The 144179-nt window shown below is 45.4% G+C and overlaps 4 protein-coding genes across 7 annotated transcripts; 3 read left to right on the top strand and 1 right to left on the bottom strand.

Moving 5' to 3' along the window:
• Positions 1-3253: 3253 nt before the first annotated feature.
• On the top strand, positions 3254-9238 carry rpl27a (ribosomal protein L27a). The gene is made up of 5 exons (XM_079583257.1): positions 3254-3314; positions 5135-5198; positions 5284-5359; positions 6647-6821; positions 9084-9238. Exons 1-5 carry the CDS (start codon positions 3312-3314, stop codon positions 9210-9212), a joined length of 447 nt encoding a protein of 148 aa, XP_079439383.1. The 5' UTR covers positions 3254-3311; the 3' UTR covers positions 9213-9238.
• Positions 9239-14731: 5493 nt separating this feature from the next.
• LOC306982804 (apoptosis-enhancing nuclease-like) lies at positions 14732-23522 on the top strand. Its single transcript, XM_079583252.1, has 4 exons — positions 14732-15156; positions 16051-16293; positions 17654-17854; positions 23332-23522. Exons 1-4 carry the CDS (start codon positions 14734-14736, stop codon positions 23515-23517), a joined length of 1053 nt encoding a protein of 350 aa, XP_079439378.1. The 5' UTR covers positions 14732-14733; the 3' UTR covers positions 23518-23522.
• Positions 23523-30659: 7137 nt separating this feature from the next.
• LOC306982808 (retinaldehyde-binding protein 1-like) lies at positions 30660-39344 on the top strand. Its single transcript, XM_079583259.1, has 7 exons — positions 30660-30682; positions 31936-32064; positions 34337-34541; positions 35844-36022; positions 36693-36851; positions 38509-38619; positions 39177-39344. The coding sequence occupies exons 1-7, from the start codon at positions 30671-30673 to the stop codon at positions 39303-39305; spliced, it is 924 nt and encodes a 307-aa protein (XP_079439385.1). The 5' UTR covers positions 30660-30670; the 3' UTR covers positions 39306-39344.
• Positions 39345-40562: 1218 nt separating this feature from the next.
• On the bottom strand, positions 40563-142235 carry ppip5k1b (diphosphoinositol pentakisphosphate kinase 1b). Of its 4 annotated transcripts, XM_079583253.1 has the most exons (29): positions 142133-142235; positions 108292-108478; positions 106624-106714; positions 106367-106452; positions 102994-103148; positions 102809-102910; positions 101221-101382; positions 93061-93182; positions 85989-86090; positions 85033-85119; positions 80911-80986; positions 80716-80825; positions 79030-79115; positions 77667-77792; positions 74620-74741; positions 74240-74416; positions 71311-71452; positions 66085-66308; positions 64175-64302; positions 61779-61893; positions 59895-60002; positions 57925-58041; positions 56894-57022; positions 56200-56293; positions 53592-53768; positions 47215-47277; positions 41565-41690; positions 41166-41228; positions 40563-40735 (listed from the first exon to the last, which is right to left on the bottom strand). In XM_079583253.1, the coding sequence occupies exons 1-29, from the start codon at positions 142145-142147 to the stop codon at positions 40671-40673; spliced, it is 3357 nt and encodes a 1118-aa protein (XP_079439379.1). In that variant the 5' UTR covers positions 142148-142235; the 3' UTR covers positions 40563-40670. The 4 variants fall into 4 exon arrangements, with proteins under 4 accessions (XP_079439379.1, XP_079439380.1, XP_079439381.1 ...); XM_079583254.1 differs by lacking the exon at positions 47215-47277; XM_079583255.1 differs by lacking the exon at positions 53592-53768.
• Positions 142236-144179: the final 1944 nt, after the last annotated feature.

Genomic DNA, 144179 nt, shown 5'->3' with positions numbered 1-144179 from the left:
CCTCTCTGTGGGCGGGGCTGACCTCTCTGTGGGCGGGGCTGACCTCGCTGTGGGCGGGGCTGAGCCGAGTCAGGTGGACGGTCGGCTGCAGAGACGGGAACTGGACGCTCCGCACCGACAGACGCTCCACTCGGACAGAGACACACCTGAGGAGAGAGAGAGTTCAGCTCTGAGGAGAGAGAGAGTTCAGCTCTGAGGAGAGAGAGAGTTCAGCTCTGAGGAGAGAGAGAGTTCAGCTCTGAGGAGAGAGAGAGTTCAGCTCTGAGGAGAGAGAGAGTTCAGCTCTGAGCCTCCATGTGGCTTCTGTCATTAAAGGAACAGGCCACCGTTTTTCCACACTGAGATATGTTCTTACCTGAGCTGTGACGAGTTCTTTAGGACCTGTCTGATCTTCAGTCACGTAAACACAGCGCAGACGGCGTTAGCATTTAGCCTCTCCCTCTCTCCTCTATAGCTCCAAAACAGGTCAAGATAGAAGCTACCAAGCTCTTCCACGTTTTCCCTATTTAAATATGGTTACGTGAAGTGTTCCACTACAAAGTATAATTACACACAATTAAACAATGTGGATTTTCTAAGCGGATAAAAGGGGGACTATATTGTAAGGCGTAATAATAACAAGAGTAGTTTGAAATCCGTGCAGTAATCACTCACGTAATCATGCTGTGTTTATGTGACTGAAGGCACGGGGGAAGATCAGACAGGTCCTAAAGAACTCGTCACAGCTCAGGTAAGAACATATGGAACGTATGGAAAAACGCTGGCCTGTTCCTTTAAGGACAGATTTGTGCAGTGAACGACTAAGAGTTGTTGAAAACCTAAAATAAGTTGAGATACGGTTTTCTGTAACAGATAAAAACATCTGGTTTATGTTGAGGTGAGAAATGAGTAGTAAGTTGTGTCCTCACCTGCAGCATCTGGGACCAGTGGACATGTCCCTCTGTGGTCTCATGTCCTCCTGTGGTCTCCTCATGTCCTCCTGTGGTCTCATGTCCCTCTGTGGTCTCCTCATGTCCTCCTGTGGTCTCATGTCCCTCTGTGGTCTCCTCATGTCCCTCTGTGGTCTCCTCATGTCCTCCTGTGGTCTCCTCATGTCCTCCTGTGGTCTCCTCATGTCCTCCTGTGGTCTCCTCATGTCCCTCTGTGGTCTCCTCATGTCCCTCTGTGGTCTCCTCATGTCCCTCTGTGGTCTCCTCATGTCCTCCTGTGGTCTCCTCATGTCCCTCTGTGGTCTCCTCATGTCCCTCTGTGGTCTCCTCATGTCCTCCTGTGGTCTCCTCATGTCCCTCTGTGGTCTCATGTCCCTCTGTGGTCTCCTCATGTCCTCCTGTGGTCTCCTCATGTCCCTCTGTGGTCTCCTCATGTCCTCCTGTGGTCTCCTCATGTCCCTCTGTGGTCTCATGTCCCTCTGTGGTCTCCTCATGTCCTCCTGTGGTCTCCTCATGTCCTCCTGTGGTCTCATGTCCCTCTGTGGTCTCCTCATGTCCCTCTGTGGTCTCCTCATGTCCTCCTGTGGTCTCATGTCCCTCTGTGGTCTCCTCATGTCCTCCTGTGGTCTCCTCATGTCCCTCTGTGGTCTCCTCATGTCCTCCTGTGGTCTCCTCATGTCCCTCTGTGGTCTCCTCAAGTCCCTCTGTGGTCTCCTCATGTCCTCCTCATGTAGATTTGGGTAAAGCCAGGGTTAGAGGTGAATGCTTCTTGTTCTCACACTCACTGATTTAACCCTGAGCTCTCAGTCGTCCCCCGAGTCCTCGCCACGGGTCCACGTGTGGGCGTGTCCCCGGCGACTGTTGCCGGGGCGGGTCACAGGTGGGCGTTTCCACGGCGACGAACAGGCGCCTCAGCACATTTTACTCACAGGAGACGAACGGATCAAAACAAGACTCGACGCTTTAACCCTACAGTAAACCCAGGATAAAAACACACGAGGATGAAAAGAAACAAATTATCAACAAGAAAGAAAGCAGCGAAATGAGGTGTTACTCTGGCCTATCAGCTGACAGTTTTTAGATTTGGGTAAAGCTGAACTGGGGGTAAGAGGTTCAGACTAAACTAAACTAAACAAGGCCGTGGGAACCCAGGGTGCTGAGGGCGCTGCAGCCCCCCCTGGTGGATAGTTTGTGAACCGCAGGCAATATCAACCCCTTAACTCCCACCTGAACCGAGCACATTTTCTCCAGCTTTACCCCAATCCAAAAGCTTCTGGAAAAAAGGTGTGAAAATGGCAACAAAACTGAGACGAAAACGAGGATGAAAATGTGAAAAAATTGTGAGAAAACATTGACGAAAAAGTGACGAAAAATTGAGAAAAAATGGCCAAAAAAGTGATAAGAAATTGACAAAAAAATGCGAATAATTTGATGAAAAAGTGACAAAAAATTTACAAAAAGTGGACAAAAAAGTGAGAAAAATTTCACGAAAAATTGAGAATTAATGGACGAAAAATTGACGAAAAATGGATGAAAAAGTGATAAGAATTTGATAAAAAAGTGACAAAAAATGGACAAAAAATGGACAAAAAATTATAAGAAATTGACAAAAAAGTGAGATAAATTTGACAAAAAATTGAGACAAAATGGACGGAAAAGTGATAAGAATTTGACCAAAAAATACGAATAATTTGATTGATTTGAAAGTGACAAAAAAGTCGCGAAAACTTGACAAAAATGAGACGACTGCCCGACAAAAAAAGTGATGTAAAAAAATCTGCCGTGAGGAAAAAGATCCATTTAGTTTTGTAGGTCTTTCAGATGAGGCGTTACACTGGCCTACAGGATTTGGGTAAAGCTGAACTGGAGAAAATGCTCTCGGTTCAGGCGGGAGTTAAGAGGTTAATAAACAGGATTTATGCAGGAAAAGTATTTTGGGGGTAAATTTTGTCCCTCAGCGCCCCCTAACTAAAATATCTTCCCACTGCTCTGGAACGCACCTGAGAGAGCGTCTGATTGGTCCACACCTGATGATCAGCGCACATTTATGAATCAAAGACTTTTCTTTACTGTCGTTGCAGCTTTTACTGGATTAAATTAAATACATTGTTTTTAATCATTATGTCACAAAGGAATAAAAAGATGAACTCGAGTCCAAATAAATCTCTTTTGTCTGATATTGAACGTCATTACGTCACCGAGGAACAAAACGTAAACTCTAACTCTGCACATCAAAAAAAGATTAATATTAACATTATATTTTCCTGTAAAATAACAACTAAATCCCCCTGCAGTTCCGCGCTCCTCCTGCGGGCGCCGCTGTGTCGCCTCTTGAAAGCCTCAGGTCCCGCCTCCGTGTTTCCTCTTTCTTCCGCTTCAGAAATGGTAGGTCCCTGAATCTTCTGCTCTTGTACAAACTCACACAAATCCGCGTCCATCCGCGCTCATCCTGCCTCAAAACTCACCCCGGACACGCTCTGCCCGGTCATCTGCGCCCCGGCCTCACGCTCACATCTGTATTTTTAATAAATCAGAGGAAAAACGGACTTAAATCCAGAGTTCTCCCGCTCCCCGTATGCTAAGCTAGCCTCAGTGTATCGCGAAGCTAACCTCCCTCTCTCACGCGCTCTCTTTAATCTAACGCAGTTTTCTGTTTCCTGCCACGAACCCGGACTCTGTGTGCGAAGTGAACTCTCAGATAAATGTTGTGTTAAAGTGTGAATTGTGTTTTAAAAGCCGCTGTTTGGCTCCGTAAGCGTTAGCCGTTAGCATTAGCCGCCGGTGTAGCCTCAGCGTGGCTCCGTCCAGCTTCATCTGCGCACGTTTTGGGGATTTTAGACACAAATATGCACGAGGACTCATTAAAATGTTGTCGTATGATAAAGTTAATGTAATTACTTTGAAGGAGGAACAACTGTGACCCGCGGAAACCAAGCATGTGTTCGGTAAAGCTCCAGGACACCTGCAGTTCCAACGATCAGAGGGATTTTAGCAGTTTGATACTTGTTAAATCCCGGTCCTGTTTCTTCACTCATGGTTTCTGTGGGGCTTTAAAAGGTCATAACACGAACTGTCAAGATTAAGGCCTTAAAAGCCAAGATGAAACTCATTCAGCTGCAGTTTTTGTCCAAAATTGTCAAATGTTTTGCTCATTTGCATATCAGCATTTCCTCTCGTTCCTATGATCTATTATATTTGTTGTGATTGTGGCTTTAAAATGGCTTTAAATCTGAGTGATCTGCAGAAGAACTGATTTCCAAAGTAATGATCCAATGCAGCTGCGTTTAAAGCAGGGGTGTCCAGTGCGGCCCGCGGGCCAAATGTGGCCCTCAGACCAATCTTTGGTGGCCCTCGGGCTGCTTGCTGAATCGGTACAGCATCAGAGATGGTCCTTTTTATGTAATATGTAATAATTCTGCACAATTCTAACCTAACAACGAGCATGTTACTGTGAGACAGAGCTGCATGAAGGTTTAAGCATAAATAAAAGCATGAGGCACAATTTAAACCTCTGCTACTCGAAGGTTTCGTGGAACTAACCACCGACCCCTGGCCCTTTACCCCGTGTACGCTCCAATATGTGGCCCCCATGAAAAAAGTCTGGACACCCCTGGTTTAAAGGGTTTGATTTGCAGGATGTGTTTTTGTAAATGGTGTTTTTTAAGGCTCTAAAATGTGACTTGTTGCTGTAGCCCCTTAACCTGGCTGTCGCCAGACAAAATATCACAAGTAATATTGAGTCTGGGACCAATTCATCTTGTAGGAGAGGTTTCTGATTGTCCAGTCGTTTATTGGGGCTACGAATGTCTATGATGCGTCTGAACGTGGCAGATGTATCTGCTGTAAACACGGTCTGAAGCTCGATCCAAACATGGAGTCGCTGCTGTCATGTGGGATCTGTAAATACATATCCGCACACAGCAGCATGGTGCTCCCGGGCTGCTGTGAGCGCTCACATGGTGCTCCCAGGCTGCTGTGAGCGCTCACATGGTGCTCCCAGGCTGCTGTGAGCGCTCACATGGTGCTCTCAGGCTGCTGTGAGCGCTCACATGGTGCTCTCAGGCTGCTGTGAGCGCTCACACGGTGCCTCCAGCCTAATGGCCGCTGTCTTTTTAGAAGTTTCCTCAGTTTGTCGTTCGTAAAATCCTTGTTTCTTCGTCCAAACGTCTGACTGTTTTTTTTAACTTCCTGTTTCTCTGTTGCAGCCGACCAAGCAGACCAAGACGAGGAAGCTGCGCGGCCACGTGAGCCACGGGCACGGGCGCGTCGGTCAGTGCGGCGTTAGGGGGCGGGGCGGGGCCTGTGTGTGTGTGTGTGTGGTTGTCGTAGTAACGCAGGGCTGTCGTTTTTCCAGGGAAACACCGTAAGCATCCGGGAGGTCGCGGAAACGCCGGCGGGATGCACCACCACAGAATCAACTTCGACAAATAGTGAGTGTTTATACAGGACTGCAGCGCCCCCTGGAGGCCACACACACACTGGGATTAAAGATGGAACTAAAAACAGCCCAAACTCAAACATGGTCTTTCCTCACGTTGCTTCATTCACTAATATTACAGAATGTTTTTACACAAGGGTTTGTACAGATCTGATTCAGGAGTTACTTTGAACTAATGACTAGTTTACTCTAAAGACCTTTATTCTGTGGCTGTATCTTTGTGTCTGTACTTCATGAAGGAGGTTCTCTTGTAAGCTGAAGGTGGTTCTGTTTGTGTTTGTTTGCTCTGTGGTTGTTTCTAACACGTGTCTCCCCCACAGTCACCCCGGGTACTTCGTGAAGGTGGTTCTGTTTGTGTTTCTTTGCTCCGTGGTGGTTTTCTAACACGTGTCTCCCCCACAGTCACCCCGGGTACTTCGGGAAAGTGGTTCTGTTTGTGTTTCTTTGCTCTGTGGTGGTTTTCTAACACGTGTCTCCCCCACAGTCACCCCGGGTACTTCGTGAAGGTGGTTCTGTTTGTGTTTCTGTTTGTGTTTCTTTGCTCTGTGGTGGTTTTCTAACACGTGTCTCCCCCACAGTCACCCCGGGTACTTCGTGAAGGTGGTTCTGTTTGTGTTTCTGTTTGTGTTTCTTTGCTCGTGGTTGTTTTCTAACTCGTGTCTCGCCCACAGTCACCCCGGGTACTTCGGGAAAGTGGTTCTGTTTGTGTTTCTTTGCTCTGTGGTTGTTTTCTAACTCGTGTCTCGCCCACAGTCACCCCGGGTACTTCGGGAAAGTGGTTCTGTTTGTGTTTCTTTGCTCTGTGGTTGTTTTCTAACACGTGTCTCGCCCACAGTCACCCCGGGTACTTCGGGAAAGTGGTTCTGTTTGTGTTTCTTTGCTCTGTGGTGGTTTTCTAACACGTGTCTCCCCCACAGTCACCCCGGGTACTTCGTGAAGGTGGTTCTGTTTGTGTTTCTGTTTGTGTTTCTTTGCTCTGTGGTGGTTTTCTAACACGTGTCTCCCCCACAGTCACCCCGGGTACTTCGTGAAGGTGGTTCTGTTTGTGTTTCTGTTTGTGTTTCTTTGCTCTGTGGTGGTTTTCTAACACGTGTCTCCCCCACAGTCACCCCGGGTACTTCGTGAAGGTGGTTCTGTTTGTGTTTCTGTTTGTGTTTCTTTGCTCGTGGTTGTTTTCTAACACGTGTCTCGCCCACAGTCACCCCGGGTACTTCGGGAAAGTGGTTCTGTTTGTGTTTCTTTGCTCGTGGTTGTTTTCTAACACGTGTCTCGTCCACAGTCACCCCGGGTACTTTGGTAAAGTGGGCATGAGGCATTATCACCTGAAGAAGAACACGACCCACTGTCCCACCATTAACCTGGACAAACTGTGGACTCTGGTGAGCGAGCAGACCCGGGAGAACTACGCCCAGAAACCGGAGGGGCCGGCGCCGATCATCGACGCCGTCCGCGCCGTGAGTATACGCACGTTTAATGTTACTGTTGACCTCGTTTTTTAGACCGACGCCTCACATCTCTGTACCGAGGATCACGAGCTACTGCACTGATCAGAGTCAGACGCTGCAAGCGAAAAGCCTGTTTCACCCGTGCCATATACGACAGACACAACGTCATTAAAAAGCTTAAAGGAACAGGCCAGCGTTTTTCCACACTGAGACATGTTCTTACCTGAGCTGTGACGAGTTCTTTAGGACCTGTCTGATCTTCAGTCACGTAAACACAGCGCAGATGGCGTTAGCATTTAGCCTCTCCCTCTCTCCTCTATAGCTCCAAAACAGGTCAAGATAGAAGCTACCAAGCTCTTCCACGTTTCCCCTGTTTAAATATGGTTACGTGAAGTGTTCCACTACAAAGTATAATTACACACAATTAAACAATGTGGATTTTCTAAGCGGATAAAAGGGGGAACTATATTGTAAGGCGTAATAATACCAGGAGTAATTTGGCATCTGCACAGTAATCTCCACTTCACGTAACCATACTTAAATAGGGAAAACGTGGAAGAGCTTGGTAGCTTCTATCTTGACCTGTTTTGGAGCTATAGAGGAGAGAGGGAGAGGCTAAATGCTAACGCCGTCTGCGCTGTGTTTACGTGACTGAAGATCAGACAGGTCCTAAAGAACTCGTCACAGCTCAGGTAAGAACATATCTCAGCTCAGGTAAGAACATCTCAGTGTGGAAAAACGTTGGCCTGTTCCTTTTAAACTATAGTCTAAAGTTACTCTTTATACTTAAGTCAACATTTTCGCCTAAACCAGTTCAACAATTACATTTAGGCTATTACTTATCATTATCAGCACTTAAAGATCATTAGAATCACAAGTTTACCAAAAGAAGATAAAGCCTCCCCACAACTGGGACAAAATGAGCTGTTGTACATTTAGAAAGTGCTGGGTTCAAAAGTCTGCTGTGACGGGACCGTCCTCTTGATCCGCATGAGGAACATCTGCTGAGGCTTTAGCACCACGAGGCACTGGAGTACGAAGGCCGGTGCTTTCCTTTTGCCTCAGTATCACGTGCTGGTGACGTCACTCGTCCACATGCGTGTGACGGTATAATAACGTCTATGAAGCTGAGGGAGGGAGACAAAGCACACGCTGGAGCTACAGGGTCAGACATGTTCTTCATCATGGCCATCGTCAATCACACGTGTGGCATTTGGCCGTGTGGGGCCTGGTCCACACATAGCAGGGCGTTTATAACTCCGCCCTCCACCTAGAAACAAACTCCACACAGCCTCGGCACGCGCTGTCAACATGGTTCAAATGTTTTTTGCATCTGTACAAAGTATAAACTGGTCCCAAATGCAGCGCTGTTGCTCTGCAGACCTGCCATAATAACCAGGACTGTGACATTCGTCTCACCGCTTCCTCTCAAAGTTCTCCTGCAGAAACGCCTCACCCCCCCCTCGTTATGACTTCGAGGAACATGTGTGACGGTGATTTAACTGGAGCTTCAGCCAAAAGCGTTTCTGTCGTAAACACGGGTCAGAGCGGCGGCCCTGACGTGGTCGAACACGCCGGTGATTTACATCCATCAGACGCGTCACCGGAGGATTCCCACGTCTGCACTGTGGCCAGTTTTTAGAAACCTTTGTTATCGACAAACCGTTGTGTGGACGAGGCCAGATCGTAGGAAAGATCTTGGCTTCGTGAGACTCTGCGACGTGTGGGCGGGGCCTGAGTCTCACTTTACACGCGGTTTAAACTTGAGGCGGATTTAAAATAAAACGAGCAGCGTTTGAGACGTCCATCTTGTTCTGATGCAATAATCTAAATCTGTCAGAACAAATCTAAAATAAGGGTCTTGCACATAATGAACACAAATAATAAAATAATGTTAGAGCAGATTAAAAAGTCAGCAGGGAAAGTGACGCTGATGCAGAGGAGGAGCCGCTCCCGTCAGGGCGGAGCTTGTTTTCTATTTTCTGTCCAGCTGTTTTATTTACAGTTGAGCTGCAGATAAACTTTAATCCCATCCCTCAGTTACGACATAAAACCTGACTCTCCCTCCTCCAGCTTCATGCGTGTGTTTCTGAATCACAAAACTCTATATAAAGACGTCATTTACCCCCCACTCACCGCAGCTTTGTCACTGATCAGAACTTCTGTGTTTTCATCTCTTTGTCGTGTTTTTGTTGGAGAGGCTTTAGATTTGGGTAAAGCTGAACAGGAGGTTAAACATCTGTCCCTAACGTGTCTCTGCTTGGTTCTCAGGGTTACTACAAAGTCCTGGGCAAAGGGAAACTGCCCAAACAGCCGGTCATCGTCAAGGCCAAGTTCTTCAGCCGCATCGCAGAGGAGAAGATCAAGGCTGTGGGCGGAGCCTGTGTCCTCATGGCCTAGAGGCTCAATAAATGCACATTTACAAACGCCTGTGTCCCGACTCTCATTGTACACGCGTGTATCTGCGGCTTCCTGAGCGGCTCTTTGGAGCGGCTCTTTGGAGCGGCTCTTTGGAGCGGCTCTTTGGAGCGGCTCTTTGGAGCGGCTCTTTGGAGCGGCTCTTTAGAGCGGCTCTTTAAGGAGCGGCTCTTTAAGGAGCAGCCGGATCTTTCAGAACAAACACAATCAGCTCCGAGTGAGAGAGTTCTGCTCTGAAGGCGACAGTTCCTCTGGTTAGATCTGATTCACAAACATGTTTTTCAAAGCCTGAACATCAGTCCCTTTGTCAAAACTCACTTTTTAATGAAGAGTTTTCTGACTGGACTCACATTTGTATTAAGAAGAGCCACTTCCTAAAGACTCTGCTCATGGAAAGCCCTTCAGTTTGTCCTGTTGGTTCTATGAAACCTCCACATCTGTAAGAACATCTGTAAGTCTCCACTTTATAAAAGTCTCAGACGAAGCTCGGGCTGTGAGTTTAAACCAAACTGAAGTTCACGCGGTTTTAGTCGCATGTTTGGATCACGTGTTCAGAGAAAGTTCTTTTCCACAAACGTCCAAACCAGTGCTCGTTTAGACATTTTAATTTAGTCTTTTGACACAAATGGAGGTAAATTTAGTCAGAATCTTCTTTCTAGTTTTAGATGTTTAAAGTTAAGACATTTAGTGGACTTTGCATTTATTATCATCATATTTAATCTGCTCTGCTTCATGTTTCTGCTCCTTTACCTGATCCTTCACCAGACTCAGTGTTTGGTTTTTGTCTCTTCACTTTTACTTAGTCTGATTTTCTGGACATGTTAGTCAGTTTGAGGCTCATGAAAAACTTTAATTTAGTTTTAGTCACAAAAATCTCCCTTTGACTGAAATGGAGAGTAAATGTTTGAGTCTCTGTTAACCCTGTTCCACAGAGTCTGTTCGTCTAAACTCTGACTTTAGTCTCGTTTTAGTCCCAGAAACACGACTGATGTGATGAAGTGCAGCTCATGTTGTTGCACTGTTTATTTAGTTCAGCAATTTTATCCAAAAAATGACTAAAATCCATCTTTTTTTCTTGTCTGCTCCATCTGCAGTTACAGCATTTGTCTTTTGATGCTTTTTCCATTAAAAGTTTATGTTATTTATTTAGATCTGGTGAGTTCAGATCATGTAAAGATCTGATCTATAATGTAAGAGAAAATCAGAATCTGTAAATTTTTCCAAATATTATGGGTGGTTCATCTAACCCAGGGGTGTCCAAACGTTCTTCATGGGGGGCCACATATTGAAGTGCACACGGGTGAAGGGCCGTAGATCAGTCGTTAGTGCCGCAAAACCTTGGACTTGCAGAGGTTTAAATTGTGCCTCACACCTCTGTTTAAGCTTAAACCTTCATGCAGCTCAGTCTCACAGTAACAGGTTAGTTGTTTGGTTAGAATTGTGTAGAATTATTACATTTCAGATAAAAAGGACCATCTCTGGTGATGTGACCGATACAGCAAGAGGCTGAGGGCCGCCATACATTGGTCTGAGTGCCGCATTTGGCCCCCGGGCCGCACTTTGGACACCCCTGATCTAACCTGACTGTAACAATGTGGGAAATGCAGAACATCCGAATGACGTCATGTTTAAAGATATTTGCAGGAAAGGTTCTTTAGGAAACGAGACAATTAGATTTTCATCATAGAATTGTTGAAACCAAAAGTATTTTTAACCTCTGGGTTCAGAGATTTCACTTTGTTCTTCTGTCCCAGGCAGAGTTCTTCTGTCTCGCTTTGTTTATCCTTTATTGTCATTAAATGTAGATTATCTACATATAAAAAAGAGAAATCAACACTCTTTTTTTTTTTAAACTTCATTTGGAAAAACAAACCTGTAATAAACCTCTTGAATGCAAAAGTGGAAGGAGGGGGGAAGTTTTAGAGTTTTCCCATACTGTAAATACATTCTGAATGAACTGGTTAAAAAGACGCTTTGCAAATTCAGAATCTGGTGCTTTATCCCCCAATTATATTTCTGAGTCAGCTGGACTTTCTTTTCTTTTAACATGTAATTACGCGCCCACAAAACTTCCTGTTTCACCAGCAGTGTCTGCTTGTTTGGAAATTTCTCTCCACATAAATATTCCTTGTGGAAAAACGAACACATTACAATAAGAACTCGGTCTTTGTTTTTTCCCAAATGGTTCCAAAAACATATGAATAAGATTGTTTCACTATTGGATGAACATGGATCTTTTCTACCTTATGAATACTTCTTTTATTACATTCATTGTGTCTTCTTGAGTAATACACTTTTTTTTTTTGGTTTCTTTTTTAAAAGACACTAGGTTGGAACAAACAAAAGCTGTTCAAATTACCTTACGCGTTTCGACGGACAAGGAACCACTTCCGTCTTCGTCAGAGGCGTCTCCCGACGTGCATGATGCGTCTCTTATTGGGAAAGTTGTAGTTCCCAGGCGTGTAAGGTAATTTGAACAGCTTTTGTTTGTTCCAACCTAGTGTCTTTTAAAAAAGAAACCAAAAAAAAAAAAAAAGTGGCTTATGAATACTTTATGATGAAGAATGAATTCCCTGTTCCATTTAGAGAACACAACTCTGTGATCAGAGCCAGAGTTACTCCATCTCATCCTTTTACAACATCGGTGATATTGTGCTCACCTTAAATGGCATTCATTTACTTGATAGAAAATGCAATGATCACCATATTCGTAACATTTCCCAAAATTCAAATAAAATCCCCCCTAAAGGTACATTTTTTTGGAACCCCTTGATAGAGGAACTAGATGGAAGAGGGCCTGGCTATTGCCTTATATAAATACTGTATAACAAACAACATGAAGGAAGTTCATTTGAAGATCATTCTCGGTTTGCAGATGTTGATAAATCTGTACTTTCTGTCAAACACAGGACGAGACTCTTCAGCACTTGTTGTTTTTCTTCTGTAAAGTTGTTCAAACATTTTGGGCTGAATTGAGTAAGAATATTTTCAAGAGTTGTCAAAAGAGTCAGAGTTTTTGAAGTCACAGTTGTATCTCTGCCTATTTTTAAGTGATGTGAAACATTATATGAACTCATTGTTGTAATGAATAAGAAAAGCTCACGACTCCAAGACTTCAATGAAATCCCCTGAAGCTTTTGGTTTATTCATTTCATTTCTTATTATATCTTATTTATTTGCATTGTGTTGTTTTGACATGAGCTTCAGTCCCGGATGTTCTGTAATGCCCCTCACCGGGCTGCAGTCCTGCCTGTGACCAGCAGAGGGCCACACTCCAGCAGAACCCTCTGGACCAATCAGCGGCGGCCTCATGGTCCGACCCGGAAATGTGCGGCACGTGCAGGACTGCGCTCACGCTCAGGTAAAAATGAGTCAAAACTACAGATCTGCGGAGAGTTAGTGCGGTTTATCCGGGCTGGGGGTCAGTTTAGACCCCTGTGACTGCGCGTGGGTGATTCCTCTGAGCAGTTCCTTCTGTTTATGCGGTTTATTATCAGGTTTACTCTTCGCTTCACGGCCCGGCTTCACACTGAAGTAAAATGACAATGTGACGTTTCCCGTTTAAAGACATCATCTCTGTTCTGTTTGTGGCCTGGCTCTTCTTAACCTCTTAACCCCCGCCTGAACCGCTTTACTCAAATCTAACCCTTCAGTGTTTGAAAGCTAAGACCTTTTAAACACTGGTCTCGCTCATGTTCATTCATTGTCATGTTTTATGGTTTTGTTTCTCTGGCCTGTGCGCTGTGAGCTCCAGAAGCTTTTAGATTTAGGTAAAGCTGAACTGGGGGAAATGTGTTCGGTTAAAGGGGAGGGGAAGACGGTAAATGGTAAATTATATAGAAGAAGAAGAAGAAGAAGAGGTTAATCTTCATCATCGGATCCAAACACGTCGGTATCGGGAAGATTTTTTTGATTTGTATTTTTTTTTTGTTGCTTTTTCGTAATTTTTTTGTCGTTTTTTGGTCATTTTTTGGAACTTTTTTCACAGTTTTTTTATCGTTTTTTTATCGTTTTTTTATCGTTTTTTTATCGTTTCTTTATCGTTTTTTTTTGCTTTTTTGTAGTTTTTTGTCACTTTTTTGTTACTCTTTGTTGGTTTTTTATAGCTTTACGTAGTTTTTTTTAATCGTGTTTTTGTTGCTTTTACGTACGTTTTTGTTGTTTTTTGGCACTTTTTTCATAGTTTTTATTGTGGTTTTTTTGCTTTTTCGTAGTTTTTGTCATTTTTTTTTCGTCACTTATTTGTCACTCTTTGTTGTCGTGTTTTTGTCACTTTTTTGTTGCTTTTACGTAGTTTTTTTTAATCATGTTTTTGTTGCTTTTACGTAAGTTTTTGTCGTTTTTTTGTCACTTTTATGTCACTTTTTTTGTAGTTTTTGTTTGCTTTTTGTTGTTTTTTCGCAGTTTATTTGTCACTTCTTTTGTAATTTTGAATAATTTAATTCTTAGTTTTTTGTCATTTTTTCGTAGATTTTTCTCGTGTTTTTGTCACTTTTTTCATAGTTTTACGTGTTTTTTTGTAATTTTTGGTAGTGTTTTTGTTGTTGGGTTTTTTGTCACTTTTTTGACGTTTTTTTGTCGTTTTTTGGCACTTTTTTCATAGGTTTTTTTCCGTGTTTTTGTTGCTTTTTTGCTTTTTCGTAGTTTGTCATTTTGTTCTTTTGGCGTTTTTATCATGTTTTTGTTTTTTTTGCAGTTTATTTGTCTCTTTTCTCGTAATATTAAATATTATTAAATTCTCAGTTTTTTGTCATTTTTTTATAGTTCTTTTTTTCATGTTTTTGTCACTTTTTTGTTGCTTTTTCATAGTTTTACGTAGTTTTTTAATCATGTTTTTGTTGCTTTTACGTAAGTTTTTTGTCGTTTTGTTGTTGTTTTTGGCACTTTTTTCATAGTTTTTTATCGTGTTTTTTTTGCTTTTTCGTAGTTTTTTGTCATTTTGTTCGTAATTTTAATTTTTTTTGTTTTTGGTAGTTTTTTGTTGTCACTTTTTTGGCGTTTTTTGGCACTTTTTTCATAGTTTTTTTATCGTGTTTTTGTTGCTTTTTTTGCTTTTTCGTAGTTTATCTGTCACTTTTTTCATAGTTTTACGTAGTTTTTTCAAATCATGTTTTTGTTGCTTTTACGTAAGTTTTTGTCGTATTTGTTTTTGTTGTTTTTCGGTAGTTTTCTTCTGGTACATGTTTGTTGCTCTATTGTGTTTTCATCCTCGTTTTCGTCACTTTAGATTCGGGTAAAGCCACAGTTCAGGCGGAGGTTTAAAGGTTAAAGGAAGCGACTGTTACGTTTCCGCCCCAGTGTTTGCCCGGTTTTCACCAATATAAGAATAAGAATCTTGTGTCTGAGGCCAGAGTTTTAAACGTGTTGTTTTTATTCCAGAGCCGCTGCAGGAAAGAGGACGTGGAACCGGCAGCGTTTCTCTTCACTGCTGAGTCTCTGTAAAGGTAAAGACTCTGACTGAGGAGAAGAGGAGCTCGATCATCCTCAGATCCACCGAGACGACATGAAGCGGAAACTCAACAACTTAATAGGGGTACATTGTGTGAAAAAGACTAAAACCAGCCAATCAGAGCGCTCGGAGATGCACAGCAGCCAATCAGAGCGCTCGGAGATGCACAGCAGCCAATCAGAGCGCTCGGAGATGCACAGCAGCCAATCAGAGCGCTCGGAGATGCACAGCAGCCAATCACAGAGCCCGGAGATGCACAGCAGCCAATCACAGAGCCCGGAGATGCACGGCAGCCAATCAGAGCGCTCGGAGATGCACAGCAGCCAATCAGAGCGCTCGGAGATGCACGGCAGCCAATCAGAGCGCTCGGAGACGCACGGCAGCCCATCGGAGCACTGGGAGTCGGACAGCGGCATCAGCAGTGGGCGGAGTTCACCTGTGAGTGGGCGTGTGTCACCTGCCGGGGGCGGGGCTCAGGTGAGTGATCTCATTATATCGCTTTTTTGTTGCTTTTTCATAGTTTTACGTAGTTTTTTTAAATCATGTTTTTGTTGCTTTTACGTAAGTTTTTGTTTCTTTTTTTGTTTGTTTTTTGGTCACTTTGCTCGTAGTTCTTTTGGTGTTTTTGTTGTTTTTTCGCAGTGTATTTGTCACTTTTTTCGTAATTTTTAACAATTTCTTAGTTTTTTGTCATTTTTTCGTAGATTTCTTTTTCGTGTTTTTGTCACTTTTTTGTTGCTTTTTCATAGTTTTTTTGTCGCTTTTTTGTTGCTTTTTTGTTGCTTTTTCATATAAATCATGTTTTTGTTGCTTTTACGTAAGTTTTGTTCTTTTTTTGTGTTTTTTTGGTAGTTTTTTTTGGTCACTTTGTTCGTGGTTCTTTTGGCGTTTTTTTATCATGTTTTTGTTGTTTTTTCGCAGTGTATTTGTCACTTTTTTCGTAATTTTAAATAATTTAATTCTTAGTTTTTTGTCATTTTTTTGTAGTTCTTTTTTCCGTGTTTTTGTCACTTTTTTGTTGCTTTTTCATAGTTTTCTGTCACTTTTTTCATAGTTTTCCGTAGTTTTTTAAATCATGTTTTTTTTGCTTTTTTCGTAGTTTTTATCATGTTTTGTTTGCTTTTTCTTTAGTTTTTTTTGTTGCTTTTTTTTTTCTTCTTTTCATTATGAGCTGATTTCCGTTACAGTGTCGTGTTTCTGCACATGAACCTTTCACAGGGTTTTTCCATCAGGCCTGAAAAGCGTCAGATTCACACTGGCTTTAAAGCTGTGATATATTGTGACACTCGTTTGCTTTTAGCCTCTTGTTCCTGTCTGTGGTCGGTGTTTAATGTCCAGATTTTAAACCGACCACTCCTCTGTGTGTTTCAGGCTGCTCAGGCCCCGCCCCCCCGCACGGCGGTGGTCTCATTGGACTGTGAGATGGTGGGCACGGGGCCAAGGGGGCGTGTGAGTGAGGTCGCTCGCTGCTCATTGGTCGATTATCATGGGCGTGTCTTGTTCGACAAATACATCCTCCCCATTGGTCGAGTCACTGACTTTAGGAGCCAATGGAGCGGCATCAGGAAACACCACCTGAACCAGGCCACGCCCTTCAGCCAGGCCCGCGCCCAGGTGAGTCAGGGCACGCCCCTCAGACAGACATAAGCCACTGTTAGCGTAACATTAGCCACTGTTAGCATAACATTAGCCAGAGTTAGCATAACATTAGCCAGAGTTAGCATAACATTAGCTAGTGTTAGCATAACATTAGCCAGAGTTAGCATAACATTAGCTAGTGTTAGCATAACTTTAGCTGGTGTTAGCATAACATTAGCCACTGTTAGCATAAAATTAGCCAGTGTTAGCATAACTTTAGCCAGTGTTAGCATAACATTAGCCAGTGTTAGCAAAGCATTAGCCAGTGTTAGCAAAGCATTAGCCAGTGTTAGCAAAACATTAGCTAGTGTTAGCAAAAAATTAGCCACTGTTAACATAACGTTAGCCAGTGTTAGCATAACATTAGCCGGTGTTAGCATAACATTAGCCAGTGTTAGCCAAACATTAGCCGGTGTTAGCAAAACATTAGCCACTGTTAACATAACATTAGCCAGTGTTAGCATAACATTAGCTAGTGTTAGCAAAACATTAGCTAGTGTTAGCAAAACATTAGCCACTGTTAACATAACATTAGCCAGTGTTAGCATAACATTAGCTAGTGTTAGCAAAACATTAGCTAGTGTTAGCATAACATTAGCCGGTGTTAGCATAACATTAGCCGGTGTTAGCATAACATTAGCCGGTGTTAGCAAAACATTAGCCGGTGTTAGCAAAACATTAGCCGGTGTTAGCATAACTTTAGCCGGTGTTAGCAAAACATTAGCCGGTGTTAGCAAAACATTAGCTGGTGTTAGCAAAACATTAGCCGGTGTTAGCATAACTTTAGCCGGTGTTAGCATAGCTTTAGCTGGTGTTAGCATAACTTTAGCTGGTTTTGCAAAACATTAGCTGGTGTTAGCATAGCTTTAGCTGGTGTTAGCAAAACATTAGCTGGTGTTAGCATAACTTTAGCTGGTTTTAGCAAAACACTAGCTGGTGTTAGCATAGCTTTAGCTGGTGTTAGCATAGCTTTAGCCGGTGTTAGCATATCTTTAGCCGGTGTTAACAAAACATTAGCTGGTGTTAGCACAACATTAGCTGGTGTTAGCACAACATTAGCCAATGTTAGCACAGCTTTAGCTGGTGTTAGCAAAACATAAGCTGGTGTTAGCAAAACATTAGCTGGTGTTAGCATAACTTTAGCTGGTTTTAGCAAAACATTATCCAGTGTTAGCACAACTTAAGCCGGCGTTAGAATAACATTAGCTGGTGTTAGCATAGCTTTATCCGGCGTTAGCACAACTTTAGCCGATGTTAGCATGTCCTTCTGCCTGACCTGAAGTCTGAATATGGTGAAGAGCAAACTGAATAAATGAATGAATGACCTGTTGTTCAGGTGAAGGAGCTTCTCCAGGATAAAGTCCTCATTGGTCACGCGGTGCAGATGGACCTGAAGAGTCTGGACCTGCTCCATCCTGGTCACATGACCAGAGACACGAGCACCACCCGCCTCCTCACGCGATTGGCTGGTTTCCCCCGAGAGCACCGCCCCTCTCTGAAGGCGCTGACCAATCGGCTTCTGCATCGGAGGATCCAGGTGAGACTGATCACCTGTCGGGGGAACGTTATTAACGGGTTATTAACTGTTATTTACCTGTGCAGGTGGGCAGAGGCGGGTTATTAACTGTTATTTACCTGTACAGGTGGGCAGAGGCGGGTTATTAACTGTTATTTACCTGTACAGGTGGGCAGAGGCGGGTTATTAACTGTTGTTTACTTGTACAGGTGGGCAGAGGCGGGTTATTAACTGTTGTTTACCTGTACAGGTGGGCAGAGGCGGGTTATTAACCGTTATTTACCTGTACAGGTGGGCAGAGGCGGGTTATTAACAGTTGTTTACCTGCACAGGTGGGCAGAGGCGGGTTATTAACTGTTGTTTACCTGCACAGGTGGGCAGAGGCGGGTTATTAACTGTTATTTACCTGTACAGGTGGGCAGAGGCGGGTTATTAACTGTTATTTACCTGTACAGGTGGGCAGAGGCGGGTTATTAACTGTTGTTTACCTGTACAGGTGGGCAGAGGCGGGTTATTAACTGTTATTTACCTGTACAGGTGGGCAGAGGCGGGTTATTAACTGTTGTTTACCTGTACAGGTGGGCAGAGGCGGGTTATTAACTGTTATTTACCTGTACAGGTGGGCAGAGGCGGGTTATTAACAGTTATTTACCTGTACAGGTGGGCAGAGGCGGGTTATTAACTGTTATTTACCTGCACAGGTGGGCAGAGGCGGGTTATTAACAGTTGTTTACCTGTACAGGTGGGCAGAGGCGGGTTATTAACTGTTATTTACCTGCACAGGTGGGCAGAGGCGTGTTATTAACTGTTGTTTACCTGTACAGGTGGGCAGAGGCGGGTTATTAACTGTTATTTACTTGTACAGGTGGGCAGAGGCGGGTTATTAACTGTTATTTACCTGTGCAGGTGGGCAGAGGCGGGTTATTAACTGTTATTTACTTGTACAGGTGGGCAGAGGCGGGTTATTAACAGTTGTTTACCTGTACAGGTGGGCAGAGGCGGGTTATTAACTGTTATTTACCTGTACAGGTGGGCAGAGGCGGGTTATTAACTGTTATTTACCTGTACAGGTGGGCAGAGGCGGGTTATTAACTGTTATTTACTTGTACAGGTGGGCAGAGGCGGGTTATTAACAGTTGTTTACCTGTACAGGTGGGCAGAGGCGGGTTATTAACTGTTATTTACCTGTACAGGTGGGCAGAGGCGGGTTATTAACTGTGGTGTACCTGTACAGGTGGGCAGAGGCGGGTTATTAACTGTTATTTACCTGTACAGGTGGGCAGAGGCGGGTTATTAACTGTGGTGTACCTGTACAGGTGGGCAGAGGCGGGTTATTAACTGTTGTTTACCTGCACAGGTGGGCAGAGGCGGGTTATTAACTGTTATTTACCTGTACAGGTGGGCAGAGGCGGGTTATTAACTGTTATTTACCTGTACATGTGGGCAGAGGCGGGTTATTAACTGTTGTTTACCTGTACAGGTGGGCAGAGGCGGGTTATTAACTGTTGTTTACCTGTACAGGTGGGCAGAGGCGGGTTATTAACTGTTATTTACCTGTACAGGTGGGCAGAGGCGGGTTATTAACTGTTATTTACCTGTACAGGTGGGCAGAGGTGGGTTATTAACTGTTATTTACCTGTACAGGTGGGCAGAGGTGGGTTATTAACTGTTGTTTACCTGTACAGGTGGGCAGAGGCGGGTTATTAACTGTTGTTTACCTGTACAGGTGGGCAGAGGCGGGTTATTAACTGTTGTTTACCTGTACAGGTGGGCAGAGGCGGGTTATTAACTGTTATTTACCTGTACAGGTGGGCAGAGGCGGGTTATTAACTGTTATTTACCTGCACAGGTGGGCAGAGGCGGGTTATTAACTGTTATTTACCTGTACAGGTGGGCAGAGGCGGGTTATTAACTGTTATTTACCTGTACAGGTGGGCAGAGGCGGGTTATTAACTGTTATTTACCTGTACAGGTGGGCAGAGGCGGGTTATTAACTGTTGTTTACCTGTACAGGTGGGCAGAGGCGGGTTATTAACTGTTATTTACCTGCACAGGTGGGCAGAGGCGGGTTATTAACTGTTATTTACCTGCACAGGTGGGCAGAGGCGTGTTATTAACTGTTGTTTACCTGTACAGGTGGGCAGAGGCGGGTTATTAACTGTTGTTTACCTGTACAGGTGGGCAGAGGCGGGTTATTAACTGTTATTTACCTGTACAGGTGGGCAGAGGCGGGTTATTAACTGTTATTTACCTGTACAGGTGGGCAGAGGCGTGTTATTAACTGTTGTTTACCTGTACAGGTGGGCAGAGGCGGGTTATTAACTGTTGTTTACCTGTACATGTGGGCAGAGGCGGGTTATTAACTGTTGTTTACCTGTACAGGTGGGCAGAGGCGGGTTATTAACTGTTATTTACCTGTACAGGTGGGCAGAGGCGGGTTATTAACTGTTATTTACCTGCACAGGTGGGCAGAGGCGGGTTATTAACTGTTATTTACCTGTACAGGTGGGCAGAGGCGGGTTATTAACTGTTATTTACCTGTACAGGTGGGCAGAGGCGGGTTATTAACTGTTGTTTACCTGTACAGGTGGGCAGAGGCGGGTTATTAACTGTTATTTACCTGTACAGGTGGGCAGAGGCGGGTTATTAACTGTTATTTACCTGTACAGGTGGGCAGAGGCGGGTTATTAACTGTTATTTACCTGTGCAGGTGGGCAGAGGCGGGTTATTAACTGTTATTTACCTGTACAGGTGGGCAGAGGCGGGTTATTAACTGTTATTTACCTGTACAGGTGGGCAGAGGCGGGTTATTAACTGTTATTTACCTGTACAGGTGGGCAGAGGCGGGTTATTAACAGTTGTTTACCTGCACAGGTGAGCAGAGGCGGGTTATTAACTGTTATTTACCTGCACAGGTGAGCAGAGGCGGGTTATTAACTGTTATTTACCTGTACAGGTGGGCAGAGGCGGGTTATTAACTGTTATTTACCTGCACAGGTGGGCAGAGGCGGGTTATTAACTGTTATTTACCTGCACAGGTGGGCAGAGGCGGGTTATTAACTGTTATTTACCTGTACAGGTGGGCAGAGGCGGGTTATTAACTGTTATTTACCTGTACAGGTGGGCAGAGGCGGGTTATTAACTGTTGTTTACCTGTACAGGTGGGCAGAGGCGGGTTATTAACTGTTATTTACCTGTACAGGTGGGCAGAGGCGGGTTATTAACTGTTATTTACCTGTACAGGTGGGCAGAGGCGGGTTATTAACTGTTATTTACCTGTACAGGTGGGCAGAGGCGGGTTATTAACTGTTATTTACCTGTACAGGTGGGCAGAGGCGGGTTATTAACTGTTATTTACCTGCACAGGTGGGCAGAGGCGGGTTATTAACTGTTATTTACCTGTACAGGTGGGCAGAGGCGGGTTATTAACTGTTATTTACCTGTACAGGTGGGCAGAGGCGGGTTATTAACTGTTATTTACCTGCACAGGTGGGCAGAGGCGGGTTATTAACTGTTATTTACCTGTGCAGGTGGGCAGAGGCGGGTTATTAACTGTTATTTACCTGTACAGGTGGGCAGAGGCGGGTTATTAACTGTTGTTTACCTGTACAGGTGGGCAGAGGCGGGTTATTAACTGTTGTTTACCTGTACAGGTGGGCAGAGGCGGGTTATTAACAGTTATTTACCTGTACAGGTGGGCAGAGGCGGGTTATTAACTGTTATTTACCTGTACAGGTGGGCAGAGGCGGGTTATTAACTGTTATTTACCTGTACAGGTGGGCAGAGGCGGGTTATTAACTGTTATTTACCTGTACAGGTGGGCAGAGGCGGGTTATTAACTGTTATTTACCTGTACAGGTGGGCAGAGGCGGGTTATTAACTGTTGTTTACCTGTACAGGTGGGCAGAGGCGGGTTATTAACTGTTGTTTACCTGTGCAGGTGGGCAGAGGCGGGTTATTAACTGTTGTTTACCTGCGCAGGTGGGCAGAGGCGGGTTATTAACTGTTATTTACCTGTACAGGTGGGCAGAGGCGGGTTATTAACTGTTATTTACCTGTACAGGTGGGCAGAGGCGGGTTATTAACTGTTGTTTACCTGTACAGGTGGGCAGAGGCGGGTTATTAACTGTTGTTTACCTGTACAGGTGGGCAGAGGCGGGTTATTAACTGTTGTTTACCTGCGCAGGTGGGCAGAGGCGGGTTATTAACTGTTGTTTACCTGTACAGGTGGGCAGAGGCGGGTTATTAACTGTTATTTACCTGTACAGGTGGGCAGAGGCGGGTTATTAACTGTTATTTACCTGTACAGGTGGGCAGAGGCGGGTTATTAACTGTTATTTACCTGTACAGGTGGGCAGAGGCGGGTTATTAACTGTTATTTACCTGTACAGGTGGGCAGAGGCGGGTTATTAACTGTTATTTACCTGTACAGGTGGGCAGAGGCGGGTTATTAACTGTTGTTTACCTGTACAGGTGGGCAGAGGCGGGTTATTAACTGTTGTTTACCTGTGCAGGTGGGCAGAGGCGGGTTATTAACTGTTGTTTACCTGCGCAGGTGGGCAGAGGCGGGTTATTAACTGTTATTTACCTGTACAGGTGGGCAGAGGCGGGTTATTAACTGTTATTTACCTGTACAGGTGGGCAGAGGCGGGTTATTAACTGTTGTTTACCTGTACAGGTGGGCAGAGGCGGGTTATTAACTGTTGTTTACCTGTACAGGTGGGCAGAGGCGGGTTATTAACTGTTGTTTACCTGCGCAGGTGGGCAGAGGCGGGTTATTAACTGTTGTTTACCTGTACAGGTGGGAAGAGGCGGGTTATTAACTGTTGTTTACCTGTACAGGTGGGCAGAGGCGGGTTATTAACTGTTATTTACCTGTGCAGGTGGGCAGAGGCGGGTTATTAACTGTTGTTTACCTGCGCAGGTGAGCAGAGGCGGGTTATTAACTGTTATTTACCTGTACAGGTGGGCAGAGGCGGGTTATTAACTGTTATTTACCTGCACAGGTGAGCAGAGGCGGGTTATTAACTGTTATTTACCTGTACAGGTGGGCAGAGGCGGGTTATTAACTGTTATTTACCTGTACAGGTGGGCAGAGGCGGGTTATTAACTGTTATTTACCTGCACAGGTGAGCAGAGGCGGGTTATTAACTGTTATTTACCTGCACAGGTGAGCAGAGGCGGGTTATTAACTGTTATTTACCTGTACAGGTGGGCAGAGGCGGGTTATTAACTGTTATTTACCTGTACAGGTGGGCAGAGGCGGGTTATTAACTGTTATTTACCTGTACAGGTGGGCAGAGGCGGGTTATTAACTGTTATTTACCTGTACAGGTGGGCAGAGGTGGGTTATTAACTGTTATTTACCTGTACAGGTGGGCAGAGGCGGGTTATTAACTGTTATTTACCTGTACAGGTGGGCAGAGGCGGGTTATTAACTGTTATTTACCTGCACAGGTGGGCAGAGGCGGGTTATTAACTGTTGTTTACCTGCACAGGTGGGCAGAGGCGGGCACTGCTCGGTGGAAGACGCCCGCGCAGCTTTGGATTTGTATAAACTTGTCGAGGGCGAGTGGGAGAGAGAGATGGAGCTGACTCTGAGGGACGAGCGAGACCCCGCCCCCCCCAGCTACGCGTCTTCACAGCACTACATGAATGACGAGTACTGGCCCGCCCACCTCTGAGCCACGCCCCCCTCGGAGCCACGCCCCCTCAGAGCCACGCCCCCTGAGAGCCACGCCCACAGCAGACGAGACAAGACATTAATATAAAAACCTACGGATTTTCCTCATATTTATAGTTTGTGTCTGACGCTCTCGATCGTCCGGTCTCGCTGCAGCGTCTCGTCGTGTTTCTGGGTTTTAAAGGTGACGTTTGTGACTCTGAGAGACGGAAACGTCGTTTTCTGATGAAAGCGAAGAAGAAGAAACTCCTCAAATGTGAAGAAAATGTATTTATTAAAAAGACGTTTGTTCAAAGTCACTAAATAATAAAGTCTGAAAAGAAGCTGTTTCTGTTCATTCTCTTTGTTTCATGAATAAGGGCGGGATCTAACGTGTAAATAACCTGAGGAAGCTTCTCCTCATCATCTAAAGTGTGGAGTTAGAGGAGCTGTTTCCTCCTTCAGCTTCAGCCCAGAAGGAGCGAAGAACAGCTGGTTTCTGAACTCTCCGATCTTTGAAACGATGTTTTTTAACCTCTGAACCCGAGCCTGAACTCAACAGGTTTTCTCCAGTTTCTTGAAAAAAGGGTCAAAAGTGACAAAAATGTGTAGGTGGTCCTGTAGTACACAGTTCTCCTGTGGGACACAGATCCTCCTGTAGTTCACTGTTCTCCTGTAGTTCTCCTGTGGGGCACAGCGGCCCCTTGTGGAAACCGTATCTTTAGTAAAGCGTGAATGAACCTGAAACAGAAACTTCTTTGTTGAAACTTAAACCTCTCAAATCAAATCCAGCTCAAACTGATCCTTCAGAAGGAACCACGTCAGAGACACGAGACTCAAACCCCTGAGCCCCGAGACCCCTGAGCCCGGGACCAGACCTGGACCAGACCTGGACCAGGCCCGGACCAGGCCCGGACCAGCCCCGGACCAGGCCTGGACAGAGGTTACCGCAACAGGGACGTTACTGCAGTACTCGAGTATTTAAAGTACTGAAGAGTCTGAAGCTGTTTGTGAATCCTCTGTACGGAAACAGCTCAGCGCCACCTGCTGCTCACACAGGCTCAATATGCAGGAAGTGCCTAACCCAGAGGGGAACCTATTGTACATGTTCTGGATCCAAATCCCCAAAAAGCAGCAAAAACAAAAGAAAAAACCCCGACAGAAACACACGACAAACACATGACAAAGAGCCATGGAAAAGTAACTCATGGATCTGGAACAGAACGTGTTTCAGGTTCAGGTTCTGTGTTTAAAGTGTTTAAAGTGTTTAAAGTCCCTCCTCGTCTGAACTGTTTCTTTTTTCCACATTTCTTTTTTCTGTTTCTCAGATTAGTAAAAAGTCTTAAATTAAAAATAACTCGTTTCTGAATCGAAGGCTTTGAGTTTCACGCTTTCCCTAAAGCTCCTTTCACTCTTTACCAAATCACTGCGGCTCAGCGCGTTACGTCACTCAGGCCCCGCCCCCTCCAGGCCCCGCCCCCACCGCCTGCTCCTATAGGCCCGCTCCCAAACTCCGCGCTGTGATTGGTTAATCCCAGACGATACAAAACCCTGCAGCTGCTCAGAGCGACTCACAGACCCTGCAGCTGTTCAGACCTTTCAGCGAGTACCAGGACCGGCACCAGGACCAGGTGAGCCTCAGACACTGACACATTTAGCTTTACCCGAATCTAAAAACGTGGTGAACAAAGAGATACGATCAGTCTTTATTCACTCAGAGGACGGACTAAACGCCTCCACAGGATTCACAATGTACTTATATACAAGTTATTCTACTTAGGTACAGATGCTGGAGCAAAAATGTACTGAAGTAAAAGTATTTAATAACATGTTTACAGAGCCTATTTATTAACCTCTTAACTCCCGCCTGAACCGAGAGCATTTTCTCCAGTTCAGCTTTACCCAAATCCTGTAGGCCAGTGTAACGCCTCATCTGAAAGACCTACAAAACTAAACTGATCTTTTTCCTCACGGCACATTTTTTTCAGCACTTTTTTTGTTGGGCAGTCGACTCATTTTTGTCAGATTTTCGGGACTTTTTTGTCACTTTTTCGTCAAATTATTCTCACTTTTTTGTTAAATTTTTCTCAATTTTTTGTAATTTTTTTGTCAATGTTTTCTCACTTTTTTCACATTTTCATCCTTGTTTTCGTCTCAGTTTTGTCGCTATTTTCACACTTTTTCCCAGAAGCTTTTGGATTGGGGTAAAGCTGGAGAAAATGTGCTCGGTTCAGGTGGGAGTTAAGGGTTGATATTGCCTGCAGTTCACAAACTCTCCACCAGGGGGTGCTGCAGCGCCCTCAGCACCCTGGGTTCCCACGGCCTTGCATGTTTACTTCAGTAAAAGTATAAAAGTATGAATTATTAAAAGTACTTTATAAGTAAAAAGTATTTAAGAGTCGAAAGTGCAGGATTTTTAAATCCTTTGAATCAAACCAGGTCTAAACTGGGACTAAACCAGGTCTAAACTGGGACTAAACCAAGTCTAAACTGGTGGTAGTGGAGGAGAAAGTAAAAAGTATTTATCATGAAATGTACTGAAGTAAAAGTACCTGTAGTTTGTACTTCTTTCCGTGCCGTAGTAGTTTCTCCTGATGGAGGAATAAACAGTCTAACCGAGTCTCTGTTACTTCAGAATGCTGTTCCTGCAGTAAAAAGTACTCTGTAATACTATTGAATGTATCCGAGTATCTGCTCCTGGAGGTAAATCCTCCCGGGGCCTTTAATCCTCTGAACACGAACTCGTGACGGGGTCAGAGCCGCTCCGGTCTGAGGCCCATTGTTCAGTTTAATCTGATTTAACGGAAACTCATTATTCTCAGCAAAACATCAGCGGCTGCTCTCGCGCTTTACCTCCTTTACCTCCTTTATCTCCTTTACCTCCTTTACCTCCCCCTTTACCACCTTTACCTCCTTTACCTCCTTTACCTTTACCTCCTTTACCTCCCACTTTACCTCCTTTACCTCCTTTACCTCCCACTTTACCTCCTTTACCTCCTTTACCTCCCACTTTACCTCCTTTACCTCCCACTTCACCTCCTTTACCTCCTTTACCTCCCACTTTACCTCCTTTACCTCCCACTTTACCTCCTTTACCTCCTTTACCTCCCTTTACCTCCCCCTTTGTCCCGCTTTACCTCCTTTACCTCCTTTACCTCCTTTACCTCCTTTACCTCCCACTTTACCTCCTTTACCTCCCTTTACCTCCTTTACCTCCTTTACCTCCCACTTTACCTCCTTTACCTCCCTTTACCTCCTTTACCTCCCTTTACCTCCTTTACCTCCCTTTACCTCCTTTACCTCCTTTACCTCCCACTTTACCTCCTTTACCTCCTTTACCTCCTTTACCTCCCACTTCACCTCCTTTACCTCCTTTACCTCCCACTTTACCTCCTTTACCTCCCTTTACCTCCTTTACCTCCTTTACCTCCTTTACCTCCTTTACCTCCCACTTCACCTCCTTTACCTCCTTTACCTCCCACTTTACCTCCTTTACCTCCCACTTTACCTCCTTTACCTCCCTTTACCTCCTTTACCTCCTTTACCTCCTTTACTTCCTTTACTTCCTTTACCTCCTTTACCTCCTTTACCTCCCACTTTACCTCCTTTACCTCCCTTTACCTCCTTTACCTCCCACTTTACCTCCCACTTTACTTCCTTTACCTCCTTTACCTCCTTTACCTCCTTTACCTCCTTTACCTCCTTTACCTCCTTTACCTCCCTTTACCTCCTTTACCTCCTTTACCTCCCACTTCACCTCCTTTACCTCCTTTACCTCCTTTACCTCCCACTTTACTTCCTTTACCTCCTTTACCTCCTTTACCTCCCACTCCACCTCCTTTACCTCCTTTACCTCCCACTTTACTTCCTTTACCTCCTTTACCTCCTTTACCTCCCACTTCACCTCCTTTACCTCCTTTACCTCCTTTACCTCCTTTACCTCCCACTTTACCTCCTTTACCTCCCACTTTACCTCCTTTACCTCCCTTTACCTCCTTTACCTCCTTTACCTCCCACTTTACTTCCTTTACCTCCTTTACCCCTTTACCTCCTTTACCTCCCACTTTACCTCCTTTACCTCCTTTACCCCCTTTACCTCCTTTACCTCCCACTTTACTTCCTTTACCTCCTTTACCCCCTTTACCTCCTTTACCTCCTTTACCTCCTTTACCTCCCACTTCACCTCCTTTACCTCCCTTTACCTCCTTTACCTCCCTTTACCTCCTTTACCTCCCACTTTACCTCCCTTTACCTCCTTTACCTCCTTTACCTCCTTTACCTCCCTTTACCTCCTTTACCTCCTTTACCTCCCACTTTACCTCCTTTACCTCCCTTTACCTCCTTTACCTCCTTTACCTCCTTTACCTCCTTTACCTCCCACTTTACTTCCTTTACCTCCTTTACCTCCTTTACCTCCTTTACCTCCTTTACCTCCTTTACCTCCTTTACCTCCCACTTTACCTCCTTTACCTCCTTTACCTCCTTTACCTCCTTTACCTCCTTTACCTCCCTTTACCTCCTTTACCTCCCACTTTACCTCCTTTACCTCCTTTACCTCCTTTACCTCCTTTACCTCCCACTTTACTTCCTTTACCTCCTTTACCTCCTTTACCTCCTTTACCTCCCACTTCACCTCCTTTACCTCCTTTACCTCCTTTACCTCCCACTTTACCTCCTTTACCTCCCTTTACCTACTTTACCTCCTTTACCTCCTTTACCTCCTTTACTTCCTTTACCTCCTTTACCTCCCACTTTATTTCCTTTACCTCCTTTACCTCCTTTACCTCCCACTTTACTTCCTTTACCTCCTTTACCTCCTTTACCTCCCACTTTACCTCCTTTACCTCCTTTACTTCCTTTACCTCCTTTACCTCCTTTACCTCCCACTTTACTTCCTTTACCTCCTTTACCTCCTTTACCTCCCACTTTACCTCCTTTACCTCCTTTACCTCCTTTACCTCCTTTACCTCCCACTTTACTTCCTTTACCTCCTTTACCTCCTTTACCTCCCACTTTACCTCCTTTACCTCCTTTACTTCCTTTACCTCCTTTACCTCCTTTACCTCCCACTTTACCTCCTTTAACTCCTTTACCTCCCACTTTACCTCCTTTACCTCCTTTACCTCCTTTACCTCCTTTACCTCCTTTACCTCCCACTTTACTTCCTTTACCTCCTTTACCTCCTTTACCTCCCACTTTACTTCCTTTACCTCCTTTACCTCCCACTTTACCTCCTTTACCTCCTTTACCTCCCACTTTACCTCCTTTACCTCCTTTACCTCCTTTACCTCCTTTACCTCCTTTACCTCCTTTACCTCCCACTTTACCTCCTTTAACTCCTTTACCTCCTTTACCTCCCACTTTACCTCCTTTAACTCCTTTACCTCCCACTTTACCTCCTTTACCTCCCACTTTACCTCCTTTACCTCCTTTACCTCCCACTTCACCTCCTTTAACTCCTTTACCTCCCACTTTACCTCCTTTACCTCCTTTACCTCCTTTACTTCCTTTACCTCCTTTACCTCCCACTTTACCTCCTTTACCTCCTTTACCTCCCACTTCACCTCCTTTACCTCCCACTTTACCTCCTTTACCTCCTTTACCTCCCACTTAACCTCCTTTACCTCCTTTACCTCCCTTTACCTCCTTTACCTCCTTTACCTCCCACTTTACCTCCTTTACTTCCTTTACCTCCTTTACCCCCTTTACCTCCTTTACCTCCTTTACTTCCTTTACCTCCTTTACCTTTACCTCCTTTACCTCCTTTACCTCCCACTTTACTTCCTTTACCTCCTTTACCTCCCTTTACCCCCTTTACCTCCTTTACCTCCTTTACCTCCTTTACCTCCTTTACCTCCTTTACTTCCTTTACCTCCTTTACCTCCTTTACCTCCCTTTACCTCCTTTACCTCCTTTACCTCCTTTACCTCCTTTACCTCCTTTACTTCCTTTACCTCCTTTACCTCCTTTACCTCCCACTTTACCTCCTTTACCTCTTTACCTCCTTTACCTCCTTTACCTCCTTTACCTCCCACTTTACCTCCTTTACCTCCTTTACCTCTTTACCTCCTTTACCTCCTTTACCTCCTTTACCTCCCACTTTACCTCCTTTACTTCCTATACCTCCTTTACCTCCTTTACTTCCTTTACCTCCTTTACCTCCTTTACTTCCTTTACCTCCTTTACCTCCTTTACCTCCTTTACCTCCTTTACCTCCTTTACTTCCTTTACCTCCTTTACCTCCTTTACCTTTACCTCCTTTACCTCCTTTACCTCCCCCTTTACTTCCTTTACCTCCTTTACCTCCTTTACTTCCTTTACCTCCTTTACCTCCTTTACCTCCTTTACCTCCTTTACCTCCCACTTTACTTCCTTTACCTCCTTTACCTCCCTTTACCTCCTTTACCTCCTTTACCTTTACCTCCTTTACCTCCTTTACCTTTACCTCCTTTACCTCCTTTACCTTTACCTCCTTTACCTCCTTTACCTCCTTTACCTCCCACTTTACTTCCTTTACCTCCTTTACCTCCCTTTACCTCCTTTACCTCCTTTACCTTTACCTCCTTTACCTCCTTTACCTTTACCTCCTTTACCTCCTTTACCTTTACCTCCTTTACCTCCTTTACCTCCTTTACCTCCCACTTTACCTCCTTTACCTCCTTTACCTCCTTTACCTCCTTTACCTCCTTTACCTCCTTTACCTCCTTTACCTCCTTTACCTCCCACTTTACTTCCTTTACCTCCTTTACCTCCTTTACCTCCTTTACTTCCTTTACCTCCTTTACCTCCTTTACTTCCTTTACCTCCTTTACCTCCTTTACCTCCTTTACCTCCTTTACTTCCTTTACCTCCTTTACCTCCTTTACCTCCTTTACCTCCCACTTTACCTCCTTTACCTCCTTTACCTCTTTACCTCCCTTTACCTTTACCTCCTTTACCTCCCTTTACCTTTACCTCCTTTACCTCCTTTACCTCCTTTACCTCCCGCTTTACCTCCTTTACCTCCCGCTTTACCTCCCACTTTACTTCCTTTACCTCCTTTACCTCCTTTACCTCCTTTACCTCCTTTACCTCCTTTACCTCCCGCTTTACCTCCTTTACCTCCTTTACCTCCTACTTTGTGATCAGTGAAAACCGTGGCTTCTGTTTCTGTTTCAGATCCAGACGAAGGAAAAATGGCAGTGGTGGTGAGTCTATAATATATACTACTATATACTACTATATACTACTATATATTACTATATACTACTATATATTACTATATACTACTATATATTACTATATATTACTATATACTACTATATATTACTATATACTACTATATATTACTATACACAATACTAATACAAATAGTGAAAGATAAAAGGAGCTGCATGATTTTGAACTAATTAAGATTTTTTTTTATTGTGATTTGATTTGAACAGTCAACAGCTGTAAGGTCAGTCTGACCAGCTGTAAGGTCAGTCTGAGCAGCTGTAAGGTCAGTCTGTACAGCTGTAAGGTCAATCGGTCTGAACAGCTGTAAGGTCAGTCAGTCTGGGCAGCTGTAAGGTCAGTCTGAGCAGCTGTAAGGTCAGTCGGTCTGAACAGTTGTAAGGTCAGTCTGAGCAGCTGTAAGGTCAGTCTGAGCAGCTGTAAGGTCAGTCTGTCTGAACAGCTGTAAGGTCAGTCTGAGCAGCTGTAAGGTCAGTCAGTCTGTATAGCTGTAAGGTCAGTCTGAACAGCCGTAAGGTCAGTCTGAGCAGCTGTAAGGTCAGTCTGTCTGAACAGCTGTAAGGTCAGTCTGAGCAGCTGTAAGGTCAGTCTGAGCAGCTGTAAGGTCAGTCTGTCTGAACAGCTGTAAGGTCAGTCTGAACAGCTGTAAGGTCAGTCTGAGCAGCCGTAAGGTCAGTCTGAGCAGCTGTAAGGTCAGTCTGTCTGAACAGCTGTAAGGTCAGTCTGAGCAGCTGTAAGGTCAGTCTGAGCAGCTGTAAGGTCAGTCTGTACAGCTGTAAGGTCAGTCAGTCTGTATAGCTGTAAGGTCAGTCAGTCTGAACAGCTGTAAGGTCAGTCTGAACAGCTGTAAGGTCAGTCTGAACAGCTGTAAGGTCAGTCTGAGCAGCTGTAAGGTCAGTCAGTCTGAACAGCCGTAAGGTCAGTCTGAACAGCCGTAAGGTCAGTCTGAACAGCCGTAAGGTCAGTCTGGACAGCTGTAAGGTCAGTCAGTCTGAACAGCCGTAAGGTCAGTCTGAGCAGCTGTAAGGTCAGTCAGTCTGATAAGTAAGTGCACCCCTGAATGAACTGCAGCAGTTTAGTAAAGAAGAATCAGATCAACCTTAGGCGCAAATGTGAGAAATTCCAAACACTGCATATACTGTATGTGTGTATACAGTATATATATATGTATATATATATATATATGTATATGTGATACATGTGATATATTTGTTTACATTTGCAGAGCGGCTCGTATCGCGCGGTGTCGGAGGAGGAACAGGCTCTCAGGGCTAAACTGGAGCGACTGACGGTCAAAGACCACGGCCCCGTGTTTGGACCCTCCCCCGACGTCCCAGACCACACCCAGCAGAAGGTCAGGGGTCACTCACACCCAGGAGGTCAGGGGTCACTCACACCCAGGTCAGGGGTCACTCACACCCAGGTCAGGGGTCACTCACACCCAGGTCAGGGGTCACTCACACCCAGCAGGTCAGGGGTCACTCACACCCAGGTCAGGGGTCACTCACACCCAGCAGGAGGTCAGGGGTCACTCACACCCAGCAGAAGGTCAGGGGTCACTCACACCCAGCAGGAGGTCAGAGTTCACTCACACCCAGCAGGAGGTCAGGGGTCACTCACACCCAGCAGAAGGTCAGGGGTCACTCACACCCAGCAGAAGGTCAGGGGTCACTCACACCCAGCAGGAGGTCAGGGGTCACTCACACCCAGCAGGAGGTCAGAGTTCACTCACACCCAGCAGAAGGTCAGGGGTCACTCACACCCAGCAGGAGGTCAGGGGTCACTCACACCCAGCAGGAGGTCAGGGGTCACTCACACCCAGGTCAGGGGTCACTCACACCCAGCAGAAGGTCAGGGGTCACTCACACCCAGCAGAAGGTCAGGGGTCACTCACACCCAGCAGGAGGTCAGAGTTCACTCACACCCAGCAGAAGGTCAGGGGTCACTCACACCCAGCAGAAGGTCAGGGGTCACTCACACCCAGCAGGTCAGGGGTCACTCACACCCAGGAGGAGGTCAGGGGTCACTCACACCCAGGAGGAGGTCAGGGGTCACTCACACCCAGGAGGAGGTCAGGGGTCACTCACACCCAGGAGGAGGTCAGGGGTCACTCACACCCAGGAGGAGGTCAGGGGTCACTCACACCCAGGAGGAGGTCAGGGGTCACTCACACCCAGGAGGAGGTCAGGGGTCACTCACACCCAGCAGGAGGTCAGGGGTCACTCACACCCAGCAGAAGGTCAGGGGTCACTCACACCCAGCAGGAGGTCAGGGGTCACTCACACCCAGCAGGAGGTCAGAGTTCACTCACACCCAGCAGAAGGTCAGGGGTCACTCACACCCAGGAGGAGGTCAGGGGTCACTCACACCCAGGAGGAGGTCAGGGGTCACTCACACCCAGCAGGAGGTCAGGGGTCACTCACACCCAGGTCAGGGGTCACTCACACCCAGCAGGTCAGGGGTCACTCACACCCAGCAGGTCAGGGGTCACTCACACCCAGCAGGAGGTCAGGGGTCACTCACACCCAGCAGGAGGTCAGGGGTCACTCACACCCAGCAGGAGGTCAGGGGTCACTCACACCCAGCAGGAGGTCAGGGGTCACTCACACCCAGCAGGAGGTCAGGGGTCACTCACACCCAGCAGGAGGTCAGGGGTCACTCACACCCAGGAGGTCAGGGGTCACTCACACCCAGGAGGAGGTCAGGGGTCACTCACACCCAGCAGGAGGTCAGGGGTCACTCACACCCAGCAGGAGGTCAGGGGTCACTCACACCCAGGAGGTCAGGGGTCACTCACACCCAGGAGGAGGTCAGGGGTCACTCACACCCAGGAGGTCAGGGGTCACTCACACCCAGGAGGTCAGGGGTCACTCACACCCAGCAGGAGGTCAGGGGTCACTCACACCCAGCAGGTCAGGGGTCACTCACACCCAGCAGGAGGTCAGGGGTCACTCACACCCAGGAGGTCAGGGGTCACTCACACCCAGCAGGAGGTCAGGGGTCACTCACACCCAGGAGGTCAGGGGTCACTCACACCCAGCAGGAGGTCAGGGGTCACTCACACCCAGCAGGTCAGGGGTCACTCACACCCAGCAGGAGGTCAGGGGTCACTCACACCCAGCAGGAGGTCAGGGGTCACTCACACCCAGGTCAGGGGTCACTCACACCCAGCAGGTCAGGGGTCACTCACACCCAGCAGGAGGTCAGGGGTCACTCACACCCAGGAGGTCAGGGGTCACTCACACCCAGAAGGTCAGGGGTCACTCACACCCAGCAGGAGGTCAGGGGTCACTCACACCCAGGTCAGGGGTCACTTACACCCAGGAGGTCAGGGGTCACTCACACCCAGAAGGTCAGGGGTCACTCACACCCAGCAGGAGGTCAGGGGTCACTCACACCCAGAAGGTCAGGGGTCACTCACACCCAGAAGGTCAGGGGTCACTCACACCCAGCAGGAGGTCAGGGGTCACTCACACCCAGCAGGTCAGGGGTCACTCACACCCAGCAGGAGGTCAGGGGTCACTCACACCCAGCAGGAGGTCAGGGGTCACTCACACCCAGCAGGAGGTCAGAGTTCACTCACACCCAGAAGGTCACACCCCCTGAGGCTCCGCCCTCTGCTCCAGGCGAAGGACGAGCTGAACGAGACGGAGGAGAAGAAGGCGGAGGCGGTGAAGGAGCTGCGGGCGATGATGAAGGAGAAGGCGGAGTCAGGAGACGACCTTCATCGCGGCGTCAAGGACACGTTCGGAGAAAAACCCGACGCTCTGTTGGTGCGATTCATCCGAGCGCGGAAATACGACGTGGGCCGAGCCTACGAGCTCATGAAGGGTAACGACACGCCACACGCTACACGCTACACGCCACACGCCTACGAGCTCATGAAGGGTAACGACACGCCACACGCTACACGCCACACGCCACACTGATTAAAGTAAAGTACAGCAGGATATTGTCATGTTTACAACCCTAAACATAAAGATTTTATTTGGATTTTTTTACTAAACAAGTCGAATAAGTCGTATCTCCACAAATCTGGCCTTCATGGACGAGTGGAAGAAGAAAGCCATTATTGAAAGGAGAACATAAGAAATCCTGTTTGAAGTTTGTAGAAGTCATATGGAGGACACAGCTCCATGTGGAAGAAGGAGCTTTGGTCAGATGAGACAAACGTTATGTAAGGAGCAAACCTGACACTGCTCATGGTCCTGAGTGCACCATCCCCAGTGTCAGATATACGGGGGGGAGCATCATGCTGTGGGGCTGCTTTTCCTCAGCGGGGACTGGGGAGATTGTAAGAATAGTTGTGAAGATGGATGGAGCCAAATACAGAGACATTTTGGAGGAAAACCTGCTGGAGTCACAAGAGAACTGAGGCTGGGGCGGAGATTCACCTTCAGCAGGACAATGACCCTAAACACAAAGATAAATCTACAATGGAATGGTTCAATAAAAACATATTAATGTGTTAGAATGGCCCAGTCAAAGTCCTGACCTAAATCCTATTGAAAATCTGTGGAATAATCTGAAAACTGCTGTTCACAAACGCTCTCCTTCTAATGTGACAGAGCTGGAGTTGTTTTGTAAAGAGGAATGGGCTAAAATGTCAGTCTCTACATGTGCTAATCTTGTAGAGTCAAACCCAAAAGACTTGTGCTGTTATTGCAGTAAAAGGAGGTTCCACAAAGTATTCATTCATCTGTATGATACTTATGCACGCCCCACTTTTCACTTTTCTATTGTTTGAAAAATAACAGAATCATGTATCATTTCGCTTTCACTTCACAGTCGTCTGTTACTTGTGTGGGAACGTTCAGTAAAAAAATCAAAATAAAATCTTTATGTTTAGGGTTGTAAACGTGACAAAATGTGCAAAAGTTCAAGGTGTATGAATACTTTCGAGAGGCGCTGTATGTGATATTTTAGGCACATTAAAGTAAAGTACAGCAGGTATTTAATATATGGCGCCTCTGCCACTATGGGGGACTCACTTTCTGGAGGTATTTTTCAAACCGCTTCGATTCAGTTAGCTCCGCCCCCTCTCCTTCAGGAAGGGGCGTGTCCAGAGCAGGTTAGAAAGAGCTCCTCCTTCACAGCTCCTGTTGAGTGAAACAATGACCCGCTCTCCTCCAGGGTACGTGCGCTTCCGTAAGGATTACCCCGAGCTGTTCGAGAACCTGACCCCGGAGGCCGTGAGGAGCACCATCGAGGCCGGGTACCCGGGGATCCTCCAGAACCGGGACAAGTACGGGCGCGTCGTCCTGCTGTTCAACATCGAGAACTGGGACTACGAGGAGATCACCTTCGACGAGGTGAGGGGGGGGAGGGGGGAGAGGGGGAGGAGAGGGGGGAGAGGGGGGAGAGGGGGAGGAGAGGGGGGAGAGGGGGGAGAGGGGGAGGAGAGGGGGGAGAGGGGGGAGAGGGGGAGGAGAGGGGGGAGAGGGGGGAGGGCAGGGAGGGGGAGGAGTCACCCTGAGTCTCTCTCTCGACGTGATCACGGACTCAGACTGAACTTAAACATCAGCAGCTTTTTACGTCTGAAAAACATTCAGATCTGAGGAACAGAGTCAAAACCAGACTCAGAGAGACTTATCCAGATGTTAGAGACTGTAACAGCTGCAGAACATCCAGAACCAGGAAACATTAGTCCAGTGCTCTGGTCTCTGCACTGGCTTCAGTCGCTCAGAGACTTTAAAACAGCTCTGACATGTTACAGCCGTGTGAACCGTCTCAGGGAGGGGAGGGGCCTCCTGTGGCTCCAGAGTCAGGACTAAACACGCTGATGCAGGTGTAGATGCAGATGTAGATGCAGATGTAGATGCAGGTGTAGATGCAGGTGTAGATGCAGGTGTTGATGCAGATGTTGATGCAGATGTTGATGCAGATGTTGATGCAGATGTTGATGCAGATGTTGATGCAGATGTTGATGCAGATGTTGATGCAGATGTTGATACAGATGTTGATGCAGATGTTGGGTTGCAGATCCTCCGGGCTTACTGCGTGATCCTGGAGAAGCTCCTGGAGAACGAGGAGACTCAGATCAACGGCTTCTGCATCATCGAGAACTTTAAAGGCTTCACGATGCAGCAGGCGTCCGGCATCAAGCCCACGGAGCTCAAGAAGATGGTGGACATGCTGCAGGTACGGGGGGGTCAGGGGGGGGGCATCAGGGGGGGGGGGCGTCCGGCATCAAACCCACGGAGCTCAAGAAGATGGTGGACATGCTGCAGGTACGGGGGGGTCAGGGGGGGGTCAGGGGGGGGGGCGTCCGGCATCAAGCCCACGGAGCTCAAGAAGATGGTGGACATGCTGCAGGTACGGGGGGGTCGGGGGGGGAGTCAGGGGGGGGGTCAGGGGGGGCGTCAGGGGGGGGGGTCAGGGGGGGCGTCCGGCATCAAGCCCACGGAGCTCAAGAAGATGGTGGACATGCTGCAGGTACGGGGGGGTCAGGGGGGGGGCATCAGGGGGGGGGGGCGTCCGGCATCAAGCCCACGGAGCTCAAGAAGATGGTGGACATGCTGCAGGTACGGGGGGGTCGGGGGGGAGTCAGGGGGGGGGTCAGGGGGGGCGTCAGGGGGGGGGGTCAGGGGGGGCGTCCGGCATCAAGCCCACGGAGCTCAAGAAGATGGTGGACATGCTGCAGGTACGGGGGGGTCAGGGGGGGGGCATCAGGGGGGGGGGGCGTCCGGCATCAAGCCCACGGAGCTCAAGAAGATGGTGGACATGCTGCAGGTACGGGGGGGTCGGGGGGGGAGTCAGGGGGGGGGTCAGGGGGGGCGTCAGGGGGGGGGGTCAGGGGGGGCGTCCGGCATCAAGCCCACGGAGCTCAAGAAGATGGTGGACATGCTGCAGGTACGGGGGGGTCAGGGGGGGGGCATCAGGGGGGGGGGGCGTCCGGCATCAAGCCCACGGAGCTCAAGAAGATGGTGGACATGCTGCAGGTACGGGGGGGTCAGGGGGGGAAACACTTCCACAGAGTCACTAAACGTCACAGGCCTCTGGTTTGATCCAGACTCTACATGAAGTTCACTTTTCTTCTCAAACTCTGAACCGTTTCAAACCCCTGAGCACCGTTTTTTCCACCGCTATAAAAATATATTTCACATTATTTTTATCGACTTCAGTTCAAAACAAAACACATTTATGCGACAAAGTGTGTTTGTCCCATTGTGAGTAACACCAGCAACAATAACCTCAGATTCATGTTTATGTTAATAATTATATCGCATTGTCCATTTAAAACTTTGTTTATTCATTCACTTGGGATACAATTTACCTGCACCACCCGGTGGGAAGAAGGGAAGGGGCGTGGTCTTTGTCGGCTTCAGGCTGAACCATGTGGAAGGCGGGAAACTAGTTTAATCTTTGTTTTTGATTTTTGGCTTGTCTTTATTCATTTGAGTTGAACACTGATGGTTTTGGACTCTTAACTCGTCTCTTTAATGTAAAATGTTAAAGTTTACCAGCAGAACTTTTGTTTGGACGTTACCCATCCTCTCACGTTGGGGGAGGTATAAAAGCTGACTGCTGTGGTCACTGGGGGCCATTTTGTCTGTGACGTCTGTGTGTCAGAGAAGTTCCTTTTTGCGTGAGTAATAAATGTCTGGTGAGAACTCGACCTTTAAGTCTGCCGGCACATTTCAGCCCCTCGTGGCCTCACAGTTTAAAATAACAGGAAACGGCTCCTTTTCCATCGAGGAGTTTGGGCAGAAATCAACTTCCTGTAAAAACTATTTTCATCTGTGATGGAATTGGTTAGATTTATTTCACATATTTTGTGTGTTTTCCGTTTGTCCAGGACTCGTTTCCCGCTCGGTTCAAAGCCGTGCATTTCATCCACCAGCCCTGGTACTTCACCACCACCTACAACGTGGTCAAGCCTCTGATGAAGGGGAAGCTGCTGGAGCGGGTAAGACCACACCTGACCACACCTGACCCTACAGCTGTTCACTCTGAGACCAAACCTGACCCTACAGCTGTTCACTCTGGGTAAAAACACACATGACCCTACAGCTGTTCACTCTGAGACCACACCTGACCCTGCAGCTATTCACTCTGAGTAAAAACACACCTGACCCTACAGCTGTTCACTCTGAGTAAGACCACACCTGACCCTGCAGCTGTTCACTCTAAGACCACACCTGACCCTGCAGCTGTTCACTCTGGGTAAAAACACACCTGACCCTGCAGCTGTTCACTCAGAGTAAGACCACACCTGACCCTGCAGCTGTTCACTCTGGGTAAAACACACCTGGCCCTACAGCTGTTCACTCTAAGACCACACCTGACCCTGCAGCTGTTCACTCTGAGTAAGACCACACCTGACCCTACAGCTGTTTACTCTGGGTAAAACACACCTGACCCTACAGCTGTGTCCCTGCAGGTGTTCGTTCATTATAAAGTGGTAACGGTCGTGTCCCTGCAGGTGTTCGTTCATATAAAGTGGTAACGCTCGTGTCCCTGCAGGTGTTCGTTCACGGAGACGAGTTGGAAAATTACTACAAAGAGTTCGACGCTGAAATTCTCCCGTCAGAGTTCGATGGAAAAGGCTCCAAATACGACGGGAAAGCCATCGCCGCCAAACTGTTCGACTGAAGCTCCGCCCACAGCGACAGGGTCTCTCTCACAGTCACAGGGTCAATGTCAAATATGTAAATGTCCGCCCGACGTCCGAAGCCGAGGATCAGAAAAAACACTGAAGATCCAAGTATTGTTATTGAGAAAACCTGACATTGGAATAAAACAAGTCGTAATTCTAAACATATTTCCACTGAGGCTGTAGTTTTGATCTGATGAATAAATGATTGTAATAAAGTTAAGGCTGCATCACCGTCCGCTCTCCCCTGATTGTGAATCGTAGCTTAGACTCTGGCAGGTCCAGAACCCGCCGCGTTTTGTCTTCAGCTCCGTGAGATGTTTCTGAAGCCGCTGTGAATCTGTCAATAAACTATTTAAACCATACAGGTGTTTGTCTCTTTCAACAGACGGGACTCGAACATGGGAACTTCACCAGCTGAAAGGTTTAATATTACAGACCGATCAGCTGAAAGGTCTAATATGAACTGAACAGCTGTAAGGTCAAACATTATAAACCGAACAGCTGAAAGGTCTAATATAAACTGGACAGCTGAAAGGTCTAATATAAACTGGACAGCTGAAAGGTCTAATATAAACTGTACAGCTGAAAGGTCTAATATAAACTGTACAGCTGAAAGATCTAATATAAACCGATCTGCTGAAAGGTCTAATATAAACTGTACAGCTGAAAGATCTAATATAAACCGATCTGCTGAAAGGTCTAATATAAACTGCACAGCTGAAAGGTCTAATATAAACCGAACAGCTGAAAAGTCTAATATAAACTGGACAGCTGAAAGGTCTAATATAAACTGTACAGCTGAAAGGTCTAATATAAACTGTACAGCTGAAAGATCTAATATAAACCGACCTGCTGAAAGGTCTAATATAAACTGATCAGCTGAAAGGTCTAACACCCTCCAGTGACATTCGTCTCAGTTCACCGTGTTCCGCTGAGACTTGGTGGAAGGGCATCCTCTTGTCGACACAAAAACAAAGAGTTTAAACAATCGTCATTTATTCAGAATCAGAAACAGAGCTTGGTCTGAGCAGCTGCAGGGTTCAGCAGACCCTTCAGCTGCTCAGATCCTCAAGCTTCATTAAAACAAAAAACATTTACATTTCAAATGACATTACAGCAGACTGCATTTCCCAGAAGGCTTTGCTTCTGTTCCGGCGGTTTGTGCTGGTTCCGTTGTCACGGCGACGCGTGTCTAAACATGGCGTGTTTTTAAGGCGCAGTGAATCGAAAACATTCTTCAATCAAACATAAAACTTTCAATGATTCAGTCCAAAAAAAGTGATTTTACAGAAAACAATAAAAAGAACACTGTCCTCCAGGGGGCGCCGGCGACTCTTTGGTTCAGGTGTGAGGCTGCGCTGTCATTGGCTGAAGCTGCTGTTGGGGGTGGGGCTTTCAGTGACAGGTGACGAGGGGCCGCTGGTGTCTGAACAGAAGATCAACAACAGAGGTCGACCTCCAGTCTATAGTACTGTGCAGTACTTTGTAGTAGTGTGTAGTAGTGTGTAGTAGTTTGCAGTAGTGTGTAGTAGTGTGCAGTACTTTGTAGTAGTGTGTAGTAGTTTGTAGTAGTGTGTAGTAGTGTGTAGTTCTGTGTAGTTCTGTGTAGTACTGTGTAGTACTGTGTAGTTCTGTGTAGTACTGTGTAGTACTGTGTAGTACTGTGTAGTTCTGTGTAGTACTGTGTAGTACTGTGTAGTTCTGTGTAGTACTGTGTAGTACTGTGTAGTTCTGTGTAGTACTGTGTAGTACTGTGTAGTACTGTGTAGTACTGTGTAGTTCTGTGTAGTACTGTGTAGTACTGTGTAGTACTGTGTAGTACTGTGTAGTACTGTGTAGTACTGTGTAGTACTCACAGTTGCTGATGAACTGCCGGAGACAGGCTTCAGACGAGAGTCGAGAATGAGCCTCCATCAGTGCTGCAACAAACAACAGTTACTACTACATAAAATACTACTACTACTACATCTACATAATCTACTGCTACTACTACATAATCTACTACTACATCTACATAATCTACTACTATTACAAAATGGTAAATGGTCTCAACTTATAAAGCGCTTTCCCGCCTACATTAGGCTCTCAAAGCGCTTTACAGCGAGGATCCACTCACCCATTCATACACCAATGTACTAAGTCTACTACTTAGTCCGGGTCCAGTCCGGGTCCAGTCCGGGTCATGTCCTGGTCCAGTCCGGGTCCAGTCCGGGTCTAGTACCTGGTCCAGTCCGGGTCCAGTCCGGGTCCAGTACCTGGTTCGGGCCGGTCCGAGGTCTTACAGACTCGATGCAGAAACTCGTCGATTTGTTTCAGAGACAGCGAGTTGTGCAGCGTCTCCAGAGGAAAGATAGAGGGCACCATCGAGCAGCCTTCGAACCCTGCAAGAAAACAGACCGGGTCAGGGCCGGGTCAGGTCAGGGCCGGGTCAGGTCAGGGCCGGGTCAGGGCCGGGTCAGGGTCAGGGCCGGGTCAGGGTCGGGTCAGGGTCAGGGCCGGGTCAGGGCCGGGTCAGGGCCGGGTCAAGATCAGGGTCGGGTCAGGACTGAAACGACCTCTGTTATAAACGACCCTCTGTGATAAACGACCCTCTGTTATAAACGACCCTCTGTTATAAACTCTGTTATAAACGACCCTCTGTTATAAACGACCCTCTGTTATAAACGACCCTCTGTTATAAACGACCCTCTGTTATAAACGACCCTCTGTTATAAACGACCCTCTGTTATAAACGACCCTCTGTTATAAACGACCCTCTGTGATAAACGACCCTCTGTTATAAACGACCCTCTGTTATAAACGGCCCTCTGTTATAAACGACCCTCTGTTATAAACGACCCTCTGTGATAAACGACCTCTGTGATAAACGACCTCTGTGATAAACTCTGTGATAAACGACCCTCTGTTATAAACGACCCTCTGTGATAAACGACCCTCTGTTATAAACGACCCTCTGTTATAAACGACCCTCTGTGATAAACGACCTCTGTGATAAACTCTGTGATAAACGACCCTCTGTTATAAACGACCCTCTGTGATAAACGACCCTCTGTTATAAACGACCCTCTGTTATAAACGACCCTCTGTTATAAACGACCCTCTGTTATAAACGACCCTCTGTTATAAACGACCCTCTGTTATAAACGACCTCTGTGATAAACGACCCTCTGTTATAAACTCTGTGATAAACGACCCTCTGTGATAAACGACCTCTGTTATAAACGACCCTCTGTTATAAACGACCTCTGTTATAAACTCTGTGATAAACGACCCTCTGTGATAAACGACCCTCTGTTATAAACGACCCTCTGTGATAAACGACCCTCTGTTATAAACGACCCTCTGTGATAAACTCTGTGATAAACGACCCTCTGTGATAAACGACCCTCTGTTATAAACGACCCTCTGTGATAAACGACCCTCTGTTATAAACGACCCTCTGTGATAAACTCTGTGATAAACGACCCTCTGTGATAAACGACCTCTGTTATAAACGACCCTCTGTTATAAACTCTGTGATAAACGACCCTCTGTGATAAACGACCCTCTGTTATAAACGACCTCTGTGATAAACGACCCTCTGTTATAAACTCTGTGATAAACGACCCTCTGTTATAAACTCTGTGATAAACGACCTCTGTGATAAACGACCCTCTGTTATAAACTCTGTGATAAACGACCCTCTGTGATAAACGACCCTCTGTTATAAACTCTGTGATAAACGACCCTCTGTTATAAACTCTGTGATAAACGACCCTCTGTGATAAACGACCCTCTGTTATAAACGACCCTCTGTTATAAACGACCCTCTGTGATAAACGACCTCTGTTATAAACGACCCTCTGTTATAAACTCTGTGATAAACGACCCTCTGTGATAAACGACCCTCTGTGATAAACGACCCTCTGTTATAAACGACCTCTGTGATAAACGACCCTCTGTGATAAACGACCCTCTGTTATAAACGACCCTCTGTTATAAACGACCCTCTGTTATAAACGACCTCTGTGATAAACGACCCTCTGTGATAAACGACCCTCTGTTATAAACGACCCTCTGTTATAAACGACCCTCTGTTATAAACGACCCTCTGTTATAAACGACCCTCTGTGATAAACGACCCTCTGTTATAAACGACCTCTGTTATAAACGACCCTCTGTTATAAACGACTCTGTTATAAACGACCCTCTGTTATAAACGACCCTCTGTTATAAACGACCCTCTGTTATAAACTCTGTGATAAACGACCCTCTGTGATAAACGACCCTCTGTTATAAACTCTGTGATAAACGACCCTCTGTGATAAACGACCCTCTGTGATAAACGACCTCTGTGATAAACGACCCTCTGTTATAAACGACCCTCTGTTATAAACGACCCTCTGTTATAAACTCTGTGATAAACGACCCTCTGTGATAAACGACCCTCTGTGATAAACGACCTCTGTGATAAACGACCCTCTGTTATAAACGACCCTCTGTGATAAACGACCCTCTGTTATAAACTCTGTGATAAACGACCCTCTGTTATAAACTCTGTGATAAACGACCCTCTGTGATAAACGACCCTCTGTGATAAACGACCCTCTGTGATAAACGACCCTCTGTGATAAACGACCTCTGTTATAAACGACCCTCTGTTATAAACTCTGTGATAAACGACCCTCTGTGATAAACGACCCTCTGTGATAAACGACCCTCTGTGATAAACGACCCTCTGTTATAAACTCTGTGATAAACGACCCTCTGTGATAAACGACCCTCTGTTATAAACGACCTCTGTGATAAACGACCCTCTGTTATAAACTCTGTGATAAACGACCCTCTGTTATAAACTCTGTGATAAACGACCCTCTGTGATAAACGACCCTCTGTGATAAACGACCTCTGTGATAAACGACCCTCTGTTATAAACTCTGTGATAAACGACCCTCTGTGATAAACGACCCTCTGTTATAAACTCTGTGATAAACGACCCTCTGTGATAAACGACCCTCTGTGATAAACGACCCTCTGTTATAAACGACCCTCTGTTATAAACGACCCTCTGTGATAAACGACCCTCTGTGATAAACGACCCTCTGTTATAAACGACCCTCTGTTATAAACGACCCTCTGTTATAAACGACCCTCTGTTATAAACGACCCTCTGTTATAAACGACCCTCTGTGATAAACGACCCTCTGTTATAAACTCTGTGATAAACGTCCCTCTGTTATAAACGACCCTCTGTTATAAACGACCCTCTGTTATAAACGACCCTCTGTTATAAACGACCCTCTGTGATAAACGACCCTCTGTGATAAACGACCCTCTGTTATAAACGACCCTCTGTTATAAACGACCCTCTGTTATAAACGACCCTCTGTTATAAACGACCCTCTGTTATAAACGACCCTCTGTGATAAACGACCCTCTGTGATAAACGACCCTCTGTGATAAACGACCCTCTGTTATAAACGACCCTCTGTTATAAACGACCCTCTGTTATAAACGACCCTCTGTTATAAACGACCCTCTGTTATAAACGACCCTCTGTGATAAACGACCCTCTGTGATAAACGACCCTCTGTGATAAACGACCCTCTGTGGCCAAAAGGTGTAACTGCATCCACACCGTGAGGGTTTACCATTGAGAATGAATGGGAAAAGTTCAGAGTTTTAGTATTAACCGTACGCGGCCGCAAAAGGACAGGACAAATTTGGCCCGCAGGCCCCACTTTGGGAACCCCTGGTTTAGGAGCTGCTGCTGAGATTAAACTACACGTTAGTTCTGGTTAAACCAAACCAAACCAAACCAAACCAAACCAAACCACAGCAGGTCCAGGTCGTCCTGGTTAATCCCGGTTAATATTTTTAGTCCTGTTAAAGTCCCAGGTTTAGTCCTGTTATAGTCCCGGGTTTAGTCCTGTTATAGTCCCAGGTTTAGTCCTGTTATAGTCCCAGGTTTAGTCCTGTTATAGTCCCGGGTTTAGTCCTGTTATAGTCCTGTTATAGTCCCGGGTTTAGTCCTGTTATAGTCCCAGGTTTAGTCCTGTTATAGTCCCGGGTTTAGTCCTGTTATAGTCCCGGGTTTAGTCCTGTTATAGTCCCGGGTTTAGTCCTGTTATAGTCCCAGGTTTAGTCCTGTTATAGTCCCGGGTTTAGTCCTGTTATAGTCCCAGGTTTAGTCCTGTCATAGTCCCAGGTTTAGTCCTGTTATAGTCCCAGGTTTAGTCCTGTTATAGTCCTGGTATAGTCCCGGGTTTAGTCCTGTTATAGTCCCAGGTTTAGTCCTGTTATAGTCCCAGGTTTAGTCCTGTTATAGTCCCGGGTTTAGTCCTGTTATAGTCCTGTTATAGTCCCGGGTTTAGTCCTGTTATAGTCCCAGGTTTAGTCCTGTTATAGTCCCGGGTTTAGTCCTGTTATAGTCCCGGGTTTAGTCCTGTTATAGTCCCGGGTTTAGTCCTGTTATAGTCCCAGGTTTAGTCCTGTTATAGTCCCGGGTTTAGTCCTGTTATAGTCCCAGGTTTAGTCCTGTCATAGTCCCAGGTTTAGTCCTGTTATAGTCCCAGGTTTAGTCCTGTTATAGTCCCAGGTTTAGTCCTGTCATAGTCCCAGGTTTAGTCCTGTTATAGTCCCAGGTTTAGTCCTGTTATAGTCCCGGGTTTAGTCCTGTTATAGTCCCGGGTTTAGTCCTGTTATAGTCCCAGGTTTAGTCCTGTTATAGTCCCAGGTTTAGTCCTGTTATAGTCCCAGGTTTAGTCCTGTTATAGTCCCGGGTTTAGTCCTGTTATAGTCCCAGGTTTAGTCCTGTTATAGTCCCGGGTTTAGTCCTGTTATAGTCCCAGGTTTAGTCCTGTTATAGTCCCGGGTTTAGTCCTGTTATAGTCCCAGGTTTAGTCCTGTTATAGTCCCGGGTTTAGTCCTGTTATAGTCCCAGGTTTAGTCCTGTTATAGTCCCAGGTTTAGTCCTGTTATAGTCCCAGGTTTAGTCCTGTTATAGTCCCAGGTTTAGTCTTGTTATAGTCCCAGGTTTAGTCCTGTTATAGTCCCAGGTTTAGTCCTGTTATAGTCCCAGGTTTAGTCCTGTTATAGTCCCAGGTTTAGTCCTGTTATAGTCCCAGGTTTAGTCCTGTTATAGTCCCAGGTTTAGTCCTGTTATAGTCCCAGGTTTAGTCCTGTTATAGTCCCAGGTTTAGTCCTGTTATAGTCCCGGGTTTAGTCCTGTTATAGTCCCGGGTTTAGTCCTGTTATAGTCCCAGGTTTAGTCCTGTTATAGTCCCGGGTTTAGTCCTGTTTTAAGTCCAGGTTTAGTCCAGGTTTAGTCCTGTTATAGTCCCGGGTTTAGTCCTGTTATAGTCCCAGGTTTAGTCCTGTTATAGTCCCGGGTTTAGTCCTGTTATAGTCCCGGGTTTAGTCCTGTTATAGTCCCGGGTTTAGTCCTGTTATAGTCCCAGGTTTAGTCCTGTCATAGTCCCAGGTTTAGTCCTGTTATAGTCCCAGGTTTAGTCCTGTTATAGTCCCAGGTTTAGTCCTGTTATAGTCCCAGGTTTAGTCTTGTTATAGTCCCAGGTTTAGTCCTGTTATAGTCCCGGGTTTAGTCCTGTTATAGTCCCGGGTTTAGTCCTGTTTTAAGTCCAGGTTTAGTCCTGTTATAGTCCCAGGTTTAGTCCTGTTATAGTCCCAGGTTTAGTCCTGTTATAGTCCCGGGTTTAGTCCTGTTATAGTCCCAGGTTTAGTCCTGTTATAGTCCCAGGTTTAGTCCTGTTATAGTCCCAGGTTTAGTCCTGTTATAGTCCCGGGTTTAGTCCTGTTATAGTCCCAGGTTTAGTCCTGTTATAGTCCCAGGTTTAGTCCTGTTATAGTCCCGGGTTTAGTCCTGTTTTAAGTCCAGGTTTAGTCCGGGTTTAGTCCGGTTCTCACCATTGGTCGGGTGCAGCGCTAAAGTCACAGAAAACCTCTTTTTCGGCGGAAAACACAGAAAGTCTAAAGAGGAAGAAGAAGAAGAGGGACAGAGCAGGGTTAGAGCGGCGCCCCCACAGGACACAGAAGGAACTGCAGCTTTGAAGACAAGGAGGAAAACTGAGAGGCCCGACCTGAGCAGAACCAGAACCAGAGCAGAACCAGAGCAGAACCAGAACCAGAGCAGAACCAGAACCAGAGCAGAACCAGAACCAGAGCAGAACCAGAACCAGAGCAGAACCAGAGCAGACTGAAGGAGGTGAGGACAGAGGTTAGTGAAGCCACAGGACTGAACCAGGACTAGAACAGGACGTTATGGTTTGACGCAAGAATCCTAAAGTCAAGTTTAAAACCTTTTTGAGACAGAATCACTTTGTTTTGTTTAAGTTTATTTAACAAAACTTTATTAACACACAGAGACTTTGGGCTGAGTTTATGTTTGGGACAAAACGACTGTTAAAGCTGAAGAACCAGATTTTTCCTGCACAAACTGAAATATTGTAATTTGGCCCAAACTCAAGATCAGATCGAAACCGCTACAACATGAGCACGTACTCATCAAAGTAACTGTACTTTTTGCATGGACATCTTTTCCCCTTTTCCCCAAGGATCAGTGATAAGAACTTTTCTAAGGTATATTGTTTTTGTACAACAGGTCAAATGCTAACTTTAGCTCCGGTGCTAGCTATGTCTTAACTTCGAGCAGTTACTGCTGATTATTCTGGCGCGCTGGAACGGAACTGGAAGTTACTTCTTGGGCGGCGTTGAGACCGAGTCAATTGAGCTACTTGTGCTAATCGAGCTAAATATGCTAATCGTGCTAAATATGCTAATTGAACTAAGTGTGCTAATCGAACTAAGTGTGCTAATCGAACTAAGTGTGCTAATCGAACTAAGTGTGCTAATCGAACTAAGTGTGCTAATCAAACTCAGTGTGCTAATCGAACTAAGTGTGCTAATCGAACTAAGTGTGCTAATCGAACTAAGTGTGCTAATCGAGCTAAGTGTGCTAATCGAACTAAGTGTGCTAATCGAACTAAGTGTGCTAATCGAACTAAGTGTGCTAATCGAACTAAGTGTGCTAATCAAACTCAGTGTGCTAATCGAACTAAGTGTGCTAAACGAACTAAGTGTGCTAATCGAACTAAGTGTGCTAATCGAACTAAGTGTGCTAATCGAACTAAGTGTGCTAATCGAGCTAATCATGCTAATTGTGCTAATCGAGCTAATCATGTTAATTGTGCTAATCGAACTAATTGTGCTAATCGAGCTAAATATGCTAATCGAACTAAGTGTGCTAAACGAACTAAGTGTGCTAATCGAACTAAGTGTGCTAATCAAACTCAGTGTGCTAAACGAACTAAGTGTGCTAATCGAGCTAAGTGTGCTAATCGAACTAAGTGTGCTAATCGAACTAAGTGTGCTAATCGAACTAAGTGTGCTAATCGAACTAAGTGTGCTAATCAAACTCAGTGTGCTAATCGAACTAAGTGTGCTAAACGAACTAAGTGTGCTAATCGAACTAAGTGTGCTAATCGAACTAAGTGTGCTAATCGAGCTAATCATGCTAATTGTGCTAATCGAGCTAATCATGTTAATTGTGCTAATCGAACTAATTGTGCTAATCGAGCTAAATATGCTAATCGAACTAAGTGTGCTAAACGAACTAAGTGTGCTAATCGAACTAAGTGTGCTAATCAAACTCAGTGTGCTAAACGAACTAAGTGTGCTAATCGAACTAAGTGTGCTAAACGAACTAAGTGTGCTAATCGAACTAAGTGTGCTAAACGAACTAAGTGTGCTAATCGAACTAAGTGTGCTAAACGAACTAAGTGTGCTAATCGAACTAAGTGTGCTAATCGAGCTAAATATGCTAATCGAACTAAGTGTGCTAATCGTGCTAAATATGCTAATCGAACTAAGTGTGCTAATCGTGCTAAATATGCTAATCGAACTAAGTGTGCTAAACGAACTAAGTGTGCTAATCGAACTAAGTGTGCTAAACGAACTAAGTGTGCTAATCGAACTAAGTGTGCTAAACGAACTAAGTGTGCTAAACGAACTAAGTGTGCTAATCGAACTAAGTGTGCTAAACGAACTAAGTGTGCTAATCGAACTAAGTGTGCTAATCGAACTAAGTGTGCTAATCGAACTAAGTGTGCTAAACGAACTAAGTGTGCTAATCGAACTAAGTGTGCTAATCGAACTAAGTGTGCTAATCGAACTAATTGTGCTAATCGAACTAAGTGTGCTAATTGAACTAAGTGTGCTAATCGAGCTAAGTGTGCTAATCGAACTAAGTGTGCTAAACGAACTAAGTGTGCTAATCGAACTAAGTGTGCTAATCGAACTAAGTGTGCTAATCGAACTAAGTGTGCTAATAGAACTAAGTGTGCTAATCGAACTAAGTGTGCTAATCAAACTAAGTGTGCTAATCGTGCTAAATATGCTAATCGAACTAAGTGTGCTAATCGAACTAAGTGTGCTAATCGAACTAAGTGTGCTAATCGAGCTAAGTGTGCTAATCGAACTAAGTGTGCTAATCGTGCTAAATATGCTAATAGAACTAAGTGTGCTAAACGAACTAATTGTGCTAATCGAACTCAGTGTGCTAAACGAACTAAGTGTGCCAATCGAACTAAGTGTGCTAATCGAACTAAGTGTGCTAATCGAACTAAGTGTGCTAATCGAACTAAGTGTGCTAATCGTGCTAAATATGCTAATCGAACTAAGTGTGCTAATCGAACTAAGTGTGCTAATCGAACTAAGTGTGCTAATCGAGCTAAGTGTGCTAATCGAACTAAGTGTGCTAATCGTGCTAAATATGCTAATAGAACTAAGTGTGCTAATCGAACTAAGTGTGCTAATCGAACTAAGTGTGCTAATCGAACTAAGTGTGCTAATCGAACTAAGTGTGCTAATCGAACTAAGTGTGCTAATAGAACTAAGTGTGCTAATCGAACTAAGTGTGCTAATCGAGCTAAGTGTGCTAATCGAACTAAGTGTGCTAATCGTGCTAAATATGCTAATCGAACTAAGTGTGCTAATCGAACTAAGTGTGCTAATCGAACTAAGTGTGCTAATCGAGCTAAATATGCTAATCGAACTAAGTGTGCTAATCGAACTAAGTGTGCTAAACGAACTAAGTGTGCTAATCGAACTAAGTGTGCTCATCGAACTAAGTGTGCTAATCGAACTAAGTGTGCTAATCGAGCTAAATATGCTAATAGAACTAAGTGTGCTAATCGAACTAAGTGTGCTAATCGAGCTACGTGTGCTAATCGAACTAAGTGTGCTAATCGAACTAAGTTTGCTAATGGAACTAAGTGTGCTAATCGAACTAAGTGTGCTAATCGAACTAAGTGTGCTAATCGAGCTACGTGTGCTAATCGAACTAAGTGTGCTAATCGAACTAAGTGTGCTAATCGAACTAAGTTTGCTAATGGAACTAAGTGTGCTAATCGAACTAAGTGTGCTAATCGAGCTAAGTGTGCTAATCGAACTAAGTGTGCTAATTGAACTAAGTGTGCTAATTGAACTAAGTGTGCTAATCAAACTCAGTGTGCTAATCGAACTAAGTGTGCTAATCGAACTAAGTGTGCTAATCGAACTAAGTGTGCTAATCGAACTAAGTGTGCTAATCGAGCTAAGTGTGCTAATCGAACTAAGTGTGCTAATCGAACTAAGTGTGCTAATCAAACTCAGTGTGCTAATCGAACTAAGTGTGCTAATCGAACTAAGTGTGCTAATCGAACTAAGTGTGCTAATCGAACTAAGTGTGCTAATCGAGCTAATCATGCTAATTGTGCTAATCGAGCTAATCATGTTAATTGTGCTAATCGAACTAATTGTGCTAATCGAGCTAAATATGCTAATCGAACTAAGTGTGCTAAACGAACTAAGTGTGCTAATCGAACTAAGTGTGCTAATCAAACTCAGTGTGCTAATCGAACTAAGTGTGCTAATCGAGCTAAGTGTGCTAAACGAACTAAGTGTGCTAATCGAACTAAGTGTGCTAATCAAACTCAGTGTGCTAATCGAACTAAGTGTGCTAATCGAACTAAGTGTGCTAAACGAACTAAGTGTGCTAATCGAACTAAGTGTGCTAAACGAACTAAGTGTGCTAATCGAACTAAGTGTGCTAATCGAGCTAAGTGTGCTAATCGAACTAAGTGTGCTAATCGTGCTAAATATGCTAATCGAACTAAGTGTGCTAATTGAACTAAGTGTGCTAATCGAACTAAGTTTGCTAATCGAACTAAGTGTGCTAATCGAACTAAGTGTGCTAATTGAACTAAGTGTGCTAATCGAGCTAAGTGTGCTAATCGAACTAAGTGTGCTAATTGAACTAAGTGTGCTAATCGAACTAAGTTTGCTAATCGTGCTAATCATGTTAATTGTGCTAATCGAGCTAATCATGTTAATTGTGCTAATCGAGCTAATTGTGCTAATCAAACTAACTGTGCTAATCGAGCTAATCATGTTAATTGTGCTAATTGAGCTAAATATGCTAATATAACTAAGTGTGCTAATCGAGCTAAATATGCTAATCGAACTAAGTGTGCTAATCGAACTAAGTGTGCTAATCGAACTCAGTGTGCTAATCGAACTCAGTGTGCTAATCGAACTAAGTTTGCTAATCGAACTAAGTTTGCTAATCGAACTAAGTGTGCTAATCGAACTAAGTGTGCTAATCGAACTAAGTGTGCTAATCGAACTCAGTGTGCTAATCGAACTAAGTTTGCTAATCGAACTAAGTTTGCTAATCGAGCCAATCATGTTAATTGCGCTAATCGAGCTAATCATGTTAATTGTGCTAATCGAGCTAAGTGTGCTAATCGAGCTAATCATGTTAATTGTGCTAATCGAGCTAATCATGTTAATTGTGCTAATCGAACTAATTGTGCTAATCGAGCTAATCATGCTAATTGTGCTAATCGAGCTAATCATGTTAATTGTGCTAATCGAACTAATTGTGCTAATCGAGCTAATCATGCTAATTGTGCTAATCGAGCTAATCATGTTAATTGTGCTAATCGAGCTAATCATGTTAATTGTGCTAATCGAGCTAATCATGCTAATTGTGCTAATCGAGCTAATCATGTTAATTGTGCTAATCGAACTAATTGTGCTAATCGAGCTAATCATGCTAATTGTGCTAATCGAGCTAATCATGTTAATTGTGCTAATCGAACTAATTGTGCTAATCGAGCTAATCATGCTAATTGTGCTAATCGAGCTAATCATGCTAATTGTGCTAATCGAACTAAGTGTGCTAATCGAACTAAGTGTGCTAATCGAACTAAGTGTGCTAATCGAACTAAGTGTGCTAATCGAACTAAGTGTGCTAATCGAACTAAGTGTGCTAATCGAACTAAGTGTGCTAATCGAACTAAGTGTGCTAATCGAGCTAATCATGTTAATTGTGCTAATCGAACTAATTGTGCTAATCGAGCTAATCATGCTAATTGTGCTAATTGAACTAAGTGTGCTAATCGAACTAAGTGTGCTAATCGAACTAAGTGTGCTAATCGAACTAAGTGTGCTAATCGAACTCAGTGTGCTAATCGAGCTAATCATGTTAATTGTGCTAATCGAGCTAATTGTGCTAATCGAGCTAATTGTTGTAATAGTGCTAATTGTGCTATTTGTGCTAGTTGTGCTAGTTGTGCTAGTTGTGCTAGTTGTGCTAATCAAACTAATTATACTAATCAAACTATTTGTGCAAATTGAGCTAATTGTGCTAATCCAGCTAATCGTGCTAATTGTGGTAATCGCCATGAGTACGTATCGAACACCGAGAGTACGTACTGAACGCGTGAGTACGTACTGAACACGTGAGTACGTACCGAACACCGCAAGAACATAACGAACACCGACAGTACGAACATCGCGAGAACATATCGAACACCGCGAGTACGAACATCGCAAAAACATATCGAACACCGACAGTACGAACATCGCAAAAACATATCGAACACCGAGAGTACGAACATCGCGAGAACATATCGAACACCGCGAGTACGAACATCGCAAAAACATATCGAACACCGACAGTACGAACATCGCAAAAACATATCGAACACCGAGAGTACGAACATCGCGAAAACATATCGAACACCGCGAGTACGAACCGAACACCGAGAGTACGAACACCGTGAGAACATATCGAACACAGAGAGTACGAACTGAACACCGCGAGTACGAACATCGCAAAAACATATCGAACACCGCGAGTACGAACCGAACACCGAGAGTACGAACACCGTGAGAACATATCGAACACAGAGAGTACGAACCGAACACGCGAGTACGAACCGAACACCGTGAGTACGTACCGAACACCGTGGACGGCAGGCTTCCCGGAGACAGCGGTGGTTTTCGCAGCGGTTCGGGTTTAGTCCTCGTCTGGTCCGGGTTTAGTCCGGGTCGAGTGGGGTTTTTGCGGTGGTGCGCGCGGATGAACTCCCGCAGGTTGGGGGCGCTGCAGGAAAACAGCCCCGAGCACATGGAGCCTACAACACACAGGGTTAGTGCGCCACCGACAGGCCGCCAGAGGGACTGCAGCCTCTGCTTTTACTCCTGATCAGAGGTCGACCGATATGGGATCTTCTAAGGCCGATGCCGATCATTAGACCAGGGGTTCTCAACCTTTCGGAGCCGCGACCCCTATTATAACAGTTCATTAGGATCGTGACCCCCACCCGGGTCAGACCATGGGAAACACAGGGACATTAACCCCTTAACTCCCACCTGAGCCGAGCACATTTTCTCCAGTTTGGCTTTACCCCAATCCAAAAGCTTCTGGAAAAAAGGTGAGGAAATAGCAACAAAACTGAGATGAAAACAATGATGGAAATGTGAGAAAAAAGTGAGAAAACATTGACCAAAAAGTGATGAAAAAATGACACAAAAAATACGAAAAATTGACAAAAAATGTGACAAAAATGTGACAAAAAATGACAAAAAAATGATGAAAAAGTGACAAAAATAATTTGAATCCCCAACAAAAAAATGATGGAAAAGAAATGTGCTGACGTGAGGAAAAAGATCCTCTGGGTTCAGGCGGGAGTTAAGAGGTTAAACTATACAACTCTTAAAAAACATAGAAAAAACAATGGCTAAAACAAAAATGAATTAAATTTAGAACAAATAATGGCCCCCTGGTAAAATAACATGATGCTACGACACCATAATAATAATATTAAAATATATATTTAACTATATGCTCTGGCGACCCCCCAAATGTGTCTCGCGACCCCCTAGTGGGTCCCGACCCCCAGGTTGAGAAGCCCTGGGCTAGAGTAATGCCTCATTTAAATTATAATTTTCCACGTGTTCTTTTTTCATTGCTTTTTTTTGTTGCGTCACATGTCACTTTCCTGTCGCTCTTTTGTGGCCTTTTTGTTGCGTTTTCGACACGAGTTATATAGTTTAACCTCTTAACTCCCGCCTGAACCGAGAGGATCTTTTTCCTCATGTCGTCACATTTTTTTTTTCAACTCATTTCTTCATCATTTTTTGGTCATTTTTTGTCATTTTTGTGTCACATTTTTGTCTTTTTTTTGGTCAATGTTTTCTCACTTTTTTGTCACATTTCCATCCTTGTTTTCGTCTCAGTTTTGTTGGTATTTTCTCACCTTTTTCCCAGAAGCTTTTGGATTGGGGTAAAGCCAAACCGGAGAAAATGTGCTCGGTTCCGGTGGGAGTTAAGGGGTTAATGTCCCTGTTTTTCCCATGGTCTGACCCGGGGGGGGTCACGATCCTAATGACCTGTTATAATGGGGGTCGCGGCTCCGAAAGGTTGAGAACCACAGCTCTAAGCCTGTAGTCTGTGACCTTGATAAAGCTGAGTCTAAGGCGGGGATTAAGAGGTTAAAGCTGTGCTCTTTCCAAAGCTAAAATCACTTTCGGAGGTATCGGCCAGTATCGTAAAACACCCAAATATCGGCCCGATATATCGGTCGACCTCTACACCTCGGTTGACGAGTCTGAGGTTCGAATGCATGGAAAGTGTGAAGGACTGGGTCACAAAGGCGTGAGGAGAGTGATGGGCAGTGTAGGGCTGGGCACCGTTACATCTTTTTCACGATACTGGGTCCGATACGATACTAAACGATCGATCTTCTAGAACCAGAAAACAGAACAACAGTGTGTGGAAGATCCGGTTCATCTGCAATGTCCAGAGATGTGGGAAATGGGAATAATTTGGGCAAAAATGGGGGAAAAATTGAAAATATTATGAATTAAAAAAAGACTTGATCAGAAGGTCAGGGGTTTGAATCCCAGCTCCTGCAGATCTGTACACTGGTGAATAGCTTAGTTGAGACTTACCATTAATTAAAAAAAAGAAAAGGAAAATAGAATTTATTTGAGCTGAAACAACAAAGTCTCTTTCTTCAACAGCATCAAAACTTGGATCTAAAGAAAAAAGAGATTTTTGAGTTCCTGCTTCGATACCAGACTGGTTTAACGGTTCCCAGCCCTATTGAGGAAGTCCAGGGCTTTAGAGGAGACTGTGAATGTGCTGCTGCAGTTCCCTCCCTCGGCCTGTGGAGGGCGCCGTGTTCACACCAAACACAGCCTGAGGTTAGGAAGTAGGAAGCAGGAGTTAGGACACAGCCGGGGAGAGTTACGGAGGTTATAAAGAGAAGGAACGACCGGAGTGTAAGGTTTCACTCCACAAACGTGTCAACACTGTCAGAGCGGAATGTGAGGCACCATTCAGACTCCCGCAGTGCAATAACAGTGTAATAACAGTGTAATAACAGTGCAATAACAGTGTAATAACAGTGTCATAACAGTGTAATAACAGTGTAATAACAGTGCAATAACAGTGTCATAACAGTGTCATAACAGTGCAATAACAGTGTAATAACAGCTTATTAACATGCCCCGGAGGCTTTAGGAGGAGACTGAAGAGTGAGAAACAGAAACTGAACTGACCAAGTCCAGGGCTGGGCTTAAACTCCGGAGACTGACGAGATCCAGACGAGAAAAGCCTCAGAGGAGCCACTTTGGGCGCGGCCTCACACAGCACCTGCAGCACAGGGTCAGAGGTCAGAGGTCAGAGGTCAGAGAGGGGGCAGAGGGACAGCTTCCTCAAGGCTCACTCAGTCTTCCAGAATGTTACAGCCGTCATTTCTCAGAACATATGATCAGATCCTGCACTCATGGAAAGGAAGGGCAGGTTTACAACAGCTTCAGCTGCTCCAGACCTGCAGATTAGCTCAGTTAGCATGATTAGCTCGATTACCATGATTAGGCTGATTAGCTGAATTAGCATGATTAACTCAATGATCAGCACGATTAGCACAGTTAGCTTGATTGGCATGATTAGTTTGTTTAGCATGATTAGCTTGATTAGCACAATGAGCTTGATTAGCTTGATTACTCCGGATCGCACGAATAGCTGCAATAGCTCGATTAGCATGAATCGCACATTTAGCATGATTTTTAAAATTAGCTAGATTAGCATGATTAGCACGATTAGCTAACATAATGACCTCTAGACTGTCGCCTTTGGGGGGATTCTGTTAAAAATGTGCCTTTCTTTATAAAATCCGGACATTTTAAGTGCCTTAAACGTGGGAGCGACAGTGGAGATCATCATCACGGCAGGCGCTGAGGCAGAACGTACCTCCATGGAGCCCGTCTTGCGGTTGCGGACCATGGGGGAGCGGCGCTGGAGGCTGATTGGCTCAGAGACGAGAAGGGCCTGGTCGGGCTGGTCCTGACTCAGATCCTCCAGACTGCCCTGGTCCTTGTTCTGGAAGAGGAGGAGCTTAGTGTCTCACGGGGGCGTGGTTTGGAGCCGAGGATGAAGCTTCAGCCCAGGAGAACGCTGGGCTAGAAGCTATGGGGTGTAGGGCGTTGGAGGTAGAGGATGTCGGGGTTAGTGCGTAGGGTGTAGGGTGTAGGGTGTAGAGGGTAGGGCGTATGGTGTAGGGCATAGGGAGTAGGGTGTAGGGTGTAGGGTGTAGGGCGTAGGGTGTAGGGTGTAGGGCGTAGGGCGTAGGGTGTAGGGCATAGGGAGTAGGGTGTAGGGCGTAGGGTGTAGGGCATAGGGTGTAGGGCGTAGGGTGTAGGGTGTAGGGTGTAGGGCATAGGGAGTAGGGTGTAGGGCGTAGGGTGTAGGGCATAGGGAGTAGGGTGTAGGGCGTAGGGTGTAGGGCATAGGGTGTAGGGCGTAGGGTGTAGGGTGTAGGGTGTAGGGCATAGGGAGTAGGGTGTAGGGCGTAGGGTGTAGGGCATAGGGTGTAGGGCGTAGGGTGTAGGGTGTAGGGTGTAGGGCATAGGGCGTATGGTGTAGGGCATAGGGAGTAGGGTGTAGGGTGTAGGGTGTAGGGTGTAGGGCATAGGGAGTAGGGTGTAGGGCGTTGGAGGTAGAGGATGTCGGGGTTAGGGTGTAGGATGTAGGGAGTAGGGTGTAGGGTGTAGGGCATAGGGCGTATGGTGTAGGGTGTAGAGGGTAGGGCGTAGGGTGTAGGGTGTAGAGGGTAGGGCGTAGGGTGTATGGTGTAGGGTGTAGGTTGTAGGGTGTAGGGCGGAGGGTGTAGAGTGTAGGGTGTAGAGGGCAGGGTGTAGAGGGCAGGGTGTAGAGGGCAGGGTGTAGAGGGCAGGGTGTAGAGGGCAGGGTGTAGGGCATAGGGTGTAGGGCGTAGGACTGACCTCAGATGAAGCCGGCCTGAAGCCACAGCCCAGAGGAGCGTCCTCCTCCGTCTCACAGCCTCGGACTCCAGGACTGAAGTGCAGCTCCACGTGGAAGCGCTCCTCAGACGACGGGTCCTGGACACAACGTGCAAAACATTTACAATATACAAATACCACACACCCACACACCCAGGCCTCATCTCTGTTGATGGATCTGATTCCTCGCTTTCTGATCCCTATGGCCTCCCGGATCCATGGACTTGTGCTCTTCTGTGCCTACGATCCTCGCCCCCTCCCAGTCCATCATGTGGTTTGTGGTCTGATACTGCAGATCTGAGGTTTTCTTGTGGGGCCTTTTGTCTCATTGCTCTGGTTAAACGTCCCTTTACGCTGGCGCACACATGGGACGCACTTCTCCACTAACCAGCACCCGGCAGGAGGCGTGGCCACACTCACAGTTTACTGCTCATGTAACTGTGGCCACGCCTGGGAAGAACAACGTCCCAGTAAGAGACGCATCAGGCCCGTCGGGAGACGCCTCTGACCGAGACGGAAGTAGTTCCTTGTCCGTCGAAACGCGTGAGGTAATTGAACAGCTTTGTTTGTTTTACCTGGTGTCTTTCAAAAAGAATCCAAAAACTAAAATGTGTTATTCAAGAAGACATAATGAATGTAATAAAACAATTTGTTCCTTGCTGTTGTCCTCGTAGTAGTAGTAGTAGTAGTAGTAGTAGTAGTAGTAGTAGTAGTAGTAGTACCTTGTTGTTGTCCTCGTAGTAGTAGTATTAGTATTAGTATTAGTAGTAGTACCTTGTTGTTGTCCTCGTAGTAGTAGTAGTAGTAGTAGTAGTAGTAGTAGTAGTAGTAGTAGTACCTTGTTGTTGTCCTCGTAGTAGTAGTAGTAGTAGTAGTAGTAGTAGTAGTAGTAGTACCTTGTTGTTGTCCTCGTAGTAGTAGTAGTAGTATTAGTAGTAGTACCTTGTTGTTGTCCTCGTAGTAGTAGTAGTAGTAGTAGTAGTAGTAGTAGTAGTAGTAGTAGTACCTTGTTGTTGTCCTCGTAGTAGTAGTAGTAGTAGTAGTAGTAGTACCTTGTTGTTGTCCTCGTAGTAGTAGTATTAGTATTAGTAGTAGTACCTTGTTGTTGTCCTCGTAGTAGTAGTAGTAGTAGTAGTAGTAGTAGTAGTAGTAGTAGTAGTACCTTGTTGTTGTCCTCGTAGTAGTAGTAGTAGTAGTAGTAGTAGTAGTAGTAGTAGTACCTTGTTGTTGTCCTCGTAGTAGTAGTAGTAGTAGTAGTAGTAGTACCTTGTTGTTGTCCTCGTAGTAGTAGTATTAGTATTAGTAGTAGTACCTTGTTGTTGTCCTCGTAGTAGTAGTAGTAGTAGTAGTAGTACCTTGTTGTTGTCCTCGTAGTAGTAGTAGTAGTAGTAGTAGTACCTTGTTGTTGTCCTCGTAGTAGTAGTATTAGTATTAGTATTAGTAGTAGTACCTTGTTGTTGTCCTCGTAGTAGTAGTAGTAGTAGTAGTAGTAGTAGTAGTAGTAGTAGTAGTAGTAGTAGTACCTTGTTGTTGTCCTCGTAGTAGTAGTAGTAGTATTAGTAGTAGTACCTTGTTGTTGTCCTCGTAGTAGTAGTAGTAGTAGTAGTAGTAGTAGTAGTAGTAGCAGTACCTTGTTGTTGTCCTCGTAGTAGTAGTATTAGTAGTAGTAGCAGTACCTTGTTGTTGTCCTCGTAGTAGTAGTATTAGTATTAGTAGTAGTACCTTGTTGTTGTCCTCGTAGTAGTAGTATTAGTATTAGTAGTAGTACCTTGTTGTTGTCCTCGTAGTAGTAGTATTAGTAGTAGTAGCAGTACCTTGTTGTTGTCCTCGTAGTAGTAGTATTAGTAGTAGTAGCAGTACCTTGTTGTTGTCCTCGTAGTAGTAGTATTAGTATTAGTAGTAGTACCTTGTTGTTGTCCTCGTAGTAGTAGTATTAGTATTAGTAGTAGTACCTTGTTGTTGTCCTCGTACAGCATGATGACGATCTGGGTCATGTAGTTGAGTTCGGGTACTCTGCTCAGATACTCCATGGCCTGTTTCCACTGAGCGTCCTGCTCCTCCTGGTGGACACACAAGGAACTGCACTGTGCATCAGCATCATCAGAGAAATCCCGCCCCCCGAAGAAACCCCGCCCCCAGAAGAAACCCCGCCCCCAGGAGAAACCCCACCCCCAGGAGAAACCCCGCCCCAGGAGAAACCCCGCCCCCAAGAGAAACCCCGCCCCCAGGTGAAACCCCGCCCCCAGGAGAAACCCCGCCCCCAGAAGAAACCCCGCCCCCAGGAGAAACCCCGACCCGAGGAGAAACCCCGCCCCCAGAAGAAACCCCGCCCCCAAGAGAAACCCCGCCCCCAAGAGAAACCCCGCCCCCAGGTGAAACCCCGCACCCAGAAGAAACCCCGCCCCAGAAGAAACCCCGCCCCCAGGAGAAACCCCGCCCCGAGGAGAAACCCCGACCCGAGGAGAAACCCAGCCCCAGGAGAAACCCCGCCCCAGGAGAAACCCCGCCCCCAGGAGAAACCCCGCCCCCAGGAGAAACCCCGCCCCCAGAAGAAACCCCGCCCCCAGGAGAAACCCCGCCCCCAGGAGAAACCCCGCCCCAGGAGAAACCCCGCCCCCAGGAGAAACCCCGCCCCGAGGAGAAACCCCGCCCCCAGGAGAAACCCTGCACCCAGAAGAAACCCCGCCCCAGGAGAAACCCCGCCCCCAGGAGAAACCCGCCCCCAGAAGAAACCCCGCCTCCAGGAAAAACCCCGCCCCCAGGAGACACCCCGCCCCCAGGAGAAACCCCGCCCCCAGGAGAAACCCCGCCCCCAGAAGAAACCCCGCCTCCAGGAAAAACCCCGCCCCCAGGAGAAACCCCGCCCCCAGGAGAAACCCCGCCCCCAGGAGAAACCCCGCCCCAGAAGAAACCCCGCCCCCAGGAGAAACCCCGCCCCAGGAGAAACCCCGCCCCAGAAGAAACCCCGCCCCCAGGAGAAACCCCGCCCCAGGAGAAACCCCGCCCCAGAAGAAACCCCGCCCCCTGGAGAAACCCCGCCCCCAGAAGAAACCCCGCCTCCAGGAAAAACCCCGCCCCCAGGAGAAACCCCGCCCCCAGGAGAAACCCCGCCCCCAGGAGAAACCCCGCCCCAGAAGAAACCCCGCCCCCAGGAGAAACCCCGCCCCCAGGAGAAACCCCGCCCCAGAAGAAACCCCGCCCCCTGGAGAAACCCCGCCCCAGGAGAAACCCCGCCCCCAGGAGAACACCGCCCCCAGGAGAAACCGCGCCCCCAGGAGAAACCCCACCCTTAGGAGAAACCCCGCCCCCAGGAGAAACCCCGCCCCCAGGAGAAACCCCGCCCCGAGAAGAAACCCCGCCCCAGGAGAAACCCCGCCCCCAGGAGAAACCCCGCCCCGAGAAGAAACCCCGCCCCCAGAAGAAACCCCGCCCCCAGAAGAAACCCCGCCCCCAGGAGAAACCCCGCCCCCAGGAGAAACCCCGCCCCGAGGAGAAACCCCGCCCCCAGAAGAAACCCCGCCCCAGAAGAAACCCCGCCCCCAGGAGAAACCCCGCCCCAGGAGAAACCCCGCCCCAGGAGAAACCCCGCCCCCAGAAGAAACCCCGCCCCAGGAGAAACCCCGCCCCCAGAAGAAACCCCGCCCCCAGGAGAAACCCCGCCCCCAGGAGAAACCCCGCCCCCAGGAGAAACCCCGCCCCAGGAGAAACCCCGCCCCCAGGAGAAACCCAGCCCCCAGGAGAAACCGCGCCCCCAGAAGAAACCCCGCCCCCAGGAGAAACCCCGCCCCCAGGAGAAACCCCGCCCCAGGAGAAACCCCGCCCCAGGAGAAACTCACGTCGAGCAGGCCTCCGTAGCGGAACATGTTGAGCAGTGAGTGCACGTGACTCTCCGACGTGAAGTACAGACGAGTCGTGACGTGACGACCCGGAGACATCACTCCACGGGAATATCTGAAACATCAACAACAGATCAAAACAAACTCTGTGGACGGTTAGCAAGTCGGCTACTCCGAGTCCATTAGCCTGCTCAGTGTACTTTCCTATAGCCTTTAGCATTAGTCTGTGCCATGTATATTCCTATAGCCTTTAGCATTAGTCTGTTCCATGTATTTTCCTATAGCCTTTAGCATTAGCCTGTGCCATGCATTTTCCTATAGCCTTTAGCATTAGCCTGTTCCATGTATTTTCCTATAGCCTTTAGCATTAGCCTGCTCCATGTATTTTCCTATAGCCTTTAGCATTAGTCTGTTCCATGTATTTTCCTATAGTCTTTAGCATTAGCCTGTGCCATGTATTTTGTTATAGCCTTTAGCATTAGCCTGTTCAATGTATTTTTCCTACAGCTATTAGCATTAGCCTGTTCCATGTATTTTCCTATAGCCTTTAGCATTAGCCTGTTCCATGTATTTTCCTATAGCCTTTAGCATTAGCCTGTTCCATGTATTTTCCTATAGCCTTTAGCATTAGCCTGTGCCATGTATTTTTCCAACAGCTATTAGCATTAGCCTGTTCAATGTATTTTGTTATAGCCTTTAGCATTAGCCTGTTCCATGTATTTTCCTATAGCCTTTAGCATTAGCCTGCTCCATGTATTTTCCTATAGCCTTTAGCATTAGCCTGTTCCATGTATTTTCCTATAGCAGTTAGCATTAGCCTGTTCCATGTATTTTCCTATAGCCTTTAGCATTAGCCTGTGCCATGGATTTTCCTATAGCCTTTAGCATTAGCCTGTTCCATGTATTTTCCTATAGCCTTTAGCATTAGCCTGTTCCATGTATTTTGTTATAGCCTTTAGCATTAGCCTGTTCAATGTATTTTTCCTACAGCAGTTAGCAGTAGCCTGTTCCATGTATTTTCCTATAGCCTTTAGCATTAGCCTGTTCCATGTATTTTCCTATAGCCTTTAGCATTAGCCTGTGCCATGCATTTTCCTATAGCCTTTAGCATTAGCCTGTTAAATGTATTTTTCCTACAGCAGTTAGCATTAGCCTGTGCCATGTATTTTCCTATAGCCTTTAGCATTAGTCTGTTCCATGCATTTTCCTATAGCCTTTAGCATTAGCCTGTTCCATGTATTTTCCTATAGCCTTTAGCATTAGCCTGTTCCATGTATTTTGTTATAGCCTTTAGCATTAGCCTGTTCCATGTATTTTTCCTATAGCCTTTAGCATTAGCCTGTTCCATGTATTTTCCTATAGCCTTTAGCATTAGCCTGCTCAGTGTATTTTCCTATAGCCTTTAACATTAGTCTGTTCCATGTATTTCCTATAGCCTTTAGCATTAGCCTGTTCCATGTATTTTCCTATAGCCTTTAGCATTAGCCTGCTCAGTGTATTTTCCTATAGCCTTTAACATTAGTCTGTTCCATGTATTTCCTATAGCCTTTAGCATTAGCCTGTGCCATGTATTTTGTTATAGCCTTTAGCATTAGCCTGTTCCATGTATTTTCCTATAGCCTTTAGCATTAGCCTGTTCCATGTATTTTCCAATAGCCTTTAGCATTAGCCAGTGCCATGTGTTTTCCTATAGCCTTTAGCATTAGCCTGTGCCATGTATTTTCCTATAGCCTTTAGCATTAGCCTGCTCCATGTATTTTCCTATAGCCTTTAGCATTAGCCTGCTCCATGTATTTTCCTATAGCCTTTAGCATTAGCCTGTTCCATGTATTTTCGTATAGCCTTTAGCATTAGCCTGTCCCATGTATTTTCCTATAGCCTTTAGCATTAGCCTGTTCCATGTATTTTCCTATAGCCTTTAGCATTAGCCTGTTCCATGTATTTTCCTATAGCTTTTAGCATTAGCCTGTTCCATGTATTTTCCTATAGCCTTTAGCATTAGCCTGTTCCATGTATTTTCCTATAGCCTTTAGCATTAGCCTGTCCCATGTATTTTCCTATAGCCTTTAGCATTAGCCTGTTCCATGTATTTTCCTATAGCCTTTAGCATTAGCCTGTTCCATGTATTTTCCTATAGCCTTTAGCATTAGCCTGTTCCATGTATTTTCCTATAGCCTTTAGCATTAGCCTGTTCCATGTATTTTGCTATAGCCTTTAGCATTAGCCTGCTCCATGTATTTTCCTATAGCCTTTAGCATTAGCCTGCTCCATACAGCTGTTAGCATTAGTCTCATGATTCTGATCCAGATGTCCGTTTGTGGCTGTACTGAGCTAATTCACCACCAGGGGGTGCTGAAGCACGTGGCCACAGTAACGAGAGGCGGTGCTTGACTCACAGCGGGTGGAGCTTGTTGACGCCCTCGTCCTCATGCGTTCGCTGAAGGTCCAGCTGGATCTTCTTCATCAGAGGAACACAGTAGGTCTGAGCGATGGCCAACTTCTCCTCCTTTGAGATGCCGTACTCCTGAGGACCAGAGCCAGACCGGGTCAGAACCAGGACCAGGAACAGACCGAGTCAGAACCAGGACCAGACCGGGTCAGAACCAGGACCAGACCGGGTCAGAACCAGGACCAGAGCCAGACCGGGTCAGAACGAGGACCAGGAACAGACCGGGTCAGAACCAGGACCAGCCGGGTCAGAACCAGGACCAGCCGGGTCAGAACCAGGACCAGAGCCAGACCGGGTCAGAACCAGGACCAGACCGGGTCAGAACCAGGACCAGACCGGGTCAGAACCAGGACCAGGAACAGACCGGGTCAGAACCAGGACCAGGAACAGACCGGGTCAGAACCAGGACCAGAGCCAGACCGGGTCAGAACCAGGACCAGGGCCAGACCGGGTCAGAACCAGGACCAGACCGGGTCAGAACCAGGGCCAGACCGGGTCAGAACCAGGACCAGAGCCAGACCGGGTCAGAACCAGGACCAGACCGGGTCAGAACCAGGACCAGACCGGTCAGAACCAGGACCAGGACCAGACCGGGTCAGAACCAGGACCAGGACCAGACCGGGTCAGAACCAGGACCAGGAACAGACCGGGTCAGAACCAGGACCAGACCGGTCAGAACCAGGACCAGACCGGGTCAGAACCAGGACCAGGACCAGACCGGGTCAGAACCAGGGCCAGACCGGGTCAGAACCAGGACCAGAGCCAGACCGGGTCAGAACCAGGACCAGACCGGGTCAGAACCAGGACCAGACCGGTCAGAACCAGGACCAGGACCAGACCGGGTCAGAACCAGGACCAGGACCAGACCGGGTCAGAACCAGGACCAGGACCAGACCGGGTCAGAACCAGGACCAGGACCAGACCGGGTCAGAACCAGGACCAGGAACAGACCGGGTCAGAACCAGGACCAGAGCCAGACCGGGTCAGAACCAGGACCAGAGCCAGACCGGGTCAGAACCAGGACCAGGGCCAGACCGGGTCAGAACCAGGGCCAGACCGGGTCAGAACCAGGACCAGAGCCAGACCGGGTCAGAACCAGGACCAGACCGGGTCAGAACCAGGACCAGACCGGTCAGAACCAGGACCAGGACCAGACCGGGTCAGAACCAGGACCAGGACCAGACCGGGTCAGAACCAGGACCAGGAACAGACCGGGTCAGAACCAGGACCAGACCGGTCAGAACCAGGACCAGACCGGGTCAGAACCAGGACCAGGACCAGACCGGGTCAGAACCAGGACCAGGAACAGACCGGGTCAGAACCAGGACCAGAGCCAGACCGGGTCAGAACCAGGACCAGAGCCAGACCGGGTCAGAACCAGGACCAGGGCCAGACCGGGTCAGAACCAGGACCAGACCGGGTCAGAACCAGGACCAGACCGGTCAGAACCAGGACCAGGACCAGACCGGGTCAGAACCAGGACCAGGACCAGACCGGGTCAGAACCAGGACCAGGAACAGACCGGGTCAGAACCAGGACCAGACCGGTCAGAACCAGGACCAGACCGGGTCAGAACCAGGACCAGGACCAGACCGGGTCAGAACCAGGACCAGGGCCAGACCGGGTCAGAACCAGGACCAGAGCCAGACCGGGTCAGAACCAGGACCATGACCGGGTCAGAACCAGGACCAGACCGGGTCAGAACCAGGACCAGACCGGGTCAGAACCAGGACCAGGACCAGACCGGGTCAGAACCAGGACCAGACCGGGTCAGAACCAGGACCAGGACCAGACCGGGTCAGAACCAGGACCAGGACCAGACCGGGTCAGAACCAGGACTGTGTGTGGGTGACTCACCTGTGGGATGACGATGTCGGCCAGGGCGCGGCTCAGGCGGAGCAGATGTGGCGTGTGGTCCAGGCCTAACGTGCTGTTGTGCTGAGAGTCGTACTTGATGCAGTCGTAAATGTCCGGGATTTTGCTGATGTCGTAGCGGCCGTTCTTCATCCGAAAGTCTCGCTCCAGTTTGGACCAACGCTGAAGCATCAGCTCCAGGGACTCGGAGTGGTACAGCTGCAGGTCTGAGGAGACAAGAACATCTACAGGTCTGAGGAGACAAGAACATCTACAGGTGTGAGAGACAAGAACATCTACAGGTGTGAGAGACAAGAACATCTACAGGTCTGAGAGACAAGAACATCTACAGGTCTGAGGAGACAAGAACATCTACATGTGTGAGAGACAAGAACATCTACAGGTCTGAGAGACAAGAACATCTACAGGTGTGAGAGAGACAAGAACATCTACAGGTGTGAGAGACAAGAACATCTACAGGTGTGAGAGACAAGAACATCTACAGGTGTGAGAGACAAGAACATCTACAGGTCTGAGAGAGACAAGAACATCTACAGGTGTGAGAGAGACAAGAACATCTACAGGTGTGAGAGACAAGAACATCTACAGGTGTGAGAGAGAAGAACATCTACAGGTGTGAGAGAGACAAGAACATCTACAGGTGTGAGAGAGACAAGAACATCTACAGGTGTGAGAGAGACAAGAACATCTACAGGTGTGAGAGAGACAAGAACATCTACAGGTGTGAGAGAGACAAGAACATCTACAGGTGTGAGAGACAAGAACATCTACAGGTGTGAGAGACAAGAACATCTACAGGTGTGAGAGAGACAAGAACATCTACAGGTGTGAGAGACAAGAACATCTACAGGTGTGAGAGAGACAAGAACATCTACAGGTGTGAGAGACAAGAACATCTACAGGTGTGAGAGACAAGAACATCTACAGGTGTGAGAGACAAGAACATCTACAGGTGTGAGAGACAAGAACATCTACAGGTGTGAGAGACAAGAACATCTACAGGTGTGAGAGACAAGAACATCTACAGGTGTGAGAGACAAGAACATCTACAGGTGTGAGAGAGACAAGAACATCTACAGGTGTGAGAGACAAGAACATCTACAGGTGTGAGAGACAAGAACATCTACAGGTCTGAGAGACAAGAACATCTACAGGTGTGAGAGACAAGAACATCTACAGGTGTGAGAGACAAGAACATCTACAGGTCTGAGAGAGAAGAACATCTACAGGTGTGAGAGACAAGAACATCTACAGGTCTGAGAGACAAGAACATCTACAGGTGTGAGAGACAAGAACATCTACAGGTGTGAGAGACAAGAACATCTACAGGTGTGAGAGACAAGAACATCTACAGGTGTGAGAGACAAGAACATCTACAGGTGTGAGAGAGACAAGAACATCTACAGGTCTGAGAGACAAGAACATCTACAGGTCTGAGAGACAAGAACATCTACAGGTGTGAGAGACAAGAACATCTACAGGTGTGAGAGACAAGAACATCTACAGGTGTGAGAGACAAGAACATCTACAGGTGTGAGAGACAAGAACATCTACAAGTCTGAGAGACAAGAACATCTACAGGTGTGAGAGACAAGAACATCTACAGGTCTGAGGAGACAAGAACATCTACAGGTGTGAGAGACAAGAACATCTACAGGTGAGAGAGAGACAAGAACATCTACAGGTCTGAGAGACAAGAACATCTACAGGTCTGAGAGACAAGAACATCTACAGGTGTGAGAGACAAGAACATCTACAGGTCTGAGAGACAAGAACATCTACAGGTGTGAGAGACAAGAACATCTACAGGTGTGAGAGACAAGAACATCTACAGGTGTGAGAGACAAGAACATCTACAGGTCTGAGAGAGACAAGAACATCTACAGGTGTGAGAGACAAGAACATCTACAGGTGTGAGAGACAAGAACATCTACAGGTGTGAGAGAGACAAGAACATCTACAGGTGTGAGAGAGACAAGAACATCTACAGGTGTGAGAGACAAGAACATCTACAGGTCTGAGAGACAAGAACATCTACAGGTCTGAGAGACAAGAACATCTACAGGTGTGAGAGACAAGAACATCTACAGGTGTGAGAGACAAGAACATCTACAGGTGTGAGAGACAAGAACATCTACAGGTGTGAGAGACAAGAACATCTACAGGTGTGAGAGACAAGAACATCTACAGGTGTGAGAGACAAGAACATCTACAGGTGTGAGAGACAAGAACATCTACAGGTGTGAGAGACAAGAACATCTACAGGTGTGAGAGACAAGAACATCTACAGGTGTGAGAGACAAGAACATCTACAGGTGAGAGAGAGACAAGAACATCTACAGGTCTGAGAGACAAGAACATCTACAGGTGTGAGAGAGACAAGAACATCTACAGGTGTGAGAAACAAGAACATCTACAGGTGTGAGAGAGACAAGAACATCTACAGGTGAGAGAGACAAGAACATCTACAGGTGTGAGAGACAAGAACATCTACAGGTGTGAGAGACAAGAACATCTACAGGTGTGAGAGAGACAAGAACATCTACAGGTGTGAGAGACAAGAACATCTACAGGTGTGAGAGACAAGAACATCTACAGGTGTGAGAGAGACAAGAACATCTACAGGTGTGAGAGAGACAAGAACATCTACAGGTGTGAGAGACAAGAACATCTACAGGTGTGAGAGACAAGAACATCTACAGGTGTGAGAGAGACAAGAACATCTACAGGTGTGAGAGACAAGAACATCTACAGGTGTGAGAGACAAGAACATCTACAGGTGTGAGAGAGACAAGAACATCTACAGGTGTGAGAGACAAGAACATCTACAGGTGTGAGAGAGACAAGAACATCTACAGGTGAGAGAGACAAGAACATCTACAGGTGTGAGAGACAAGAACATCTACAGGTGTGAGAGACAAGAACATCTACAGGTCTGAGAGAGACAAGAACATCTACAGGTGTGAGAGACAAGAACATCTACAGTTGTGAGAGAGACAAGAACATCTACAGGTGTGAGAGACAAGAACATCTACAGTTGTGAGAGAGACAAGAACATCTACAGTTGTGAGAGAGACAAGAACATCTACAGGTGTGAGAGACAAGAACATCTACAGGTGTGAGAGAGACAAGAACATCTACAGGTGTGAGAGAGACAAGAACATCTACAGGTGTGAGAGACAAGAACATCTACAGGTCTGAGAGACAAGAACATCTACAGGTCTGAGAGACAAGAACATCTACAGGTGTGAGAGAGACAAGAACATCTACAGGTGTGAGAGAGACAAGAACATCTACAGGTGTGAGAGACAAGAACATCTACAGGTGTGAGAGAGAAGAACATCTACAGGTGTGAGAGACAAGAACATCTACAGGTGTGAGAGAGACAAGAACATCTACAGGTGTGAGAGAGACAAGAACATCTACAGGTGTGAGAGACAAGAACATCTACAGGTGTGAGAGAGACAAGAACATCTACAGGTGTGAGAGACAAGAACATCTACAGGTGTGAGAGAGACAAGAACATCTACAGGTGTGAGAGACAAGAACCTCTACAGGTCTGAGAGACAAGAACATCTACAGGTGTGAGAGACAAGAACATCTACAGGTGTGAGAGACAAGAACATCTACAGGTGTGAGAGAGACAAGAACATCTACAGGTGTGAGAGAGACAAGAACATCTACAGGTGTGAGAGAGACAAGAACATCTACAGGTGAGAGAGACAAGAACATCTACAGGTCTGAGAGACAAGAACATCTACAGGTGAGAGAGACAAGAACATCTACAGGTGTGAGAGACAAGAACATCTACAGGTGTGAGAGAGAAGAACATCTACAGGTCTGAGGAGACAAGAACATCTACAGGTCTGAGAGAGACAAGAACATCTACAGGTGTGAGAGACAAGAACATCTACAGGTGTGAGAGACAAGAACATCTACAGGTCTGAGAGCGACAAGAACATCTACAGGTCTGAGAGACAAGAACATCTACAGGTCTGAGAGACAAGAACATCTACAGGTGTGAGAGACAAGAACATCTACAGGTGTGAGAGACAAGAACATCTACAGGTGTGAGAGACAAGAACATCTACAGGTGTGAGAAACAAGAACATCTACAGGTCTGAGAGACAAGAACATCTACAGGTCTGAGAGAGACAAGAACATCTACAGGTCTGAGAGAGACAAGAACATCTACAGGTGTGAGAGACAAGAACATCTACAGGTGTGAGAGACAAGAACATCTACAGGTGTGAGAGAGACAAGAACATCTACAGGTCTGAGAGACAAGAACATCTACAGGTGTGAGAGACAAGAACATCTACAGGTGTGAGAGAGACAAGAACATCTACAGGTGTGAGAGACAAGAACATCTACAGGTGTGAGAGAGACAAGAACATCTACAGGTGTGAGAGACAAGAACATCTACAGGTGTGAGAGAGACAAGAGCATCTACAGGTGTGAGAGACAAGAACATCTACAGGTCTGAGAGAGACAAGAACATCTACAGGTGTGAGAGACAAGAACATCTACAGGTGTGAGAGAGACAAGAACATCTACAGGTGTGAGAGACAAGAACATCTACAGGTGTGAGAGAGACAAGAACATCTACAGGTCTGAGAGACAAGAACATCTACAGGTGTGAGAGACAAGAACATCTACAGGTGTGAGAGAGACAAGAACATCTACAGGTGTGAGAGACAAGAACATCTACAGGTGTGAGAGACAAGAACATCTACAGGTGTGAGAGACAAGAACATCTACAGGTGTGAGAGACAAGAACATCTACAGGTGTGAGAAAGACAAGAACATCTACAGGTGTGAGAGACAAGAACATCTACAGGTCTGAGAGACAAGAACATCTACAGGTGTGAGAGACAAGAACATCTACAGGTGTGAGAGACAAGAACATCTACAGGTGTGAGAAAGACAAGAACATCTACAGGTGTGAGAGACAAGAACATCTACAGGTCTGAGAGACAAGAACATCTACAGGTGTGAGAGACAAGAACATCTACAGGTGTGAGAGACAAGAACATCTACAGGTGTGAGAGACAAGAACATCTACAGGTCTGAGAGACAAGAACATCTACAGGTGTGAGAGACAAGAACATCTACAGGTGTGAGAGACAAGAACATCTACAGGTGTGAGAGACAAGAACATCTACAGGTGTGAGGAGGAGGACAGGAGCAGAACATGAGGAGACTCACTCTGGGCCGTGGGACTCTCCAGTCTCTGGCGGATCTGCGAGGTCAGGTTCTGGATGAGGCCGTAGACCTCGTCACAGGTCTTCACCGGGTTCTGGACCTGGTTCATGGAGTTTACCAGAGACGGGCTCTGAGTCGGCGCCAGCTGCAGAGACAGATCAGAGTCACTGATTCAGCTCAGCACCTTCTCCTCGCTGTGTGTGGTCACGTGACCTGAGGCCTGAGGCGTAACCTGAGGCGTAACCTGAGGCTTGACCTGAGGCGTGACCTGAGGTATGAGGAGGAGGAGCTGAGGAGTGAGGAGTGAGGAGGAGGAGCTGAGGAGTGAGGAGGAGGAGCTGAGGAGTGAGGAGGAGGAGTTGAGTGAAACATATGTCTCTAAACTCCTGTAATAATGTAGGCAGTAAACAACATGGCTGCCACCGTAGACCGTAAACAACATGGCTGCCACCGTAGACAGTAAACAACATGGCTGCCACCGTAGACAGTAAACAACATGGCTGCCACCGTAGACAGTAAACAACATGGCTGCCACCGTAGACAGTAAACAACATGGCTGCCACCGTAGACAGTAAACAACATGGCTGCCACCGTAGACAGTAAACAACATGGCTGCCACCGTAAACAGTAAACAACATGGCTGCCACCATAGACGGTAAACAACATGGCTGCCACCGTAGACAGTAAACAACATGGCTGCCACCGTAGACAGTAAACAACATGGCTGCCACCGTAGACAGTAAACAACATGGCTGCCACCGTAGACAGTAAACAACATGGCTGCCACCGTAGACAGTAAACAACATGGCTGCCACCGTAGACAGTAAACAACATGGCTGCCACCGTAGGCAGTAAACAACATGGCTGCCACCGTAGACAGTAAAGAACATGGCTGCCACCGTAGACAGTAAAGAACATGGCTGCCACCGTAGACAGTAAACAACATGGCTGCCACCGTAGATAGTAAACAACATGGCTGCCACCGTAGACAGTAAACAACATGGCTACCACCATAGACAGTAAACAACATGGCTGCCACCGTAGACAGTAAACAACATGGCTGCCACCGTAGACCGTAAACAACATGGCTGCCACCGTAGGCAGTAAACAACATGGCTGCCACCGTAGACAGTAAAGAACATGGCTGCCACCGTAGACCGTAAACAACATGGCTGCCACCGTAGACAGTAAACAACATGGCTGCCACCGTAGGCAGTAAACAACATGGCTGCCACCGTAGACAGTAAACAACATGGCTGCCACCGTAGACAGTAAACAACATGGCTGCCACCGTAGACAGTAAACAACATGGCTGCCACCGTAGAGAGTAAACAACATGGCTGTCACCGTAGACAGTAAACAACATGGCTGCCACCGTAGACAGTAAAGAACATGGCTGCCACCGTAGACAGTAAACGACATGGCTGTCACCGTAGAGAGTAAACAACATGGCTGCCACCGTAGACAGTAAACAACATGGCTGCCACCGTAGACAGTAAACGACATGGCTGTCACTGTAGACAGTAAACAACATGGCTGCCACAGTAGACAGTAAACAACATGGCTGCCACCGTAGACAGTAAACAACATGGCTGCCACCGTAGACAGTAAACAACATGGCTGTCACCGTAGAGAGTAAACAACATGGCTGTCACCGTAGACAGTAAACAACATGGCTGCCACCGTAGACAGTAAACAACATGGCTGCCACCGTAGACAGTAAAGAACATGGCTGCCACCGTAGACAGTAAACAACATGGCTGCCACGGTAGACAGTAAACAACATGGCTGCCACCGTAGACCGTAAACAACATGGCTGCCAGGTGGTACCTTCTGATAGAGGTGGTACCTTCTGATAGAGGTGGTACCGTCTGATAGAGGTGGTACCTTCTGATAGTGGTGGTACCTTCTGATATTGGTGGTACCTTCTGATAGAGGTGGTACCTTCTGATAGAGGTGGTACCTTCTGATAGTGGTGGTACCTTCTGATAGAGGTGGTACCTTCTGATATTGGTGGTACCTTCTGATAGAGGTGGTACCTTCTGATAGTGGTGGTACCTTCTGATAGAGGTGGTACCTTCTGATAGTGGTGGTACCTTCTGATAGTGGTGGTACCTTCTGATAGAGGTGGTACCTTCTGATAGAGGTGGTACCTTCTGATAGAGGTGGTACCTTCTGATAGAGGTGGTACCTTCTGATATTGGTGGTACCTTCTGATAGTGGTGGTACCTTCTGATAGTGGTGGTACCTTCTGATAGTGGTGGTACCTTCTGATAGTGGTGGTACCTTCTGATAGAGGTGGTACCTTCTGATAGAGGTGGTACCTTCTGATAGAGATGGTACCGTCTGATAGAGGTGGTACCTTCTGATAGAGGTGGTACCTTCTGATAGTGGTGGTACCTTCTGATAGAGGTGGTACCTTCTGATAGAGGTGGTACCTTCTGATAGTGGTGGTACCTTCTGATAGTGGTGGTACCTTCTGATAGAGGTGGTACCTTCTGATAGAGGTGGTACCTTCTGATAGAGGTGGTACCTTCTGATAGAGGTTGTACCATCTGATAGAGGTGGTACCTTCTGATAGAGGTGGTACCTTCTGATAGTGGTGGTACCTTCTGATAGTGGTGGTACCTTCTGATAGAGGTGGTACCTTCTGATAGTGGTGGTACCTTCTGATAGAGATGGTACCGTCTGATAGAGGTGGTACCTTCTGATAGAGGTGGTACCTTCTGATAGTGGTGGTACCTTCTGATAGAGGTGGTACCTTCTGATAGAGGTGGTACCTTCTGATAGTGGTGGTACCTTCTGATAGTGGTGGTACCTTCTGATAGAGGTGGTACCTTCTGATAGAGGTGGTACCTTCTGATAGAGGTGGTACCTTCTGATAGAGGTTGTACCATCTGATAGAGGTGGTACCTTCTGATAGAGGTGGTACCTTCTGATAGTGGTCGGCGCTGAAGTCCTGGTCCTGCTGGAGGATCTCGTGGAGTCTGGTCTTGACTCGGTTCTGAGAGTCTGACAGAGAGTCCGAGTCCAGGAGGCCGTTCATGTTGGCGCTTTTCACCATCTGCACCAGGATCGGAGTCAGCTCCCCCTCCAGCGCCAACAGGCCCTAGGACAGAGGGAGGAGTCAGCCCCGCCCACAGAGGAGTCAGCCCCGCCCACAGAGGAGTCAGCCCCGCCCACAGAGGAGTCAGCCCCGCCCACAGAGGAGTCAGCCCCGCCCACAGAGGAGTCAGCCCCGCCCACAGAGGAGTCAGTCCCGCCCACAGAGGAGTCAGCCACGCCCACAGAAGAGTCACACTCGGGTCTTACTTTGGCGAAGGCGGCGGCCGTCATCTGGACACGCCCCTCGTCGGAGGCGTAGATCTTCAGGTCGTGCCTGTAGGTGCTGTGGAGCCGGAGCAAACCACAGCCCGGGAACCCCGCGTAGTCTCCTAGAGCCAGGACCAGACAGGGGTCAGCGTGAGCTCAGACAGGGGTCAGCGTGAGGTCAGACAGTGTGAGGTCAGCGTGAGGTCAGACCTCATCACTCCTTGATTTGGATCAAACCTGATCCGTGTCAGAGTTTGCTCTGCACATGCTCAGAAGTTGCTACGGCAACAGGACAAACGATGATCTGACACTTTCTATAAACATTTAAACTTTGAATCATTTTGTTTTTATGACGTCACTGACTGGAATCTCCAAACTGCAGCGATGACTGTTTTAACCCTCACCTGAACCCAGCACATTTTCTCCAGTTTGGCTTTACCCAAATCTAAAAGCAAAAAAGTGTCAAAAGAGCGACAAAACCTGCTGGAAAAGCAACAATAACACAATAAAAAAGCTACAAAATACGGAAACACAAAAGAAACGCTTAGAAAAAGCAACAAAATGGTTTGAAATGAGGCGTCGCTCTGGCCCAGAGTCTGTGAACTCCAGCTGAGGAGCTTTTAGATTTGGGTTAAGCCAAAGTGGAGGAAATGTGCTCGTTTAAGACGTTCCGTCCAACACATCACCTTATACATACATAATACTTACACACTCGGCTTCGAGAAGTTCTTTTTACTTAAAGCATGACTGCACCATCTGAGATGTTTCCATCACTCCTGAAGCTCCTGAAGCTTCTGAAGCTCCCGAAGCTCCTGAAGCTTCTGAAGCTCCTGAAGCTCCTGAAGCTCCAGAAGCCCCTGAAGCTCCTGAAGCTCCACCCCGCCTGCGCCGTGATGCTAACGTTAGCCTGAGTGACGCAGATCAGGCATCGATCCGGATCGTGAGTGACAGGTCTGCTCTGATTGGCTGCTGCAGCTCACATGCCGCCTGTTGAATCAAACCCTCTGCACATGTTTCTGCAGCCTCTCAGTCGTCCAGAAGAGCTCCATCTGCACTGACGCTAAACTACTCTTGTTTTATCTCATGATCCAGATTTTACTTTAATAAACTTTAAACCTTTCCTACAGTGGGAAACTCCTGAGCGACTGAGAGCGGCACAAACATGGTTCTGTAGTTTATGATTTCTGCTCATGCTCCTCCATTAGAAACGTTAAACACAATAAATACATTTCCTTTGCTGATAAGATGAAATAACCTTAAAGAGCAAAAACACAAACTTCACTTTTAAACAGAAATGAGACTTTTCAGGATTTCTCATTTTCCCCCAAAGCGAAAGAAACTCATATTTTACGATCCAGAACTTCCTGCTTCACTTCCTGCCTCGGTCACATGCTCATTTCGCCCAATCAGGAGGCGGCACACGTCACATGACCCGGATTAGTGCGAGCCTCGTTAACCAATCAGGGCGCCACGTCATCATCACCAGCTGATTCAAGCCATCCAATCACAGCGGCCGGATCGGGGGGCGGAGGGCGGGGCTTACCGATCGGAGACTCGTTTCCACGGAGACGGCGGTTACCGGCTTTTCACCGACGTTCATCGGAAAAACACAGTGTTAAAGACTTAGACCCCGCCCCCTGTGTCAGATGCCCTTCCTTAGACCCCGCCCCCTGTGTCAGAAGCCCTTAGACCCCGCCCCCTGTGTCAGATGCCCTTAGACCCCGCCCCCTGTGTCAGATGCCCTTCCTTAGACTCCTCCCCCTGTGTCAGATGCCCTTAGACCCCGCCCCCTGTGTCAGATGCCCTCCCTTAGACTCCTCCCCCTGTGTCAGATGTCCTTCCTTAGACTCCTCCCCCTGTGTCAGATGCCCTTCTTTAGACCCCGCCCCCTGTGTCATATGCCCTTCCTTAGACCCCGCCCCCTGTGTCAGATGCCCTTAGACCCCGCCCCCTGTGTCAGATGCCCTTTCTTAGACCCCGCCCCCTGTGTCAGATGTCCTTAGACCCCGCCCCCTGTGTCAGATGCCCTTCCTTAGACCCCGCCCCCTGTGTCAGATGCCCTTCCTTAGACCCCGCCCCCTGTGTCAGATGCCCTTAGACCCCGCCCCCTGTGTCAGATGCCCTTAGACCCCGCCCCCTGTGTCAGATGCCTTTCCTTAGACCCCGCCCCCTGGGTCAGATGCCCTTAGACCCCGCCCCCTGGGTCATATGCCCTTCCTTAGACCCCGCCCCCTGTGTCGGATGCCTTTAGAACCCGCCCCATGTGTCAGATGTCTTTCCTTAGACCCCGCCCCCTGTGTCAGATGTCCTTCCTTAGACCCCGCCCCCTGTGTCAGATGCCTTTAGAACCCGCCCCCTGTGTCAGATGCCCTTCCTTAGACCCCGCCCCCTGTGTAAGATGCCCTTCCTTAGACCCCGCCCCCTGTGTCAGATGCCCTTCCTTACACCCCGCCCCCTGTGTCAGATGCCCCTCCTTAGACCCCGCCCCCTATGCCAGATGCCCCTCCTTAGACCCCGCCCCCTGTGTCAGATGCCCTTCCTTAGACCCCGCCCCCTGTCAGACGCCCTTCCTTAGACCCCGCCCCCTGTCAAATGCCCTTCCTTAGACCCCGCCCCCTGTGTCAGATGCCCTTCCTTAGACCCCGCCCCCTGTGTCAGATGCCCTTCCTTAGACCCCGCCCCGTGTCAGATGCTCTTAGACCCCGCCCCCTGTGGCAGATGCCCTTAGACCCCGCCCCCTGTGGCATATGCCCTTAGACCCCGCCCCCTGTGTCAGATGCCCTTCCTTAGACCCCGCCCCCTGTGTCAGATGCCCTTCCTTAGACCCCGCCCCCTGTGTCAGATGCCCTTAGACCCCGCCCCCTGTGTCAGATGCCCTTAGACCCCGCCCCCTGTGTCAGATGCCTTTCCTTAGACCCCGCCCCCTGTGTCAGATGCCCTTAGACCCCGCCCCCTGTGTCAGATGCCCTTCAGTGACCTCCAGAGTGGGAGGAGTCATTCATGTGATGAAAAGGGCGGAGTTAAACCCGTGCCCGCGGTGCCCGTACCTTGTCCTCCTGGGTACATGCAGCGAAACGCCCGGCCCAGCTCCTCGGCCTGGACTCGGCCCGCGGGGGTCAGTTCCCCCCCCCATTTCAGCACCAGCAGCAGCGACGGGCCCTCCTTATGGCAGTCTGTAAACACAACATAACTGACTCTACAGCGCCCCCTACAGACAGCCCTCCTCATGGCAGTCTGTAAACACACACATAACTGACTCTACAGCGCCCCCTACAGACAGCCCTCCTTATGGCAGTCTGTAAACACAAACATAACTGACTCTACAGCGCCCCCTACAGACAGCCCTCCTTATGGCAGTCTGTAAACACAACATAACTGACTCTACAGCGCCCCTACAGACAGCCCTCCTTATGGCAGTCTGTAAACACAAACATAACTGACTCTACAGCGCCCCCTACAGACAGCCCTCCTTATGACAGTCTGTAAACACACACATAACTGACTCTACAGCGCCCCCTACAGACAGCCCTCCTTATGGCAGTCTGTAAACACACACATAACTGACTCTACAGCGCCCCCTACAGACAGCCCTCCTTATGGCAGTCTGTAAACACACACATAACTGACTCTACAGCGCCCCCTACAGACAGCCCTCCTTATGGCAGTCTGTGAACACACACATAACTGACTCTACAGCGCCCCCTACAGACAACCCTCCTTATGACAGTCTGTAAACACAACATAACTGACTCTACAGCGCCCCCTACAGACAGCCCTCCTTATGACAGTCTGTAAACACAACATAACTGACTCTACAGCGCCCCCTACAGACAGCCCTCCTTATGGCAGTCTGTAAACACACACATAACTGACTCTACAGCGCCCCCTACAGACAGCCCTCCTTATGGCAGTCTGTAAACACACACATAACTGACTCTACAGCGCCCCCTACAGACAGCCCTCCTTATGGCAGTCTGTAAACACAACATAACTGACTCTACAGCGCCCCCTACAGACAGCCCTCCTTATGACAGTCTGTAAACACACACATAACTGACTCTACAGCGCCCCCTACAGACAGCCCTCCTTATGGCAGTCTGTAAACACACACATAACTGACTCTACAGCGCCCCCTACAGACAGCCCTCCTTATGACAGTCTGTAAACACAACATAACTGACTCTACAGCGCCCCCTACAGACAGCCCTCCTTATGACAGTCTGTAAACACAACATAACTGACTCTACAGCGCCCCCTACAGACAGCCCTCTTTATGACAGTCTGTAAACACACACATAACTGACTCTACAGTGAATACTATTGCAGTAGTATTGCAGTAGTTTTGCAGTAGTATTGCAGTAGTATTGCAGTAGTATTGCAGTAGTATTGCAGTAGTATTGCAGTACTTACCCTCCTCTCCGCTGGACGCCTGGGGTTTTCCCGTGCGCAGATATGTGAGCTGGACTTTCCGGTTGATCCCAGAGAAGTGTCCGTACCTTCGACACAACAGTCATGTTAAAACGATGTGAAAGAAAACAGCAACACACGACAAACTCACACACGACAAACTCACACACGACAAACTCACACACGACAAACTCCCGCTCAGCACAAACCCTTTCACCTTCTGTCCAGCTTCATTCAGGTGTTAGTGTGTAACTGAGCAGCTGAAAGGTGCAGTGGGAACCAGATGTTCACACACACTGTTTTCTCACTGACATGAAACCAGAATGAACTTTGACTGTTTTGGGTCAATTAGAAGTCAGAACTTTACCTACACTAATATCCCTGTCCCTTTAAACAGTTAAAGCCCAGAGGATGAAGCTGCTCTGAAGCTCAGGTCTGGTTCCTCCTTGGCTGTGATTTCCTGAAGGTTCAGGTTCATTGGTTAAAACAATGATGTAAATGTCCAATCATCACACAGATCAGAAAGAAGGCGGGTTCTGTGTCAGAGATGAACGAGCTGTGTCTGAAATGTGAAGATCAACCCAAGAACCAAAGACCTGGAGAAGAAGCAAAGACCTGGAGAAGAACCAAAGACCTGGAGAAGAACCAAAGACCTGGAGAAGAACCAAAGACCTGGAGAAGAACCAAAGACCTGGAGAAGAACCAAAGACCTGGAGAAGAAGCAAAGACCTGGAGAAGAACCACAGACCTGGAGAAGAAGCTGAACCTGGTCATAGTTTGTCTTTATCCAGAAACAAGTCCTGACCCGACATGAGAGGGAACTCTGAGAGCGACAAGCTCTGACTCCAAAACAAACCAGGAGAAAGACCAGGAGAACACACATGGGGGGGCAGCATCATGCTGTGGGGGAGGGGCTGGAGCACTTCACATGAAGAAAGAACTCTATGTGGAAATATAGAAGTTAAAGCTCGGGGCAGATGTTTCTTCAAATGGACAATGACCCAAAGACAAACTGTTACAAAGTCCTGACCTCAGTCCAGGTTAAATGTATCAGAGCTGAAAAGGCATAGGCACACAAGGCGGCTACACATGTGTCTCAGTGACACCAGTTCTGTTTGAAGAAATGGACCAAAACTTATCAACGATTGTGAGACGTTTGTGGAAGGAAATCCAACACGTTTGACCCAACGTTATATGGTTTAAAGGCAACGCTACAAATATCTCTCATTCTTCTGACATTTAGCCAAAAACAAATAATTGAAAAAAATCTAGCTGACCTGAAACAGTAAAAGTTAATTCTGGTTTCATGTCAGACGGTCTTTTATAAAGTGTAAGTAAACATCTGGTTCCACACTCAAAAACACACAAACACATTCAGGCCTGTGGGTCAGTGAGGGAGGAGCAGCTGAAAGGTTAGAAGATCAAACATGCACCAAACTCAAGGATCAGACGTACTGAGAATCATTGAGACTGGACTCCCTTGAAGAAACAGAGGAGAGTTTGGAGAAAGAACAGGACAGATGACTGCTTAAAGAGTGAAAAACAGATGAACCCTAAAGGACGCTTTAGGGCAGAGCTTCCCAACCCGAGGTACAGGGCCTCGGGGGGAACGTCACATGTGAACCGTGGAAACGCACCATTTAAGGTGGTGTCAGGTAATCGTGTAGATGATGTGAAGGTCAAACTCACATCTCCAGCACGGTCTTCAGCTGCTCCAGTTTGGATTTCTTCTCCTCGATTTCGCAGTCCGTGTGCTGCCCCAGTTCCACCAGCAGGAGGCGCGCGATGTCCAGCACCTCCTGAAACACACGAAGAAGAAGAGGCTCCTGTTACAAACACACTCTTCTTCTTCTTCTGCTCAGATGTTTCTCCTCTGAGTCCGACCTGCAGCTGCTTCGGCTTCTTCAGCTTCAGTTTCCCGCTTTTATATCCTCCGTATTTATCGAAGAGCTCAAAGAACCTGCGGGAACAGAAACACAGGAGGTCAGAGTCAGGCCTGGCTCGGACCCTCAGATCCTGGGGCCCCGGGACCCTCTGACCCTGGGACCCTGAGACCCTGCGACCCTGGGGCCCTGGGACACTCTGACCCTGGGACCCTGGGACTCTGGGACCCTGGGACCCTGGGACTCGACCCTGGGACTCTGGGACCCTGCGACCCTGGGACCCTGGGACTCGACCCTGGGACTCTGGGAACCTAGGAACCTGGGACTCTGGGACCCTGGGACTCTGAGACCCTGAGACCCTGCGACCCTCTGACCCTGGGACCCTGGGACCCTGGGACTCTGGGACTCTGGGACCCTGGGACCTTGAGACCCTGCGACCCTGGGACACTCTAACCCTGGGACCCTGGGACTCGACCCTGGGACTCTGGGACCCTGCGACCCTCTGACCCTGGGACCCTGGGACCTTGGGACCCGGGGACCCGGGGACCCGGGGACTCTGGGACTCTGGGACTCTGGGACCCTGGGACTCGACCCTGGGACTCTGGGACCCTGCGACCCTCTGACCCTGGGACCCTGGGACCTTGGGACCCGGGGACCCGGGGACCCTGGGACTCTGGGACTCTGGGACTCTGGGACCCTGCGACCCGACCCTGGGACCCTCTGACCCTGGGACCCTCTGACCCTGAGACCCTGGGACACTCTAACCCTGGGACCCTGGGACTCGACCCTGGGACTCTGGGACCCTGCGACTCTCTGACCCTGGGGCCCTGGGACACTCTAACCCTGGGACTCTGGGACTCTGGGAACCTGGGAACCTGGGACTCGACCCTGGGACTCTGGGACCCTGCGACCCTGGGACCCTCTGACCCTGAGACCCTGGGACCCTGGGACTCGACCCTGGGTCTCTGGGAACCTGGGAACCTGGGGACCCTGAGACCCTGCGACCCTGCGACCCTGGGACACTCTAACCCTGGGACCCTGGGACTCGACCCTGGGACTCTGGGACCCTGCGACCCTGGGACTCTGGGACCCTGCGACCCTGCGACCCTGGGACCCTCTGACCCTGGGACCCTCTGACCCTGAGACCCTGGGACTCGACCCTGGGACTCTGGGACTCTGGGAACCTGGGAACCTGGGACCCTGGGACTCTGGGACCCTTTGACACTGGGACCCTCTGACCCTGGGACTCTGGGACCCTTTGACCCTTTGACCCTTTGACCCTGAGACCCTTTGACACTGGGACCCTTTGACCCTGGGACTCTGGGACCCTCTGACCCTGCGACCCTGAGACCCTTTGACACTGGGACCCTGCGACCCTGGGACCCTGGGACCCTCTGACCCTGGGACCCTGGGACCCTGAGACCCTGAGACGCTGCGACCCTGGGACCCTGGGACCCTTTGACACTGGGACCCTCTGACCCTGCGACCCTGGGACCCTGAGACCCTGCGACCCTGGGACACTCTAACCCTGGGACTCTGGGAACCTGGGACCCTGGGACCCTTTGACCCTGGGACTCTGGGACTCTGGGACCCTGCGACCCTGGGACCCTGCGACCCTGGGACACTCTAACCCTGGGACTCTGGGAACCTGGGACCCTGGGACTCTGGGACCCTTTGACCCTTTGACCCTGGGACTCTGGGACCCTTTGACCCTGGGACTCTGGGACCCTGGGACCCTTTGACCCTGGGACTCTGGGACCCTTTGACCCTGGGACTCTGGGACTCTGGGACCCTTTGACCCTGGGACTCTGGGACCCTTTGACCCTGGGACTCTGGGACTCTGGGACTCTGGGACTCTGGGACTCTGGGACTCTGGGACTCTGGGACCCTTTGACCCTTTGACCCTGGGACTCTGGGACTCTGGGACTCTGGGACCCTTTGACCCTGGGACTCTGGGACTCTGGGACTCTGGGACCCTGGGACCCTGGGACTCTGGGACTCTGGGACTCTGGGACCCTTTGACCCTGGGACTCTGGGACTCTGGGACCCTTTGACCCTGGGACTCTGGGACCCTGGGACCCTTTGACCCTGGGACTCTGGGACTCTGGGACTCTGGGACTCTGGGACCCTTTGACCCTGGGACTCTGGGACCCTGGGACCCTTTGACCCTGGGACTCTGGGACTCTGGGACTCTGGGACCCTTTGACCCTGGGACTCTGGGACTCTGGGACCCTTTGACCCTGGGACTCTGGGACTCTGGGACTCTGGGACTCTGGGACTCTGGGACCCTGGGACCCTGGGACTCTGGGACTCTGGGACTCTGGGACTCTGGGACCCTTTGACCCTGGGACTCTGGGACCCTGGGACCCTTTGACCCTGGGACTCTGGGACCCTGGGACCCTGCGACCCTGGGACCCTGCGACCCTGGGACACTCTAACCCTGGGACTCTGGGAACCTGGGACCCTGGGACCCTGGGACTCTGGGACCCTTTGACCCTTTGACCCTGGGACTCTGGGACTCTGGGACTCTGGGACTCTGGGACCCTTTGACCCTGGGACTCTGGGACTCTGGGACTCTGGGACTCTGGGACTCTGGGACCCTGGGACCCTTTGACCCTGGGACTCTGGGACTCTGGGACTCTGGGACTCTGGGACTCTGGGACCCTGGGACCCTTTGACCCTGGGACTCTGGGACTCTGGGACCCTTTGACCCTGGGACTCTGGGACCCTTTGACCCTGGGACTCTGGGACTCTGGGACCCTTTGACCCTGGGACTCTGGGACCCTTTGACCCTGGGACCCTGGGACTCTGGGACTCTGGGACTCTGGGACTCTGGGACCCTGGGACCCTTTGACCCTGGGACTCTGGGACTCTGGGACTCTGGGACCCTTTGACCCTGGGACTCTGGGACTCTGGGACTCTGGGACCCTTTGACCCTGGGACCCTGGGACCCTTTGACCCTGGGACTCTGGGACTCTGGGACTCTGGGACTCTGGGACTCTGGGACTCTGGGACCCTTTGACCCTGGGACTCTGGGACTCTGGGACTCTGGGACCCTTTGACCCTGGGACCCTGGGACTCTGGGACTCTGGGACCCTGGGACCCTGGGACTCTGGGACTCTGGGACCCTGGGACCCTTTGACCCTGGGACTCTGGGACTCTGGGACCCTTTGACCCTGGGACTCTGGGACTCTGGGACTCTGGGACTCTGGGACCCTGGGACCCTGGGACTCTGGGACTCTGGGACCCTGGGACCCTGGGACTCTGGGACTCTGGGACCCTGGGACCCTTTGACCCTGGGACTCTGGGACTCTGGGACCCTTTGACCCTGGGACTCTGGGACTCTGGGACTCTGGGACCCTGGGACCCTGGGACTCTGGGACCCTGGGACCCTGGGACCCTGGGACTCTGGGACTCTGGGACTCTGGGACTCTGGGACCCTTTGACTCTGGGACTCTGGGACTCTGGGACCCTGGGACCCTGGGACTCTGGGACCCTGGGACCCTGGGACCCTGGGACTCTGGGACTCTGGGACTCTGGGACTCTGGGACCCTGGGACCCTGGGACTCTGGGACCCTGGGACCCTGGGACCCTTTGACCCTGGGACTCTGGGACTCTGGGACCCTTTGACTCTGGGACTCTGGGACTCTGGGACCCTGGGACCCTGGGACCCTGGGACTCTGGGACCCTGGGACTCTGGGACTCTGGGACTCTGGGACTCTGGGACTCTGGGACCCTTTGACCCTTTGACCCTTTGACCCTTTGACCCTGGGACTCTGGGACTCTGAGACTCTGGGACTCTGGGACTCTGGGACTCTGGGACTCTGGGACTCTGGGACTCTGGGACCCTGGGACCCTGGGACCCTGGGACCCTTTGACCCTGGGACTCTGGGACCCTGGGACTCTGGGACTCTGGGACTCTGGGACTCTGGGACTCTGGGACTCTGGGACTCTGGGACTCTGGGACTCTGGGACTCTGGGACCCTGGGACCCTGGGACTCTGGGACTCTGGGACTCTGGGACCCTGCGACCCTGGGACCCTGGGACCCTGGGACCCTGCGACTCTGGGACTCTGGGACCCTGCGACCCTGGGACCCTGGGACCCCCGGACCCTCAGACTCACAGTGGGTGTCGGACCTCCATCTTCATCTTCTGCTTGGGCGTCCGGTCTCCGTGGCGGATGATGGCGATGACACAGCGCAGCTCCATCCTGAAAAACACAAACTTTATTAACTTCAACAAACACAACATTTACACAACGGGAGAAGTACTACTGTAGTATCTGTAGTACTCACACGGTACCGGAGGTGGTGGATGTTATAGTAGTATGTGTAGTACTGTAGTAATAGTACTGTAATACTCACATGGTCCCTGATGTTGTGGGTACTATAGGGATGTAGTAGTACTATAGTAGTAGTATAATACTCACATGGTCCCTGATGTTGTGGGTACTATAGGGATGTAGTAGTACTATAGTAGTAGTATAATACTCACATGGTCCCTGATGTTGTGGGTACTATAGGGATGTAGTAGTACTATAGTAGTAGTATAATACTCACATGGTCCCTGATGTTGTGGGTACTATAGGGATGTAGTAGTACTATAGTAGTAGTATAATACTCACATGGTCCCTGATGTTGTGGGTACTATAGGGATGTAGTAGTACTATAGTAGTAGTATAATACTCACATGGTCCCTGATGTTGTTGGTACTATAGGGGTGTAGTAGTACTATAGTAGTAGTATAATACTCACATGGTCCCTGATGTTGTGGGTACTATAGGGATGTAGTAGTACTATAGTAGTAGTATAATACTCACATGGTCCCTGATGTTGTGGGTACTATAGGGATGTAGTAGTACTATAGTAGTAGTATAATACTCACATGGTCCCTGATGTTGTGGGTACTATAGGGATGTAGTAGTACTATAGTAGTAGTATAATACTCACATGGTCCCTGATGTTGTGGGTACTATAGGGATGTAGTAGTACTATAGTAGTAGTATAATACTCACATAGTCCCTGATGTTGTGGGTACTATAGGGATGTAGTAGTACTATAGTAGTAGTATAATACTCACATAGTCCCTGATGTTGTGGGTACTATAGGGATGTCCTCTGACTCCATGGGGAGGGACCAGGGCAGGTGGAACTGAGGAGCCAACTCCCTCATCACCAGGTTACTATGACGACAGCATCGTTTACCAGGTTACTATGACGACAACATCACTTATCACCAAAACTAGTGTAAAAATGTTGAATTTAAAATCTGGTGAAAGAAACAAAATAACTTCTGAAGCACAAATGAAGTCGTACGAAAGGTCAGAGGACTATGAGACAGAGGACAGTGAGACAGAGGACAGTGAGACAGAGGACAGTGAGACAGAGGACAGTGAGACAGAGGACAGTGAGACAGAGGACAGTGAGACAGAGGACAGTGAGACAGAGGACAGTGAGACAGAGGACAGTGAGACAGAGGACAGTGAGACAGAGGACCATGAGACAGAGGACAGTGAGACAGAGGACAGTGAGACAGAGGACAGTGAGACAGAGGACCATGAGACAGAGGACAGTGAGACAGAGGACCATGAGACAGAGGACAGTGAGACAGAGGACAGTGAGACAGAGGACAGTGAGACAGAGGACCATGAGACAGAGGACAGTGAGACAGAGGACAGTGAGACAGAGGACCATGAGACAGAGGACAGTGAGACAGAGGACCATGAGACAGAGGACCATGAGACAGAGGACACTGAGACAGAGGACAGTGAGACAGAGGACCATGAGACAGAGGACAGTGAGACAGAGGACACTGAGACAGAGGACAGTGAGACAGAGGACCATGAGACAGAGGACAGTGAGACAGAGGACAGTGAGACAGAGGACCATGAGACAGAGGACCATGAGACAGAGGACACTGAGACAGAGGACAGTGAGACAGAGGACCATGAGACAGAGGACAGTGAGACAGAGGACACTGAGACAGAGGACAGTGAGACAGAGGACCATGAGACAGAGGACACTGAGACTGAGGACAGTGAGACAGAGGACAGTGAGACAGAGGACAGTGAGACAGAGGACCATGAGACAGAGGACAGTGAGACAGAGGACCATGAGACAGAGGACACTGAGACAGAGGACAGTGAGACAGAGGACAGTGACACAGAGGACAGTGAGACAGAGGACAGTGAGACAGAGGACAGTGAGACAGAGGACAGTGAGACAGAGGACCATGAGACAGAGGACAGTGAGACAGAGGACCATGAGACAGAGGACCATGAGACAGAGGACACTGAGACAGAGGACAGTGAGACAGAGGACCATGAGACAGAGGACAGTGAGACAGAGGACACTGAGACAGAGGACAGTGAGACAGAGGACCATGAGACAGAGGACACTGAGACAGAGGACAGTGAGACAGAGGACAGTGACACAGAGGACAGTGAGACAGAGGACAGTGAGACAGAGGACAGTGAGACAGAGGACCATGAGACAGAGGACAGTGAGACAGAGGACCATGAGACAGAGGACACTGAGACTGAGGACAGTGAGACAGAGGACAGTGAGACAGAGGACAGTGAGACAGAGGACCATGAGACAGAGGACAGTGAGACAGAGGACCATGAGACAGAGGACACTGAGACAGAGGACAGTGAGACAGAGGACAGTGACACAGAGGACAGTGAGACAGAGGACAGTGAGACAGAGGACAGTGAGACAGAGGACAGTGAGACAGAGGACCATGAGACAGAGGACAGTGAGACAGAGGACACTGAGACAGAGGACAGTGAGACAGAGGACCATGAGACAGAGGACAGTGAGACAGAGGACACTGAGACAGAGGACAGTGAGACAGAGGACCATGAGACAGAGGACAGTGAGACAGAGGACCATGAGACAGAGGACACTGAGACAGAGGACAGTGAGACAGAGGACAGTGACACAGAGGACAGTGAGACAGAGGACAGTGAGACAGAGGACAGTGAGACAGAGGACAGTGAGACAGAGGACCATGAGACAGAGGACAGTGAGACAGAGGACAGTGAGACAGAGGACAGTGAGACAGAGGACAGTGAGACAGAGGACAGTGAGACAGAGGACAGTGAGACAGAGGACAGTGAGACAGAGGACAGTGGGACAGAGGACCATGAGCCAGAGGACCATGAGCCAGAGGACAGTGGGACAGAGGACCATGAGCCAGAGGACCATGAGCCAGAGGACCATGAGCCAGAGGACCATGAGCCAGAGGACCATGGGAGTCACTCATTCATAAATCTAGATCATCTTCTTTCTTCCTGGTGACGCGTTTCTGAAAGTTCAGACCATCTGACGACACGAGGGTGAAGAGAGTTTCTTTATTGAGCTCAGACAGAACCTGGACTGGAGCTAAACCAGGTCTGAGCTTCAGTCCTGCTCCGGGTCTGGAGCTAAACCAGGTCTGAGCTTCAGTCCTGCTCCGGGTCTGGAGCTAAACCAGGTCTGAGCTTCAGTCCTGCTCCGGGTCTGGAGTAAAGCTGAGTCTGCAGCGGAGCAACGTAACGTGAGCCAGAGGCTGAGACGGAAATAACCAGAGCGAGCTGTCCTCGAGGAGCGGCCTCGCGGAGCTGACCTCAGGAGCTGACCTCAGGAGCTACTCTCAGGAGCTGTCCTCAGGAGCTGACCTCAGGAGCTGACCTCGAGGAGCAGACCTCAGGAGCTGACCTCAGGAGCTGTCCTCAGGAGCTGACCTCAGGAGCTGACCTCAGGAGCTGACCTCAGGAGCTGACCTCGAGGAGCAGACCTCAGGAGCTGACCTCAGGAGCTGACCTCAGGAGCGGCCTCGCGGAGCTGACCTCAGGAGCTGACCTCAGGAGCTGTCCTCAGGAGCTGACCTCAGGAGCTGACCTCAGGAGCTGACCTCAGGAGCTGTCCTCAGGAGCTGACCTCAGGAGCTGACCTCAGGAGCTGACCTCAGGAGCTGACCTCAGGAGCTGACCTCAGGAGCTGACCTCAGGAGCTGACCTCAGGAGCTGTCCTCAGGAGCTGACCTCAGGAGCTGACCTCAGGAGCTGACCTCAGGAGCTGTCCTCAGGAGCTGACCTCAGGAGCTGACCTCAGGAGCTGACCTCAGGAGCTGACCTCAGGAGCTGACCTCAGGAGCGGCCTCGAGGAGCTGACCTCAGGAGCTGACCTCAGGAGCTGACCTCAGGAGCTGACCTCAGGAGCTGACCTCAGGAGCTGTCCTCAGGAGCTGACCTCAGGAGCTGACCTCAGGAGCTGACCTCAGGAGCTGACCTCAGGAGCTGACCTCAGGAGCTGACCTCAGGAGCTGACCTCAGGAGCTGTCCTCAGGAGCTGACCTCAGGAGCTGACCTCAGGAGCGGCCTCGAGGAGCTGACCTCAGGAGCTGACCTCAGGAGCTGACCTCAGGAGCTGACCTCAGGAGCGGCCTCGAGGAGCTGACCTCAGGAGCTGACCTCAGGAGCTGACCTCAGGAGCTGACCTCAGGAGCTGACCTCGAGGAGCAGACCTCAGGAGCTGACCTCAGGAGCTGACCTCAGGAGCTGACCTCAGGAGCTGACCTCAGGAGCTGACCTCGAGGAGCAGACCTCAGGAGCTGACCTCAGGAGCTGACCTCAGGAGCTGTCCTCAGGAGCTGACCTCAGGAGCTGACCTCAGGAGCTGACCTCAGGAGCTGACCTCAGGAGCTGACCTCAGGAGCTGACCTCAGGAGCTGACCTCAGGAGCTGACCTCGAGGAGCAGACCTCAGGAGCTGACCTCAGGAGCTGACCTCAGGAGCTGACCTCAGGAGCTGACCTCAGGAGCTGACCTCGAGGAGCAGACCTCAGGAGCTGACCTCAGGAGCTGACCTCAGGAGCTGACCTCAGGAGCTGACCTCAGGAGCTGACCTCAGGAGCTGACCTCAGGAGCTGACCTCAGGAGCTGACCTCAGGAGCTGTCCTCAGGAGCTGACCTCAGGAGCTGACCTCAGGAGCTGACCTCAGGAGCTGACCTCAGGAGCTGCTGCGAGAGAGCCCTCTCTCTCCTCTGTCAGTGACTGAGTTGCCACATCCTTCTTCATGGTTCTGAATATTGTCCCACTTTTGGACCTCTTTATGGGACAGTCATGTGACCTCTTTATGGGACAGTCATGTGACCTCTTTATGGGACAGTCATGTGACCTCTTTATGGGACAGTCATGTGACCCCCTTTATTAGACAGGAGTTTAAGTGCGTAAATGTTTTAGATTATTTTATTTTATCGTCCAAGTTGTTCCATAAACGAACCTCTCGCACAGAAACACGGGTTTATTTGCTTTTCCCTAAGACGACTCTGTGTTCGACCGGCTCCTGTAACCTATCCACCTTATTCCGCCCCGCCCACTTTAGCCTCTTTTTGCGTTGTCTCGGCTCCTCGTTGTCCAGACACTTCCGGGCGAGCGCGAAGCCCGTTCATTTACACGGAGAACGAGGGGAAATATTCTCCGCTCAAATCTGATGTTTAGTCGATTTGTGTAAAATGTTCATTTGCAGCGACATGTCGACACTGTTTCTCTGTCGGCCTGAAAACGGCTTTGTTTTCCTGTAGTGACTGATTTTATGTGGATTCTCCAGCCCCGTGTTAACACAGAGGAGAAAAGGGGCGGGCACAATTCATGGAGGCGCCCACGCGAGCCTCCGGAATAAGGTGAATAAAGAGGAAGATTCATGTCATGTGACCTGAGCTCCTCTGTGATGTCATGTGACCTGAGCTCCTCTGTGATGTCATGTGACCTGAGCTCCTCTGTGAAGTCATGTGACCTGAGCTCCTCTGTGAGGTCATGTGACCTGAGTTCCTCTGTGAGGTCATGTGACCTGAGCTCCTCTGTGAGGTCATGTGACCTGAGCTCCTCTGTGAGGTCATGTGACCTGAGCTCCTCTGTGAGGTCATGTGACCTGAGCTCCTCTGTGAGGTCATGTGACCTGAGCTCCTCTGTGAAGTCATGTGACCTGAGCTCCTCTGTGAGGTCATGTGACCTGAGCTCCTCTGTGAAGTCATGTGACCTGAGTTCCTCTGTGAGGTCATGTGACCTGAGCTCCTCTGTGAGGTCATGTGACCTGAGCTCCTCTGCAGAGAGAACACGCTGAGCTCTGGGACGTCCCGGGGCCGTGATGTCCTGGAGGATCAGGTTTTATCACCGACTCAGAAGATCCAGTTTCAGCTGTGACTTTTACTGTTTGTTTACGCAGACTGTCAGCGCCTCCATATACTTTTACTACTACAACTACTACTATTACTACTACTACAACTACTACTATTACTACTACTACAACTACTACTATTACTACGACTACAACTACTACTATTACTACGACTATAGCAAATCCTCCTGGACAGATCAGCAGCTGCAGCTGAAGGAGCGTCTGAAGGTCTGAAGGTTTTTGCTCCTGATCAAAGCTCTGACTCTGGACTCAGAGCTGATTAAAAACCCTTTCAGAACATCGGTCTGATTATTGTGACTCTGTTTCCTTTGTTTCCGTGAGAGAATCTGAACAGACTTCAGGTCATTATTATAAACAGACTTCAGGTCATTATTATAAACAGATCTGAGCAGACTTCAGGTCATTATTATAAACAGACTTCAGGTCATTATTATAAACAGATCTGAGCAGACTTCAGGTCATTATTATAAACAGACTTCAGGTCATTATTATGTGGTCATTTCTGTCCAATGGGAGCCTCGATCGTCACACACGTGTCTGTGCTGAGTCTGAACACGAACTGCACCAAAGGGAAACATAAAGAATCTGCTTTGGATCCGGAACAAACATGCGGAGCAAAGGTCTGAATGAACACTTTAAAATGAAGCAGCTGATGCTAACTTTTAAACAGACCTCAAACCTCAGCTCAGACAGAAACAAAGAAACGTCTGTAAACCTGATGAAGGCCCAGACGAGCACCGAGGTCGACCAATGAGAGACCGGGATAATGATCACATGTAAAGGGAAACTGACCCCAGGACTTAAAGGAATAGGCCACCGTTTTTCCATACTGAGATATGTTCTTACCTAACCTTAGCCGAGTTAATATATCCCCGTCTGGTCTTTGTCCGTGCGCTCACACATACGCAGCCTCTCCCACATGTCACATAGCTCCGAAAAAGCTCACGATAGAAGCTACCGAGCTCTTCCACGTGTTCCCTATTTAAATAAAGTTACGTGAAGTGTTTTCATGCGAAGTATATTTACACAGAAATGTAACATGTGGATTTTATAAGCAGATAAAAAGGGGAACTATATTGTGAGGCGTAATGATACAGGAGCAGTAACTCCTAAAGACTTCCCCGCTCACTTCCGTCAGTAGAAGCTGCGTGACTTGTACAGAGCCTTTTACAACAAGCAGAAAATATATTTTGGGAAAGTGCTGCGCATTCCTACCTCATGGTGGAGCTCCTGAGTCCTGTGTCGTCGTCCGGGGTGAGTTGGAAATGTGTGAAACATTACTACACTATATACTTTCTGCTTGTTATCACAGCCCGGCACGATGCACGTAAAAGGCATCGTTCACAAGTCACGCTTCTTCAACTGTTCTCTGCTGCTCTACAAGTCACGCAGCTTCTACTGACGGAAGTGAGCGGGAAGTCTTTAGGAGTTACTGCTCCTGTATCATTACGCCTCACAATATAGTCCCCCTTTTATCTGCTTATAAAATCCACATGTTACATTTCTGTGTAAATATACTTCGCATGAAAACACTTGACGTAACTTTATTTAAATAGGGAACACGTGGAAGAGCTTGGTAGCTTCTATCGTGAGCTTTTTTGGAGCTATGTGACATGTGGGAGAGGCTGCGTATGTGTGAGCGCACGGACAAAGACCAGACGGGGATATATTAACTCCACTAAGGTTAGGTAAGAACATGTCTTGGTATGTAAAAACGGTGGCCTATTCCTTTAAGGGGAAACACTGACCCCAGCACTTAAAGGTAACACTGACCCAGCACTTAAAGGAAACACTGACCCCAACACTTAAAGGAAACACTGACCCCAGCACTTAAAGGAAACACTGACCCCAGCACTTAAAGGTAACACTGACCCCAGCACTTAAAGGTAACACTGACCCCAGCACTTAAAGGAAACACTGACCCAGCACTTAAAGGTAACACTGACCCCAGCACTTAAAGGGAACACTGACCCCAGCACTTTGGCGCAGTCGTCGTAGTATTTCATGGAGTTCTTGACGAAGCTGAATCCGTTCACGTCACAAACGTACGAGTGACCGTTGGCTCGGAGGAGGTCGAACCCACAAACCGTTTGCTGCAAAACAAAACCGAGCAGGACTTTAAGGTCAAACCCTCCCACAGCGCCCCCTACCTCCACCTCGTCCTGCTCCTCTGCGCCGCTGCGGAGCTGTGTGTTAGCACGAGGAGCTGTGTGTTAGCACGAGGAGCTGTGTGTTAGCACGAGGAGCTGTGTGTTAGCACGAGGAGCTGTGTGTTAGCACGAGGAGCTGTGTGTTAGCTCAAGGAGCTGTGTGTTAGCACGAGGAGCTGTGTGTTAGCACGAGGAGCTGTGTGTTAGCTCAAGGAGCTGTGTGTTAGCACGAGGAGCTGTGTGTTAGCACGAGGAGCTGTGTGTTAACACGAGGAGCTGTGTGTTAGCATGAGGAGCTGTGTGTTAGCACGAGGAGCTGTGTGTTAGCTCAAGGAGCTGTGTGTTAGCACGAGGAGCTGTGTGTTAGCACGAGGAGCTGTGTGTTAGCACGAGGAGCTGTGTGTTAGCACGAGGAGCTGTGTGTTAGCACGAGGAGCTGTGTGTTAGCACGAGGAGCTGTGTGTTAACACGAGCAGCTGTGTGTTAGCACGAGGAGCTGTGTGTTAGCACGAGGAGCTGTGTGTTAGCATGAGGAGCTGTGTGCTAGCACGAGGAGCTGTGTGTTAGCACGAGGAGCTGTGTGTTAGCACGAGGAGCTGTGTGTTAACACGAGCAGCTGTGTGTTAGCACGAGGAGCTGTGTGTTAGCACGAGGAGCTGTGTGTTAGCATGAGGAGCTGTGTGTTAGCTCAAGGAGCTGTGTGTTAGCTCAAGGAGCTGTGTGTTAGCACGAGGAGCTGTGTGTTAGCACGAGGAGCTGTGTGTTAGCACGAGGAGCTGTGTGTTAACACGAGCAGCTGTGTGTTAGCACGAGGAGCTGTGTGTTAGCACGAGGAGCTGTGTGTTAGCATGAGGAGCTGTGTGCTAGCACGAGGAGCTGTGTGTTAGCATGAGGAGCTGTGTGCTAGCACGAGGACCTGTGTGTTAGCACCAGGAGCTGTGTGTTAGCACGAGGAGCTGTGTGTTAGCACGAGGAGCTGTGTGTTAGCACGAGGAGCTGTGTGTGTGTTAGCACGAGGAGCTGTGTGTTAGCACCAGGAGCTGTGTGTTAGCACGAGGAGCTGTGTGTTAGCACCAGGAGCTGTGTGTGTGTTAGCATGAGGAGCTGTGTGTTAGCATGAGGAGCTGTGTGTTAGCACGAGGAGCTGTGTGTTAGCACGAGGAGCTGTGTGTTAGCACAAGGAGCTGTGTGTGTGTTAGCATGAGGAGCTGTGTGTTAGCATGAGGAGCTGTGTGTTAGCATGAGGAGCTGTGTGTTAGCATGAGGAGCTGTGTGTTAGCATGAGGAGCTGTGTGTTAGCACGAGGAGCTGTGTGTTAGCACGAGGAGCTGTGTGTTAGCATGAGGAGCTGTGTGTTAGCACCAGGAGCTGTGTGTTAGCACAAGGAGCTGTGTGTGTGTTAGCACGAGGAGCTGTGTGTTAGCACGAGGAGCTGTGTGTTAGCACGAGGAGCTGTGTGTTAGCACGAGGAGCTGTGTGTTAGCATGAGGAGCTGTGTGTTAGCACGAGGAGCTGTGTGTTAGCACGAGGAGCTGTGTGTTAGCATGAGGAGCTGTGTGCTAGCACGAGGAGCTGTGTGTTAGCATGAGGAGCTGTGTGCTAGCACGAGGACCTGTGTGTTAGCATGAGGAGCTGTGTGTTAGCACGAGGAGCTGTGTGTTAGCATGAGGAGCTGTGTGTTAGCACGAGGAGCTGTGTGTGTGTTAGCATGAGGAGCTGTGTGTTAGCATGAGGAGCTGTGTGTTAGCACGAGGAGCTGTGTGTTAGCACGAGGACCTGTGTGTTAGCACGAGGAGCTGTGTGTGTGTTAGCACGAGGAGCTGTGTGTTAGCACCAGGAGCTGTGTGTTAGCACCAGGAGCTGTGTGTTAGCATGAGGAGCTGTGTGTTAGCACGAGGAGCTGTGTGTTAGCACCAGGAGCTGTGTGTTAGCACGAGGAGCTGTGTGTTAGCACGAGGAGCTGTGTGTTAGCATGAGGAGCTGTGTGTTAGCACCAGGAGCTGTGTGTTAGCATGAGGAGCTGTGTGTTAGCACCAGGAGCTGTGTGTTAGCACCAGGAGCTGTGTGTTAGCACGAGGAGCTGTGTGTTAGCACCAGGAGCTGTGTGTTAGCACGAGGAGCTGTGTGTGTGTTAGCACCAGGAGCTGTGTGTTAGCATGAGGAGCTGTGTGTGTTAGCATGAGGAGCTGTGTGTGTTAGCACCAGGAGCTGCGTGTTAGCACCAGGAGCTGTGTGTTAGCACGAGGAGCTGCGTGTTAGCATGAGGAGCTGTGTGTTAGCACGAGGAGCTGTGTGTTAGCACGAGGAGCTGTGTGTTAGCACGAGGAGCTGTGTGTTAGCACCAGGAGCTGTGTGTTAGCACCAGGAGCAGTGTGTTAGCACGAGGAGCTGCGTGTTAGCATGAGGAGCTGTGTGTTAGCACCAGGAGCTGTGTGTTAGCACGAGGAGCTGTGTGTTAGCACGAGGAGCTGTGTGTTAGCACGAGGAGCTGTGTGTTAGCACCAGGAGCTGTGTGTTAGCACCAGGAGCAGTGTGTTAGCACGAGGAGCTGCGTGTTAGCATGAGGAGCTGTGTGTTAGCACCAGGAGCTGTGTGTTAGCACGAGGAGCTGTGTGTTAGCACGAGGAGCTGTGTGTTAGCATGAGGAGCTGTGTGTTAGCATGAGGAGCTGTGTGTTAGCATGAGGAGCTGTGTGTTAGCACGAGGAGCTGCGTGTTAGCATGAGGAGCTGTGTGTTAGCACCAGGAGCTGTGTGTGTTAGCACCAGGAGCTGTGTGTTAGCACCAGGAGCTGTGTGTTAGCACCAGGAGCTGTGTGTGTTAGCACCAGGAGCTGTGTGTTAGCACGAGGAGCTGTGTGTTAGCATGAGGAGCTGTGTGTTAGCACGAGGAGCTGCGTGTTAGCATGAGGAGCTGTGTGTTAGCACCAGGAGCTGTGTGTGTTAGCACCAGGAGCTGTGTGTTAGCACGAGGAGCTGTGTGTTAGCACGAGGAGCTGTGTGTTAGCACCAGGAGCTGTGTGTTAGCACGAGGAGCTGTGTGTTAGCACGAGGAGCTGTGTGTTAGCACGAGGAGCTGTGTGTTAGCACCAGGAGCTGTGTGTTAGCACCAGGAGCTGTGTGTTAGCACGAGGAGCTGTGTGTTAGCACGAGGAGCTGTGTGTTAGCACGAGGAGCTGTGTGTTAGCACGAGGAGCTGTGTGTTAGCACGAGGAGCTGTGTGTTAGCACGAGGAGCTGCGTGTTAGCACGAGGAGCTGTGTGTTAGCATGAGGAGCTGTGTGTTAACATGAGGAGCTGTGTGTTAGCACGAGGAGCTGTGTGTTAGCACGAGGAGCTGTGTGTTAGCACCAGGAGCTGTGTGTTAGCATGAGGAGCTGTGTGTTAGCACGAGGAGCTGTGTGTTAGCACCAGGAGCTGTGTGTTAGCACGAGGAGCAGTGTGTTAGCACCAGGAGCTGTGTGTTAGCACCAGGAGCTGTGTGTTAGCACGAGGAGCTGTGTGTTAGCACCAGGAGCTGTGTGTTAGCATGAGGAGCAGTGTGTTAGCACGAGGAGCTGTGTGTTAGCACGAGGAGCTGTGTGTTAGCACGAGGAGCTGTGTGTTAGCACGAGGAGCTGTGTGTTAGCATGAGGAGCTGTGTGTTAGCACGAGGAGCTGTGTGTTAGCACGAGGAGCTGTGTGTTAGCACCAGGAGCTGTGTGTTAGCACCAGGAGCTGTGTGTTAGCACCAGGAGCTGTGTGTTAGCACGAGGAGCTGTGTGTTAGCACCAGGAGCTGTGTGTTAGCACCAGGAGCTGTGTGTTAGCACCAGGAGCTGTGTGTTAGCACCAGGAGCTGTGTGTTAGCACCAGGAGCTGTGTGTTAGCACCAGGAGCTGTGTGTTAGCATGAGGAGCTGTGTGTTAGCACGAGGAGCTGTGTGTTAGCACCAGGAGCTGTGTGTTAGCACCAGGAGCTGTGTGTTAGCATGAGGAGCTGTGTGTTAGCATGAGGAGCTGTGTGTTAGCATGAGGAGCTGTGTGTTAGCACGAGGAGCTGTGTGTTAGCACCAGGAGCTGTGTGTTAGCACGAGGAGCTGTGTGTTAGCACCAGGAGCTGTGTGTTAGCATGAGGAGCAGTGTGTTAGCACGAGGAGCTGTGTGTTAGCACGAGGAGCTGTGTGTTAGCACGAGGAGCTGTGTGTTAGCACGAGGAGCTGTGTGTTAGCACGAGGAGCTGTGTGTTAGCACGAGGAGCTGTGTGTTAGCACGAGGAGCTGTGTGTTAGCACGAGGAGCTGTGTGTTAGCACCAGGAGCTGTGTGTTAGCACCAGGAGCTGTGTGTTAGCACGAGGAGCTGTGTGTTAGCACGAGGAGCTGTGTGTTAGCACCAGGAGCTGTGTGTTAGCACCAGGAGCTGTGTGTTAGCATGAGGAGCTGTGTGTTAGCACGAGGAGCTGTGTGTTAGCACGAGGAGCTGTGTGTTAACACCAGGAGCTGTGTGTTAGCATGAGGAGCTGTGTGTTAGCACGAGGAGCTGTGTGTTAGCACGAGGAGCTGTGTGTTAGCATGAGGAGCAGTGTGTTAGCACCAGGAGCTGTGTGTTAGCACGAGGAGCTGTGTGTGTGTTAGCACGAGGAGCTGTGTGTTAGCACGAGGAGCTGTGTGTTAGCACGAGGAGCTGTGTGTTAGCACGAGGAGCTGTGTGTTAGCACGAGGAGCTGTGTGTTAGCACGAGGAGCAGTGTGTTAGCACGAGGAGCTGTGTGTTAGCACCAGGAGCTGTGTGTTAGCACCAGGAGCTGTGTGTTAGCACGAGGAGCTGTGTGTTAGCACGAGGAGCAGTGTGTTAGCACGAGGAGCAGTGTGTTAGCATGAGGAGCTGTGTGTTAGCACGAGGAGCTGTGTGTTAGCACGAGGAGCAGTGTGTTAGCACGAGGAGCTGTGTGTTAGCACCAGGAGCTGTGTGTTAGCACGAGGAGCAGTGTGTTAGCACGAGGAGCTGTGTGTTAGCACGAGGAGCAGTGTGTTAGCATGAGGAGCTGTGTGTTAGCATGAGGAGCTGTGTGTTAGCACGAGGAGCTGCGTGTTAGCACGAGGAGCTGTGTGTTATTACGAGGAGCTGCGTGTTAGCACGAGGAGCTGTGTGTTAGCACGAGGAGCTGTGTGTTAGCACCAGGAGCTGTGTGTTAGCACGAGGAGCTGTGTGTTAGCATGAGGAGCTGTGTGTGTGTTAGCACGAGGAGCTGTGTGTTAGCAAGAGGAGCTGTGTGTTAGCATGAGGAGCTGTGTGTGTGTTAGCACGAGGAGCTGTGTGTTAGCACGAGGAGCTGTGTGTTAGCACGAGGAGCTGTGTGTTAGCACGAGGAGCTGTGTGTTAGCACGAGGAGCTGTGTGTTAGCACGAGGAGCTGTGTGTTAGCACGAGGAGCTGTGTGTTAGCACGAGGAGCTGTGTGTTAGCACGAGGAGCTGTGTGTTAGCACGAGGAGCTGTGTGTTAACATGAGGAGCTGTGTGTTAGCACCAGGAGCTGTGTGTTAGCACGAGGAGCTGTGTGTTAGCAAGAGGAGCTGTGTGTTAGCATGAGGAGCTGTGTGTTAGCATGAGGAGCTGTGTGTTAGCAAGAGGAGCTGTGTGTTAGCATGAGGAGCTGTGTGTTAGCATGAAGAGCTGTGTGTTAGCACGAGGAGCTGTGTGTGTGTTAGCACGAGGAGCTGTGTGTTAGCAAGAGGAGCTGTGTGTTAGCATGAGGAGCTGTGTGTGTGTTAGCACGAGGAGCTGTGTGTTAGCACGAGGAGCTGTGTGTTAGCACGAGGAGCTGTGTGTTAGCACGAGGAGCTGTGTGTTAGCACGAGGAGCTGTGTGTTAGCACGAGGAGCTGTGTGTTAGCATGAGGAGCTGCGTGTTAGCACCAGGAGCTGTGTGTGTGTTAGCACGAGGAGCTGTGTGTTAGCACGAGGAGCTGTGTGTTAGCACCAGGAGCTGTGTGTTAGCACCAGGAGCTGTGTGTGTGTTAGCACGAGGAGCTGTGTGTTAGCACGAGGAGCTGTGTGTTAGCACGAGGAGCTGTGTGTGTTAGCACGAGGAGCAGTGTGTTAGCACGAGGAGCTGTGTGTTAGCACGAGGAGCAGTGTGTTAGCATGAGGAGCTGTGTGTTAGCACCAGGAGCTGTGTGTTAACATGAGGAGCTGTGTGTTAGCACCAGGAGCTGTGTGTTAGCACGAGGAGCTGTGTGTTAGCACAAGGAGCTGTGTGTTAGCACGAGGAGCTGTGTGTTAGCACGAGGAGCAGTGTGTTAGCACGAGGAGCTGTGTGTTAGCACGAGGAGCTGTGTGTTAGCATGAGGAGCTGTGTGTTAGCATGAGGAGCTGTGTGTTAGCACGAGGAGCAGTGTGTTAGCAAGAGGAGCTGTGTGTTAGCACCAGGAGCTGTGTGTTAGCACAAGGAGCTGTGTGTTAGCACGAGGAGCTGTGTGTTAGCATGAGGAGCTGTGTGTTAGCACGAGGAGCTGTGTGTTAGCATGAGGAGCTGTGTGTTAGCACGAGGAGCTGTGTGTTAGCACCAGGAGCTGTGTGTTAGCATGAGGAGCTGTGTGTTAGCACGAGGAGCTGTGTGTTAGCATGAGGAGCTGTGTGTTAGCACGAGGAGCAGTGTGTTAGCAAGAGGAGCTGTGTGTTAGCACCAGGAGCTGTGTGTTAGCACAAGGAGCTGTGTGTTAGCACGAGGAGCTGTGTGTTAGCACGAGGAGCTGTGTGTTAGCACGAGGAGCTGTGTGTTAGCATGAGGAGCTGTGTGTTAGCTCGAGGAGCTGTGTGTTAGCTCGAGGAGCTGTGTGTTAGCACGAGGAGCTGTGTGTGTGTTAGCACCAGGAGCTGTGTGTTAGCATGAGGAGCTGTGTGTTAGCTCGAGGAGCTGTGTGTTAGCTCGAGGAGCTGTGTGTTAGCACGAGGAGCTGTGTGTTAGCACGAGGAGCTGTGTGTTAGCACGAGGAGCTGTGTGTTAGCACGAGGAGCTGTGTGTGTGTTAGCACGAGGAGCTGTGTGTTAGCACGAGGAGCTGTGTGTGTGTTAGCACGAGGAGCTGTGTGTTAGCACGAGGAGCTGTGTGTGTGTTAGCACCAGGAGCTGTGTGTTAGCACGAGGAGCTGTGTGTTAGCACGAGGAGCTGTGTGTTAGCACGAGGAGCTGTGTGTGTGTTAGCACGAGGAGCTGTGTGTTAGCACCAGGAGCTGTGTGTTAGCACGAGGAGCTGTGTGTGTGTTAGCACGAGGAGCTGTGTGTTAGCACGAGGAGCTGTGTGTTAGCACGAGGAGCTGTGTGTGTGTTAGCACCAGGAGCTGTGTGTTAGCTCGAGGAGCTGTGTGTTAGCTCGAGGAGCTGTGTGTTAGCACGAGGAGCTGTGTGTTAGCTCGAGGAGCTGTGTGTTAGCACGAGGAGCTGTGTGTGTGTTAGCACCAGGAGCTGTGTGTTAGCTCGAGGAGCTGTGTGTTAGCACGAGGAGCTGTGTGTTAGCTCGAGGAGCTGTGTGTTAGCTCGAGGAGCTGTGTGTTAGCTCGAGGAGCTGTGTGTTAGCATGAGGAGCTGTGTGTTAGCTCGAGGAGCTGTGTGTTAGCTCGAGGAGCTGTGTGTTAGCACGAGGAGCTGTGTGTTAGCACCAGGAGCTGTGTGTTAGCTCGAGGAGCTGTGTGTTAGCTCGAGGAGCTGTGTGTTAGCACGAGGAGCTGTGTGTTAGCTCGAGGAGCTGTGTGTTAGCTCGAGGAGCTGTGTGTTAGCACGAGGAGCTGTGTGTTAGCACGAGGAGCTGTGTGTTAGCACGAGGAGCTGTGTGTTAGCACGAGGAGCTGTGTGTGTGTTAGCATGAGGAGCTGTGTGTTAGCACGAGGAGCTGTGTGTTAGCACCAGCTAAAAGCATCAGCAGCAACCTTTATTCTAACTATGTTAAAAATAAAGTAAGTCTGACCCGGGCTGACCTTGAGGGCGGGGCTTACCTCGAGGGCGGGGCTTACCTTGAAGGCGAGGCAGACTTTGCGAGCGACCAGTTTCTCGATGGCGGTGAGCATGACCGGATACCGAACCTCCTTCCCCTCAGAGTCTCGCTCCACTTTCCCGTCGAGCGCCGGCGATTTACGAGCCTCAGCGTGAGCGTAATCCGGCCCCACCGTGTACACCTGTAATACAGGTAAATATATACAGGTGAGAGAGGGGGAGGGGCCACCGTGTACACCTGTAATACAGGTAAATATATCCAGGTGAGAGGGGGAGGGGCCACCGTGTACACCTGTAATACAGGTAAATATATACAGGTGAGAGGGGGAGGGGCCACCGTGTACACCTGTAATACAGGTAAATATATACAGGTGAGAGAGGGGGAGGGGCCACCGTGTACACCTGTAATACAGGTAAATATATACAGGTGAGAGAGGGGGAGGGGCAACGGTGCACACCTGTAATACAGGTAAATATATACAGGTGAGAGAGGGGGAGGGGCCACCGTGTACACCTGTAATACAGGTAAATATATACAGGTGAGAGAGGGGGAGGGGCCACCGTGTACACCTGTAATACAGGTAAATATATACAGGTGAGAGAGGGGAGGGGCCACCGTGTACACCTGTAATACAGGTAAATATATACAGGTGAGAGAGGGGGAGGGGCCACCGTGTACACCTGTAATACAGGTAAATATATACAGGTGAGAGAGGGGGAGGGGCCACCGTGTACACCTGTAATACAGGTAAATATATACAGGTGAGAGGGGGAGGGGCCACCGTGTACACCTGTAATACAGGTAAATATATACAGGTGAGAGAGGGGGAGGGGCCACCGTGTACACCTGTAATACAGGTAAATATATACAGGTGAGAGAGGGGGAGGGGCCACTGTGTGCACCTGTAATACAGGTAAATATATACAGGTGAGAGAGGGGGAGGAGCCACCGTGTACACCTGTAATACAGCTAAATATATACAGGTGAGAGGGGGAGGGGCCACCGTGTACACCTGTAATACAGGTAAATATATACAGGTGAGAGGGGGAGGGGCCACCGTGTACACCTGTAATACAGGTAAATATATACAGGTGAGAGAGGGGGAGGGGCCACCGTGTACACCTGTAATACAGGTAAATATATACAGGTGAGAGGGGGAGGGGCCACCGTGCACACCTGTAATACAGGTAAATATATACAGGTGAGAGAGGGGGAGGGGCCACCGTGTACACCTGGAATACAGGTAAATATATACAGGTGAGAGAGGGGGAGGGGCCACCGCGTACACCTGTAATACAGGTAAATATATACAGGTGAGAGAGGGGGAGGGGCCACCGTGTACACCTGTAATACAGGTACATGGCCCCTAAACCAGGCCTGAACAGGGCTCAGGAGAAACACATCTCTGTCATATATAGGATATATTTAGGAGCCAAAACTTATGTTTAGAGCAAAAAACAGGATTCAATTAATTGCATTGTTTATTTATATCAAATCACAGTAATAGATTTAATAAAGACTTATGTATAACTGTGAATTAACCCTGTATGTTCCGGACCTTTATTTGAGGAAGTTTAATTCGTGACCCCGCGCTGTAGGAGACGTACCTTGACGTCCGTCCCGTCCGTGGGCATGAACTCCTCGTAGATGTAGGAGCCTGTTTTCCTGACGCTGCTCTCGGGGGAGTACACACTGCTCCTGCTGCCGATCTGTCACAGAGAAATACTACAGTACAAGTACTACCAAGTACTACCACGTACTAACACAAACAAATACTGCTCCCACCCCTCACCTTCCTGAAGAGCCGCTGGCTGCCGCCCCCTGCTGACGTGGGGTAGTAGATGTAAACGTTGTGATCTTCAGCACAAACCGGTTTCTCCACAAACGGTTTTTGGAAGATCTCCCCGTTCACCTCCACATGGTCCTCGCACTCCACCAGATTGCATTCTGGGAAAACAAGGAGAACAAGTCAAAACCGCCACCGATTCTGTTAGTGTTGGTACCTTCAGGTCATGGTTCTGTTAGTGTTTGTACCTTCAGGTCATGGTTCTGTTGGTGTTTGTACCTTCAGGTCATGGTTCTGTTAGTGTTCGTACCTTCAGGTCATGGTTCTGTTAGTGTTTGTACCTTCAGGTCTTGGTTCTGTTAGTGTTTGTACCTTCAGGTCATGGTTCTGTTAGTGTTCATACCTTCAGGTCATGGTTCTGTTAGTGTTTGTACCTTCAGGTCTTGGTTCTGTTAGTGTTCGTACCTTCAGGTCATGGTTCTGTTAGTGTTCATACCTTCAGGTCATGGTTCTGTTAGTGTTTGTACCTTCAGGTCTTGGTTCTGTTAGTGTTCATACCTTCAGGTCGTGGTTCTGTTAGTGTTCATACCTTCAGGTCATGGTTCTGTTAGTGTTCATATCTTCAGGTCATGGTTCTGTTAGTGTTCGTACCTTCAGGTCGTGGTTCTGTTAGTGTTCGTATCTTCAGGTCATGGTTCTGTTAGTGTTAGTACCTTCAGGTCATGGTTCTGTTAGTGTTCGTATCTTCAGGTCGTGGTTCTGTTAGTGTTCGTATCTTCAGGTCATGGTTCTGTTAGTGTTCGTACCTTCAGGTCTTGGTTCTGTTAGTGTTCGTACCTTCAGGTCTTGGTTCTGTTAGTGTTCGTACCTTCAGGTCATGGTTCTGTTAGTGTTCGTACCTTCAGGTCATGGTTCTGTTAGTGTTCGTACCTTCAGGTCATGGTTCTGTTAGTGTTCGTACCTTCAGGTCGTGGTTCTGTTAGTGTTCGTACCTTCAGATCGTGGTTCTGTTAGTGTTGGTACCTTCAGGTCATGGTTCTGTTAGTGTTTGTACCTTCAGGTCATGGTTCTGTTAGTGTTCGTACCTTCAGATCGTGGTTCTGTTAGTGTTGGTACCTTCAGGTCATGGTTCTGTTAGTGTTTGTACCTTCAGGTCATGGTTCTGTTAGTGTTCGTACCTTCAGGTCATGGTTCTGTTAGTGTTGGTACCTTCAGGTCATGGTTCTGTTAGTGTTCGTACCTTCAGGTCATGGTTCTGTTAGTGTTTGTATCTTCAGGTCATGGTTCTGTTAGTGTTTGTACCTTCAGGTCATGGTTCTGTTAGTGTTCGTACCTTCAGGTCATGGTTCTGTTAGTGTTGGTACCTTCAGGTCATGGTTCTGTTAGTGTTTGTATCTTCAGGTCATGGTTCTGTTAGTGTTTGTACCTTCAGGTCATGGTTCTGTTAGTGTTAATACCTTCAGGTCATGGTTCTGTTAGTGTTCGTACCTTCAGGTCATGGTTCTGTTAGTGTTCGTACCTTCAGGTCATGGTTCTGTTAGTGTTCGTATCTTCAGGTCGTGGTTCTGTTAGTGTTCGTACCTTCAGGTCATGGTTCTGTTAGTGTTAATACCTTCAGGTCATGGTTCTGTTAGTGTTCGTACCTTCAGGTCATGGTTCTGTTAGTGTTCGTACCTTCAGGTCATGGTTCTGTTAGTGTTCGTATCTTCAGGTCGTGGTTCTGTTAGTGTTCGTACCTTCAGGTCATGGTTCTGTTAGTGTTCGTACCTTCAGGTCATGGTTCTGTTAGTGTTTGTATCTTCAGGTCATGGTTCTGTTAGTGTTCGTACCTTCAGGTCATGGTTCTGTTAGTGTTCGTACCTTCAGGTCGTGGTTCTGTTAGTGTTCATACCTTCAGGTCGTGGTTCTGTTAGTGTTCGTACCTTCAGGTCATGGTTCTGTTAGTGTTCGTACCTTCAGGTCATGGTTCTGTTAGTGTTCGTACCTTCAGGTCGTGGTTCTGTTTGTGTTCGTACCTTCAGGTCATGGTTCTGTTAGTGTTTGTACCTTCAGGTCATGGTTCTGTTAGTGTTTGTACCTTCAGGTCGTGGTTCTGTTAGTGTCTGTACCTTCAGGTCGTGGTTCTGTTAGTTTTCGTACCTTCAGGTCGTGGTTCTGTTAGTTTTCGTACCTTCAGGTCATGGTTCTGTTAGTGTTCGTACCTTCAGGTCATGGTTCTGTTAGTGTTTGTACCTTCAGATCATGGTTCTGTTAGTGTTTGTACCTTCAGGTCATGGTTCTGTTAGTGTTCGTACCTTCAGGTCGTGGTTCTGTTAGTGTTCGTATCTTCAGGTCATGGTTCTGTTAGTGTTTGTACCTTCAGGTCATGGTTCTGTTAGTGTTGGTACCTTCAGGTCATGGTTCTGTTAGTATTCGTACCTTCAGGTCATGGTTCTGTTAGTGTTCGTATCTTCAGGTTGTGGTTCTGTTAGTGTTTGTATCTTCAGGTCATGGTTCTGTTAGTGTTCGTATCTTCAGGTCATGGTTCTGTTAGTGTTCGTATCTTCAGGTCGTGGTTCTGTTAGTGTTTGTACCTTCAGGTCGTGGTTCTGTTAGTGTTTGTACCTTCAGGTCATGGTTCTGTTAGTGTTCGTACCTTCAGGTTATGGTTCTGTTAGTGTTCGTACCTTCAGGTCATGGTTCTGTTAGTGTTCGTACCTTCAGGTCGTGGTTCTGTTAGTGTTTGTACCTTCAGGTCGTGGTTCTGTTAGTGTTTGTACCTTCAGGTCATGGTTCTGTTAGTGTTTGTACCTTCAGGTCATGGTTCTGTTAGTGTTTGTACCTTCAGGTCATGGTTCTGTTAGTGTTCGTACCTTCAGGTCATGGTTCTGTTAGTGTTTGTACCTTCAGGTCGTGGTTCTGTTAGTGTTTGTACCTTCAGGTCATGGTTCTGTTAGTGTTCGTACCTTCAGGTCATGGTTCTGTTAGTGTTCGTACCTTCAGGTCATGGTTCTGTTAGTGTTCGTACCTTCAGGTCGTGGTTCTGTTAGTGTTCGTACCTTCAGGTCGTGGTTCTGTTAGTGTTTGTACCTTCAGGTCATGGTTCTGTTAGTGTCTGTACCTTCAGGTCATGGTTCTGTTAGTGTTTATACCTTCAGGTCATGGTTCTGTTAGTGTTGGTACCTTCAGGTCGTGGTTCTGTTAGTGTTTGTACCTTCAGGTCGTGGTTCTGTTAGTGTTCGTACCTTCAGGTCATGGTTCTGTTAGTGTTGGTACCTTCAGGTCATGGTTCTGTTAGTGTTTGTACCTTCAGGTCATGGTTCTGTTAGTGTTCGTACCTTCAGATCATGGTTCTGTTAGTGTTGGTACCTTCAGGTTGTGGTTCTGTTAGTGTTCGTACCTTCAGGTCGGTCCGGGTCACGGTTGAGGACGGCGTAGCGCGGCAGGTCGATGCCCTCCTCCTGAAGGATGCGGTAAACCTCCCTCCTGCACAGACACCCTTTAGTACAGTAGTATTTGCAGTAATAATATATTCAGTAGTAGTATTTGAAGTAGTAATATATGCAGTAGTAATATATGCAGTAGTAGTATTTGCAGTAGTAATATATGCAGTAGTAGTGTTTGCATCAGTAGTATTTGCAGTAGTAGTACTCGTACCTGTCCTGGATGAAGTACTGCATGTCCAAGTCGTTTATGAGCAGAGGATTCCTGAGTTTGGAATATTCCACGGCTTTGTCCAACGGGAAACCTGCCACACACACACACAAGTACTACAGTAACTGTACTACAGTAAAAGTACTACAGAAGTAACCAAGGAAACAGCCTGCAGGGGGCGCCGTCCATCATCTAAAAATACAGTCACGTCTTGAGTTCAAATGATAATATTTGACCCAAATATGAGTCATGGAGTGAAGACTTCTGCTTTACAGCGAGTGAATGACCCCTGACCTTCTGTGTGAGTGACCCCTGACCTTCTGAGTGAGTGACCCCTGACCTCCTGAGTGAGTGACCCCTGACCTCCTGTGTGAGTGACCCCTGACCTTCTGTGTGAGTGACCCCTGACCTTCTGTGTGAGTGACCCCTGACCTCCTGTGTGAGTGACCCCTGACCTCCTGTGTGAGTGACCCCTGACCTTCTGTGTGAGTGACCCCTGACCTCCTGAGTGAATGACCCCTGACCTTCTGTGTGAGTGACCCCTGACCTTCTGAGTGAGTGACCCCTGACCTTCTGAGTGAGTGACCCCTGACCTCCTGTGTGAGTGACCCCTGACCTTCTGTGTGAGTGACCCCTGACCTCCTGTGTGAGTGACCCCTGACCTTCTGTGTGAGTGACCCCTGACCTCCTGAGTGAATGACCCCTGACCTTCTGTGTGAGTGACCCCTGACCTCCTGAGTGAATGACCCCTGACCTTCTGTGTGAGTGACCCCTGACCTCCTGTGTGAGTGACCCCTGACCTCCTGAGTGAGTGACCCCTGACCTTCTGTGTGAGTGACCCCTGACCTTCTGTGTGAGTGACCCCTGACCTCCTGAGTGAATGACCCCTGACCTTCTGTGTGAGTGACCCCTGACCTTCTGAGTGAGTGACCCCTGACCTCCTGAGTGAGTGACCCCTGACCTCCTGTGTGAGTGACCCCTGACCTTCTGTGTGAGTGACCCCTGACCTCCTGTGTGAGTGACCCCTGACCTTCTGTGTGAGTGACCCCTGACCTTCTGAGTGAGTGACCCCTGACCTCCTGAGTGAGTGACCGCTGACCTTCTGTGTGAGTGACCCCTGACCTTCTGAGTGAGTGACCGCTGACCTTCTGTGTGAGTGACCCCTGACCTTCTGAGTGAGTGACCCCTGACCTTCTGTGTGAGTGACCCCTGACCTCCTGTGTGAGTGACCCCTGACCTTCTGAGTGAGTGACCCCTGACCTCCTGTGTGAGTGACCCCTGACCTTCTGTGTGTGACCCCTGACCTTCTGTGTGAGTGACCCCTGACCTTCTGTGTGAGTGACCCCTGACCTTCTGTGTGAGTTTCCCCTGACCTTCTGAGTGAGTGACCCCTGACCTTCTGTGTGAGTTTCCCCTGACCTTCTGTGTGAGTGACCCCTGACCTCCTGAGTGAGTGACCCCTGACCTTCTGTGTGAGTGACCCCTGACCTCCTGTGTGAGTGACCCTGACCTCCTGAGTGAGTGACCCCTGACCTCCTGTGTGAGTGACCCCTGACCTTCTGTGTGAGTTTCCCCTGACCTTCTGAGTGAGTGACCCCTGACCTTCTGTGTGAGTTTCCCCTGACCTTCTGAGTGAGTGACCCCTGACCTTCTGTGTGAGTGACACCTGACCTTTGGAGTGGAAGGACACCAGGACGTCGCACAGAGGCCAGTTCTCGGGCGGCTGCTCGCTGACGACGTCTTCGGGGAAAACCGTGACGTCGATGAAGTCGAAGCGACAAAGTCTCTCCAGGATCTGAACCATCGGCTTTGAGCGCGACTTCTTCGTCATCGCGCAGATGCCCACCACTATGCGGCGCTAGAGAGACAATAACATCATTATATAAACTCACCACTATGCGGCGCTAGAGACACAATAACATCATTATATAAACTCACCACTATGCGGCGCTAGAGAGACAATAACATCATTATATAAACTCACCACTATGCGGCGCTAGAGACACAATAACATCATTATATAAACTCACCACTATGCGGCGCTAGAGAGACAATAACATCATTATATAAACTCACCACTATGCGGCGCTAGAGACACAATAACATCATTATATAAACCCACCACTATGCGGCGCTAGAGACAATAACATCATTATATAAACCCACCACTATGCGGCGCTAGAGAGACAATAACATCATTATATAAACTCACCACTATGCGGCGCTAGAGACACAATAACATCATTATATAAACCCACCACTATGCGGCGCTAGAGACAATAACGTCATTATATAAACCCACCACTATGCGGCGCTAGAGAGACAATAACGTCATTATATAAACTCACCACTATGCGGCGCTAGAGACACAATAACATCATTATATAAACCCACCACTATGCGGCGCTAGAGACAATAACATCATTATATAAACTCACCACTATGCGGCGCTAGAGAGACAATAACATCATTATATAAACTCACCACTATGCGGCGCTAGAGACACAATAACATCATTATATAAACCCACCACTATGCGGCGCTAGAGACACAATAACATCATTATATAAACTCACCACTATGCGGCGCTAGAGACAATAACATCATTATATAAACTCACCACTATGCGGCGCTAGAGACAATAACATCATTATATAAACCCACCACTATGCGGCGCTAGAGACAATAACATCATTATATAAACTCACCACTATGCGGCGCTAGAGACACAATAACATCATTATATAAACTCACCACTATGCGGCGCTAGAGACACAATAACATCATTATATAAACTCACCACTATGCGGCGCTAGAGACACAATAACATCATTATATAAACTCACCACTATGCGGCGCTAGAGACACAATAACATCATTATATAAACTCACCACTATGCGGCGCTAGAGAGACAATAACATCATTATATAAACTCACCACTATGCGGCGCTAGAGACACAATAACATCATTATATAAACTCACCACTATGCGGCGCTAGAGAGACAATAACATCATTATATAAACCCACCACTATGCGGCGCTAGAGACAATAACATCATTATATAAACTCACCACTATGCGGCGCTAGAGACACAATAACATCATTATATAAACTCACCACTATGCGGCGCTAGAGACACAATAACATCATTATATAAACCCACCACTATGCGGCGCTAGAGACACAATAACATCATTATATAAACTCACCACTATGCGGCGCTAGAGACAATAACATCATTATATAAACCCACCACTATGCGGCGCTAGAGACACAATAACATCATTATATAAACTCACCACTATGCGGCGCTAGAGAGACAATAACATCATTATATAAACCCACCACTATGCAGCGCTAGAGACACAATAACATCATTATATAAACTCACCACTATGCGGCGCTAGAGAGACAATAACATCATTATATAAACCCACCACTATGCGGCGCTAGAGACACAATAACATCATTATATAAACTCACCACTATGCGGCGCTAGAGAGACAATAACATCATTATATAAACCCACCACTATGCAGCGCTAGAGACACAATAACATCATTATATAAACTCACCACTATGCGGCGCTAGAGACACAATAACATCATTATATAAACCCACCACTATGCGGCGCTAGAGACACAATAACATCATTATATAAACCCACCACTATGCAGCGCTAGAGAGACAATAACATCATTATATAAACTCACCACTATGCGGCGCTAGAGACACAATAACATCATTATATAAACTCACCACTATGCGGCGCTAAAGACACAATAACATCATTATATAAACTCACCACTATGCGGCGCTAGAGACAATAACATCATTATATAAACCCACCACTATGCGGCGCTAGAGACACAATAACATCATTATATAAACTCACCACTATGCGGCGCTAGAGACACAATAACATCATTATATAAACTCACCACTATGCGGCGCTAGAGACACAATAACATCATTATATAAACCCACCACTATGCGGCGCTAGAAACACAATAACATCATTATATAAACCCACCACTATGCGGCGCTAGAGACAATAACATCATTATATAAACTCACCACTATGCGGCGCTAGAGACACAATAACATCATTATATAAACTCACCACTATGCGGCGCTAGAGACAATAACATCATTATATAAACTCACCACTATGCGGCGCTAGAGACACAATAACATCATTATATAAACTCACCACTATGCGGCGCTAGAGACAATAACATCATTATATAAACTCACCACTATGCGGCGCTAGAGAGACAATAACATCATTATATAAACTCACCACTATGCGGCGCTAGAGACACAATAACATCATTATATAAACTCACCACTATGCGGCGCTAGAGAGACAATAACATCATTATATAAACTCACCACTATGCGGCGCTAGAGACAATAACATCATTATATAAACTCACCACTATGCGGCGCTAGAGACAATAACATCATTATATAAACCCACCACTATGCGGCGCTAGAGACACAATAACATCATTATATAAACTCACCACTATGCGGCGCTAGAGACACAATAACATCATTATATAAACTCACCACTATGCGGCGCTAGAGACACAATAACATCATTATATAAACCCACCACTATGCGGCGCTAGAGACACAATAACATCATTATATAAACCCACCACTATGCGGCGCTAGAGACACAATAACATCATTATATAAACTCACCACTATGCGGCGCTAGACACAATAACATCATTATATAAACTCACCACTATGCGGCGCTAGAGACACAATAACATCATTATATAAACCCACCACTATGCGGCGCTAGAGACACAATAACATCATTATATAAACCCACCACTATGCGGCGCTAGAGACACAATAACATCATTATATGAACCCACCACTATGCGGCGCTAGAGACAATAACATCATTATATAAACTCACCACTATGCGGCACTAGAGACAATAACATCATTATATAAACTCACCACTATGCGGCGCTAGAGAGACAATAACATCATTATATAAACCCACCACTATGCGGCGCTAGAGACACAATAACATCATTATATAAACTCACCACTATGCGGCGCTAGAGAGACAATAACATCATTATATAAACTCACCACTATGCGGCGCTAGAGAGACAATAACATCATTATATAAACTCACCACTATGCGGCGCTAGAGACACAATAACATCATTATATAAACTCACCACTATGCGGCGCTAGAGAGACAATAACATCATTATATAAACCCACCACTATGCGGCGCTAGAGACAATAACATCATTATATAAACCCACCACTATGCGGCGCTAGAGACAATAACATCATTATATAAACTCACCACTATGCGGCGCTAGAGAGACAATAACATCATTATATAAACCCACCACTATGCGGCGCTAGAGACAATAACATCATTATATAAACTCACCACTATGCGGCGCTAGAGACAATAACATCATTATATAAACTCACCACTATGCGGCGCTAGAGACACAATAACATCATTATATAAACCCACCACTATGCGGCGCTAGAGACAATAACATCATTATATAAACCCACCACTATGCGGCGCTAGAGACAATAACATCATTATATAAACTCACCACTATGCGGCGCTAGAGAGACAATAACATCATTATATAAACTCACCACTATGCGGCGCTAGAGAGACAATAACATCATTATATAAACTCACCACTATGCGGCGCTAGAGACACAATAACATCATTATATAAACTCACCACTATGCGGCGCTAGAGAGACAATAACATCATTATATAAACCCACCACTATGCGGCGCTAGAGACAATAACATCATTATATAAACCCACCACTATGCGGCGCTAGAGACAATAACATCATTATATAAACTCACCACTATGCGGCGCTAGAGAGACAATAACATCATTATATAAACCCACCACTATGCGGCTCTAGAGACAATAACATCATTATATAAACTCACCACTATGCGGCGCTAGAGACAATAACATCATTATATAAACTCACCACTATGCGGCGCTAGAGAGACAATAACATCATTATATAAACCCACCACTATGCGGCTCTAGAGACAATAACATCATTATATAAACTCACCACTATGCGGCGCTAGAGACAATAACATCATTATATAAACTCACCACTATGCGGCGCTAGAGACACAATAACATCATTATATAAACCCACCACTATGCGGCGCTAGAGACAATAACATCATTATATAAACCCACCACTATGCGGCGCTAGAGACACAATAACATCATTATATAAACTCACCACTATGCGGCGCTAGAGACACAATAACATCATTATATAAACCCACCACTATGCGGCGCTAGAGACACAATAACATCATTATATAAACCCACCACTATGCGGCGCTAGAGACACAATAACATCATTATATAAACTCACCACTATGCGGCGCTAGAGACACAATAACATCATTATATAAACTCACCACTATGCGGCGCTAGAGACACAATAACATCATTATATAAACTCACCACTATGCGGCGCTAGAGAGACAATAACATCATTATATAAACCCACCACTATGCGGCGCTAGAGACACAATAACATCATTATATAAACTCACCACTATGCGGCGCTAGAGACACAATAACATCATTATATAAACTCACCACTATGCGGCGCTAGAGAGACAATAACATCATTATATAAACCCACCACTATGCGGCGCTAGAGACACAATAACATCATTATATAAACTCACCACTATGCGGCGCTAGAGACACAATAACATCATTATATAAACTCACCACTATGCGGCGCTAGAGACACAATAAAATCATTATATAAACTCACCACTATGCGGCGCTAGAGAAACAATAACATCATTATATAAACCCACCACTATGCGGCGCTAGAGACACAATAAAATCATTATATAAACCCACCACTATGCGGCGCTAGAGACACAATAACATCATTATATAAAGTCACCACTATGCGGCGCTAGAGACACAATAACATCATTATATAAACTCACCACTATGCGGCGCTAGAGAGACAATAACATCATTATATAAACTCACCACTATGCGGCGCTAGAGAGACAATAACATCATTATATAAACTCACCACTATGCGGCGCTAGAGACACAATAAAATCATTATATAAACCCACCACTATGCGGCGCTAGAGACACAATAACATCATTATATAAAGTCACCACTATGCGGCGCTAGAGACACAATAACATCATTATATAAACTCACCACTATGCGGCGCTAGAGACACAATAACATCATTATATAAAGTCACCACTATGCGGCGCTAGAGACACAATAACATCATTATATAAACTCACCACTATGCGGCGCTAGAGAGACAATAACATCATTATATAAACTCACCACTATGCGGCGCTAGAGACACAATAACATCATTATATAAACTCACCACTATGCGGCGCGAGAGACAATAACATCATTATATGAACCCACCACTATGCGGCGCTAGAGACACAATAACATCATTATATAAACTCACCACTATGCGGCGCTAGAGACAATAACATCATTATATAAACTCACCACTATGCGGCGCTAGAGACACAATAACATCATTATATAAACTCACCACTATGCGGCGCTAGAGACACTATAACATCATTATATAAACTCACCACTATGCGGCGCTAGAGACACAATAACATCATTATATAAACCCACCACTATGCGGCGCTAGAGACAATAACATCATTATATAAACCCACCACTATGCGGCGCTAGAGACAATAACATCATTATATAAACTCACCACTATGCGGCGCTAGAGACACAATAACATCATTATATAAACTCACCACTATGCGGCGCTAGAGAGACAATAACATCATTATATAAACTCACCACTATGCGGCGCTAGAGACACAATAACATCATTATATAAACTCACCACTATGCGGCGCTAGAGACACAATAACATCATTATATAAACTCACCACTATGCGGCGCTAGAGACACAATAACACTCATTATATAAACTCACCACTATGTGGCGCTAGAGACAGCAATAACATCATTATATAAACTCACCACTATGCGGCGCTAGAGACACAATAACATCATTATATAAACTCACCACTATGCGGCTCTAGACACAATAACATCATTATATAAACTCACCACTATGCGGCGCTAGAGACACAATAACATCATTATATAAACTCACCACTATGCGGCGCTAGAGACAATAACATCATTATATAAACCCACCACTATGCGGGCGCTAGAGAGACAATAACATCATTATATAAACTCACCACTATGCGGCGCTAGAGACACAATAACATAATTATATAAACTCACCACTATGCGGCGCTAGAGACAATAACATCATTATATAAACTCACCATTATGCGGCGCTAGAGACACAATAACATAATTATATAAACTCACCACTATGCGGCGCTAGAGACACAATAACATCATTATATAAACCCACCACTATGCGGCGCTAGAGACACAATAACATCATTATATAAACTCACCACTATGCGGCGCTAGAGACAATAACATCATTATATAAACTCACCACTATGCGGCGCTAGAGAGACAATAACATCATTATATAAACTCACCACTATGCGGCGCTAGAGACACAATAACATCATTATATAAACCCACCACTATGCGGCGCTAGAGAGACAATAACATCATTATATAAACTCACCACTATGCGGCGCTAGAGACACAATAACATCATTATATAAACCCACCACTATGCGGCGCTAGAGACACAATAACATCATTATATAAACTCACCACTATGCGGCGCTAGAGACACAATAACATTATTATATAAACTCACCACTATGCGGCGCTAGAGACACAATAACATCATTATATAAACTCACCACTATGCGGCGCTAGAAAGACAATAACATCATTATATAAACTCACCACTATGCGGCGCTAGAGACAATAACATCATTATATAAACTCACCACTATGCGGCGCTAGAGACAATAACATCATTATATAAACTCACCACTATGCGGCGCTAGAGACACAATAACATCATTATATAAACTCACCACTATGCGGCGCTAGAGACACAATAACATTATTATATAAACTCACCACTATGCGGCGCTAGAGACACAATAACATCATTATATAAACTCACCACTATGCGGCGCTAGAGAGACAATAACATCATTATATAAACTCACCACTATGCGGCGCTAGAGACAATAACATCATTATATAAACTCACCACTATGCGGCGCTAGAGACAATAACATCATTATATAAACTCACCACTATGCGGCGCTAGAGAGACAATAACATCATTATATAAACTCACCACTATGCGGCACTAGAGACACAATAACATTATTATATAAACTCACCACTATGCGGCGCTAGAGACACAATAACATCATTATATAAACTCACCACTATGCGGCGCTAGAGAGACAATAACATCATTATATAAACTCACCACTATGCGGCGCTAGAGACACAATAACATCATTATATAAACTCACCACTATGCGGCGCTAGAGAGACAATAACATCATTATATAAACTCACCACTATGCGGCGCTAGAGACAAATAACATCATTATATAAACTCACCACTATGCGGCGCTAGAGACAATAACATCATTATATAAACTCACACTATGCGGCGCTAGAGAGACAATAACATCATTATATAAACTCACCACTATGCGGCACTAGAGACACAATAACATTATTATATAAACTCACCACTATGCGGCGCTAGAGACACAATAACATCATTATATAAACTCACCACTATGCGGCGCTAGAGAGACAATAACATCATTATATAAACTCACCACTATGCGGCGCTAGAGACAATACATCATTATATAAACTCACCACTATGCGGCACTAGAGACACAATAACATCATTATATAAACTCACACACTATGCGGCGCTAGAGACAATAACATCATTATATAAAACCCACCACTATGCGGCGCTAGAGAGACAATAACATCATTATATAAACCCACCACTATGCGGCGCTAGAGAGACAATAACATCATTATATAAACCCACCACTATGCGGCGCTAGAGACAATAACATCATTATATAAACTCACCACTATGCGGCGCTAGAGAGACAATAACATCATTATATAAACTCACCACTATGCGGCGCTAGAGACACAATAACATCATTATATAAACCCACCACTATGCGGCGCTAGAGACAATAACATCATTATATAAACTCACCACTATGCGGCGCTAGAGACACAATAACATCATTATATAAACTCACCACTATGCGGCGCTAGAGACACAATAACATCATTATATAAACTCACCACTATGCGGCGCTAGAGAGACAATAACATCATTATATAAACTCACCAACTATGCGGCGCTAGAGACACAATAACATCATTATATAAACCCACGCACTATGCGGCGCTAGAGAAAATAACATCATTATATAAACTCACCACTATGCGGCGCTAGAGACAATAACATCATTATATAAACTCACCACTATGCGGCGCTAGAAACACAATAACATCATTATATAAAACTCACCACTATGCGGCGCTAGAGACAATAACATCATTATATAAACTCACCACTATGCGGCGCTAGAAACACAATAACATCATTATATAAACTCACCACTATGCGGCGCTAGAGACAATAACATCATTATATAAACTCACCACTATGCGGCGCTAGAGACAATAACATCATAATATAAACCCACCACTATGCGGCGCTAGAGACACAATAACATCATTATATAAACCCACCACTATGCGGCGCTAGAGACACAATAACACCGATTATATAAACTCACCACTATGCGGCGCTAGAGAGACAATAACATCATTATATTAAACTCACCACTATGCGGCGCTAGAGACACAATAACATCATTATATAAACTCACCACTATGCGGCGCTAGAGACACAATAACATCATTATATAAACCCACCACTATGCGGCGCTAGAGACACAATAACATCATTATATAAACCTCACCACTATGCGGCGCTAGAGAGACAATAACATCATTATATAAACTCACCACTATGCGGCGCTAGGAGACACATAACATCATTATATAAACTCACCACTATGCGGCGCTAGAGACAATCAACATCATTATATAAACCCACCACTATGCGGCGCTAGAGACAATAACATCATTATATAAACTCTACCACTATGCGGCGCTAGAGACCACAATAACATCATTATATAAACGCCACCACTATGCGGCGCTAGAGACACAAGAACATCATTATATAAACCCACCACTATGCGGCGCTAGAGAGACAATAACATCATTATATAAACCCACCACTATGCGGCGCTAGAGACACAATAACATCATTATATAAACTCACCACTATGCGGCGCTAGAGACACAATAACATCATTATATAAACCCACTACTATGCGGCGCTAGAGACACAATAACATCATTATATAAACTCACCACTATGCGGCGCTAGAGACACAATAACATCATTATATAAACTCACCACTATGGGGCGCTAGAGACACAATAACATCATTATATAAACTCACCACTATGCGGCGCTGGAGACAATAACATCATTATATACCCACCCTAGCGGCGCTAGAGACACAATAACATCATTATATAACCCACCACTATGCGGCGCTAGAGACACAATAACATCATTATATAAAACTCACCACTATGCGGCGCTAGAGACAATAACATCATTATATAAACTCACCACTATGCGGCGCTAGAGAGACAATAACATCATTATATAAACTCACCACTATGCGGCGCTAGAGAGCACAATAACATCATTATATAAACTCACCACTATGCGCGCTAGAGACAATAACATCATTATATAACTCACCACTATGCGGCGCTAGAGACAATAACATCATTATATAACTCACCACTATGCCGGCGCTAGAGACAATAACATCATTTTATAAACTCACCACTATGCGGCGCTAGAGACACAATAACATCATTATATAAACTCACCACTATGCGGCGCTAGAGACACAATAACATCATTATATAAACTCACCACTATTGCGGCGCTAGAGACAATAACATCATTATAAAACCCACCACTATGCGGCGCTAGAGACACAATAACATCATTATATAAACTCACCACTATGCGGCGCTAGAGACAATAACATCATTATATAAACTCACCACTATGCGGCGCTAGAGACAATAACATCATTATATAAACTCACCACTATGCGGCGCTAGAGACACAATAACATCATTATATAAACTCACCACTATGCGGCGCTAGAGACAATAACATCATTATATAAACTCACCACTATGCGGCGCTAGAGACAATAACATCATTATATAAACTCACCACTATGCGGCGCTAGAGACACAATAACATCATTATATAAACTCACCACTATGCGGCGCTAGAGACACAATAACATCATTATATAAACTCACCACTATGCGGCGCTAGAGACACAATAACATCATTATATAAACTCACCACTATGCGGCGCTGGAGACAATAACATCATTATATAAACTCACCACTATGCGGCGCTAGAGACACAATAACATCATTATATAAACTCACCACTATGCGGTGCTAGAGACACAATAACATCATTATATAAACCCACCACTATGCGGCGCTAGAGACACAATAACATCATTATATAAACTCACCACTATGCGGCGCTAGAGAGACAATAACATCATTATATAAACCCACCACTATGCGGCGCTAGAGACAATAACATCATTATATAAACCCACCACTATGCGGCGCTAGAGACAATAACATCATTATATAAACCCACCACTATGCGGCGCTAGAGACAATAACATCATTATATAAACCCACCACTATGCGGCGCTAGAGAGACAATAACATCATTATATAAACTCACCACTATGCGGCGCTAGAGAAACAATAACATCATTATATAAACTCACCACTATGCGGCGCTAGAGAAACAATAACATCATTATATAAACCCACCACTATGCGGCGCTAGAGAGACAATAACATCATTATATAAACTCACCACTATGCGGCGCTAGAGACACAATAACATCATTATATAAACTCACCACTATGCGGCGCTAGAGACACAATAACATCATTATATAAACTCACCACTATGCGGCGCTAGAGACACAATAACATCATTATATAAACTCACCACTATGCGGCGCTAGAGACACAATAACATCATTATATAAACTCACCACTATGCGGCGCTAGAGACACAATAACATCATTATATAAACTCACCACTATGCGGCGCTAGAGACACAATAACATCATTATATAAACTCACCACTATGCGGCGCTGGAGACAATAACATCATTATATAAACTCACCACTATGCGGCGCTAGAGACACAATAACATCATTATATAAACTCACCACTATGCGGCGCTAGAGACAATAACATCATTATATAAACTCACCACTATGCGGCGCTAGAGACACAATAACATCATTATATAAACCCACCACTATGCGGTGCTAGAGACACAATAACATCATTATATAAACCCACCACTATGCGGCGCTAGAGACACAATAACATCATTATATAAACCCACCACTATGCGGCGCTAGAGAGACAATAACATCATTATATAAACCCACCACTATGCGGCGCTAGAGACAATAACATCATTATATAAACCCACCACTATGCGGCGCTAGAGACAATAACATCATTATATAAACCCACCACTATGCGGCGCTAGAGACAATAACATCATTATATAAACTCACCACTATGCGGCGCTAGAGACAATAACATCATTATATAAACCCACCACTATGCGGCGCTAGAGAGACAATAACATCATTATATAAACTCACCACTATGCGGCGCTAGAGACAATAACATCATTATATAAACTCACCACTATGCGGTGCTAGAGACACAATAACATCATTATATAAACCCACCACTATGCGGCGCTAGAGACACAATAACATCATTATATAAACCCACCACTATGCGGCGCTAGAGAGACAATAACATCATTATATAAACCCACCACTATGCGGCGCTAGAGACAATAACATCATTATATAAACCCACCACTATGCGGCGCTAGAGACAATAACATCATTATATAAACCCACCACTATGCGGCGCTAGAGACAATAACATCATTATATAAACTCACCACTATGCGGCGCTAGAGACAATAACATCATTATATAAACCCACCACTATGCGGCGCTAGAGAGACAATAACATCATTATATAAACTCACCACTATGCGGCGCTAGAGAAACAATAACATCATTATATAAACCCACCACTATGCGGCGCTAGAGACAATAACATCATTATATAAACTCACCACTATGCGGCGCTAGAGAGACAATAACATCATTATATAAACCCACCACTATGCGGCGCTAGAGACAATAACATCATTATATAAACTCACCACTATGCGGCGCTAGAGACAATAACATCATTATATAAACTCACCACTATGCGGCGCTAGAGACAATAACATCATTATATAAACTCACCACTATGCGGCGCTAGAGACACAATAACATCATTATATAAACTCACCACTATGCGGCGCTAGAGACACAATAACATCATTATATAAACTCACCACTATGCGGCGCTAGAGACACAATAACATCATTATATAAACTCACCACTATGCGGCGCTAGAGACAATAACATCATTATATAAACCCACCACTATGCGGCGCTAGAGACACAATAACATCATTATATAAACTCACCACTATGCGGCGCTAGAGACAATAACATCATTATATAAACTCACCACTATGCGGCGCTAGAGACAATAACATCATTATATAAACCCACCACTATGCGGCGCTAGAGAGACAATAACATCATTATATAAACTCACCACTATGCGGCGCTAGAGACACAATAACATCATTATAAAAACCCACCACTATGCGGCGCTAGAGACGCTTTTTGTTCATGTTTTTATTGCTTGATTGTAAAATTGTAAAAGTTGTTAATGGGCACCGGAGCAGGGAAGAGCAGCGGCCCCAGCATGGAGCCCTGTGGAACACCCATCATTTATACAGTAAGTGATGATTTGGACTGGGCAACTTTAACGCACTGTTCTCCATCCTGAAGGTACGAGGAAACTGACTCAGGTCAGACCCGGGTCTGAAACACTGATGTTTGAATCTGAAACACTGATGTTTGAATCTGAAACACTGATGTTTGAATCTGAAACACTGATGTTTGAATCTGAAACATTGATGTTTGAATCTGAAACGTCTGATGTTTGAATCTGAAACACTGATGTTTGAATCTGAAACGTCTGATGTTTGAATCTGAAACATTGATGTTTGAATCTGAAACATTGATGTTTGAATCTGAAACATTGATGTTTGAATCTGAAACATTGATGTTTGAATCTGAAACATTGATGTTTGAATCTGAAACATTGATGTTTGAATCTTAAACACTGATGTTTGAATCTGAAACGTCTGATGTTTGAATCTGAAACACTGATGTTTGAATCTGAAACACTGATGTTTGAATCTGAAACGTCTGATGTTTGAATCTGAAACACTGATGTTTGAATCTGAAACGTCTGATGTTTGAATCTGAAACATTGATGTTTGAATCTGAAACATTGATGTTTGAATCTGAAACATTGATGTTTGAATCTGAAACATTGATGTTTGAATCTGAAACATTGATGTTTGAATCTGAAACACTGATGTTTGAATCTGAAACATTGATGTTTGAATCTGAAACGTCTGATGTTTGAATCTGAAACACTGATGTTTGAATCTGAAACACTGATGTTTGAATCTGAAACACTGATGTTTGAATCTGAAACACTGATGTTTGAATCTTAAACATTGATGTTTGAATCTGAAACGTCTGATGTTTGAATCTGAAACATTGATGTTTGAATCTGAAACGTCTGATGTTTGAATCTGAAACATTGATGTTTGAATCTGAAACACTGACGTTTGAATCTGAAACATTGACGTTTGAATCTGAAACACTGATGTTTGAATCTGAAACACTGATGTTTGAATCTGAAACACTGATGTTTGAATCTGAAACATTGATGTTTGAATCTGAAACACTGATGTTTGAATCTGAAACATTGATGTTTGAATCTGAAACACTGATGTTTGAATCTGAAACATTGATGTTTGAATCTGAAACATTGATGTTTGAATCTGAAACACTGATGTTTGAATCTGAAACGTCTGATGTTTGAATCTGAAACATCTGATGTTTGAATCTGAAACGTCTGATGTTTGAATCTGAAACATTGATGTTTGAATCTGAAACACTGATGTTTGAATCTGAAACATTGATGTTTGAATCTGAAACGTCTGATGTTTGAATCTTAAACATTGATGTTTGAATCTGAAACATTGATGTTTGAATCTGAAACGTCTGATGTTTGAATCTGAAACACTGATGTTTGAATCTGAAACATTGATGTTTGAATCTGAAACGTCTGATGTTTGAATCTGAAACACTGATGTTTGAATCTGAAACGTCTGATGTTTGAATCTGAAACATTGATGTTTGAATCTGAAACACTGATGTTTGAATCTGAAACATTGATGTTTGAATCTTAAACACTGATGTTTGAATCTGAAACGTCTGATGTTTGAATCTTAAACATTGATGTTTGAATCTGAAACACTGATGTTTGAATCTGAAACATTGATGTTTGAATCTTAAACACTGATGTTTGAATCTGAAACGTCTGATGTTTGAATCTTAAACATTGATGTTTGAATCTGAAACACTGATGTTTGAATCTGAAACACTGATGTTTGAATCTGAAACATTGATGTTTGAATCTGAAACGTCTGACGTTTGAATCTGAAACACTGATGTTTGAATCTGAAACGTCTGATGTTTGAATCTGAAACACTGATGTTTGAATCTGAAACGTCTGATGTTTGAATCTGAAACACTGACGTTTGAATCTGAAACATTGACGTTTGAATCTGAAACACTGATGTTTGAATCTGAAACACTGATGTTTGAATCTGAAACATTGATGTTTGAATCTGAAACATTGATGTTTGAATCTGAAACATTGACGTTTGAATCTGAAACGTCTGATGTTTGAATCTGAAACACTGATGTTTGAATCTGAAACATTGACGTTTGAATCTGAAACGTCTGATGTTTGAATCTGAAACGTCTGATGTTTGAATCTGAAACACTGATGTTTGAATCTGAAACATTGATGTTTGAATCTGAAACATTGATGTTTGAATCTGAAACATTGATGTTTGAATCTGAAACACTGATGTTTGAATCTGAAACACTGATGTTTGAATCTGAAACACTGATGTTTGAATCTGAAACATTGATGTTTGAATCTGAAACACTGATGTTTGAATCTGAAACACTGATGTTTGAATCTGAAACACTGATGTTTGAATCTGAAACATTGATGTTTGAATCTGAAACATTGATGTTTGAATCTGAAACACTGATGTTTGAATCTGAAACACTGACGTTTGAATCTGAAACACTGATGTTTGAATCTGAAACATTGATGTTTGAATCTGAAACACTGATGTTTGAATCTGAAACACTGATGTTTGAATCTGAAACGTCTGATGTTTGAATCTGAAACGTCTGATGTTTGAATCTGAAACACTGATGTTTGAATCTGAAACGTCTGATGTTTGAATCTGAAACACTGATGTTTGAATCTGAAACACTGATGTTTGAATCTGAAACGTCTGATGTTTGAATCTGAAACACTGACGTTTGAATCTGAAACATTGATGTTTGAATCTGAAACGTCTGATGTTTGAATCTGAAACGTCTGATGTTTGAATCTGAAACATTGATGTTTGAATCTGAAACATTGATGTTTGAATCTGAAACGTCTGACGTTTGAATCTGAAACGTCTGATGTTTGAATCTGAAACATTGATGTTTGAATCTGAAACGTCTGATGTTTGAATCTGAAACACTGATGTTTGAATCTGAAACACTGATGTTTGAATCTGAAACATTGATGTTTGAATCTGAAACATTGATGTTTGAATCTGAAACATTGATGTTTGAATCTGAAACATTGATGTTTGAATCTGAAACGTCTGATGTTTGAATCTGAAACGTCTGATGTTTGAATCTGAAACACTGATGTTTGAATCTGAAACATTGATGTTTGAATCTGAAACGTCTGATGTTTGAATCTGAAACACTGATGTTTGAATCTGAAACATTGATGTTTGAATCTGAAACATTGATGTTTGAATCTGAAACGTCTGATGTTTGAATCTGAAACACTGATGTTTGAATCTGAAACACTGATGTTTGAATCTTAAACATTGATGTTTGAATCTGAAACACTGATGTTTGAATCTGAAACACTGATGTTTGAATCTGAAACACTGATGTTTGAATCTGAAACATTGATGTTTGAATCTGAAACATTGATGTTTGAATCTGAAACACTGATGTTTGAATCTGAAACACTGATGTTTGAATCTGAAACACTGATGTTTGAATCTTAAACATTGATGTTTGAATCTGAAACGTCTGATGTTTGAATCTGAAACACTGATGTTTGAATCTGAAACATTGATGTTTGAATCTGAAACACTGATGTTTGAATCTGAAACACTGATGTTTGAATCTGAAACACTGATGTTTGAATCTGAAACACTGATGTTTGAATCTGAAACACTGATGTTTGAATCTGAAACGTCTGATGTTTGAATCTGAAACACTGATGTTTGAATCTGAAACACTGATGTTTGAATCTGAAACACTGATGTTTGAATCTGAAACATTGATGTTTGAATCTGAAACACTGATGTTTGAATCTGAAACACTGACGTTTGAATCTGAAACATTGATGTTTGAATCTGAAACATTGATGTTTGAATCTGAAACATTGATGTTTGAATCTGAAACATTGATGTTTGAATCTGAAACACTGATGTTTGAATCTGAAACACTGATGTTTGAATCTGAAACGTCTGATGTTTGAATCTGAAACACTGATGTTTGAATCTGAAACATTGATGTTTGAATCTGAAACACTGATGTTTGAATCTGAAACATTGATGTTTGAATCTGAAACATTGATGTTTGAATCTGAAACACTGATGTTTGAATCTGAAACGTCTGATGTTTGAATCTGAAACGTCTGATGTTTGAATCTGAAACATTGATGTTTGAATCTGAAACACTGATGTTTGAATCTGAAACACTGATGTTTGAATCTGAAACATTGATGTTTGAATCTGAAACACTGATGTTTGAATCTGAAACGTCTGATGTTTGAATCTGAAACGTCTGATGTTTGAATCTGAAACATTGATGTTTGAATCTGAAACATTGATGTTTGAATCTGAAACACTGATGTTTGAATCTGAAACGTCTGATGTTTGAATCTGAAACACTGATGTTTGAATCTGAAACATTGATGTTTGAATCTGAAACATTGATGTTTGAATCTGAAACACTGATGTTTGAATCTGAAACGTCTGATGTTTGAATCTGAAACGTCTGATGTTTGAATCTGAAACACTGATGTTTGAATCTGAAACACTGATGTTTGAATCTGAAACATTGATGTTTGAATCTGAAACGTCTGATGTTTGAATCTGAAACACTGATGTTTGAATCTGAAACATTGATGTTTGAATCTGAAACATTGATGTTTGAATCTGAAACGTCTGATGTTTGAATCTGAAACGTCTGATGTTTGAATCTGAAACACTGATGTTTGAATCTTAAACATTGATGTTTGAATCTGAAACGTCTGATGTTTGAATCTGAAACACTGATGTTTGAATCTGAAACATTGATGTTTGAATCTGAAACATTGATGTTTGAATCTGAAACACTGATGTTTGAATCTGAAACACTGATGTTTGAATCTGAAACATTGATGTTTGAATCTGAAACGTCTGATGTTTGAATCTGAAACGTCTGATGTTTGAATCTGAAACATTGATGTTTGAATCTGAAACACTGATGTTTGAATCTGAAACACTGATGTTTGAATCTGAAACACTGATGTTTGAATCTGAAACACTGATGTTTGAATCTGAAACACTGATGTTTGAATCTGAAACACTGATGTTTGAATCTGAAACGTCTGATGTTTGAATCTGAAACACTGATGTTTGAATCTGAAACACTGATGTTTGAATCTGAAACACTGATGTTTGAATCTGAAACATTGATGTTTGAATCTGAAACACTGATGTTTGAATCTGAAACATTGATGTTTGAATCTGAAACACTGATGTTTGAATCTGAAACGTCTGATGTTTGAATCTGAAACGTCTGATGTTTGAATCTGAAACATTGATGTTTGAATCTGAAACATTGATGTTTGAATCTGAAACATTGATGTTTGAATCTGAAACATTGATGTTTGAATCTGAAACATTGATGTTTGAATCTGAAACACTGATGTTTGAATCTGAAACATTGATGTTTGAATCTGAAACGTCTGATGTTTGAATCTGAAACACTGATGTTTGAATCTGAAACACTGATGTTTGAATCTGAAACACTGATGTTTGAATCTGAAACACTGATGTTTGAATCTGAAACACTGATGTTTGAATCTGAAACACTGATGTTTGAATCTGAAACGTCTGATGTTTGAATCTGAAACACTGATGTTTGAATCTGAAACACTGATGTTTGAATCTGAAACACTGATGTTTGAATCTGAAACATTGATGTTTGAATCTGAAACACTGATGTTTGAATCTGAAACATTGATGTTTGAATCTGAAACACTGATGTTTGAATCTGAAACGTCTGATGTTTGAATCTGAAACGTCTGATGTTTGAATCTGAAACATTGATGTTTGAATCTGAAACATTGATGTTTGAATCTGAAACATTGATGTTTGAATCTGAAACATTGATGTTTGAATCTGAAACATTGATGTTTGAATCTGAAACACTGATGTTTGAATCTGAAACATTGATGTTTGAATCTGAAACGTCTGATGTTTGAATCTGAAACACTGATGTTTGAATCTGAAACACTGATGTTTGAATCTGAAACACTGATGTTTGAATCTGAAACACTGATGTTTGAATCTTAAACATTGATGTTTGAATCTGAAACGTCTGATGTTTGAATCTGAAACATTGATGTTTGAATCTGAAACGTCTGATGTTTGAATCTGAAACATTGATGTTTGAATCTGAAACACTGACGTTTGAATCTGAAACATTGACGTTTGAATCTGAAACACTGATGTTTGAATCTGAAACACTGATGTTTGAATCTGAAACACTGATGTTTGAATCTGAAACATTGATGTTTGAATCTGAAACACTGATGTTTGAATCTGAAACATTGATGTTTGAATCTGAAACACTGATGTTTGAATCTGAAACATTGATGTTTGAATCTGAAACATTGATGTTTGAATCTGAAACACTGATGTTTGAATCTGAAACGTCTGATGTTTGAATCTGAAACATCTGATGTTTGAATCTGAAACGTCTGATGTTTGAATCTGAAACATTGATGTTTGAATCTGAAACACTGATGTTTGAATCTGAAACATTGATGTTTGAATCTGAAACGTCTGATGTTTGAATCTTAAACATTGATGTTTGAATCTGAAACATTGATGTTTGAATCTGAAACGTCTGATGTTTGAATCTGAAACACTGATGTTTGAATCTGAAACATTGATGTTTGAATCTGAAACGTCTGATGTTTGAATCTGAAACACTGATGTTTGAATCTGAAACGTCTGATGTTTGAATCTGAAACATTGATGTTTGAATCTGAAACACTGATGTTTGAATCTGAAACATTGATGTTTGAATCTTAAACACTGATGTTTGAATCTGAAACGTCTGATGTTTGAATCTTAAACATTGATGTTTGAATCTGAAACACTGATGTTTGAATCTGAAACATTGATGTTTGAATCTTGAACACTGATGTTTGAATCTGAAACGTCTGATGTTTGAATCTTAAACATTGATGTTTGAATCTGAAACACTGATGTTTGAATCTGAAACACTGATGTTTGAATCTGAAACATTGATGTTTGAATCTGAAACGTCTGACGTTTGAATCTGAAACACTGATGTTTGAATCTGAAACGTCTGATGTTTGAATCTGAAACACTGATGTTTGAATCTGAAACGTCTGATGTTTGAATCTGAAACACTGATGTTTGAATCTGAAACACTGACGTTTGAATCTGAAACATTGACGTTTGAATCTGAAACACTGATGTTTGAATCTGAAACACTGATGTTTGAATCTGAAACATTGACGTTTGAATCTGAAACATTGATGTTTGAATCTGAAACATTGACGTTTGAATCTGAAACGTCTGATGTTTGAATCTGAAACACTGATGTTTGAATCTGAAACATTGACGTTTGAATCTGAAACGTCTGATGTTTGAATCTGAAACGTCTGATGTTTGAATCTGAAACACTGATGTTTGAATCTGAAACATTGATGTTTGAATCTGAAACATTGATGTTTGAATCTGAAACATTGATGTTTGAATCTGAAACACTGATGTTTGAATCTGAAACACTGATGTTTGAATCTGAAACACTGATGTTTGAATCTGAAACATTGATGTTTGAATCTGAAACACTGATGTTTGAATCTGAAACACTGATGTTTGAATCTGAAACATTGATGTTTGAATCTGAAACATTGATGTTTGAATCTGAAACACTGATGTTTGAATCTGAAACACTGACGTTTGAATCTGAAACACTGATGTTTGAATCTGAAACATTGATGTTTGAATCTGAAACACTGATGTTTGAATCTGAAACACTGATGTTTGAATCTGAAACGTCTGATGTTTGAATCTGAAACGTCTGATGTTTGAATCTGAAACACTGATGTTTGAATCTGAAACGTCTGATGTTTGAATCTGAAACACTGATGTTTGAATCTGAAACACTGATGTTTGAATCTGAAACGTCTGATGTTTGAATCTGAAACACTGACGTTTGAATCTGAAACATTGATGTTTGAATCTGAAACGTCTGATGTTTGAATCTGAAACGTCTGATGTTTGAATCTGAAACATTGATGTTTGAATCTGAAACATTGATGTTTGAATCTGAAACGTCTGACGTTTGAATCTGAAACGTCTGATGTTTGAATCTGAAACATTGATGTTTGAATCTGAAACGTCTGATGTTTGAATCTGAAACACTGATGTTTGAATCTGAAACACTGATGTTTGAATCTGAAACATTGATGTTTGAATCTGAAACATTGATGTTTGAATCTGAAACATTGATGTTTGAATCTGAAACATTGATGTTTGAATCTGAAACGTCTGATGTTTGAATCTGAAACGTCTGATGTTTGAATCTGAAACACTGATGTTTGAATCTGAAACATTGATGTTTGAATCTGAAACATTGATGTTTGAATCTGAAACGTCTGATGTTTGAATCTGAAACACTGATGTTTGAATCTGAAACACTGATGTTTGAATCTTAAACATTGATGTTTGAATCTGAAACACTGATGTTTGAATCTGAAACACTGATGTTTGAATCTGAAACACTGATGTTTGAATCTGAAACATTGATGTTTGAATCTGAAACATTGATGTTTGAATCTGAAACACTGATGTTTGAATCTGAAACACTGATGTTTGAATCTGAAACACTGATGTTTGAATCTTAAACATTGATGTTTGAATCTGAAACGTCTGATGTTTGAATCTGAAACACTGATGTTTGAATCTGAAACATTGATGTTTGAATCTGAAACACTGATGTTTGAATCTGAAACACTGATGTTTGAATCTGAAACACTGATGTTTGAATCTGAAACACTGATGTTTGAATCTGAAACACTGATGTTTGAATCTGAAACGTCTGATGTTTGAATCTGAAACACTGATGTTTGAATCTGAAACACTGATGTTTGAATCTGAAACACTGATGTTTGAATCTGAAACATTGATGTTTGAATCTGAAACACTGATGTTTGAATCTGAAACACTGACGTTTGAATCTGAAACATTGATGTTTGAATCTGAAACATTGATGTTTGAATCTGAAACATTGATGTTTGAATCTGAAACATTGATGTTTGAATCTGAAACACTGATGTTTGAATCTGAAACACTGATGTTTGAATCTGAAACGTCTGATGTTTGAATCTGAAACACTGATGTTTGAATCTGAAACATTGATGTTTGAATCTGAAACACTGATGTTTGAATCTGAAACATTGATGTTTGAATCTGAAACATTGATGTTTGAATCTGAAACACTGATGTTTGAATCTGAAACGTCTGATGTTTGAATCTGAAACGTCTGATGTTTGAATCTGAAACATTGATGTTTGAATCTGAAACACTGATGTTTGAATCTGAAACACTGATGTTTGAATCTGAAACATTGATGTTTGAATCTGAAACACTGATGTTTGAATCTGAAACGTCTGATGTTTGAATCTGAAACGTCTGATGTTTGAATCTGAAACATTGATGTTTGAATCTGAAACATTGATGTTTGAATCTGAAACACTGATGTTTGAATCTGAAACGTCTGATGTTTGAATCTGAAACACTGATGTTTGAATCTGAAACATTGATGTTTGAATCTGAAACATTGATGTTTGAATCTGAAACACTGATGTTTGAATCTGAAACGTCTGATGTTTGAATCTGAAACGTCTGATGTTTGAATCTGAAACACTGATGTTTGAATCTGAAACACTGATGTTTGAATCTGAAACATTGATGTTTGAATCTGAAACGTCTGATGTTTGAATCTGAAACACTGATGTTTGAATCTGAAACATTGATGTTTGAATCTGAAACATTGATGTTTGAATCTGAAACGTCTGATGTTTGAATCTGAAACGTCTGATGTTTGAATCTGAAACACTGATGTTTGAATCTTAAACATTGATGTTTGAATCTGAAACGTCTGATGTTTGAATCTGAAACACTGATGTTTGAATCTGAAACATTGATGTTTGAATCTGAAACATTGATGTTTGAATCTGAAACACTGATGTTTGAATCTGAAACACTGATGTTTGAATCTGAAACACTGATGTTTGAATCTTAAACATTGATGTTTGAATCTGAAACGTCTGATGTTTGAATCTGAAACGTCTGATGTTTGAATCTGAAACATTGATGTTTGAATCTGAAACACTGATGTTTGAATCTGAAACACTGATGTTTGAATCTGAAACACTGATGTTTGAATCTGAAACACTGATGTTTGAATCTGAAACACTGATGTTTGAATCTGAAACGTCTGATGTTTGAATCTGAAACACTGATGTTTGAATCTGAAACACTGATGTTTGAATCTGAAACACTGATGTTTGAATCTGAAACATTGATGTTTGAATCTGAAACACTGATGTTTGAATCTGAAACACTGACGTTTGAATCTGAAACATTGATGTTTGAATCTGAAACATTGATGTTTGAATCTGAAACATTGATGTTTGAATCTGAAACATTGATGTTTGAATCTGAAACACTGATGTTTGAATCTGAAACACTGATGTTTGAATCTGAAACGTCTGATGTTTGAATCTGAAACACTGATGTTTGAATCTGAAACATTGATGTTTGAATCTGAAACACTGATGTTTGAATCTGAAACATTGATGTTTGAATCTGAAACATTGATGTTTGAATCTGAAACACTGATGTTTGAATCTGAAACATTGATGTTTGAATCTGAAACATTGATGTTTGAATCTGAAACGTCTGATGTTTGAATCTGAAACGTCTGATGTTTGAATCTGAAACACTGATGTTTGAATCTTAAACATTGATGTTTGAATCTGAAACGTCTGATGTTTGAATCTGAAACACTGATGTTTGAATCTGAAACATTGATGTTTGAATCTGAAACATTGATGTTTGAATCTGAAACACTGATGTTTGAATCTGAAACACTGATGTTTGAATCTGAAACACTGATGTTTGAATCTTAAACATTGATGTTTGAATCTGAAACGTCTGATGTTTGAATCTGAAACGTCTGATGTTTGAATCTGAAACATTGATGTTTGAATCTGAAACACTGATGTTTGAATCTGAAACACTGATGTTTGAATCTGAAACACTGATGTTTGAATCTGAAACACTGATGTTTGAATCTGAAACACTGATGTTTGAATCTGAAACGTCTGATGTTTGAATCTGAAACACTGATGTTTGAATCTGAAACACTGATGTTTGAATCTGAAACACTGATGTTTGAATCTGAAACATTGATGTTTGAATCTGAAACACTGATGTTTGAATCTGAAACACTGACGTTTGAATCTGAAACATTGATGTTTGAATCTGAAACATTGATGTTTGAATCTGAAACATTGATGTTTGAATCTGAAACATTGATGTTTGAATCTGAAACACTGATGTTTGAATCTGAAACACTGATGTTTGAATCTGAAACGTCTGATGTTTGAATCTGAAACACTGATGTTTGAATCTGAAACATTGATGTTTGAATCTGAAACACTGATGTTTGAATCTGAAACATTGATGTTTGAATCTGAAACATTGATGTTTGAATCTGAAACACTGATGTTTGAATCTGAAACGTCTGATGTTTGAATCTGAAACGTCTGATGTTTGAATCTGAAACATTGATGTTTGAATCTGAAACACTGATGTTTGAATCTGAAACACTGATGTTTGAATCTGAAACATTGATGTTTGAATCTGAAACACTGATGTTTGAATCTGAAACGTCTGATGTTTGAATCTGAAACGTCTGATGTTTGAATCTGAAACATTGATGTTTGAATCTGAAACATTGATGTTTGAATCTGAAACACTGATGTTTGAATCTGAAACGTCTGATGTTTGAATCTGAAACACTGATGTTTGAATCTGAAACATTGATGTTTGAATCTGAAACATTGATGTTTGAATCTGAAACACTGATGTTTGAATCTGAAACGTCTGATGTTTGAATCTGAAACGTCTGATGTTTGAATCTGAAACACTGATGTTTGAATCTGAAACACTGATGTTTGAATCTGAAACACTGATGTTTGAATCTGAAACGTCTGATGTTTGAATCTGAAACACTGACGTTTGAATCTGAAACATTGATGTTTGAATCTGAAACATTGATGTTTGAATCTGAAACATTGATGTTTGAATCTGAAACATTGATGTTTGAAGCTGAAACATTGATGTTTGAATCTGAAACATTGATGTTTGAATCTGAAACGTCTGATGTTTGAATCTGAAACGTCTGATGTTTGAATCTGAAACACTGATGTTTGAATCTGAAACATTGATGTTTGAATCTGAAACATTGATGTTTGAATCTGAAACATTGATGTTTGAATCTGAAACATTGATGTTTGAATCTGAAACGTCTGATGTTTGAATCTGAAACATTGATGTTTGAATCTGAAACACTGATGTTTGAATCTGAAACACTGATGTTTGAATCTGAAACATTGATGTTTGAATCTGAAACACTGATGTTTGAATCTGAAACGTCTGATGTTTGAATCTGAAACGTCTGATGTTTGAATCTGAAACATTGATGTTTGAATCTGAAACATTGATGTTTGAATCTGAAACACTGATGTTTGAATCTGAAACGTCTGATGTTTGAATCTGAAACACTGATGTTTGAATCTGAAACATTGATGTTTGAATCTGAAACATTGATGTTTGAATCTGAAACACTGATGTTTGAATCTGAAACGTCTGATGTTTGAATCTGAAACGTCTGATGTTTGAATCTGAAACACTGATGTTTGAATCTGAAACACTGATGTTTGAATCTGAAACACTGATGTTTGAATCTGAAACACTGATGTTTGAATCTGAAACATTGATGTTTGAATCTGAAACGTCTGATGTTTGAATCTGAAACGTCTGATGTTTGAATCTGAAACACTGATGTTTGAATCTGAAACACTGATGTTTGAATCTGAAACACTGATGTTTGAATCTGAAACACTGACGTTTGAATCTGAAACATTGATGTTTGAATCTGAAACGTCTGATGTTTGAATCTGAAACGTCTGATGTTTGAATCTGAAACATTGATGTTTGAATCTGAAACATTGATGTTTGAATCTGAAACATTGATGTTTGAATCTGAAACATTGATGTTTGAATCTGAAACGTTTGATGTTTGAATCTGAAACGTCTGATGTTTGAATCTGAAACACTGATGTTTGAATCTGAAACATTGATGTTTGAATCTGAAACATTGATGTTTGAATCTGAAACATTGATGTTTGAATCTGAAACATTGATGTTTGAATCTGAAACATTGATGTTTGAATCTGAAACATTGATGTTTGAATCTGAAACGTCTGATGTTTGAATCTGAAACGTCTGATGTTTGAATCTGAAACACTGATGTTTGAATCTGAAACGTCTGATGTTTGAATCTGAAACGTCTGATGTTTGAATCTGAAACACTGATGTTTGAATCCGAAACACTGATGTTTGAATCCGAAACACTGATGTTTGAATCTGAAACATTGATGTTTGAATCTGAAACATTGACGTTTGAATCTGAAACGTCTGATGTTTGAATCTGAAACGTCTGATGTTTGAATCTGAAACATTGATGTTTGAATCTGAAACATTGATGTTTGAATCTGAAACATTGATGTTTGAATCTGAAACATTGATGTTTGAATCTGAAACATTGATGTTTGAATCTGAAACGTCTGATGTTTGAATCTGAAACACTGATGTTTGAATCTGAAACATTGATGTTTGAATCTGAAACGTCTGATGTTTGAATCTGAAACATTGATGTTTGAATCTGAAACATTGATGTTTGAATCTGAAACATTGATGTTTGAATCTGAAACATTGATGTTTGAATCTGAAACATTGATGTTTGAATCTGAAACATTGATGTTTGAATCTGAAACGTCTGATGTTTGAATCTGAAACGTCTGATGTTTGAATCTGAAACACTGATGTTTGAATCTGAAACACTGATGTTTGAATCTGAAACGTCTGATGTTTGAATCTGAAACACTGATGTTTGAATCTGAAACGTCTGATGTTTGAATCTGAAACGTCTGATGTTTGAATCTGAAACACTGATGTTTGAATCTGAAACGTCTGATGTTTGAATCTGAAACACTGATGTTTGAATCCGAAACACTGATGTTTGAATCTGAAACACTGATGTTTGAATCTGAAACGTCTGATGTTTGAATCTGAAACACTGATGTTTGAATCTGAAACATTGATGTTTGAATCTGAAACACTGATGTTTGAATCTGAAACACTGACGTTTGAATCTGAAACATTGATGTTTGAATCTGAAACATTGATGTTTGAATCTGAAACATTGATGTTTGAATCTGAAACATTGATGTTTGAATCTGAAACACTGATGTTTGAATCTGAAACACTGATGTTTGAATCTGAAACGTCTGATGTTTGAATCTGAAACACTGATGTTTGAATCTGAAACATTGATGTTTGAATCTGAAACACTGATGTTTGAATCTGAAACATTGATGTTTGAATCTGAAACATTGATGTTTGAATCTGAAACACTGATGTTTGAATCTGAAACGTCTGATGTTTGAATCTGAAACGTCTGATGTTTGAATCTGAAACATTGATGTTTGAATCTGAAACACTGATGTTTGAATCTGAAACACTGATGTTTGAATCTGAAACATTGATGTTTGAATCTGAAACACTGATGTTTGAATCTGAAACGTCTGATGTTTGAATCTGAAACGTCTGATGTTTGAATCTGAAACATTGATGTTTGAATCTGAAACATTGATGTTTGAATCTGAAACACTGATGTTTGAATCTGAAACGTCTGATGTTTGAATCTGAAACACTGATGTTTGAATCTGAAACATTGATGTTTGAATCTGAAACATTGATGTTTGAATCTGAAACACTGATGTTTGAATCTGAAACGTCTGATGTTTGAATCTGAAACGTCTGATGTTTGAATCTGAAACACTGATGTTTGAATCTGAAACACTGATGTTTGAATCTGAAACACTGATGTTTGAATCTGAAACGTCTGATGTTTGAATCTGAAACACTGACGTTTGAATCTGAAACATTGATGTTTGAATCTGAAACATTGATGTTTGAATCTGAAACATTGATGTTTGAATCTGAAACATTGATGTTTGAAGCTGAAACATTGATGTTTGAATCTGAAACATTGATGTTTGAATCTGAAACGTCTGATGTTTGAATCTGAAACGTCTGATGTTTGAATCTGAAACACTGATGTTTGAATCTGAAACATTGATGTTTGAATCTGAAACATTGATGTTTGAATCTGAAACATTGATGTTTGAATCTGAAACATTGATGTTTGAATCTGAAACGTCTGATGTTTGAATCTGAAACATTGATGTTTGAATCTGAAACACTGATGTTTGAATCTGAAACACTGATGTTTGAATCTGAAACATTGATGTTTGAATCTGAAACACTGATGTTTGAATCTGAAACGTCTGATGTTTGAATCTGAAACGTCTGATGTTTGAATCTGAAACATTGATGTTTGAATCTGAAACATTGATGTTTGAATCTGAAACACTGATGTTTGAATCTGAAACGTCTGATGTTTGAATCTGAAACACTGATGTTTGAATCTGAAACATTGATGTTTGAATCTGAAACATTGATGTTTGAATCTGAAACACTGATGTTTGAATCTGAAACGTCTGATGTTTGAATCTGAAACGTCTGATGTTTGAATCTGAAACACTGATGTTTGAATCTGAAACACTGATGTTTGAATCTGAAACACTGATGTTTGAATCTGAAACACTGATGTTTGAATCTGAAACATTGATGTTTGAATCTGAAACGTCTGATGTTTGAATCTGAAACGTCTGATGTTTGAATCTGAAACACTGATGTTTGAATCTGAAACACTGATGTTTGAATCTGAAACACTGATGTTTGAATCTGAAACACTGACGTTTGAATCTGAAACATTGATGTTTGAATCTGAAACGTCTGATGTTTGAATCTGAAACGTCTGATGTTTGAATCTGAAACATTGATGTTTGAATCTGAAACATTGATGTTTGAATCTGAAACATTGATGTTTGAATCTGAAACATTGATGTTTGAATCTGAAACGTTTGATGTTTGAATCTGAAACGTCTGATGTTTGAATCTGAAACACTGATGTTTGAATCTGAAACATTGATGTTTGAATCTGAAACATTGATGTTTGAATCTGAAACATTGATGTTTGAATCTGAAACATTGATGTTTGAATCTGAAACATTGATGTTTGAATCTGAAACATTGATGTTTGAATCTGAAACGTCTGATGTTTGAATCTGAAACGTCTGATGTTTGAATCTGAAACACTGATGTTTGAATCTGAAACGTCTGATGTTTGAATCTGAAACACTGATGTTTGAATCCGAAACACTGATGTTTGAATCCGAAACACTGATGTTTGAATCTGAAACATTGATGTTTGAATCTGAAACATTGACGTTTGAATCTGAAACGTCTGATGTTTGAATCTGAAACGTCTGATGTTTGAATCTGAAACATTGATGTTTGAATCTGAAACATTGATGTTTGAATCTGAAACATTGATGTTTGAATCTGAAACATTGATGTTTGAATCTGAAACATTGATGTTTGAATCTGAAACGTCTGATGTTTGAATCTGAAACACTGATGTTTGAATCTGAAACATTGATGTTTGAATCTGAAACGTCTGATGTTTGAATCTGAAACATTGATGTTTGAATCTGAAACATTGATGTTTGAATCTGAAACATTGATGTTTGAATCTGAAACATTGATGTTTGAATCTGAAACATTGATGTTTGAATCTGAAACATTGATGTTTGAATCTGAAACGTCTGATGTTTGAATCTGAAACGTCTGATGTTTGAATCTGAAACACTGATGTTTGAATCTGAAACACTGATGTTTGAATCTGAAACGTCTGATGTTTGAATCTGAAACACTGATGTTTGAATCTGAAACGTCTGATGTTTGAATCTGAAACGTCTGATGTTTGAATCTGAAACACTGATGTTTGAATCTGAAACGTCTGATGTTTGAATCTGAAACACTGATGTTTGAATCCGAAACACTGATGTTTGAATCTGAAACACTGATGTTTGAATCTGAAACGTCTGATGTTTGAATCTGAAACACTGATGTTTGAATCTGAAACATTGATGTTTGAATCTGAAACATTGATGTTTGAATCTGAAACGTCTGATGTTTGAATCTGAAACACTGATGCTTGAATCTGAAACATTGATGTTTGAATCTGAAACATTGATGTTTGAATCTGAAACACTGATGTTTGAATCTGAAACGTCTGATGTTTGAATCTGAAACGTCTGATGTTTGAATCTGAAACACTGATGTTTGAATCTGAAACACTGATGTTTGAATCTGAAACACTGATGTTTGAATCTGAAACGTCTGATGTTTGAATCTGAAACGTCTGATGTTTGAATCTGAAACACTGATGTTTGAATCTGAAACATTGATGTTTGAATCTGAAACACTGATGTTTGAATCTGAAACACTGATGTTTGAATCTGAAACGTCTGATGTTTGAATCTGAAACACTGATGTTTGAATCTGAAACATTGATGTTTGAATCTGAAACATTGATGTTTGAATCTGAAACATTGATGTTTGAATCTGAAACATTGATGTTTGAATCTGAAACACTGATGTTTGAATCTGAAACATTGATGTTTGAATCTGAAACATTGATGTTTGAATCTGAAACATTGATGTTTGAATCTGAAACACTGATGTTTGAATCTGAAACACTGATGTTTGAATCTGAAACACTGATGTTTGAATCTGAAACACTGATGTTTGAATCTGAAACACTGACGTTTGAATCTGAAACATTGATGTTTGAATCTGAAACGTCTGATGTTTGAATCTGAAACGTCTGATGTTTGAATCTGAAACATTGATGTTTGAATCTGAAACATTGATGTTTGAATCTGAAACATTGATGTTTGAATCTGAAACATTGATGTTTGAATCTGAAACGTCTGATGTTTGAATCTGAAACGTCTGATGTTTGAATCTGAAACACTGATGTTTGAATCTGAAACATTGATGTTTGAATCTGAAACGTCTGATGTTTGAATCTGAAACATTGATGTTTGAATCTGAAACATTGATGTTTGAATCTGAAACATTGATGTTTGAATCTGAAACATTGATGTTTGAATCTGAAACATTGATGTTTGAATCTGAAACATTGATGTTTGAATCTGAAACGTCTGATGTTTGAATCTGAAACGTCTGATGTTTGAATCTGAAACACTGATGTTTGAATCTGAAACGTCTGATGTTTGAATCTGAAACGTCTGATGTTTGAATCTGAAACACTGATGTTTGAATCCGAAACACTGATGTTTGAATCTGAAACACTGATGTTTGAATCTGAAACATTGATGTTTGAATCTGAAACATTGACGTTTGAATCTGAAACGTCTGATGTTTGAATCTGAAACGTCTGATGTTTGAATCTGAAACATTGATGTTTGAATCTGAAACATTGATGTTTGAATCTGAAACATTGATGTTTGAATCTGAAACATTGATGTTTGAATCTGAAACGTCTGATGTTTGAATCTGAAACGTCTGATGTTTGAATCTGAAACATTGATGTTTGAATCTGAAACATTGATGTTTGAATCTGAAACATTGATGTTTGAATCTGAAACATTGATGTTTGAATCTGAAACATTGATGTTTGAATCTGAAACGTCTGATGTTTGAATCTGAAACATTGATGTTTGAATCTGAAACATTGATGTTTGAATCTGAAACATTGATGTTTGAATCTGAAACATTGATGTTTGAATCTGAAACATTGATGTTTGAATCTGAAACATTGATGTTTGAATCTGAAACGTCTGATGTTTGAATCTGAAACGTCTGATGTTTGAATCTGAAACACTGATGTTTGAATCTGAAACGTCTGATGTTTGAATCTGAAACACTGATGTTTGAATCCGAAACACTGATGTTTGAATCTGAAACACTGATGTTTGAATCTGAAACATTGATGTTTGAATCTGAAACACTGACGTTTGAATCTGAAACACTGACGTTTGAATCTGAAACATTGATGTTTGAATCTGAAACACTGATGTTTGAATCTGAAACGTCTGATGTTTGAATCTGAAACACTGACGTTTGAATCTGAAACACTGATGTTTGAATCTGAAACATTGATGTTTGAATCTGAAACGTCTGATGTTTGAATCTGAAACGTCTGATGTTTGAATCTGAAACATTGATGTTTGAATCTGAAACACTGATGTTTGAATCTGAAACACTGATGTTTGAATCTGAAACATTGATGTTTGAATCTGAAACACTGATGTTTGAATCTGAAACGTCTGATGTTTGAATCTGAAACATTGATGTTTGAATCTGAAACACTGATGTTTGAATCTGAAACACTGATGTTTGAATCTGAAACACTGATGTTTGAATCTGAAACACTGACGTTTGAATCTGAAACATTGATGTTTGAATCTGAAACACTGATGTTTGAATCTGAAACATTGATGTTTGAATCTGAAACATTGATGTTTGAATCTGAAACGTCTGATGTTTGAATCTGAAACACTGATGTTTGAATCTGAAACACTGACGTTTGAATCTGAAACACTGATGTTTGAATCTGAAACACTGATGTTTGAATCTGAAACACTGATGTTTGAATCTGAAACATTGATGTTTGAATCTGAAACATTGATGTTTGAATCTGAAACACTGATGTTTGAATCTGAAACACTGATGTTTGAATCTGAAACACTGATGTTTGAATCTGAAACGTCTGATGTTTGAATCTGAAACACTGATGTTTGAATCTGAAACACTGATGTTTGAATCTGAAACATTGATGTTTGAATCTGAAACATTGATGTTTGAATCTGAAACACTGATGTTTGAATCTGAAACATTGATGTTTGAATCTGAAACGTCTGATGTTTGAATCTGAAACGTCTGATGTTTGAATCTGAAACACTGACGTTTGAATTAAAGTGAACATTTGTTTAGTTCTGAAGCTGCTCGTCAGAAACACAGACTGAAAGAATGAAATTGTGAAACACGTTTATGAGTCAAAGATCAAACACACACTTTATCATGAAAGTTCGCTTGGTAATAATAATAATAATAATAATAATAATAATAATAATAATTATTATTATTATTATTATTATTAAATAATGTTCCCTTTAAGATGATGAACGACACAGACGATATAGATATGACGAGTATCTAACACAAGCTGCAGCTGTAAAGTAAGTGAAGCTGTGAGTAAATTATTCTTCAATAATATTATCTTTCAGGTCCTGAAGGACAGACTCAGATAAAGCCTCAGTATCAGCTTCAGTTTCTGTAAATGTTTAAGTTCATTAATGTCATATATTATTCCTTATCTTTCCTTATCGTTCTCCTTCTCAGTGACTGACCTCGTACTCCTCCATGTCGTCCAGATCCACAGAGTCTGCAGAGTCCAGGCCGGGGTCCAGGCCGGGGTCCAGGCCGGGGTCCAGGCCGGGGTCCAGGCCGGGGTCCAGGCCGGGGTCCAGGCCGGGGTCCAGGCCGGGGTCCAGGCCGGGGTCCAGGCCGGGGTCCAGGCCGGGGTCCGGGCCGGGGTCCAGGCCGGGGTCCGGGCCGGGGTCCAGGCCGGGGTCCGGGCCGGGGTCCGGGCCGGGGTCCGGGTCCCGCTCCAGGTCCTGCTCCGGGTCCCGCTCCAGGTCCATGGTTTCCGTCAGGTCTCGTGTCTCGCTTTGATCTTCATCCTCTGCATTCACGGCTTCAGCCAGAGGAGAAACAGTTACTGAACATCTGGTCGTGTTTACAAACCAGAATCATAAAGATTTGATTTAGATTTTTTTACTTCACACACAAGAAACAAAATGAAACATGATTGTGTTGCTTTAAAAGCGGGCGTGCAGATGAATGAAGACTTGTGGACCTCCTTTTGTCTTCTGGGTCTGACTCTACAGGATCAGCTCATGTAGAGACTTTGAGCCCATTCCTCTTTACAAAACTCCAGCTCCGTCACATTTGAAGGAGAGCGTTTGTGAACAGCAGTTTTCAGGTCTTTCCACAGATGTTCAGTAGGATTCAGGTCATTGTCCTGCAGAAGGTGAAGCTCCACCTCAGCCTCAGTTCTCTTGTGACTCCAGCAGGTTTTCCTCCAGAATGTCCCTGTATTTGGCTCCATCCATCTTCACAACTATTCTCACAATCTCCCCAGTCCTTCAGTCCCTCAGTCCCTCCTGGTTCTTTCTGGTTCTTTCTGGTTCTTTCTGGTTCTTCCTGGTTCTTTCTGATTCTTCCTGGTTCTTTCTGGTTCTTTCTGGTTCTTTCTGGTTCTTCCTGGTTCTTTCTGGTTCTTCCTGGTTCTTTCTGGTTCTTTCTGGTTCTTTCTGGTTCTTTCTGGTTCTTTCCATTTTCCTTAAGTTTTCCTCCCAGATGTGGATAAACCAGAGTCAGACCCAGATGTGGATAAACCAGAGTCAGTCCAGATGTGGATAAACCAGAGTCAGTCCAGATGTGGATAAACCAGAGTCAGTCCAGATGTGGATAAACCAGAGTCAGTCCAGATGTGGATAAACCAGAGTCAGTCCAGATGTGGATAAACCAGAGTCAGTCCAGATGTGGATAAACCAGAGTCAGTCCAGATGTGGATAAACCAGAGTCAGTCCAGATGTGGATAAACCAGAGTCAGTCCAGATGTGGATAAACCAGATGTGGATAAACCAGAGTCAGACCAGATGTGGATAAACCAGATGTGGATAAACCAGAGTCAGTCCAGATGTGGATAAACCAGAGTCAGTCCAGATGTGGATAAACCAGAGTCAGACCCAGATGTGGATAAACCAGAGTCAGTCCAGATGTGGATAAACCAGAGTCAGTCCAGATGTGGATAAACCAGAGTCAGTCCAGATGTGGATAAACCAGAGTCAGTCCAGATGTGGATAAACCAGATGTGGATAAACCAGAGTCAGTCCAGATGTGGATAAACCAGAGTCAGTCCAGATGTGGATAAACCAGAGTCAGTCCAGATGTGGATAAACCAGAGTCAGACCAGATGTGGATAAACCAGATGTGGATAAACCAGAGTCAGTCCAGATGTGGATAAACCAGAGTCAGTCCAGATGTGGATAAACCAGAGTCAGTCCAGATGTGGATAAACCAGAGTCAGTCCAGATGTGGATAAACCAGAGTCAGTCCAGATGTGGATAAACCAGATGTGGATAAACCAGAGTCAGACCCAGATGTGGATAAACCAGAGTCAGTCCAGATGTGGATAAACCAGAGTCAGTCCCAGATGTGGATAAACCAGAGTCAGTCCCAGATGTGGATAAACCAGAGTCAGTCCAGATGTGGATAAACCAGAGTCAGACCCAGATGTGGATAAACCAGAGTCAGACCCAGATGTGGATAAACCAGAGTCAGTCCAGATGTGGATAAACCAGAGTCAGTCCAGATGTGGATAAACCAGAG

The sequence above is a fragment of the Gobius niger genome (assembly GCF_951799975.1).
Source record: "Gobius niger genome assembly, contig: SCAFFOLD_41, whole genome shotgun sequence".
NCBI lineage: Eukaryota > Metazoa > Chordata > Actinopteri > Gobiiformes > Gobiidae > Gobius > Gobius niger.
This window is presented reverse-complemented; position numbering and strand designations above follow the sequence as displayed.

What these genes read in the sequence shown, in the direction of transcription:
- LOC306982804 (XM_079583252.1), top strand. Translation starts at nt 14,734, where the DNA reads ATGAAGCGGAAACTCAACAACTTAATAGGGGTACATTGTGTGAAAAAG. An exon ending in CTGCCGGGGGCGGGGCTCAG is followed by an intron (nt 15,157 to 16,050) that starts GTGAGTGATCTC and finishes TGTGTGTTTCAG; the next exon opens with GCTGCTCAGGCCCCGCCCCC. An exon ending in TCAGCCAGGCCCGCGCCCAG is followed by an intron (nt 16,294 to 17,653) that starts GTGAGTCAGGGC and finishes CCTGTTGTTCAG; the next exon opens with GTGAAGGAGCTTCTCCAGGA.
- ppip5k1b (XM_079583253.1), bottom strand. An exon ending in CCCACAACATCAGGGACTAT is followed by an intron (nt 85,120 to 85,988) that starts GTGAGTATTATA and finishes TGTGTTTTTCAG; the next exon opens with GATGGAGCTGCGCTGTGTCA. An exon ending in AGAAGCCGAAGCAGCTGCAG is followed by an intron (nt 80,826 to 80,910) that starts GTCGGACTCAGA and finishes CGTGTGTTTCAG; the next exon opens with GAGGTGCTGGACATCGCGCG.
- LOC306982808 (XM_079583259.1), top strand. An exon ending in AGCCTACGAGCTCATGAAGG is followed by an intron (nt 34,542 to 35,843) that starts GTAACGACACGC and finishes GCTCTCCTCCAG; the next exon opens with GGTACGTGCGCTTCCGTAAG. An exon ending in AGGAGATCACCTTCGACGAG is followed by an intron (nt 36,023 to 36,692) that starts GTGAGGGGGGGG and finishes GTTGGGTTGCAG; the next exon opens with ATCCTCCGGGCTTACTGCGT.
- rpl27a (XM_079583257.1), top strand. An exon ending in CCACGGGCACGGGCGCGTCG is followed by an intron (nt 5,199 to 5,283) that starts GTCAGTGCGGCG and finishes TCGTTTTTCCAG; the next exon opens with GGAAACACCGTAAGCATCCG. An exon ending in AGAATCAACTTCGACAAATA is followed by an intron (nt 5,360 to 6,646) that starts GTGAGTGTTTAT and finishes TCTCGTCCACAG; the next exon opens with TCACCCCGGGTACTTTGGTA.